This window comes from Nycticebus coucang, chromosome 4 (genome assembly GCF_027406575.1).
Source record: "Nycticebus coucang isolate mNycCou1 chromosome 4, mNycCou1.pri, whole genome shotgun sequence".
NCBI lineage: Eukaryota > Metazoa > Chordata > Mammalia > Primates > Lorisidae > Nycticebus > Nycticebus coucang.
This window is the reverse complement of record NC_069783.1, coordinates 11,067,692-11,211,870: the sequence shown is the minus strand read 5'-3', so window position 1 is coordinate 11,211,870 and position 144,179 is coordinate 11,067,692. Positions and strand designations below refer to the sequence as shown.

The window sequence follows — 144,179 nt, the reverse complement described above, 5'->3', positions numbered from 1 at the left end:
CACGATGTGTTCTAAGTCCAGCAATGTTGTTGCAAATGGCAGGATTTTATTCTATATTGTGGCTGTATGATATTCCATTGTGAATACGTACCATGTTTTCTTTACCCATTCATTCCTTAGTGGACACTTGTGTTTATTCCGTATCTTGGCTATTGTAAATAATGCTGTAGTAAACATGGGAGTAGAGATTGCTCTTTGACGTACCTCTTTTATATCTCTTTGATGTAATTTCTTTAATTTCTTTTGGATATATGGTAGCATATCCATAGCTGACCACCTCCCGGCATTGACCATCTCCTTAAGCTGACCTAATTTTCATAGAATGACCTGCACCACATCAGTCATCAGTACAGCAGGCCTAGTTCCTTATGTTGACCACCTCTGTTTGTTGATGAGCATATTACAGCCACTTGAGCAGTCAGCTGACAGAGCTTCTACTATATATCCAGTAATGGAATTGCCGGATCATACAGTAGTTCTATTTTTAATTTTTTAAGGAATCTTCATACCGTTTTCCATAGTGGCTGTATTAATATACAATCCCACCAACTGTGCATAAGTCTTTCCTTTTCTTTATGTCCTTACCAGTAACAGCCACTCTAAATAGAGTAAAGTGACATCTCGTTATGATTTTGATTTGTATTTTCCTGGTGATTAGTGATGTTGAGCATTTTTTTTCATATACCTGTATCTCTTCTTATAAGAAAAGTCTCTTAAGGTCTTTTGCCCATTTTTTTTTGTGTGTGTGTGTGTCATTCGTTTTTTGTTCTTGAGTTGTTTAAGTTATTTTTATATTCTGGATAGTAACCCTTTATCAGATGTACAGTTTACAAATATTTTTCTCCCATTCTGTAAATTGTGTCTACACTTTGTTAATCATTTCCTTTGCTGTGTAAAACCTTTTCGGTTTAATGTAATCCTGTTTTCTCTTTTTGCTTCCATTCTGTGTGCGTGTAAAGTCTTCTTTACAAATTCTGGGCCCAGCCCAATGTCATAAAGCATTTCCCATATGTTTTCTTCAGCAGTTTCATAGTTTTGAGTTTTACATTTAAGACGTCAATCCATTTTGAGTTCATCGTTTTATATGGTGAGAGGTGGCTAGACACCTTCTCCCTGTGGCTATCTGATTGTCCCAGCATCATTTATTGAAGAGACTGCCTACTCCTAATGTGTACCTAATGTGTACCTTCTTGGCACCTTTGTCAAATATATCAGAGGGCTATAGTCTCTCTGTTCTATTCCATTAGTTTATGTGTCTGTTTCTATGCCAGTACAATACTTTTTTGGTCACTATAGCCCTATAATATATTTTGAAATCAGATAGTATAAGGCCTCTAGGTTTATTCCTTTTGCTCAAGATTGCTTTGGCTCCATGTAGTCTCTTGTGATCTCATATGAGTTTTAGGATTGAAAGAGCTCTTTTTCTTTCTTTTACATTTGCACCATCTACCTATTTGGTGGTTTGAATTAATAGGCTAGATTGTCTGAAGATAGATTGTATGAAAAAATAAAATATCAATAATTCTAGGCTATCAGTGCAGCATTCTAATAGTTTGGTGACTAAGCCAAAAACATACGTAATTATTACTGGTGCAAATAGGCATTTTTTAGTCATCGATTTTGATCAATTAACCTGGCACCAGTGGGATGCTGTTGGGCCCAATCTTCTTTGTGGCTTTTCTTTGTTATAGAATCACTGATTCTGTAGCACTGAGCAGATTGCATGGTCCAGCTTTATATTTTTTAAAATAAATTTGTCCTCTGTTACTTGTGATTATGTAATATAAAAAGAACTTCCCAATGAGCAATTTATTCAGGGCATCTCTGTGCAATTTGAAGCTGAGGGAGTCCAGGTAACAGCCTGAATTCTGTGGCCAAATGTCTCGATGGTTGTTCTTCTGTATTTTACGGCTTCATGACATAAGGGAAAAATCCTGTGCTGGGAGCCTGGAAATTGCAAAAGTATAGCTGATAGTTATTAAACTGTGCTTTATGCCATACGGACTGAAGGCTCACTTTGTCATTGAAACAACCCTCTGATGTAAGTACTGCTATCCAAGTTTTTGGAAAAGAAACTAAGATCACATAGATTGCTGCACTAATTTACTAGTTTATGCTATGTAAATAGGTGTGTACACTCAGGGCTGTCTAAATCCTAAGTCCATTCTCTCAACTACTTTGCCACACTGCCATTTGGGGCATACAGCAGGTACTCAATAAACACAGAGGATAAAGGACATGGCCTTTGATAGGCATTCACAGTTGACTTTGGAGTGAATTTTTCTCCCTGGGTTTTATATTCCTGTCTTTAAAATGTAAGTGTCAGATTAGGAAACTTGTAAGTCTCCTTCCACCTGTACCTGTCTGTGTTCCTAAGATACATTTTGTTATCTGGTTAATTGCAATAGCATGAAAATAGCCCCAATTAATTCTCATCTGAGAGACATGATATAGGCCATAGAATGTGCTTCGTTGCTCTGGATAGGCTATTTTAGTGACTCAATTAGAAATAAACAACAACAACAACAACAACAACAACAAAAATCAGGGTAAGACAAAGCAAAGGTGAAATGAGAAGATGATAAAAAACAGTAACCCAGACACATGAAGACTTAGCACAGTTGTAACAGGTGAGTTACCCTTTGGCTATGAGTTTCTTAATGATCAGCTTCCCTGTCAGACAGAAGAAGGGCAGAATGGCAGCTTCCTAATTTCACATGGAGACAATTTGCCACCAAGGAATGATGAGCAAGGCAATGAGCCTTGTCTTAATGTGGCCTGCTGGGTGGATAGCAGACTTGGAGTCTGAGCCATGATCCTTCCAGGCGGAGTCCTGGCTGGGCTGGGGTAAAGTGGACAGGATCTAGGGCTTCCAGGACCTCGCAGCCTCTTACCTGTGGTTTTAGCATATGATGCACCTTCATCTGGGTCAGAGGCAGAGGTGGGGAGCAGGATTGAGGGTAGGAGGTGGAGTGGTGGCTGCCGAGGGCAGAAGCCAAGACTGCTAATCTGAAATCAAGCTGCTGATCCACAGGAGTTGACTAAGAATTGTAGCCAAAAGGGGATGACGCCAAAAGGGGGTTGTGAAACCTGGAAAGAAAGCAGAATAAAAAGCAGGAGATGTGCAGGCACACTGGAGAGAGCCTGGGGCAATTCCAGAGTCACAGTAGGGGCAACAGTGGTACTGTGCTGTGCCATCCCCCATGGACATGGGGCCGTGCTGGTTGCATTTAAGGAGCCGACGCAGGGTCGAGAGTAGACAGGACTGGCAATATGCCCTCTCTCTGTACTGGTTCAGTAGCCTCCCTGGGGCCCGAGGCAAGGAGGGCCAGTTCAGCAGCTGCTTGGAAGCCAGCTCTCCTGTGTGGGCCTCACCATTTCCAAATAGCTTCACCAGAAGCCTTGGCAATGGGTTTAGAACTCACAGTGGAGACTAAAAACTCTCTCTGAGCTCTGGGCCGAATGAATAGGAAGAGAACAACCTTTGTTTTCAGGATATGGTGTATTTGGGAAAGGGCGCTCTACTAGTGGAGATACTACTGCCTGGCTGTTTGCATGGCCATAGGAATATCTTTTAACTGTGCTGGCATTTCCTTACAAGCATTCAGCCTCCCTGCCTGACGAGAAGGCTGCTCAAGGTCATGGTGTCAATCCAATTGCAGGGGGTGAAGCCACCATTTCTACACCACAACTTATGAACTTGCCCTACTTTGTCCAAATGCAAAACCATCACACTCCCCTCACAGCTGTATTTCCACTGTGGGCCCTCTGAGAGCAGTAACTCATTCAAAGTTCTGTCCAAGTTGGCAGAAGTCCTCGGTGGGATGGCTCTTAGATCTGCCTGATCATTTTTTCCCTTTTACTTGTTACTCTTCACCATTTGAAATACTTTGTAAATTCTGTGGAGTTCCAGTAAACATCAATTACTATGACTTGCTCATTCATTCAACAAATTGAGCACCTAATATGTGCCAGATGCTAAGTGCCAGTGACACAGATGAGGAAGGCAGAGATGGTCACAGTCCTCAAGGCTGTGGCAGTGAGGGAGAGGGCTCAGGGAAATACATCATCACAGACACAGCAGAGCACAAGTGTGGAGGGAGCCCTGAAGCTTGATCCTGCCAGGGATCAGATGGGGTGGAGGTTTTAAGGAAGGGGATCAGAGAAGGAGGCTCCTGAACTACGTGTTGGAAAGAGAGTCCCAGCTGATTAGGCAGAAAGAACAGCAGGTGCAAAAACCCTGATGTAAGAAAAAGCTCTTTGAGGGCAAAGGAGTTTTAAGTAGTGTTTCTCAGCTTATTGTAGCACAGAAGAGAAAAGATGGATGGCTACTAGCTGAAGATAGCACAGGCTACAAGAGGTCACAAGAAAATTTGTACATTTTGAAATAGATGATAGATATTAAATTGTTTTCGATAAGGAGAGCTTTACTTCATTCGTTATCATCATTTATTATTATTTTTGTTATTGCTGCTATTATTGTTACCATTATTTCAGAAAAAACATTCTGGCCACACCAGAGGGTTCTCCTTCCTGTGTGTGAATAAACTGTGGAAATTAAAAAAAAGGGGGGTGGGCACGTGGAGTGCCGAGCACAGGGAGAGGTGCTGGGGACAGAGGCCAGGCAGCTTGACTCCTTTAGCTAGGGTTTGACAGAGGGAGCCGGTGTGCTCCAAGCTCTGCAGTGCCACGTGTATGGGTGAGTCACCTGGGACTCAATCCACGTATCCTCTGCCCACTAGAGCACCCACTGGATGGTGCCTGGTAGACATGGGACAGACAGCCCAGCCCGCTCCAAGGGCCGCTTGGACAAATGCAGATGTCCTCACCCCATTTGCATGGGAGGGTCATCTGGAGAGCTTTGAAAACTGATGACTGGGTCCCCTCTCTAGAGCAGTGACATAAGAAGATCTGTCCTTTCTCCCTGAAGTGCCCATAGGTGAAGAGGATGTAACTCAAAGTATCAGACAAGACAAGATGACATGTTAGGAGCACACAGAGGAAGCAGGATCTGCCAGGGGAGGTGGCACGCGGGGCCTGGGCAGAGACTGTGGCAGCCCACGGCTGGAGCACAGGCTGAGCCGGGTGCCCTCGCAGAATGGTGCTGGTCAGGAGGCCACGGCTCAGCTCACTCCCGCCTCTCCCTCCCGCCACTGAACTAGCACCTGAGGTGTTTGTCTGACATCTCTCTTTTCTCAGCATCTTCGAAGATAAACTACAGCAGACTGGGAGGCTCAAATAATGGAAGGTTATCATCTCCCGTTCTGGAGGCTGGAAGGCCAAGATCAAGGTGCCAGCCGGGTTGGTTCCTCCTGAGGTTGTGAGGGAGAATCTGTCCCCAGCCTCTCCTCAGTGTCTTGTCATTTGCTGGACATTGCTGGTGCGCCTTGGCTTATAGACACGTCACCCCAACCCACGTCTCTACCTCCTCCACATGGCTGGTCCCTACCTCCGAATTATAAGGAAATTTGGACATAAAGACAAGCCCACAGGGAGATGGTCCTATTGGATGAGGGCCCACTCTCATGATCTCATTTTAACCTGATAACCTCTGTAAAGATTCCATCTCCAAATAAGATCACATTCTGAGGAAGCGGTGGGTGAGGGTTGCAGCACATGAATTGTGAAGGGGTCCCCAAATAAAAATTCTCATTTCTGCCCATTTTTTGAATATTAGGTGCCAGATTCTACATAATATTATCTTGCCAATTCTCCCCCAAACACCGTGCCATAGATGGCATTGACCGTATTTTAGAAATGAAGACACAGAGCTGCAAAGAGGTGCAGTGGCTGGCTAGTCGGGTCACTAAGAGGAAGCCCACGGCAAAGCCTTTTCTCAGCCGGGTTTGACTGTGTGTATTTCGTGTTCCCCTGCAGGATGGAGCAAGTCAGACAGAGCTGCCAAAGTGCTTTCAGATTTTTGAGAGCTGTATTTTTCTACAAGGGAAGGAGTGAAAGGCTTATTTGGCTTTGCTGTTCTCAAGAAAAGGCTACTCTGCAGGACTCAGGGAAAGGTACGCACATATTTAATTAGTAATAGGATCCCGAAGTGCCCACTGCCTTCCATGACTCATGGGTTTTCAGAGCTGGAGGTACCCGTGCAGGAGCAGGAGGAGGAGGTAAGTGGAGGACAGGAGATTGTGTAATCCTTACAGGAAGAGAGCCAAAAGTAAGGGGAAAATGCAAACAGCGTCGGCACCCAGGCGGCGACACAGAAATAAGATGAATGTTCCGCTGTGTCCTGAAATGGTCATGGAGCACGGGGCCGGAGGAACTGTTGCCTTTTGCAGTTTTGCTGGAGGCCTAACCTAGACTTCATAAATTATCAGCCGCTCTGCTCCCCCGGCTCAGCTTTGCTGGAGAATCATGCGCTGAGAAGCTGTTTGGGCCCCACACTTAACAGACGTGCAGTGGTGCAGGCCGCAGATGCACAGAGAGATCACTGGGGAATTGTGTGCAGGGACAGGTGGGGGCCGCCAAGCAAGCCGGGGCCAGGGGGAGCAGTCGGGTGGGCTTCTCAGAGGAGGTGATGGTTCAGTCTTCAGAGATGAGCAGGAGGTCCCAGGGTAAGATGAGAGAGATGACAGGGCTACAGAGGCACTCATGGGTGCAATAACATGCGTGGTGACCAGCACACCTGGGTGTTTGAATTCGGGCTAACTGTGCCTCTTCTGATGAAGTGAAACATGCTGAGCTTTCCTTCCATGCTTACAGCAACCTAGCTGCCTGGCCTCCTCCACCAGAATCTCAAGGGGTCTGGACTATAACATGATCTCTTCAACATCACAGTTGCGTTTTGGTGCAATCGGTCTACAGTTGCCAAATATATACTGAGCTGCATATGAATCAGAAAATCAAAGCACCTTAAGAAAAGGATTAATTATTAAGAGCATATCCTTTAGAGCTTAGCACTTAGGAAACAGCTACGAATTGGTTCTGAATAGAGCAGTGAAGAGACTCTGGACACACTTATTAGGCTCTTGTAACATAACATCTTGCAAAGTATTAGCTGACCCAGGCAATAAAAAAAGAAGTGCACATAACCCCTGCTAACTATTAAAATTCTTCCATTACTTTCTTTTGAGAACACCCAAAGATTAGCCAAACATTAGGGAACACATCCTGCTGTGGCAGAGTTTCGTGTACTGTGCCCTCCTGCTGGTAAAATGGTGCTTAGTTTGTAAAAGTAGCAAGAGCCAGAAATTCAGAAAAAAGAGATGTTGTTCATATAAATAACCTCCCTCTACCGTATTATGCTAACAAAGATATCGCATAAAACAGTCGGATCATAGAAGTACACTTTTCCTTGTTATAAAAGCCTGTTTTCTTTGTAATGTTAATTCTAATGAGGTTTTTAGAAGAAAATTAAATATTGATGAACTTGTGGATAGTAATGTGTCTTAATTCATTGTAGAAACTTTTAAAGAAATTGCTGGTTATTCTTTTGAGATTACCTTTCTGCCTGTAAACACTTTGACTTATATTCAAATAAAATTTTCACTGTTAAATTATACATCTGAAATGGAATCCATCTCTAAGGGAGGTATTTTTAAAACTGAATCCTGCTTTGTATTGTTTTTAGAGTTTTAAAATGCTTGGCTTTCTATCTATTTTTAAAAGTATGCTTGTGTGCCATTCAAGAAAAACAGGAGCCACTTTAAGTATTTAAAACAGGAGGACTTTAATCTTAGGCATTCCACTGGTGATGGAAGATCAGAGAAACCAAACAGAGTGGAACAAAGCAGCCCAGAGGTTGGCGGGAGGAGGAAGCCAGGACCCTCCTCAACTGGACATCAGAGGGACACGGCTGTGTTTCCCAAGCCAAGGGCTGGGGTTTCTAGCCAAGGCTGGGAAGGCACTTGGGGACTGGAGAACAAAGGGAAAAAGAAAAGCAACCCAGCCTTCCCTGTCCCCCTTCCTATCTCTCCTGTCCAAGACAATCTATGGGCAGTGGAGCCCGAAGCCAGCTAAGAAAGCAGCCTGGGAAGTGCTGGGTGTCCTGTCGTCCCTGTGCAACGTGGCAGCAATGCACAGGAATGGCCAGGACAGATGGTGGGCAAACAGGCCCAGGATCTGCACAGCATCAGCTTTTTATTCATTTCACTCACTTCTCAAGGGAGAAGTGAGGCCATATAACCCTCTGTTTGATAAAGACAGGGGAAGGGAGAGAGAGAGACAAGTGTTCCAGGCGGAGAAATTAGTCTGAACTGGAGCCCTGGTCTTCCTCCCTCCCCCTTTCTGCCCTCCCACCTTCTCTTCCTCACCCCTTCTCTCCCTCCTCTCTTCCCTCTGTCCGACCCTCCCTCTTTCTTTCCTTCCCTCCCTCCCATCCTTCCTGTCTCTCCCTCTACACCTGCTGTCTGATAGGCCCGATCGGCTCCTTTGTTTGTTCTTCCTTCACATTCCACATATTTCTTCTAGAACTTTCTTAAATCACCGCTGTCCCCTGAGAAGTGTGTTTGTTGGGGACAACTCGGGTAAGCTGCAGTGGGGGGGAGAAGGCATCAGGCACAGAGCCCTGGCTTCCTGTTGCAAGTGCGGCCTCTCCCATCCTGCCTGAGAGCAGGTCCCCTCCGTGGCTCATAGGCGCTGCGCAGAGCGGGCACCCAAGGCTTAGGAGTCAGGGCTTGAAAGCTGCTTCTACCACTGACTAACTATGTGACACTGGAGATGGTCTTCAATCCCTGAATTCTGTTTTCTCATCTGAAAAATGGAATGGAGTTTCTTAATAGCAACTCTGTACAGCTTTCATAGGAGTAGCCACTGTAAACTATTAGGGGTAAATGAGTAATTCCGGCCTGGATTACTACGGTAGCCTCCTCCCAACGGCCTCCCCAGCCTGGGTCTCAGCTCCCACTGTCTCCTCTCAACATAGTGGCCAAAGTGATCCTTGGAATCCCAGGTTGGATCTGCACACCCCCCTGACTCACAGAGCTGCCACAATGCCTGTTCCACTCAGCAGCCTCCAAGCCCCAGATGCTTCCGTTCCTATTCTGACTCTATGTCCATCCTGCTCACAGCTCAGACTCCCCCTACCGTGGAGACTTCCCCTTGGCTGTCCATGACTCTGTTTCCCCGCTGTCTGAAGGGCTAGCTGCTCATGGCCTTCAAGCCTTGGCTCAAGAGTCCTCTTGTTACTGAGCCTCCCCACTCCACACCTTGCCCAGGACCTGGCATCTCTGCTCCTTCTTCCTTCACTGGGACATGTTTCCTTCTGTCCCCAGCATGTAGTGTCCTCTCTCACACTAGGTCCTTCTCACCAGGCTAGGGATGATTCCCTGGGATCCATTTCCACTGGTGACAGACCTCAGATGGTTCTGCTCTTGCCAGGCAGGCCGCAGGGCCCCTTTGGGGCTTCTGTGTCCCCACTGCTCTGTGCCAGGGTTGGCCTCTGTGAGCACAAACTTGCCTCTGAAATTTAAGTTCCGGTGTATCACTCATGCACACAATTGAGAAGCCACCCACTCTGCAAGTGGAGAGCCACATATTGCCCACTGCCCCCCGTCAGTCCCCCAATCAGGCTGTCAGCAACAGACCCATAATGTGAGAGGTAAAACCCACAAAGGAGGGAAGGCAGAGAGAGAAGCCTTCCTAAGAACTCCACAGAGAGACAGGGTTCCCCATGGCAGGGTGGACCTCTCGCTCCTCCCTGCAGGAGTCCCGTGCTGTGGTCCCTCAGGGGGCTGCTGCACTGATGGTGTGGGGGAAGATGGGTGCTGAGACGACGCCTCTGAAGAATGCGTGAGCTCCTCAGCTGTCCATCCATTCACCTGCCCAGTCAATGATTAGTTCACGCCTTCTCCAGCTGATCATCCATGGGACACAGGACACCTTTTTAAGGGATTTCTGGCCCCCTTGCTTCACGCTGCAGACCACCCCTGGTGTAACCACAGCTGTAACAAGTGTCATCTTCACCACGGGAATGTGTGCTCGATGAGGTCAGGAACAACCTCTGTCTTCTCCAACACCGTGACACCTTTCACGTAGCAGATGTCCCTAAAATATTTTAACTGAAGGAACACATACCAATGAGGTTCCTCTGGGACACCCTGAAGGCCTCTGGAGATACGTTTCCTTGTATGTGAAAGGATCTGTCTAGGTCAGCTGCTCTACTGTGTTGAGGACAGGTGGCATCTGAAAGCGCTTTAGACAGGACATATGAACATCACCCAGCCAGGGAACGAGGTGCCAGATTTTCTACACAGAGCACTTTAGGAGGTGAAAAATGCCTTCAAGAGCACAATCAAGCAGGCAGGCACATCAGCAGTTAATTAACTTAAAGCTAAAAGAAAAATGGAAAAAGAAAGGAGACCAAGGAGGACATCTGCTAAGGTCAGGACACAAGAGCTCCTATGCCTGAAAGTGTCTCTGGAATTGGGGAGGCCTTTCAGAGTGACTCGGGTTGCACTGGAGATAGATTTGGAACTTGCCAGTCCACTGAGTGGTGTCTCACTTCGGCCATGGGGACGAATTCCGACTTACTGTGAATAGAATGAAGAGCCCGCTGTTGCTAAATTATTGAGTGCACGTTACATCTGGCCTCAAGCAATGGCATTTTTAGGTTCCACGAAGGTGGTGGAGTCTAGTCTATTGTCATTACATAAAGGAAACTGAGAATTTGGGTTATAAAATATAAATTATCTGTTCATTAACCACCAAATAGCACATGCGGTTCTTCCATGTGGCAGAGCAAGAGACAAGAAATAGATTGCCGGGTCTCCTCTTAAACACTACATCCAGGTTTTCCAGAAAGATCCGCCAACCATGTTTTTTCAATTCTGTAGATTATATGAAAAGCAAAATTCCTCTCCTCTGCCTGATGAACCAGATCCAGCTTCCCAAGGCCTGTGGCAGTGTTTTTCAACCTTTTTTATCTCACAGAACACTTGAACCTGTACTTAAATTTCCATGGCACACATAAATTATAATTATGTTGAACAAAAAAAGAGTAAAAATAGAATTTTCCTACTGTGCTTTGAACTTCTTTCAAAAATAATTTAATGAATGATGTTTACAAATTTTCATGGTACTCTTAAGATCCTCGCACAGTGCACTGGTTGAAAATCACTGGCCTTGGAGAGAGATGGGCTCCAGAGGATGTTTCCTGGCAGGAGTGGGAAGATAGAATAGGCCCCTTATAAGCCTCCCATCCTGAGAGAGATGGTGAGATGGGAGTGAGCGACACTCTAAGTAGGGACCCTCCCCACGTGCCTCTTTTTGCAGAGATACAGATTTTTCTTTTCTTGAGACGGTATCTTCCATCCCAGACTTGTATTCTTTTTTATGTTTCTCCTTCCTTTGATCGTCCCCATTTTTTAGCCAAGTGGTCCATTCATTCATTTGGTCCCATAACTGACAAACATCGATCCCTGAGCTCATTTCACTGCCCCTGCTGATGACCCGTGAGCGGTCCGGTGCCCCTGCTCCGAAAGCCCACCCCTCCTCCACCCTTTGCACTTGCTCGGCCCTCTTTGAAATGGCCTCCTGTTCTCTCTGTCAGCCACTGAACTCCAGGTTCATACGCCACTTTATCAAGGAGACTGGGAAGAAAGACCGTCATCAAATGGCAGTGATTTTTTTCAAATGCTTGCCTTTTGCCACCTACGATCATGCTCTTTTCTTATTATAAGGAAAAGAACTTGGAACGTTTTGTCCTGGCTCTGACCTGAGATGACCATCTCTTCCACCCAGAAAAAAAGGCTTCTTCAATCTCTGACCTCAGCTTTGTGGCTTGAGAGACATTGATAACGACTGGTGGCAAATACACCCAGGAGCTCCTGAATTCCAGGGTAATGATTGGAGGGTCTGTTTCCTGGAATGGGATGAAAGCAATAAGGAGAAAGACCCAAGGAGGGACTTTAACTCCCATTCTGGTCACACTTTCCTAGATAATGGCTGTCTAGTCTCAACGGCCAAATGAATTCACACAGCTATGCCCATTTTATACCTGAGGTTACTGAAGTTTAAAAGATGAAGTGACTTGTCCAAGAGACACTCCTGTTAAGACACAGAACTTGAATCAAAGACTTTGTCCCAACTTCCGTATTTCATCGAATCCAGCAAGAATCCTGGATTCCCCACGTTGCAGCTTTGGGACACTGAGTAAAAATTATTTACCGTCTCTGCACCTCAGTGATTTCCTGTAATATGGAAGCAGCAACACTTACTCACAAGGTTAAAGGGAGGATGAAATCAGTTTGTTTTTACATGATGTGCTTAGAACAGTGCCCGACACACAATAGAAGCTATACAAGTGTCTATCACATTATTACCTCCAGACAACTTGGTGTAGTATTTTAATTTTATGTTTAATGGCATTTGCCCTTCCTATCACCTTATTCTGAAACTAATAATGTAGATAAGGTCACCAAAAATGTACTCTCTTTTGATAGGATAAATAGAATCAGTTAAAATTGGATTAATGAGGCTTGAACTTGGAGGAGTCATGAGTTTTTAGGCTACAGTGTTTTGCCCTTTTCCAAGATGAAACAAGCCCTGCTTGTGTAGCCACCATCTTTCATTGTGGGTTTTGTTACGAACTGGGGGGGGGGGGAGGGGGGTTGGTAACAAAACTGGGTTTTGTTATTTATTTTTGCTTTTTTTTTATTTTGATAACTTTACTTAAAAGAATGAGGTAGTGTGGAAATTTCAATTCTATGAAAATAAACGACAGTTGAGAAAATATTTGCCATGGAAGGAGCCCAAAGGAAGACCGATCTTATTTAAAGTGGGTTCAGTCATCAGCTGTGGATATAAGAGGAGACATTTGGGCTCCCTCAAGTCTCTCCACTGACCTACGTTTATTCCTGACCCGATATTACCAGCATCAGTAGGCACTAGGGTTATGCTGCAGATAGGCCCATGAGCAAGGCTGATAGCACTCCTGCCCTCAAGAGAAACCGAAGATGAAGCCACCAGATTGGTCCCTTGACCACATTTTAGAAAGTGAAACTTCATAGGCAGCTTGCCTTAATTGCACTTGGTCGCATTAAGACCCAAAGCTCCGGGCGGTGCCTGTGGCTCAGTGAGTAGGGCGCCAGCCCCATATACCAAGGGTGGCAGGTTGGAACCCGGCCCCAGCCAAACTGCAACAAAAAATAGCCGGGCATTGGGGCGGGCACCTGTAGTCCCAGCTACTTGGGAGGCTGAGGCAGGAAAATCGCCTAAGTCCAGGAGTTGGAGGTTGCTGTGACCTGTGACACCACAGCACTCTACTGAGGGCAAGACTCTGTCTCTAAAAAAAAAAAAAAAAAATTAAGGCCCAAAGCCCTTTTCTACAGGCCTCCTTCGGAGTGATCACTCTCAGAATGCCAGGGGCCCTCTGGCAAGGAGCAGGAGAAAGCCAGGGAGGAAACCCTGAAAGGGAAAGATGATGCCATCCAGATTCGGAGCTGGCATCCATAATAGCATTTTTGTTAATCTTTAAGGGCAAAGGTTAATACCTTACAGCAATACTCTAAGTCAGGCATCCTCAAATTGTGGCCCGCAGGCCACATGAAGCAGTGTGAATGTATTTGTTCCCATTTTGTTTTTTACTTCAAAATAAGATATGTGCAGTGTGCATAGGAATTGGTTTATAGTTTTTTTTTTTTTTAACCATAGTCCAGCCCTCCAACGGTCTGAGGGAGAGTGAATTGGCCCCCTGTTTAAAAAGTTTGAGGACACCTGCTCTAAGGTTATCGTTCCCATTTAATGGCTGAGAACAGCGAGGCTCACAGTCACAATCTGTGGCTAAGTAGCAAGGATGAGACTCACCTGCAGGCATTTCACCTCCAAACCCTTTTCCCCTATCTGGGTACCTGACTGCCTTTCTGTTTCAAACATCCTGATGAAGTGACTTTCAGTTGAAATGTTTTGGGAGAACAGTGAGGCTGGGGGAAGCTTGTGGAAGACTTTTGGAAGGTTTACTAGGGAAGGATTGTTTTTTACGTTTCAGCTTCCACGGAGGCAGCTCCAGCACTGGACAGAGAAACAAAGGCTAAGATGAACCAGTCGTCATCTCGACTGCTTCCCCGGAAAGGGACGGGGCAATATCATTACCTTGGGCTTATCGTTTTTGACTTTTACTTGCAGAAGAAGACAGGCTGCCTTGCTTTTAGGTTAATATTCTCTTGATATTTTCCTCCATTCTAGGAAGCTCATGGCTCAGTTCAGAAGCAAAGGCTGTGATGGTCCCTCCCGGGCTGACACAGTAGGAGTGTGGATTTCCCTGGTGTCACCTTCACCAAGACTAGAACTGACTGGGATTTCTGCAGCCGGGATCTGCCAGGGCACGGGCCATCTGCGCCCGGGCCGTGAGCACCTCCTTGTTATAGTCCAGGGTAATCATGTGAAAGGCCAGATCCCGATGGATGGCAGGAGGCCCAGCCCTCAGTCACAGCCACGTGAGCCAACATGCAAGACGCTGCTGATGTTCCCGCTTCTAGACTCGCAGTAAACCTGCCTCTCGCAGAATTGTGCTCCTCAGGACAAAGGGAAGTAAGGACTCTCATTTTTCCTTTAAAAAGTAGTCTGGTTTTCTTTTTCTTTTCCTTTCTAGTGTTCATGAGTGCATATACATGCTTGCTGAGATGGAAAATTTGGAAAAGCTGCCAAAGTATATTATACTACAACCCACGCACTGGGAAAACCTCAGGGAGACAGTGAGCAGGCGGCAGGGACCTTGTTTCATTCAGTGAGAACCTCATTACAGCATATGAAATATACCATTCCATATTCTTTTGCTAAAGGATCTGTACCCAAATACCTACCCAGAAAAGCCATCCTGGTGAGTTACATTCCAGACAATAGGGCCATTGCCCTTCTCTTTTTGCTGCTCACTCTACAGATGCAGCCCTCCCCATCCGCAAGATTTCTCTGCACACCCTCTGCGTGCCTGGCAAGGTAATAACTGCTATAAGCTAGTTAAGAAACGTGGCCTGCATTCAGGATAGAATTGTGCCATGCATCTTTATAAAGCCATTAAACCAGCTGTGAGTCCCTGGACAACAGGACTTGCATGGTGTTTGTATTCATACTCCTGACACCTAAGGGGGGATCTGGATAGTCCTCAGCCGTTCACTGACCATTCCTTTAGTAAGAATATAGTGAATGAACTCAGCACGCTAATATTACATTTAATATCATTTTCTACTAGTCCATTAAAATGTTAAAATGTGTGGTCCAAGTAGAGCACAGGTCAGTCTAACAGGACAGTTACAGTCCTCATATACAACAGGTCAGTTCATTTCTCTCTTCCCTGCACGTATTTGTTCACCAGGCATGTATTTTGTTAATTACATTGCATACTGTGCTTTGTACCAAGGACACAGTGATTAATTACTGCCTCCCACACACATCTTCCCCCCGCCCCCCTGCACCGTCTGCATCCTAAAACATCTATGGTCAGTTCAGAAGACAAATAAGCAAGTCATCGCAGTACCTGAAGGTAAGTGCTTTGGTCCACACACGTACACACAGGCACACACGCATGCCCGGTCACGCTGCGTAAGCTGGAGTGGAAGGCAAGCTTCCCACAGGAGTCTTTGAGAAGGACTCTCAGGCAACTGGACATGTGAGCTGATCCTGCAGGGCTATGCAGGATGTCGTCCCCTGCATTTGTTTGCTCCACTAGGCTGTATCTCCTGGGAGTGCAGGAGTCAAATGTGACTAAATCTTTGTCAGTTGCAACTGCACTTCCCAGAGGCAGCCCTACGAGTCTCTGCATCGGACTCGAATGAGATGGTGTTTGGAATCCCACTTTGATTGACTTACTGCTTCTTTGAGCCAGTTTCTCAAACTTCGAGACTCAGTTTACTCATCTCAAACAGGAGATAATTGATATCACTTCCTAGCAGTTGTGTATCATGAAATGAAAGGCTATCCTTTCTGTAAGGAATCTTGCATGAAGACTGTGAAATTACTGGTTCAAGCTGAATGACAATACCGCCTCTCCTTCTTTTTCTTTGGTATGTAGCACAGCCTGGAAGACTTGAGCCCAAGGAGAAGGGGACACATTGTGGTGGTAGCACTATGTATTTATAGTGGTGGCCTGTCCTCCTAAAGTCCACAGAAGAGGAAATGATAGAAAGGCCACATGTTGACTCACAGCTAGGGAAGTTTGGACTGAGGATCTGAACTCTGTCTGGATCTTGTAGAAGCAGAAGTGGGGGGACCCTAATGAAAGTATGGAATTCCTTTCTAGAGACTCAATGTTCAGAGCAGATGGTGCTTTCATTTTATTCCCTATGTGGAATACCAGCCCTTAATGAGACTTAATCAAATCCCACTCTCCTGGCCTTGCTCAAGTTTAATAACACCCTCCAAGATCAAACCCTCCCTAAGGGGACCCAATATTCCTTTGGCCTCACCAATATCTTGTTTGCATCACCTGCTTACCACAGCATGCCAAGAAGCAGGAGTGGAGGGGGTGCAGTCCAGGCAGGCTAAGGCGAAGCTCTTCAGAGGTCCTATGCATTGTCAAGATTGCCATGTTCTCATCTGGAATTAAAACAAAAACTCCTGAATTCAAGTAAAACTGCAAAATGAAAGTGAATGCCTTATAAAAACGATCAAAACTTTAAATGTAAAACCCAAGTGCCCATTGACCCATGAATGGATTAATAAATTGTGGTACATGTACACCATGGAATATTATGCAGCCTTAAAGAAAGATGGAGACTGTACCTCTTTCACGTTTACATGGATGGAGCTGGAACATATTCTTCTCAGCAAAGTATCTCAGGAATGGAAGAAAAAGTATCCAATGTACTCAGCCCTACTATGAAACCAATTTATAGCTTTCATATGAAAGCTATAACCCAATTATAGCCCAAGAATATGGGGAAAGGGGAAAGGAAGGGGAGGGGAGGGGGGAGGATGGGTGGAGGGAGGGTAATTGGTGGGACAAGGGTACATGTGAAATTTACTAAATGTAGAATGTAAATGTCTTGACACAATAACTGAGAAAATGCTGTGAAGGCTATGTTAACCAGTTTGATGAAAATATTTCAAATGGTATATAAAACCAGCACCTTGAATCCCATGATTGCATTAATGTACACAGCTGTGATTTAATAAAAAAAAAAAAAGGATTTCCGTTTGTTCCACAGCAGCGGTTATTAACCTGTGGGTTGCGACCCCTTTGGACTGTATTAAAGGTTTGTGGCACTAGGAAGGTTGAGAACCACTGTTCTGCAGGCTTTCCAGGGCTGGGCCTGCCTGTTCAGGCATTACCCAGCTAGGATGGTGCCCCACTGAGTCAGGTTTGGCTACATATGGAGACTTTTTAAGGGCAAGTGAGGTTAAGGCCAAAAGAGTACAGCCATATGTGGACATCAAATCCAAAACAGAGAAGGCCGCAGGGCCAGAGTTCAAACGACCCAGAGGCTAAGCTGCACGAAAGCCCCAGGAGAGCAGAGTAAGGAAGTCCCACACTTCCAGACACCCAAGACCTGAGAGAGCGGCTGCATCTTTCAGGAGAGGTGAGACGTGGTTGTAAGATATGTCTAAGATACCCCAATAATTTCCTATTCAAGTCAGGATGCTTTTGAGAGATAAATTAGTAACTATGTTAGGAAAGACAGAGAAAGTGAGGATGTATGTCTAAGGGAACAGAGAGCATCAAATTTGAAGCTTGTTTTATTGGCTCCAGGGAGTAGAATAATTGAAATCGTAGAAACACAACCCGTGTGAAGATTCAGCAAGATAGAATCAATTTTTCTCTCAAAGTTTTGTTCTTTGGGAAAACGAATTGTAAGTTCTATGAATGAGGGGACTGGGGAATTCAAAGGACAATAGTTTCTTTGCTAAATTTGGAAACAAATTCATAGATGTGCTGAAAATAATGAAGGTTCTTCACTTCTAAATCGAATAATATATAGTGGCTGACAGAGAGAGGTTAGAAATGTTAATTAAATCCAAATCTAGCTATTCAATCAGGTGGTTATTATGTAAGCTTAACTTTGTCACTTTTTTTAGTTATCTGATGCTGACTCACGTTCACCATTAGCTGTCTTTCAAATCACAAACTCTTCTTCCTGTCAAACTTTTTGATGCCTGGAGACATTTCTATGTTATCTGCCTTCTCTTGTCAGACTCTTTGCGGGTTTTCTCCATCTTCCAATTAAGCGCCAACACTGATTCTTAGATAATTCGTTCAAATGCACTTGAACTCAGTCATCTAGGAAGGAATTTTAATGACGAGAGAATTCAATTATCATCTTCTTCCTTTCCTTCAGAACATTAGGATTGGTGGAGATTTCTGTGAAACTCTCCAGTGATGCAGTGCTCCCAAGTTAATGCCTGACCACGTTTGCTGGGAGGCGGAAGAGAGAGCAAAAAGTTAAGAGAAATGAAGATCTTGAAGCTATTTCAGAGATTCTTTTGTGCAGCCTCCTCTTGTAGGGGGCTGTTCTAGAAGAAAAAGTTGCCACCTGGGATCATATAGGGCTCTGGATTTACAGTTTGGGTGATTTTCCTCCATGACCTTCTGTGTGGGGGTCACCGACTTGGACGTGGCCACTGCACATTCCAGACACATTCAGGTAAGGTAGAGTCTCAATATTGATATTTTGCTCTGAGATCTTCTCTGAATTTTCTCTCCCCCAACCTTAATTATGTCTAGAATCCCCTCTCTGGAGTGCTGGTCTATGATTTAGGCACAGATTTTAAATCAATGATCAGAAGAAAACAGGTCAACTGAAACCCAAATAGACAGCAGTGTTGTTGAGAACGTGATTCATCGCCAACTCTCCTGGAGCTGAGCACTTACAACTTTTCATAAAGATGTTTTACTCATGAGCAGCCAGTGGGCAAGACCATGGTTGGTGAAAGACAATGCTTTAATTTAAAGAGTTCAAATCCGATTTGGTCTAAAAGAAACAAACAGTGCCACTTATCCACTCCACCTGTCCCTGGCTGTTGGTGGAAGTTCTTAAGAAGGAATTCTTTAGAGAAATATCATTGGTAGTGGACATAACCGGCTATGAATTTAAAACTATATGGGGGTCATTTTTTTTAATAAGCCCCCAAAAGCTGGTTAAATAAAACCAAATATACATCTTCTTAAATGCACATCTATTTTCCCTCAATCTCTCTATTTTATAAAAACAGATCTTGATTTAAATTTTTTTAAGGTAGTTGAAATAATAAGACATACCTCTTGTTGACCATCTTTCACAAACCAGACTCTCTATGAGTTCTTCATGGGAGCATTAATCCATTCAATAATTCTTGAGGTAAATACTTGTTTCCTGCTTGATAGATGAAGAATCTGCTCAGAGACATCCTCTCCAGCTTAAAAATTTCAGCTCAAATTCTTGTTCTTTCAGAGAGCCTCAGAAGGCATGTTTGAATCATTGGTATATAACACATGCATTCAGTAATTTATTTTTTCATTATGTATGGGGATCATACATATTCCAGGCACTGTGCTAAATTCAGAGATGGGTCAGAATTGGTATCTGCCTTCAAAGAGTTCAGCGGCTTAAATTCCTGTTTCCTTCTCCCTCGAGCTGCTGTTCTCTTGTACTATTCTGGGCACAGCTATGTGCTCACTAAAGCTTGTGACTGGAGTGATATGCGCGGGTGCAGTTCACTAAGTCTCCACATGCACTGTGTGTGCTCCTGGCCTCATAAACATTGCACAAAGAGGCATTGCTTTGCGTTTTCTGTGTGACATTGAGCAAATCACCTAATCTCTCTAGACTTCAGTGCCTCCATCTGCAAAATAATACAATACCACCTATCACACTTAAGATTATAGGGAAAATTAAGTGGAAGAATGTAAGCAAAGTGCCCCACAAGAATCTGTGGTGCATCTTACAGGGGTATTTGCAAAACTTGGTAAATGTAGAATGTAAATGTTTTGGCACAGTAACTGAGATAACGCCGGAAAGGCTATGTTAACCATTGTGATAAAAATGTGTCAAATGGTCTATGAAGCGAGTGTATGATGCCCCATGATCATATCAATGTATACAGTTATGATTTAATAAAAAAAAAAAGTTAGATTAGCAAACAAAAAAAAAAAAGAATCTGCAAACCGAAGCACCACCAGGATGATCAAATTGCAAAGGCACCACAGAATCATGCTAGATGCTATGCAAGTCAAATTATACAAAATGAGCAAACAAAAACTCACGAACCCAAGAATACTTCTTAGGGACCTTACTTGGTAAATCACTAATGGAAAAAATCTAGTCTTTGTGGTTTGCTAATTAGAATACTGAGTCCCAGATGGAGTCCACGGTGGTTCCAGACAGGAAGCACAGCACCATAAGATTAGGAAAAAGTCAAGAACGTGCACTGCCACTGTTTGTATTTCAGTACTAGAATTTCTTTTCTTTTCTTTTTTTTGGAGTTTTTTTTTGGCCAGGGCTGGGTTTGAACCCACCATCTCCGGTCTATGGGGCCGCCCTCAGTACTAGAATTTCAAGCCACTGCAATAAGGTAAGAGAACAAAATAAAAGTGAAACAAATTGGAAACAAAGTAAAATGAAAAATATGGCTCGGCAGTCTGTGTTCCCTGCTCCTGCTTTCCTTGGGACGGTCTTGGTGTCGCTTCTTCGTCCTGTCGCCCCATGACTCGCAGGTGCTGCAAGATCTGTAAGGAGGATGCCGGGGGGACATGGAAGGCAGGAAACAGGCAACAAAGAGAGATTTGGTTTAGATTTCTCTTTGTTTGTACAAAGAGAACGTTTAGAGCACTTCCAACATGGAGAAAAGCACTACATAGTAAAGGAAGCAATAACCAGTCTTCCAAAAGCCCCAGAGAAAACCAAGACTTTGGATATGAGATTGGATTATGTGTTCAGTCAAATATTTCTGAAGACCAGAGACTTAAAAGTGAAGAGGATGTTTCTCAATGTGATGGATTTGATGTGTCCTTCATTAAAGCTCTATTATCCTTCCACCAACAAATACTATTATCAGATGCCAAAACATACAAATATGATCAGTATGGTAAGGTATTTACCCAGTTACCATTGCTTAATCAATATCAGGAAATAGATAATTGGAAGAAACATTACACATTCAAAAAAAGAGAAAGAAATATGACCTGATTGTCTATGTAGACTATCTCAAGGAATCTACAAAAAATAAACAAACAAAAACAACAACTGCACCCCCCCCCAACTTCTAGAATTTATTAGTAAGTGATTTCAGCAAGGTCTCAAGAAACAAGATCAAAACATAAAAATCAACTATATTTGTATATACTAACAATAAAACCATAGACACCACGTTGAAAAAGTCAATCCCCAAAAGGTTATATGAGGTATGATTGCATTTATGAAAGATTATTGAAATGACAGAATTTTAGAAATAGAAAACTTATGATTAGGCCAGGGGCTAAAGTGTAGGTGGGTTGGGCAGGATTTGGATGTGGTTATACAGGGGAAAGAGGAAGGATCCTTCTAATGATGGGAATGTTCCATATCTTGACTGTATTGGCGCTGACACTCTGGTTGAGATATTGCACTATAGTTTTACAAGATGTTACCACTGGGGAAAATTGGGTCAAGGTACATGAGATCTCTGTGCATTATTCCTTACAGCTACATATGAACTCACAATTATTGCAAATACAAAATTTAATTTAAAAAAGAACAACATATAAATGTGATATACAATTATACAATAAAAACTGAAAGGTGTAAGCAGTGGCACCCAGAGATGAGTCTGCAGGGGAGCAGAGAAGTTTCGATCAGTTTTATTGAAAGGGACAGTGACCCACCTGGGCAGTGCAAGGCTGGTGTCTGCACCTGGGAGCATTTAGAGACCCTTTATACGTGGGGTGGTAGGGAGTGGGCGAATTCCACAAGCTTGCCCAGAAAGTTAGGGTCTTTTGACACAAACGTCTCAGGGGGGTGGGCTAACCAGATCCTTTGTGTCTTGGTCTTAGGAGGGGAGGAGGAGGAGGAAGGAAAAGGGTTTGTGTGTGGCTGGTTTAGGTCCGGCAACACAAACATTAATTACATTTTTACTATTATCACTGTTACTAAAGTAAAATTAACTTTAATGAGAAGGATTGTGGAGAGAGAAAACCTTATGACTGAGAAAGAATTAAAAATACACCATAGTATGGGAGAACATTTTTGATATGTAGGTTGGAGGTGGAGGGAGGCAGGCTGAATAGGTCTGTCAGAGTTGCCTGTGCTCTCCTGGGGACGCTCTGACATCCCTGGTTTGTGGAGAAGAGAGGCTGGTGCAGGGCGGCCTGAGGGTACCTCTGCTTATTTAGCCACATAAACAATGCTAACAAAGCTTCCCCAGATACTTCTAAGAGAAGGATGGTGTGAATTAACAGAGGTGACACATAAATGTATTTCAGTAGTCAGCTAGGCAGTAGCAGATTATATCACAGATGTGGGCTTCTTGGAGACAGTGAGGAAACACACGGGCTGTTAAGCAGGGGGTGAGCCCAGGAAACCACATTCTACCCTGACTGTGATGTGGATAACAAAGAGGGGAGAGCGGGTCCAGGTCTGGAGCTGTGCTTGTGCACAATCCACGGAGGAGCTGGAAGGGGCCCACAGGACACAGTGGCAGGAGGGTCAGGAGAAGGAGGCCTGCTTTTCACTGGTGTTTGTAAACAAACAGAGAAGATAGGTCTGTTTCTTGCTTTTCCTGTCCAAAAAATTGCCTGAGGTTTGTGCAGTGTGGGAGAGAAGGATCCAAGATGAATTCGTTGCGAGGAGAATGGAAAGAGGGGTGGGGAATGACTGGAAACCAGAGTTAAGAGGCCCAGCGAGTCTCAGACAGGAAAGTTGTCTCCTCCTTCGAGATACAGCGGATGCCTGGAAAGACAATAGACAACCAGAGAAAACTACAGGCTTAGGAAAGTAGGCACCAGATGAGACTGATGGAGAAGACCAAGTTCCCCTTCATCTACTCTTTTGATGGCAGGATTCAGCTTCTTCAGAAGCTCCCAGAATATTCAAAATCTGAGATGCGCCATTCAGAGGAAGAAAACAAAATCACAAGAGAAATAGTTTCTGGGGGAATAGGATAATTCCTTTTCATTTTTTTATAAATTAGTTTGCAGCTTGTGACATTAAGAAAATCAATGCCATTTCTCATGTTTACATAGCATTTGCTTAGCTGAATAATTCTCTAGGGAGTGAATTACTTTGTGATGGGTTTGACAGGAGACATCATTCATTCAGAAAAGCATCTCTCTTTACCTGGCTTATCTCCTTTGATTCACAAACAGGGAATTCGTAACACTGGGGCCAGCAACAAAGTTTCGCACCTTCTTTTTTTTTTTTTTATTAAATCACAGCTGTGTACATTAATGCAATCATGGGGCACCATGCACTGGTTTCATAGACCGTTTGACACATTTTCATCACACTGGTTAACATAGCCTTCCTGGCATTTTCTTAATTATTGTGCTAAGAAATTTACTTTCCACATTTACTAAGTTTCACATATACCCTTGTAAGATGCACCGCAGGGAAGTTTTGCATCTTCTTTTAAGAGTTGAGGAAAATTTAGACCGAGATAGGAGAAAGTCACCTTCAAGGTTATAGACTAAGTCAATGAGGCTAGTACAGTAATCTAATTTTCTTTTATGATCCCTTGAATCACAAAAATGGTTTGTAAATGATTTTGATTTAATACAGCTACACCCAGATCTTGGCTGCTGACTCTCCTCAGGGGGTAAGTTCAGGAAGAACACCCTCCTGGGGTTCCTGGGGTCTGCACAGTGAAGAAATTAGAGCCAATGCAGTCAGAGTTGGTGGGGGCCAAGGTATATGTTTGAGCGGGGCAGCAGCAGCATTGTGAAAGGCAAAAAGCCAGTTGAAGAGGCAGCTTGGGGGAAAGTCCTGAGGCTGAGGCACATGGGCTGGGGAGACAGACAGAGGGAGGGCATGGAAAGACTGCCACTGGTTTCTGTGTATCCGGCTCCTCTTTTTAATATTCCAAAATCAATACTTGGTAGACCATGCAGAAATGAGTCTAAGTATTTTATGCCTGAAATTTGTCAAGTTCACTGATGGTAGAAGGGCAGGTACCCTAATTTAACCAATATGCACTTAATTCTCCCATCCTCCTGCCCTCTTATTTGTTACATTTGGGACGGATTGAGTCAAACTTGAACCCTCTGGGTAGGTGAGACAGGGCAGAAAGCTACCAGAAATTCACCAAATGCCCTTAGGTAGTTACTTTCCCCTCTGTTGGGGAAGAAAGGGAGGTGTTAAACTGGTCCCTTGGGTTTTATTAATCTCTGGCTTGCTTGGATTATCTCTAGAAGACATGGTTAGGCTAAGCATGGGCGGTGAATGCTGTGAACCCCGCTTACTCTCTCACACTAAACCCCAAAGACTGAAGCTGACCTCTCCAGCTGAGCCAGGTAAGAAGTGCTCAGTGCTGCAAAAAGACTCCCCCGTTGGTTCCCCCACTAGGATATTCTCCTGCCGGCAGCTCCCTCCCTAGCTGCCAGCAAGGATGTGTTTTATATTCTCATGCCCTTAAAACCTCCCATGCCAGCCCCCAGAGCTGGGGCGAGAAGCAGGTGTGCCCAGCATCACACAGAAGTGGCCACCGCCTGTCACCTGCTGCCACCTGATTAGCAAAGAAAGCCATCCTCTCGGCATCTTGCTGCAGTGAGTGACCTCTGAGGTCTCATGAAGAAGGGAACGATTACATAACCAGAGCAGTTAGGCTGAAGGGATCAGAAAGCTGAGGAACTGGGCCTGTAGCCCGGAGCAGAGAGGGGACAGTGCGCAGGAGCAGCAGAGAAACAGATGAACGCACGGAACCGGGACCCGGCATCCACACCACAGCACAAATATATTTTTAGGAAGCCTTCCAGCTTATCCTAACATGTTCCTCTGCAGTATCCCGGAGCCTTATTCCAAGAAGACAAACAGTGACTTTGAGCTTATGCCACACATCTTCCATTTATATTATGAAACTTTATAATTTTAAATTGTCCAGGCCCTTATGTAAGACACATTTCTCATCGTTTAACATAACTGAAGAAAGGCTTTAAAAAGAGATGGAGTCACATACGGCACCCACAACAAGGCATCTAGAAATGAATTCTGTACTGGCACTTTCAGCTGGATAATTCTGTCCAAGTTGCTTTCCCTTTCTGGACATCAACTCCCACATCAGTGAATTAATTTTAACTTTCATGTCTTATTAATTAAACCTCTATAGAGGTTTCATGTCTTATTTATTAAATAAGGTTTCGTGTCTTATTTATTAAACCTAGAGCAGCACCTGTATTCCAGGTGCCCAGAACCTCTGCCTTTAAGGACACATTGTGATCTTTACTTATTAAATGAGAGGCATTGACTGCAAACTTGTTGGAGTCTCTTCTATAACTTACAGAATCAAAAACCAGATCATGTTGTAATTTTTTTTTTTCAGGTCCATATGTCATCAGTAGACAACAACATACAGCAGAAACAACAGAGATTTTGTCTCCAGAAGGACATGGGTTCGGTCCTGGCCCTCAGCTCTGCTAACACAAGGCCCAGACGCTCTCACCTGGTTCCCAACTCTGAACTGGATGCCATCTGCTTGCCTCCCAGGGCACAAATCAATGACCATGTACAGCTGAAAGCACTTTGTAACTGGCAAAGTGACATCAAAGGTTGGTGGTATTTATACAGGAACGATCCGCCTGGACTAGAGAACACGTTGAAACCTAGAACACTGGCCAGGCACGGTGGCTCACACTTAAAATCCTAGCACTCTGGGAGGCCAAGGTGGGTGGATTGTTTGAGGTCATGAATTCAAAAGATCAGCCTGTGCAAAAGCAAGACCTCATCTCTACTAAAAATAGAAAAACTGAGGCAAGAGGCTTGCTTGAGCCCAAGAGTTGGAGGTTGCTGTGAACTAGGACACCATGGCACTGTACCCAGGACAACAGCTTGAGACTCTGTCTCAAAAAAAGAAACCTAGAAAACTAATCCCTCCTTAATTGTTAAAGTTCAAATGGCCCTGGATTTTGGATTCAGTTCGGTCTGTTGTTGAATGGCATTTAAAAATTTCTACTGGGCTTTATATAAGCCAATAACTTTTGGCAAGATAGCCATAGAAACTAGGCTCATGTAGTGGGCACTTCGGGCTCCAGATACATGTGACAATTATTGATTCCTCAAGGTAGTATTTGGGGACCTTGCTGGAAGAGTCCTTAAAGATAACATATACTAGCTTTTGCATTTTTTGCTAAAGAAGACTGAGTCCAGAGAAAGTTCCTGATTTTGTCTTGGTCGAATAGAAAGTTGGTGGCAGGGCCAAGACATGACCCATATCTGTTACAGGCAGCTGGTAACTCCTACATCTTCTGGTTCCAAATTCGGTGTTTGTTTGATCATTTCACTTTTCCTCGTAGCATAGCTTTTTCTTTAATTTGTTACTATGGAACAAGGGATAGACTATTCAAATGCTTTCTCTTTCAAATAAATATTTCTTTATGTTAGGGCTAACACGATGAAATGGCCCGTGAGGCAGTCAGCCTGCTGTTATTGGATGTATTCAAGGCTGAGATTATGCCACATGAGAGTGACCAAGATGTTCTCCATGACCCCTCCTAACATTTTCTTGTAATAATAATTCATTCTAAATCCAGCTGCTTTTATGGGTGGTTTAACCATAACCAATTTGATAGGAAAAACAACCAAATAAGCATCAGCACCCATGTGTTTTCATGTGAAGGAAGCTTAAATTTGCATGTTGGTTTTGTTATTTACTAGTCATCTGACCTTAAGCTAATTACTCAGCGTCTCTGAAGTCTCTTGCTCAACAATGCCCACCCAGCAAGGATAACATGTTAGTTTCCTGAGGTTGCTATAGCAAATTATCACAAATTTGGTGGCTTAAAACAGCATAAACTAATTCTCTCAAAATCCTGGAAGTCAGAAGTCTGAAATCTATTAGGGACATTGTCCCTCTAAGGGCTCTAGGGGAAAATCCATTTCTTACCTCTCCCAGCTTCTGGCAGTTGCCCCACATTCCTGGGCTTGTGGCCACATCACTCCAGTCTCTGCCTCTACCTTCACCTTGCCTTTTCCTCCATGAGTCTGTTATGAGAACATCTCCCAAAATTTGGGGCCCACCTTGTTAATTCAGGATGGCCTCCTCATTTCAAGACCCTTTTCCCATATAAGGTAACAATCTGTGGGATCAGGGGGTGGGCATATCTTTTGGGGAACCCACCATTCAACACAGTACAGACAGTGTGAGTATGAGCTGTGTGAGCCCAGTTAGGTCTTCAGCTCTGTGATAGGCTCAGCAAATTGTTGAGGTCTCTTGCCTAGATATAGAGGGAAAATTCTCATTGGCCATTTTTCTTTAAAAATGGAAAGTGATTTTCTACTGGGGTAATTTAGTTAATGTTGACCCTAAAAGCAGCTGCCATTGATTGAGCCTCTGCTGTGATTGTGAAATTTTATACACTTTGTCTGACTTAATTCTCATTAGGAAACTGGAAATTGAGGCTCGGAGAGCTCACTCCCTTGCAGGCAATCAGGCTGTGAGTGGCAGAGCCTGGAGTCAGTGCCAGGGCAGCCTGACCACCCTACGGGTGTACCACAGGGTCCCTCCCTCTGAGGGAGCAGACCTAATGTCCAGCTAAGTCAGGCCCCTCAAGTGGCATTCCTGCAGCAAGTGAGAGCACGTTGCCCACCTCTTCCTTCTGATTCCCAGACCAGCCCATCTTAGACAAGGGAAAAGCCTCCTAAAGGATTGTCAGCTTTCCCCTGAAACGTGTATGCATGTTCTAGCTTCTGAAAAGCAATTGCTGTGTGCAATGTGATTGGACTATTAATCACATTCTTAATAAAAAAGTTTTCTGAAAGAGTGCACACCATGAATTATGGAATACCTACCTGCCTTCACTTGCCTCATTCATTTAAAAACTTGGAGTGCTGTGATTAAACATCTCTTCCACAAACATTTGGGCCTTTCCAAAGAGTGCTCTGTTGAGATTTACTGGATCATTTGGAGGTAGGTCTAAAAAAACAGTAGACTATGGAATCATCGGCTCAGTGAATTGAACTGATGGGAAAACAAAGAAAAAAAAAGACTTTCAGATATATTGTATGTGGGCTCCAGGATTTAGAATGATTTTCACATTTGAAGATCTTTTTCTGTTTTGATATGCCTCATTCTAATTTTCTCCATGGGCCCATATTGGATATAGAGGAAGTCACTGTGGATATGGGAAAGGAGCCCTGCTCTGGACTGGAAGTCCATCTTTCTGCAGATCTCTTGGACTGAGTTAGGGATAGCTACTCCAAAAACAGTTTGTCTTGGCACAAGGCAATTTGGGATGCTTCTATCTGGATCTGAGCACTATAATCCCCAAAGAGCATTGGTGGTTAGAGAATATTAAGAAAAAAGAGACCTGTTTTTGTGTGGTAGATAACAATAAAGTTACAGAAGACGTTTAAGAGCATGGCAGTGGTCCTCCAATATCCAAGTTCAGGTATACCAAGGAATAGACTATCTGCTAAATCTCAAGGGATAAAATGAGACACAAAATAGGTGAGAAATGCACTCAGACTACAAAGGGTAAGCTTCAGCATCTAGCGTGGTGCCCCTGAAGCAGACCTAGCTATACTTGTTTTGTGAGAAGATGAGTGAAGAAATAAAAATAGAAAAAAAAAGATTTTGAGTCAAATAGATTTTTTTGTTATTAATTTTTTTTATTAAATCATAGCTGTCTACGTTAATGCAATTATGGGGTACAATGTGCTGGTTTTATATACGGTTTGAAATATTTTCATCAAACTGGTTAACATAGCCTTCACCGTATTTTCCTCGTTATTGTGTTAAGACATTTATATTCTACACTTAGTAAATTTAACATGTATCCTTGTAAAATGCACTGTAGGTGTGTTCCCACCAATAACCCTCCCTCCACCCAGCCTCCCTCCTCTCCTCTACTTCCCCTCCTTTTGGGCTATAGTTGGGTTATAGCTTTCATATGAAAGCTATAAATTGGTTTCATAGTAGGGCTGAGTACATTGGATAATTTTTCTTCCATTCTTGAGATATTTTGCTAAGAAGAATATGTTCCAGCTCCATCCATGTAAACATGAAAGAGGCAAAGTCTCTGTCTTTTTTTAAGGCTGCATAATATTCCATGATGTACATATACCACAATTTATTGATCCATTCATGTGTCAATGGGCACTTGGGCTTCTTCCATGACTTAACAATTATGAATTGGGCTGCGATAAACATTCTGGTGCCATTTCCTTGTTGTATGTACTAGGTTACTCAATATCTTTAAACTGTCTTCTTTAGAATGAGGATAAGGATATTCACTTCCCAGGAAGTACGTTTTGAGCCATGATACGGCTCAATGAGTACACACCAGCAGCAGCTACAGAGGAGGCTGATGATCAAGACAAGAGCAGAAGTGACCCCAGGAAGAGCTGTGCAGTCAGGGGCACTTCACAATGGGTGGACGGCTGGCTCTGGGTCTCCCAGTGGCATCATTGAATAACGGATGTATATGATATGACTGTATACCATTCAGAAAAAGTGACAATATGGTTTTTGTTTCAGCAAAAAAGGTGACAAATGTTAAACAAATAAATGTGTTTTATTTATATTTTCTATTTCTGCTTTACACCTGAACAGGACAAAAATTAATTTTTTAGAAAATTTTCTTAACTATCTTCTTGGACTGAGGTGTCCCTGTGATTCTATGAGGCCAAACATAGCACCATTTGAATAGGTTGTTTCCTGAGGGCAAAAGAGGACATAATGTTAATTCTCAATTACCATCACTCACAAAATCACGTAGGTTTTTTTCCCATCACCTATACAGTCAAGGTTGATGTGGAAGCCAGGTCAAGGTTAATGCAGAAGCCAGAACTCTTGATGACTCATCCTTCGGGATGCAACCCTAACTTTGTGTTTGAACTCTACACCCCAGCCGTTCTGGCAGCTTCCTGATTCCCCTTGTCAGCTCAGGGAAGCTTCTACTGAGTCCATCAGGCTGACTTAGTGCCTTCTTTTCTGCTGTTTGCTGAATCTTCTTTCCACTTCTACTACCACACAAGGAACAGTAGCCCCCTTTCCATTAAGAGCTAGTTTGTAACAGGCCCTACATCAAAGGTTTCATGACTCATGAAATCCTTTGAAAAATCTTGACAGCAGATAATATTATCTTTATTTCACGGAAAAAGAATCCAAAGCTTCATGAGTGTAGGAAGATTATTAATAATCACTCATCTAATGAATGTGAGCTGAGGTTTGTCTGGCAGGCAATGGCTGTTTTCCAAGGCAGATAATACATCTCTAATTTACTTTTGTGTCCTCATTGTTTTCCGTAGGGCCTCCACAACACTAGACACTCAGGAAATTTTTTTAGTATTGTCAACAAAAAATTATCTGGAGAAGATTGGGAAGGAGACGGCATTATCCAGAGAAGCATTTGAAAACCAGGGAGAAATAGCCTTTGGAGGAAAAAGAGAAGGATTGGGTTTTATAACAAAAATTCCCACCCCAGGTTCCCAAACAAGTCTGTGTATGCAAATTACAGATTTAAAGCTACTTAGTTCTGATTGGTTGATGGAACTGAGCCCTGATTGGCTGGTTCAGGAGAGCTCCGCAAATCCCAAAGATAAAAAGGGGTGGGTTTTCAGGGGAATGCAGAGTACGTGGTAGACCACCCACCGGCGCCCCACCCCCCAACCCCCAACTCCTACCCCTAACCCTTCCAGTCGGCAAATGGTTACTTTGCTCTATTTTGAATTTAGGCCCATTTAGTCACTTGGGATCCACGTTGAAGGACTGGCTTTTTCAGCTTCACATTTTTTTTTTTTTTGTAGAGACAGAGTCTCACTTTCTGGCCCTCGGTAGAGTGCCGTGGCCTCACACTGCTCACAGCAACCTCCAACTCCTGGGCTTAAGTGATTCTCTTGCCTCAGCCTCCCGAGGAGCTGGGACTACAGGTCAGCTTCACATTTTTTTCACATGCTATGAAAGGTGTTTCACAAATAAAGTGCTTCTGGGATGCTCAGATACATAGTTAGACATGCAGACACTCTCACTCTGCCTCTGTCTCTCAACCCATCAAGGAAACTCTTTAGCCTGACAAAATAATAGAGAAAGGCCTTGGTGTCCGGTCAGCAGGTCTCAGATGTCCCAGTGGGGTGATTTCTGACCGGCTCGCCCCTATCACAGGACCAAGACAGGCAGTAATGGGGCTGCCGCTCAGACCCTGCATCCTCCCAGGGCTGACTTTTCAGGGGAGTCAGTGACTTGGGGGTTCCCTGGAGAGCTGGTAAATGAAGCTTCCTGCGAGATAGAAATAGGTTTGCTTGTTTTTTAAGGATGCTCCAGTGGACAGTTACCCCAAGAGTGAGAAAAAGCATAGCACCGTGAAATAAAACAAAGGAAGGATGGGAAGCAGCGGCCAGTGTCCAAATCTCAGCCCAGGCCAGGTTGGACTGTAACTCACACTTACGTTGGTTTTCTCACTATGCCAGTTACTATTTTTCTTACTTAACAAATTCGGTAGGACAATGTATTCTGTCTTCGTCTCTCTGTGTGACCATTTTTTCTACTGTCATGGAACCAAGCAAATGAAAAACCAAATTCCTGTTGGCTAGAGTATTCGTTTCTGAGGGTTGCTGTAGCAAATTACCACAAGCTGAGTCGTTCGAAACAATAGAATTTAGGCTTTCAGAATTCTGGAGGCCAAATGTCTCAAATTCAGGAGTAGGCAAAGCTGTCGCAGCCATTTGCCACATGCTGATTTTGTGAGGACTTTTTTTGCCTGTCTGTGGGGTGGGAAATAACAAATTATGCGTGGACTTCCACCCCACCCCCACCCCCAATCAGCTTTCCTTAGTGTTTGTGTATTTATTGTGGCCCAAGACAGCTCTTCTTTCAATGTGAGGTGAAAAAAAAAAAAAAAAAAAGATCAGGCACCCCTGTAAGGCTGCTGGAGAATTTTCTTTCCTTCCCTGTCCCAGTACCTGCTGGCTCCAGGCATTTCTTGGCCTGCGGCTCTGTCACTCCATTCTCTGCCTTTGTGGTCACATTGCCTTCTCCTCTTTTCTCTGTTTTCTGGTCTTTTTTCTTCTTTTAAGGATGCATGTAACAGCACTTAGGGCCTATCCAAAATGTCCAGGAGAAGCTGCCCCTCTCAGGATCCTTGATTACATTTGCAAAGACCTTTTCCCAAATAAGGTAATGCTCATAGGTTAGAGGGTTTAGGCACAGAGGTATCTTTTTAGAAGCCACCATAATTCCTAAGACAGTTGATGTGGCTTCGTGAGGGTCAGTTGGGGAGCATATGCAAAGCCCACGTCCCTGGAGTTACGTTTCCAGTAGTTAGGGGTCCAGGAACCTAAAGTTAGTGCAAGTTCCCCGAATGCTTCTGATGGATCAGCCACATTTGGAAAACCCTGTCTCTTGCTTTTTTTAGGACATAACTAATCTAAGACATCTCTAGAATAATCTTCTGAAAAATCAGAGCACGTCCCTCCTGAGGTTGCAGCCTCCCAGCTCTGTGTCCCATTTAACCTCCCTCCTTGATGTTCCTTTGCACAGGCTGCTGCAGCCAGCGGGGCTCTGTGTGATGCTCTGAAGGTACAAAGCCTTCTTTCATCTCCAGTTTTTCACCCAGCCCTTCCTCTCCATTTGGAATCTCTCCCCACACCCTTTTAGCTTCATTAACTCTTCTGTAAATTCCAGTGACTTTCCCTCCCGTTCATTCCCACAGGCACTGTGTCCCCATTCCCAGCACAGCACTCGGGGCGCTGGACTGTGAGTACACTGTTACTTCTCTGCCTCTCTCCCATCACATTGTGAGTTCACTGAGAAGCAGGACTGGGTCTTACTCATCTCTCTCCCTCTAATACTTAGCAGAGCATGTCTGAAATATAATAGTGCTTCACTACATGGTCACCATGAAAGAAAGTGATTACAACGTATATAAAATCTCTCTATTTCTCAAGGTCTTCATCAAATTTTTCTTAGTATGCTAACTCTGATGGGAATTTTGTTTAGGGCCAGATGCGGTGGCTCATGTCTGTAATCGTAGCACTCTGGGAGGCTGAGGCAGTTGGATTGCCTGAGCTCAAAGGTTTAAGAATTTTGTTGAAAGAGAAAAATCCCACTTGGTTTCAAATTGAACTATTTTAAGAATGAAACAAAACAGAAAGTCATGGGTTAGGCAATTAAGTTTGCAAACTCATCCTAGAAAAAGTGTTGCGTACCCCACTGCTGACTATTACTATGGCCCCCTTCAAAGTATGCCCCTTGGCCATTTGGCGACTGCAGTGATATTTAGCAATGAGGTATGTAGCACTTTTTTTAGGATGAGTTTGTGAACTTAATTATCTGAACGTATATACTTTTTTTCATTAATGGTCTTTTATCTCTTTCATTTGGGTAGTACTTTTTAGTTTATAAAAAACACATTTTGAAACTTCCCTCATGTGCCACTCAAATGAATCAGGCAGGAAAGATATTAGTATCTTCATCTTATAGATAAGAACATAGACTTGGATCAATTGACATACCTACAGTCACCCAAATGTTCAGTGATCTGACTCAAAGCCAGTAGAATTTTTCCTGCCTAAGTTTGAAATTTAAGTTACTGTCACAAAGTCTACTGGGAAAGTATTGCTGGAACCCACCGGGTCTGCAGTGAGCACAGAATATACAGCAGCATCCTCTGGGGCCACTGAGGCAGAGAAGACCAGGGAGTCTGCCTGAGCTCACAAGCCAGTGAGCAGTTCCCAGTTCCCTACGTGTGAGACCTGGAGAGCTCCTTCTGGCACTAAGGACTTATTTGGGTGCCCAAAGCTCATAGATAAAATTTTGGAGGTGGAGAAGGTGACAATACCGTTCATAGCTGTGTTACCTTGGCTGCAGGGTATCTGAAATAACCACTTATATCCATGGCTCAGCCACAATGGCAAACGTCTGCAGCCTTGGCCACCTCTGTGCCTTTGCACTGTCAGCTCCTGCACCACTGGGCTCTGTGGGGCAGCAGGGACATGATGGCTTAAAGCAAGCTTAGCTGAAGGAGTCACGGGGCTGTTTTGGAGGAGACATAATGAGCCCAACATGAGTCATCCAGGTATCCCAAGGCCCAAAGTCTCCACCTGGGGGATATCCATTGGTTTAGGAAAGATTTGGCTGGGAAGCCCTCTCTTTATTTTGCAAATGCTTTTCCTCTAATAGTTCAGAGAAGATCAGAGGGACCTTCAACTTTGAGTGAGGGATTAGGGGAAAGGACAAAGGTAATTCTTCGTGCTTTGACAAAAGACGTGCTCTGAATTCCACGTGAATTTGCTCAGCGAGCTTAGACTGCTCGTTTTTCTTCCCTGATTTATAAACTTTTATGCATTAGTTGTAGTTTTCAAATAAATGAAGAAAGAAAGAAACAGACAATAGCTCACAGCCATCCCGTCCCATGTAAACAGTCCTGGGAGACAGATGTGATTGCAACACTGCTGATGACAAGGAGAAGCTCCCAGAGGTTAAACAGCTTTGCCCAGGTCATCTGGCAGGTACCTGAGGAGCTGGAACTTGTCTCCAAGTCACCAGGCTTCTCTGTGGCTCTGTGTCCTGAGCCCTGTTGCTGCCTCCCTGGGGCCTACTAGATCAGTCAGGCTGTAACCTTGTGGGGAACCCAGTCTTCCCTCTTGTGGAGAGGTCTGGGTGGGGTGTCCTGCCACTTGGCACAAAGAGTTCTTTCACAAGCTGCCTCCACTGAGGACCACCCAGGACAAAGTTGGTTTCAGCCACAGCTGGACAAATTTAGGTCAGATCTGAACAAGAATTCCCCAGTAGAGTGGTCAGACAATGGGATGAGTTCCTTAGCAAAGCTTGATTTCCATCTCCAGAGGACGAAGACCCGGAGCAATTTTCCTCTGTGTCTGAGTAGCGGGGGCATTAACTCTGAACTCCCTCGGCACCAGGCTGGCCTATGCAGCCTGGGACATGCAAAGCCTGCCCCCAGGAAAAAGAGGCTGTTTAGCGGGGTAGAAAGAGGCAGTCAGTCTGCAAATATTTATCAGACCTCTGTTGTATACCCAGCATTATCTAGGGGATGAGAGTCGAGCAGCAAATGTGACGGTCCTTAGCCACAGGGAGCTTTGCTTCTAGTGAGGGGAGATAAAGCCCAAATGAACAAGGCAATGCCAGGTTCTATGAGAATAGGAAGAGACAAGGTAACTCAATAGGCAGAAACGTGGGAGTGATTTAGGGGAGGGGTCCAGGAAGGCCTCTGCAGCGAGGTGCTTTTCAGCTGTGACCTGAAAGATGGGAAGGCAGCATCTGGGTGGGACACATAGGGAAAGAGCATCACAGCAGAAGGGACGACCTTCACAGAGGCTGACAGCAAACGTGCCCAGCATGTGATGCCTCTGCCCGGCTGACGGGGGGCCCCTCGGGGACTGAATGTCTGCATCTGTAACACGAGGACTGTATCAGTACCACTTCTCTGGCATGTCGTGAGGAATGAATGGGAAGGGGGAGATCTGTGTCTGCCATGTAACTTACACTCACATTTTCTCTGTCACAGAATTTGGGTGTACAGGTGTATAAGGAATTGGGTTGAACCCCTGTACAGTCTGGGGTCAGGATGGAATGAATACCAAATTCCCAATCAGTCAGACCTCGAGTCCGGAGCAACCCTGATGACTAGTGTGACTCTCACCAAGTCAGTTCTCCTTCTCCAGCCTCAGTTTCCCCATCTTCAAAGTGCAGATAATATCATACTTTCCTCTCAAAGTTCCCGACAGGATCCCATGTATTTATTCAGCAAATAGTCCCTGCAGCTTGCTATATGCCAGGCTTGTTTCAGGAGCTGTGGGGGACCCAGGAAACAAAGCAAAAAAAAGTCCAATAGGGAGTAAGAAATAAAGAGAGAAAACACCAGTGAGGAAACGTGTGTGAACATCGTTCATGGGCAACAGTCACCATGAGCATTACACCTGCTGCTTGGCTGGTGGGTGGTGAGTCCCCGGGCCAATGGAGGAGAACACAGCAGTGGGTCTGCACGGCTCCGTTCTGCTCTCTGGACTATAATTTGCTGCTGCTGCCTGTAGTCTTCCCCTTAGCCCTATGAAAGAGGCAGGATTCCTCCCAGTTTATAAATGAAAAGAAGACAGCTGGCTTTTTAGTCCTAAGGAGACAAAGGGTAGTGGCCTCATACTTGAAGTCCATGGTTGTTGTCCTGGCCTGGGGGGCAGAGGCCAACAGGTTGGGATTCCTTACGAGGGCACTGGGTCGCAAGGCTAAAGTTCACTAATTAGAATGGGGTGTATGGACAGACAGGGCAAAGCTGCAGGCAGAATCAAGGGATGTGGCCAGGGACCACTAGACAGAGAGTGTCACCTGCACCGTGCTCAGGCTGAGGCTGAGGTGACCACCACTGTGGAAGTGGCAGAAGGGGTGGCTGTGGTGCTGAGTAGTGTGGTGGCTTCAGAACTGCACCACCCGTGGTGACCTTTAGAAAGCAGTTGTTGCTACACTGCAAGGCACATGCAGTCCACCTTCCCTTCAGCTCAGGGCTCAGAAGCGCCCCCAGGGTGGTCGGGGATGGCAGTGGCACAGCACAGGTGGAAGTGTACAGGTTGGAACTGAACACATCCACCCTGGCCCCATCTTTGAACTCAAACACAGGGAACTAACTGCACCTGTCTCCTCCATCCCGAGGTTCCAGCCTCACCCTTTATCTGCCTAAGGAACAGCAAGGCTGCCCAGCCCAAGGGCCCTGAATTTATGTGGCTTTTGCATGTTTTTAATAAGATGCAATTTACTTTTTTAAAACATAGAAGCTGAAAAATCCTTGTTTACATTTTTTAAATTATAAATAAAAATGATTTTGAAAAACTACATCTTGCAACTGTGCATGCTGTGTAGGCCTTGGGCGAACTGTTGGGCAGATCCCACCACGTGTCTGTCACCATACACCCCACCCAGCTCCACATTTCCTGAACTCTGTTATCTGCAGTGTGGTTCTGGGAGCCTGTGTGTGTCTCACTCACATTCTGAGCCAAATGAGTTGTTTATTTACTTTTTTAGAAACAGAATGATTTCTAATCACACTGAATCCCAGTGTCTGGAAACCTTCTATGTTGTGGCCCAGTTCAATTTTTTTTGAATTTCGGAACCACAAAGTCCATCTGAAATTATTCACTGACAACTCTCAATGGCATTGGCTTTCTCTCCTTGTTTGCCCGGATGGCAAACCCCAAGGCACTACATAGTGATCATGTCAAATTTGACCTCCTTTGGGTAGTGTCTCCATCCATCTGGAAGTTGTGTGGTCTTTCTCTTTTTGATGTGTGTGCGCACACATTCCTCTTGGAATATAGGCAACACATGTCAACTCCTAGCAGAGTGGTTTTTGCAAATATTTGGGTTTTCATAAATCATCACTTACTGAGGGCCACTATGTGTTAATTCTATGTTAGATGCTGAGAAAAGAAAGGGAAAAAAGACACAGTGTCTTCCCTTAAGGAGCTCACAGAACAGGTGAGGAGGCACAAACAACTAAATTTAGAAAAAAAAAAAAAGAGCAATTGGCACATGAAATGTATGATCAATAGTTTGATCAAAGTCACAAGTGCTGGTTTCTTCAACTCTACAGACCTACTACTGTCATAGCCTAACCTGTTTATCTGAATCATAAACCCATCAGGAGAATGACCCAGCTGCTGGAAATGGCTTCTTCCCTGTGGGGGGCTGCCAATACTATCTGTTCCTCAATGTTCCCTACACTCAGTAAAGACTGTGATAATTTAAAAAATATTGATTAGCAAAAGGAACTTTACAAGATGAAAACAGAAATTTTAACCAGAAGCTCTGCTGTCTTCCACTTGTAAATAATAAGTATGCGTTTCTTTGTCTTTTTGCCGGTGGAGTCTGCCAGGAGGGGTGGTCAGTACACCCTCTAAAGAGGACGCCTCACTTGGCCAGCAAGGCAAGGCTACTGTTCATGCTGATTATAGCTTTTTTGGGGGGAGGGGTTCATTTTTTTAGCCTCCAAAAAATAGTGCACCTCTCAACTTTGGATAGCAATGCTACAGTTTCATTTGATCCCAGTATTGAACGCCTTTATAAAAGTCTGCATGCTGTCATAGTCAAGGGGATTATGTACAAGGGACAACTGTGGAATCAATTAAGGAGTAATCTCTAGAAAAATGGTGGTGCTTTAGGAGGCAGGATAATTGACTGTTCTATAATAAGAAGGAGCAGAGCTCAGGCAGTATTTGGACAGAGGACTTTCAATCATAACTTGATACGACTCTAGAATTGGTGTGAGCACATTGCCCTGTCGGTACAGCATCAACATTCAACTTACCAAGAGGCGGGGCTGTCACCCACCGGGTGCCATGTACTGCACTTTAGCTATACAGCCACCTGTGACAGTGACAGCAGCCCTGTGAGGTAGACCTTGGAATTATTCCTACATAGTTGAAAAGTAAATGGAGTCCAAGAGGAAAACAACTTGACCGTAATTACATGGGTGGCAAGGGACGGAGCTGATGTTATGATCTTTTGTGTGAATTCCTAGTCCAATTTTTTTTCCATGATGCAACACTGTAATATGTGTCCTTGAGTATTTTCTGCAAAGTATAAGTTGCCATTCAAATACATATAATGATGGTGGTAACTTAGGAGTTACTATGATTGCACAGATATTTGGTCATTGCAAAGATAATTTGATCTTTTTCTGAGAATGCAAAGCCTTGCCAACATGCCTAACCGTAACGGCCTCTTTACAGGAAGGTTCTCCGTGTGTGTATACCACCGTGTGCTCTGCCTGATCTTACTCCTGTGTGTGTATACACACCGTGTGCTCTGCCTGATCTTACTCCCGTGTGTGTATACACACCGTGTGCTCTGCCTGATCTTACTCCCGTGTGTGTATACACACCGTGTGCTCTGCCTGATCTTACTCCCGTGTGTGTACACACCGTGTGCTCTGCCTGATCTTACCTCCTCCCTCCATCCTTGCCTTTTGGTAAATTCCTCTTTTTCTTTCTAAAAATTTCCAGGTACAGGTGCTCTCAAAGAACCTGCACATACATGCATCATGTCTCTTATCACTTTCTGTTGTATGAATCTCCTCCAGAGCTTGCTGCTGTGAGCTGCAAATACAGCTTCAAGTCTGCTTTGAAGGCCAGGACTGGGGAAGATCCATGTTCACTTCCAGATTTACTAGGACAGGGCCTGCATACAGTAGGTGTTCAATACATGCTTGAAGAAGAAAGGGAGGGCAGGAAGAAGAGAGCAAATGTGATGTATATGCCACTTTTACCCATGTAGATTCAGATATTAGAAAAACCACAACAAGGTTCCTGAAGCAAAGGTGGCCATACTAGGAGATGGGACCAGAGGCCAACCGGGAATTTCAGCTGCAAAGACCTGGGAGCCTGCAGAACAAGCCTGTTCCCAGGCTAAAGGATCCATAGATACTTGGCTGTTGATCAAGGGCCCTGAGCTGCAGAAAGACGTCTGCGTCTGGCCAAGTACCGTTGTCATCTGCTTCACGGTCATAAGGCGCTCGACTTTGTGATTTACTTTTATTTTCCCTGAATATATTTTTTATTTTAACAAAAAATGAAATTTAAGTCCAAGAGTGGTATCAGAGCTTTAAAAAAAGAGTGATTTCCAATTGTTTGGGCTTTCCTCTGGGTGAATCTTAGGTGTGCCATGACTTGTGTGGGTGGCTATGGGGTTGGCTTCAGCAAGCTCTGCAGCTGTCCTTGTCTCCACCCTGAGCCTGCCCAGGTGACAGTAAGTCCCTGGAGGGAGCAGCCCATTTTGAAATGTAATCTCATTGTACCATCACTGGAAGGCCCCGTTAGAGATTAACTTTTCATCTCACAGGTGAGGAAAGCACTCCTGAGAAATAACTTGCCTGAGGTCCCTGCATGCTCCATGGTTCCAGTTCCAACATTTCACACTGAGGACACTCAGTCCCAACTGGAGAAAGGATGCATCTTCTAGCTCTTTGTCAAAATGATGCTGTCACCTTGGTCTTCTAAGTTGTTAGCAAGCATTGGCGGTTAGAATGTCAGAATGAGAGTTCTTCCCATGTAGATTTATTTACATGAATACCATGAGCTATTGGGCTATCATGTACATTTGTGAAATTTAATTCTAAAATTATTTGCATACTCAACATTAACTCACTCATAATTATAAAATACAAAGCCTCAGGAAAAGGCTTTATGAATGCAAAGTGCTGTGTGTTGTTTGCACCTATATTCTTAGAAAAAAAGGAGGAGTTTCCTAAAAGCAGTAATTTTCTGAAGACTTTGATCTGCTTACATTTTTTTTCTTTTAGGATACATACAACTCAATCAACTTACACTTAAATAAAAATAAACAACTTGTGTTAGATGTTGTTAGGGATTATGAAGTTAGAAGATTCTAGTTTGCAATGATTCTAAGAAAACTGATACCCAGAAATTCCTTGTTCCTGGAGCTCTAAGTCATCCCCTTTGTTATGAGAAGTTATGTGAGGCCCTAGCAGAGGCAATGAGCACTGATTTGGGGGGAAATATCAGGAATTGATGCTGATCAGAGGTGAGAGAAGAGATATGATTTTGTGATTGAGAAATACGTCATGATAATGTAGTTAGTACTGAAAACTTATCAGTCTTTTCCAGATTAATTTATGGATTTAACACAATTTACATCAAAATTCTAGAGATTTTAAAAGATAAAAGTTTCTAAATTTTATCTTGAGTAATAAACAAACAGGAGGACACGAGAAGTTGGGGAAGAAAAACAAGACATAAAATTTATTTTATCTTATGCAATAACGTACTACACTGATACAAAATTAGAAGTAAGGTAGCTGCACAAAATTGGCAAATAAAAGAAAATACATCACAGGAATTATAGCAAACTCATCCTGTTGCACATACAAATACTGTGTGTGATCAAAACATGCAGTAAATCGAAAAAAGGGTTGAGTTGTTCAATGAACAGTGCTTACACATTTCTCTAAGTTTTTTTAATTACATTTAATTCTTACATCATATAATAAATACATTCCTGTTGTATTTAAGAATTAAATTAGGTTGATTCCATATCTTGGCTATTTTCAATAATGTTGCAATGAACATGAAAGTGCAAATAATTCTTTAACAACTCATTTCGTTTTTGATATATATTTAGAAGGAGAATTTCTGGATCATAAGGTAGTTACTTTTTAATTTTTTGAGAAATCTCCATACTGTTTTTCATAATGGCTGTAATAATTTCCATGCCCACCAACAATGTCCAAGGATTCTCTTTTCTTCCCATCCTCATCAGGAATTCTTATCACTTGTGCTCTTGATAATACTCATTCTAACAGGTGTGAGGTGCTATGTTGCTTGTGTGTGTGTGTGTGTGACAGTCTCTCTCTGTCACCCCAGCTAGAGTGCAGTGGCGTCTTCGTAGCTCACTGCAACCTCAAATCCCTGGGCTCAAGCAGTCCTCCCTGCTCGCCCTCATGAATAGGGGGACTACATGTGCCCACCACCACACCTGGCTAATTTTTTACTATTTTTAGTAGAGACTGGGTCTCACTCTTGGTTAGGCTGATCTCAAGTTCCTGAGCTCAAGCAATCCTAATCTTCTTGCCTCAGCCTCCCAGAATGCTAGGATTACAGGAGTGAGCCGCCACACCCTGCCTCGTCCTGGGTTTAATTCGCATTTCCCTGATGTTTAGGACTGCGGAGTACTTTTTCACGTATCCATTGTCCATTTGTATCTCTTCTTTTGAAAAATGTCCAGGCTGAAGATGAGATTCTCTCTCATCTCAGATTTCCTTCTGTTGCTTTATGCAGGATCAGGAAATCTCAATGAAGTGAGAACAGTCCCTTTTCTCAGCCGGAACCCATCTTTCCTTTTGTGTAAATTTGTATTTAAGTTGAATAAGCAAGGAATTAAAAAATCATACAAGAGATCACTATTCCTTGACAGGTCATGCTTTGTTGTTGAGAGGGCTGGGTCTTGGCAAGGGGACTGAATTTCACCTCCGCTGTTCCAGGCAGCAAGCTCCCTTTGCCACTGCATTCAGTCCTCACAAAACTGACCTCTGCAGGGCTGGGCAGGTGAAAGGTTCTCGGGAGGGCTCACCTGCATCCTGTGGAGCCAGGAAGTGGCCCAGCACATGGGCCCAGCATAGCACAGCAGGAGGGCAGGAAGCTTTCTCTGACTCTCTTAGCTCACATAAAGTACTTCCTCACAGTCCATTGCCTTACAGGGACAGAAGTCACAATTTTTGAGTGCCACGAGGTGCCAGGCATTGGGTTAGGAACTTTCTATGTTGCAATGAATCCTTTCAGCAACCCAGAGGAGAGAAGTTATTCTCATTTGATGGCTCAGAGCACTGACCCCAGAGGCTGCTGAGAGCCTGCTGGCCTGCCCATGGTTGGGCCACTTGGATTTCCCGTAAGTTCCTGCAGGCTTTGGGGCATCTTGTTCTGATGAAGCACAGCCCCTCACTGAGGAGAGACGGCAACGACAGACCACCCGCGCTCCCATTCCAGCTCCCTCAGTCCTGTTTTATGCCTATTATTTTTGTCTTTTTGTGGTGGAAATTTCTGTAGACTCTTCCGCCTTATCTCCACTCTTCATCGTGGCTTCTATCCAAGTTCATCACCAGAGAAGTCTAGAACCATATCCTAGAAAGGGGCTGCTGTGACCTAGAGGGAGATGAGGCAGAGGTCTCTGCTACCTACATACATTTTTGCAAATGCATGGGACAAGCAGTTTTCCTAACCAGACATTTATTTTTTAATAAGTTAGACATTACAATCAATGTGGGTAGGAACGCCCCCTCCTTCTCTCCTTCTATCCCCCTCTTAACTCCCCCTACCTCTGACTACACGCTTCCGCATACACGCCTGGACTTCTAACTACACGCTTCCGCATACACGCCTGGACCTCTAACTACACGCTTCCGCATACACGCCTGGACCTCTAACTACACGCTTCCGCCTACACGCCTGGACCTCTAACTACACGCTTCCGCATACACGCCTGGACCTCTAACTACACGCTTCCGCATACACGCCTGGACCTCTAACTACACGCTTCCGCATACACGCCTGGACCTCTAACTACACGCTTCCGCCTACACGCCCGGACCTCTAACTACACGCTTCCGCATACACGCCTGGACCTCTAACTACACACTTCCGCATACACGCCTACACATAGAGAAGTAAAGCATGCCTGAGCAAAACCGCACGCTGACTCCGTAAGTGACTTCCATCCTCACGGCTCCCCGCCACCCCCGCTGTTGCTATGGGCAACCGCTGCCAACAGGTACCTGAGGTTGGGGCCATAACGTGGGGCTGGCTGCCGATCACTGCAGCTCCAGTAACTGACGTGTGGGAGAGAGGGGGACACTCACGGGATGGGTTCCGTAATTGATCCTTCCCAGAAGGGTCTCCTTTGTCAATCTCAGATCAAAGGAGGCCAGCATTCTCCAGAGAGAAAGGTAATAGCTGGTTTCTTGGTGAAGCAAAAACTTCCTTCCCACAGCTCTTCTGAGCGCTGCCCGCAACTGGGGTGAGAAGGGAGAAGGTGGAAGCGTCGCACCCCCGGCAGCGAGCAGCGAGCCCGGGCCTGGTGCTGGGCTGAGCTCCTTGCGCAAAGCAAACGTGTGGATGAGCTAGGACTTACAAACAAAAAAATTGTTTTTTTGATCTAACTCCAAGTTTAATCCCCACCCCCACTTATCTGCAGGGGGAAGCTGTAGGCAGGCAGAGCTGCGAGTGGTGGGCAGAGGCACCGGGTACAAGCCAGGGAAACTCCTAACACTGGTGGCTGCAAACATTCTTACCTTTTTTTTGTGCTGCAGAGGAGCGGGGTGAGTTGGATTTATATCCCTGCACCTAGCTCCCTGGCCCTGCAGCGGGGCTAATTCTCGTGATCTGTCTTCACGACTCTTCGCAATGCTGCGCCCTCTTTTCTGCCAGCCCGGCCTTGGGTCCATCCGGCCCACCTGCATCCCCGCACCCCAGGTGGCGGTCCTGGATGGCAGTGTAACCCTGTTTCACCTTCCGTCTGTGTGACTCGGAGTTAGGATGCAGCATTCTGCCCTCCAACAACCTAGTCATCATCGGTTTAAATGGAGAAACAAAACTAGGAAGACGAAAATCTCACAGAGGTAAATCCAGCTTCCAATAAAATGACGTCACACATGTGGATAAGGGTGACGTCACACACTATAAGAACTCAACACATGTGGTTTCTACTGCTCTGGGTGACCCCAGTGCTGTGCTAGGCATATAAAATATACAGGATATATTCATAATGTCCTGTTCAATCAGAAAATGAATCGATGTTCACAGAAACAAAGCCTTTGGCACTCCTAGGTCCCCTGATGTGGAGATGGAAGCCCTGGAGCTCCACTGAACAGCTGAAAATAGGTCAGGCTATGTTTCTGTTATTTACAAATAAATTCAATTATACTCTCTATTGATCATTCTGACTGGTCTTGCTGAGTGGAGAATTAAGTCAGTTACCTAAAAAACCTGATGCCCATCTCCGAATTAACCAGGGACTGAGGAATGACCAGGTCTGTCCAGTGATTGATGGAATGACCTAAGCAGGACAGGGAGGAGAGAAGCTTTCTGTCTTCGTTTGGGACTCATCGCCAAATCTCAATTTTGTCATCTGTAAAGTAAGGACGAATAAACAGATAAAAATTATATAATGTCAATAATAGTGTTAAAATAACTACAGTTTGGAGAGCCACTACCAGGTCCTGGGATTTTAATGTAATCACATTGTTTCTTATTTTTGCTTTTCCTTTCTTCCTTTCTTTCTTCTTTCTCTTTCCTGATAGTTAATTTTATGTGTCAGTTTAGCTGGGCACCATGCCTAGTTTATTGTTCAAACATTATTCCACATGATTTTGTAAGGTGTTTTGGGGTGATATTAACATTTAAATCATTTAAATACTATAGACTTTATAAAACAGATTGCCCCCCAGAATGTGGATGAACTCTATCCAATCAGCTGAAAACCTGGATAAAACAAAAATTGATGCCCCATCAGATTTTAGACTCCCCAACCTTCCATGATTGTGTAAGTCATTCCTTAAAATCAGTGTCTCTTGGCCAGGCATGGTGGCTCACGCCTGTAATCCTAGCACTCTGGGAGGATGAGACAGGGGTATTCTTTGAGCTCAGGAGTTCAAGACCAGTCTGAGTAAGAGTGAGACCTGTCTCTAAAATTAGCCAGGCATTGTGGCAGGTGCCTCTAGTTTCAGCTATTGGGGAGGCTGAGGGAACAGGATCACTTGAGCACAAAGAGTTTGAGGTTGCTGTGAGCTATGGCACCACGGCACTCTGCGAAGGGTGACAGAGTGAGACTGTCTCACAAAACCAAGCAAACAAAACAGTCGCTCTTTCTTCTTCCTTCCCTCATACTCTCTCTGTCCTCCCAAATATATACAAATACTCAAGTCTTGTTGAGATGTCCAATGTGACTTTGTATTCATTTTTTGTTATCAGTATAGATTATTACAATTTTAATACAGTTTTGTTCTTTCTTAAAGTGTGTATACTTTTTTGGCACCCTCTATGTACGTACAACACATATATACATGTACACACACACACGCATATATATACACACATATTCATTCACACACATGTTGTTGATTCTGTCTCTCTAGAGAACCTTGACTAATATACTTTCCTTATTTCTTTATTTCCCCACTTCCTCCTTTTGTCCCTCCCTCCTTTATCCCTCATTGATAAGGAAATGAGCTAAAGGAGAAGAAGCGATTGCTCAAGGTCAACTAGCTTGTAGGTGACCAAAGCTGGGACTGAATTTCATGTTCTTCTCATGCCAAAGCCTCCATTGTCTGCACAGTCCCATCTAATGAATAGTGAGGTGTTTCGCTGACTCTTCTGGCCAGTCTGGCTTTGGCTCCTCACTCTGGGTGTCTGAACCACACCAGTGAGAGCTGCATTGAGACTGCCCAAGACTCCCTCAGAGAGAGAGCCTGACCCCAGGCATTTATTGTCTCTCCTTTGTTGGATTTTGCAAGTCAAGTGGACATATTATTCATGTTAACATATCATTTCATGGAAAAAAAGAAAAACGGTATCCTATGTGTGGATCTAGTTCACATTAAGATGCAATTAAGCTGCCCTTCCAAGCTCTCCAGCCTCCCCACACTGCCCCTTGCTGGAGCTCACACTCCCACCCACTCTTCAGCACCTGCCCTGCCTCGGCTCCCGCCAGCTGTCTGCTTCCTGCAAACCCTTCTGCACAACGTGGACTGATGTGTTTAAACCGGTAATTTCACTCACCATCTCTTTCTCTCACCTTAAGCAAAAAACCACCAACTTTACCACCATGACATAGATGCAAATCCAAGCTCCCTAGCACTACCAAGCCCCCCAGTATCTATTTTCTACCTTAATATCCAGGTTCAGCCCTTGCCAACACTCTGCCTTGCCTTACACTCTTAGCCATAATAAATGACACACATTTTCCCCTGAGGTAGGTTGTATCATTGTTCAAAATCATCAGTGCTGCCCTTAATAGGGCTCCTCCTTGCCTTTGATGGGTGTTGGCCACTAGACCTGCTCTGGCCAATGAAGTGCCATCAGGAAGTGACAAGGGCCACGTTTGACCCAGCTGTTCTACCACACGCCTTCTCTGTCCTCTGGCAGGACACCTGTGTGCTCTAGACTGGATTCCAGAATAAAGATGGTGTGAGGATGATCCTAAATTAATCTGTGACTCTCAGTGAAATGAGCAAGCAATTAGAGTTCATAGTCGGCTGCCAGGATTTTAGGGTTGTTTAGTTATGGTCACATAGCTCCGTCTGTGTGGACTAAACCTTCTCTCCTTCTGAATTAGGTGGCCCTTGACCTCTCCCTGGGGGTTCACTGTGCCATACCATGCACTTTATTTTTATTCAAGCCCTTATCACATTCAATCACCTTTTCTTTTTACATATTTGCCTTGCCTATTAGCTAAAGAAGCCCTCACGTGCAAGAGATTGTGTGCTTGTTGGTCACTGTTATCTCCAACGCCAAGAGCAGCCTGGCATTTGAAATGTGTTCTCTGAATGCTTTGAATCAAGGTCTTAGCCCACAAATCTTGAATAAATACTGATTGAGTTAAGACAAATCAAAGAGGTTATTGTCAATGCTTAGGATCAGAGAGAGGTGTTGTGCATGTAATTGAGATGAGAATAACATGCATTATAGAAATGAACAGAGCTCGGACCTTTCAATAAATAGAAACTATGGGTATAAAGTACTAAAAAAATAATTCTGGAAATAATTAATAATTTAATTATCATTAAATTCTGGTAATCCTTTATTGCTCCTCCGTAGAATTCCTCTCCTCCCTTTTCCATTACCCTTTTGGTCCTGATGCAAGCCTTCATTCTTTCTGTAATGCCAAGATAGTACACAAAGGCCATTCAAAAGATGTCTTTAAAGTTCTGGACCATGTGGATTCCCATCTTTACAGTTGCCAAGAAGAAAAGTAACATTCACAACATTCTTGTGTTTGAAGGAAAAAAGGATTTGATTGTACAAAAGCATATAATAAAAACATACTAACTCTTATGAAGCCAGTGATTTACAAGAGTCATCAGACACTCTCCCTTCTGCCTCATTCATGCTGTGATGTCACTCGCTCTTTCCTGCTGTTAATTCTGTTCCTTTGTACAAATTGTCTTCTGCTGTCCTATTACTGTCCTAACAGCAGTGACTTATGCTGTCCAAGAGGGTAGAGACCAAGATATATGAAAATTGTAGATAAAACATCCACAGGAAAATGAATTTCTTAAAAATCAAATTCAAGTAAAAATATAAGAATGGATAGCTGGTTTGTTAATTTATTCATTTTTAAAAAATAAAAATTGACAGGTGCTGTGTTCTGATCAGCCACCAGCACCCGTGATGAGCTTTTCGATCTAAGAAATGATCATTGCAAAGACATCCAGGTTTCCTTTCTCTTTTGTCTTGCCACCTGTTTTCCCACAGCATAAGAAGATTGCTTTACTCTTGAATTTATTAAGCCCAAATATCTTATTTGACTGAGGTTGAAAAAGAAGGGAAATTTCACTATTGAATGGAGTTAAATTGAAATCATTTCCACTTAGATCAGGAACCAGGCAGGGTTGCCCATTGTCTCCATTGCTCTTTAATATTGTAGTGGAATTTTAGCCATTGCAATTAGGGAAGAAAAGGTGATCAAGGGTACCCACATAGGGTCAGAAGAGATCAAACGTTCACTCTTCACAGGTGATATGATTGTATATCCGGAAAACACTAGGGATTCTACTACAAAACTTTTAGAAGTGATCAAGGAATACAGCAATGTCTCAGGCTACAAAATCAACACCCATAAATCTGTAGCCTTTATATATACCAACAATAACCAAGCTGAAAAAACAGTCAAGGACTCTATTCCTTTCGCAGTAGTGCCAAAGAAGATGAAATATTTGGGAGTATACCTAACAAAGGACGTGAAAGATGTCTACAAAGAGAACTATGAAACTTTAAGAAAAGAAATAGCTGAAGATGTTAACAAATGGAAAAACATACCATGCTCATGGCTGGGAAGAATCAACATTGTTAAAATGTCTATACTACCCAAAGCGATATATAATTTTAATGCAATTTCTATTAAAGCTCCATTGTCATATTTTAAAGATCTTGAAAAAAATAATACTTCGTTTTATATGGAATCAGAAAAAACCTCGAATAGCCAAAACCCCTTAGAGAGATTAACAGATATTGGAAGAGACTTTTCCCTTATCCACATAAAGATAGAACAGATCTATCAGGGAAAACAATTGTTCTCATTCCCCTCCCTGTTATCTCATTATCCATTACAGAAAAGAAGACAGAGATTGTAACCACACCTGAACAGACTCTTTACACAAGATGATTGCCTCCAGGTATTGTTTAAATTCCAAAGAAAATTATTTACAAATTGATCTCATTCCCAAATCCAGTCACCTCCCTGGTAATCCTTTATTGCTCCTCCGTAGAATTCCTCTCCTCCCTTTTCCATTACCCTTTTGGTCCTGATGCAAGCCTTCATTCTTTCTGTAATGCCAAGATAGTACACAAACTTCTGGACCCCACTGGAATATTGGGCACTCACTCTGTGATTCTCCCCTTGTGAACACAGTTAAACAAATCAGTGGGCTTTTCCTCTTATTAATCTGCCTTACTGTAAGTTGGTTTTCAGGAAAACTTCAAGGGGCCAAGGGCTTTGGCACCCCCAAGGTTAAATCTGGAAAAAATGACTAGCTCAAAGACAGTAAATTTGTCAATGCCATTCAGGACTAGAACCAGAGTTGTTTGTGTCCTAAGCTTTAATCCCCTCTTTTTCCCTTCATTTAAAAATAATTTCTAGGCGGTGCCTCTGGCTCAAAGGACTGGGGCACCAGCTCCATATGCTGGAGGTGGGGGATTCAAACCCAGCCCCAGCCAAAAATTGCAAAAAAAAAAAAATAAATAATAATAAAATATAAAATATAATAATAATAATAATTTCTGAAGGATTATTCAGGACAGTTTCAAAGATACTCAAGGAGCTTTATCAAGTTTTTTAGTAATCATGTAAATGACCTCATCCTGATCTCCAAGTTTATTCATTTGGATTATAGTATATGGTCTGCACATTGTCACCAGAGTATAGCTCTGGAGCTGTGGAAATCAGGCAGACCCGGTCATGTCTTGGCTCTGGTTTGACCACTGCACGTTTTCAGACAAGAAACTTGAAACAGATTAGAGACTCAATTTCTATTTTTTTAAACAAGTGAAAGTTACTTAACCCCTGGTGAGGATTACTTGAGGGTATGCTGGAGAAACTGCCTCTGACACTGGTAAGAATCTCACGGCTGCAAGCTATGACCACGTCAGATGTCTTTTTAAATTTATTATTCATTTATTGGTTTATTTCTTTCTTTCGCACAGAGTCTCATTATGTCACCCTTGGTAGAGTGCAGTGGCATCCCAGTTCACAGCAACTTCCAACTCTTGGGCTCAAGCAATCTTCCTGCTTCAGTCTGCTGCGTCATGGCTGGGACAACAGGCACCGGCCACAATGCCTGGCTAGTTTTTCTATTTTTAGTAGAATAGAAATTCTTCAATTCTTGAGCTCAAGTGATCCTCCTGCCTCAGCCTCCCAAAATGCTAGGATCAGAAGTTTATTCATACACTGGGGGCTCCTATGAATTAATAGCTTTCTGTTCAGCTGGGCCAAGTGTAAGCCTAGAATTTCCTGAATACATAATTTTATTGTCAGGCATAGTATTAGTACATGGGCTTTAAAAGTACGTACTTTTTCCCTCTCCTCATTAGTTACAGCAAACTTTTTCTCCATGAAAACATTTCCTTTGTGACTTTCATGAAATCACTGCAATTTCCTAATAAGGAAATACACTCAGTGTCTACTCATGGCCTGTATTCCCACCACTGAGGGACTGCAGATTATGGAATCGTTGGGGCTGTCATGCTAATGGCCCATTTAAGTTTCTATCCTAAACTCTGATAGCAGAACAAAGCCTCTGAAAAAAAAACAGAACAGAACAGGAAGGAGTTTATTTTTAAATATATGTTTTTTAGATTTATAAAGCCTCCAATTCCGAGATGGTCAGCCTGCAGGCTGCAATCCTGGGGAGGAATAAAGCCTTCCTTTCCAAATTTATGAACCTTGTGATTCTTCAGCTGACAGATCATAGAACACTTGCCCTTATATAAATTCTCTGGGAAAATATTATTAGTAGCAGGAAAAACAAGAGCAGAGATGTAGGAGGAAAGAGAAAAAAATAAGGAATGGAAGAAATGTGATCTGTGGAGCTGGACAGATGATTCAAGGCCTGATGAGATGACAAACAAAAATTTGACTTCAAAGATAATTATTTAACCTCCCAGTCACACAAACACGCAGGAGTTAATATTCTGATAAATAAATACGCTTTCAGTGTCCACTAGACTTTCTGCCCTGTCCCCTCCTTTCCACTCCCCCTTATTTTTGCTGTATTTGGATATCTGCATTTAAGATTCCCAGGCTGATGTCAAGGCTGAAATTGAAGGAATCTGGTTCCTCCAGCATCCGGTAACGCCCTCTCTATTCCCATCCCCCTTTGCTTCTTTCAGGGATCTGTGAATGGTACATTAGCATTTATCACCTTCAAAGTGGGGTTCCTCTCTTTAAGACCTCCCCCTGTGAGGTTCTCCAGCCTTCTGTCTGCTCACCCTCTCCCAGCTTTCTGACACACTTCATCTCATTATTTCCTCTGATAGCTTTTTTTTACCCTATAACATGTACACTTCCCCTCCAATCTAGAGAAAACAAACTGGCCGTTCTCTTAATCTTTCCCTGTCTCTCCCACATTTTTTCTCCTTGTCACTTTTGTCCCTAGCAAATCAATTAATGCACTCACTCTGAACATTGTTCCACACTCACTCCTGAACTTCCTGTGCCTGGATTCTTCAGTGAACTGAGAATACATTGGTGTACGTCTGTCCCTGTTCCAGCTTGGACCCAGGGGGTGCCCGGTGTTGGGGGCTGGACAGAGAGGCAAGTCACAAACGTTAGGAGGCAACCCCGAAGGGGCCATCGCTTGAGGAAGCTGGAGGTACCGTCCACACCAGGTTAAGAAACTGGGGAATAGTGATTTGAGAATTTGATTAGGGTAGTCGATACTGAATAGTTGCCAGAATAGAAATGGTCTACCTTTTCTATTATCAGGCCAATGCATACTTGTTGAGAATAAAATTTTACAGAAAATCCAGTATCCGGTCCCCACCAGAATTGCCCTCCTGGGCACTGGGTGGAGGTCCTGTCTTATCACTCGCTGCAAAGGGCTAAACAGAAGACCTAGGGTTGCCAAGGCCTCCTCATGCCTGATCCAGGCGCCTTTCTCCATCTCTCCTCCTCTAAATGTCTGCTACTTTTAATCCTTTCTCTTCACTAAGACTCCCCCACATTTCCCTGTCCCCACTTCCCTACTTTGGACTGGAGCCTTTGGGGAAGTATAGAACTTTGGTTACTTTCTATTTCTCAAATTCTGCTTTTGTAAATTTTTCACTGGCTCCATTTCTCCCTCCTCCCATCCCAGTGGATTCCCAAGCTCTGTGCTCCCCTTTCCTCATACCCTGCCCCCTGCTGTGGAGAGCCCACCTGAGCTGTCACCTTCCAGGGGATGATCACATTGGCATCCTCAAAGCCAAACCAGCCCCAAGGGTGCCTGAGCCCCTCCACTGCCTTGACCCCCCAGGTCTTACAAGAAATGCCATGTCTGTTCCAAACGCAGGCCTCCATTCCCAGTGGTCTGTCGCTTAATATCTCTGTCCATAACTCCTGCGACTGCCCGTAATTGGTCAATCAATTAGTTTCATTTGTTTTTCTTTTTGAGGTTTTGTTTTGTTTTACATCTGTCATTTTGTCTCCATCGCATGGCCTCTGCCTTAGTTCTCAGCAGGACTCATGTGGTGGTCTCTGTCCATTGTCCCTGTGTCCTGGTGTCCTCTGTCCCATCCAGCTCTAACAGTCCCATCTTCTACAGATGCTGGAGCCTGAGTCTGGCTGCTCACAATGTAACTGACCAACTCAGATGCAGACCCATGTTCTCTGCCTCTAAATTTTATATTGTATACTGACATTTTCATAACTGGGGTGTTTCATGTAACATGTACAGACACCAGAAAAGGTGGGAAGTTTATGTAGTTGAAATAAGTGAAGAATAAATAATGAGTTCATTCACATGGTTGTTGAATAGATGATTAAGCCTAAGAAGAGACATTAAAAAACAGGTGAAAAAACCACGTTCCCATTTGATTCTAACAGCTCTGTGACATAGATATTATCCCCCAGCCCCCAACCATTTTATAGTTGAGTAGCTATAGACTCAGAGAAGTTCAGACACGGGGCTGAGGCAGGCATTCCATCTGATTTGTCTTCCAAATTTGTTTCTCCCTAGTCCATCATGTTCTTTAAAGCCTGGGAGCTATAGCCAAACTCTCAAATGCAGACGTGTGTGTGCACACATACATGCACGCGCGCGCGCGCACACACACACACACACACTGGCATGTCCATTGGTGGAGAATAAAAGGCGCATGGCATTAACAGATTCATTTAAGGATTAATGGGTTAAATCCCCATCTCTTTTCCTTATTCTGTATCGTGTTCTTCATGCTGTGACCTTAGGATAAATTTGTAAGAAAATGCATCTCTGACATTATACTGACTTTACCTTCTACCCGCCCAGGCAGTGCGCTTAGAAAAGTTACTTGCAAGTAGTAACTTTTGCAAGTCACTTTTCCTGCTCAATTTGCTGTGCTCTTCCCTTACTAGGGTGCAGAAGCCCATTAGCACCTGGGTTCAAGGTCTCAGGTAGTCTGCCTGGGTTAGTCTGTAATCACTGGCTTGGCTGACCTCCTCAGAGCAGCCTCAAGATCACTGCCACTGCCTCCACCTCTAAGCAGAGTAGTCAGGCCCTTCCCAGCCTCCCAAGGCAGGGAGTTCCTGCCAGTCAGCTCATTTACATCATAATAACATTCTGTCTTCTGTGTCTTTTTACCTTAAAAAAGCAATGAGTGCTTTTGACAGTCTCTTTCCTGATGAGATGTCTGATAAGCTGTCTCTCTTAGAAAAAAAGTTACTTTATCACAGTGTTTTACAAACAGGGAGAGAGGTGTCAAGATCCAAATGAAAGCGCTGTCTCTTCTCCAGCTCCGACAAGGCACAGGAGAGGGAAGGAGACCCACATCTCTGAAATGCAGCAGCAGCAGAGTGGGGAGCTGAGCCAAGAAGAGGTGGATGGATCACATGCAGAGGAGGACTTTGAAGAGGACCATGAGCGAGGGCAGTGAAGGCGCCCCCAACCCCACCTCCTCACAGAGCAGGGCCATGCAAAGAAAGAGCTCTCGCTGGTCTTGGACTGGGTTCAAATCTTGCTTCAACTTACAAACCCGGGCCATGTGGATAAACCTCAACCTCAGTTGAACCATCTAGTCTCATAAAAGGGAAAAGAAACCATCAGTTAGGAAGAGCAGCCACATGCCAGATGCTCTGGTCATTACATATCTACAGACATCACCTCCCCATGCCCTCACAAATCTGAGAATGGAAGCACATGTCCCCTGCTCTTCAGATTATGTGTTGAACTTTCATTTTTAGTTTTGATAACCACCGATGCCCCATTCTTTTTCCTCCAAGTAGCCTAGGAGTCACGTCCAACTCATTCATATCTTTAATGAATAGTGTAGAAAAAGCCAAAATTTACTGAACCCATTCGAAGTGTCATGCGTTATTTTGACACTTTATATCCTTACTTTATTTTTTTATATGAGGACTAGAGACGAATACCATTAGCCCCAATGTTAAGGCAAAAGATTCCAAAAGGCACCATCTAGTCTATTTAGTCATGGCTAGGTCAGGATCCACACTCAGTCTGGCTAACTCTAAAAGCTTTACAATTTGCACACCAATCTCTTCCCATTTTTTTTTTTTTATTCCAAGGCTTTACATCCATTGAAAATGTCTCATCATTCTTAACAAAATCGTGTTATAAGTCATATCACCCAATCATGCTTAACATCTTCCAGAAAATTTCAGTTTGTGATAGTGAATCAGTATTGAAATCTACCATAGTTTGTTTTTTTAAAAATACTTAATTATGCTAATTGCTATTTCTAAGCATACTTAGCATTTTGAATTATTTAGTGTAATTACGTCAAACAACATGTTTAATTTGTCACGTCAAGTACAATAATTAGTAATAATTCTTGAAAGGATGTCATTACAAATTTGAGGTATTTGGAGGGTGTAATTATGTCAGATGTGATAATAAGAAAGAGTGATACTAATGCTAACAGAGGAATATTGCCACAAATATTGTGAAAGTTGAATGTTTCGGCTACTTTTTATATCTTCGTTGCTCAACAAAAGTCAAATCTGGTATGGTTTAGTGGTTTTTAACTAAGAGTATAAAAGTGAAGTCTTGGATAACAGTTGAACTAATGTCCAATCCATCAAATGTCCTTCTTTTTATCTTTTTTTTTTTAACTCCAGAGTGAATATTAACACTTTTCTATATTAAGCATAATAGTTCCACTTAATAAACGACTCTGAGGAAATAGGATGATCTAGAAACAATTTTTTTTTCCAAATATAGAAATTTCAAGTTAAAGTAAGAGAGTAAGAGTTGAGTGAAATTGAATGTCCCAACCATTTCACGGCCATGCGCCTCCCCAAATCACTGGCGTATTTCATTTTTAGCAGTCTGCTGGCAGATGGAGACAGTGCATGCTGTTTGCTGGAGGGGGAAATAAGATGATGTTAAACTGGTTTGTAGTTACAGGTGACCAGTGTATAGATTGTCACACTTATCTGGATATTTTAGACTTAGTCAAGGGTAAAGCAGGGAAAGAAGAGGATTTTAGGTGGTGCAAGTCCAGTCCCAAGTGGAGGTGAGCTGCTCCCCAGCTGGGGGTTTCTGGCCAAACCATTTGGCCTCCCTGACCTTCAGTTTTCTTAGTGATGAAATAAGAAAAATAATATAAATTTCAAAAGCAAGTTGAGGACAAAATGACCTTTCCTTGATAAGTGTTGACTCTGCATTAAAGCAGAAGTCTGGGGGACTTATTAGAAAAGGGAGATCAAGCGTCTTGTTTTTCCTCCACTCCTCACCTTTTCAGTTTCTTGGAAAACTGAATGTGGTTTTAAAGAACCTTTGAGCTTAGACGCCCTTGATTTAGAATTCCTGCTCTCACTGCTTAAAGGTCAAAAGCAGACAAAAGGGAGCAAGATGGCAGCCAAGTAACAGCTTCCTTGCATCTGGGCACCGTGAGTCTGGGGAGATAGGACTCCAGGCATCTCTGGCTGGTGGGAACTGCCTATCATCACTCCTATGAGGATACAGGGAGTCAGCGAGAGACTTCTGGACCCCAAGAGGAGGACTAAAACAGTGGAAAACCGGCAAGTGGTCGCGTGTGTTCAACCCGTCTAAACCCGCCCACAACTGTAAGTTCAGTAGCAGCAAGACTGCAAACCAGAAAGGCCTTACCTGTGAACTCTTTTGATGTCCTTGGACTTGGCACTGAGTTGAACTGCCTTGGGGAAGGCCTGAGTGGGAGTGCGGAGAACTTTGGCCGTTGTCTAGGGCCCCAGTCTGAGCCGCTGAGCCAGACGGAGCTAATAGTGTTTGGCGGTGGGTCACACGGATCCATTGTCAGTGATCTGCCCCGGCAAGCTCCGCCCTCAGGGTAGCAGAGCTAGAAACGGGTGGGAGCTGGTAACCCAGCAACCAAGTAGCCTAAGGGTGGGGTCTGAGCCGCCTTGCAGCCCTAACCCTCAGGGGCAGAGTGAGACCGGTTTTGGCACACTGAGTAAGTGGATAGCCACTTCAGCAGTGATTCCAGCGAGAAAGCTGGGAAAGCTTCTGCTCAGCAAGTTTACAAGTTCAAAGTGCCTTTTAAGTGGGCTGAAGAGAGATTTAGGGTGTCTACCTGCTGGGGTTTGAGGAATCAGCAGCCTCCAGTCGTATCAGAACTGTGACTAACATCTCATACCCCAAAAGACCACGTGTTGCCCAGACAATATTCAACAACATATACAAACTGCTTTGTTTTTGGTTGTGTATTTTTTTTTCTTTTTTTTTTGTTTGGTTGGGTTTTTTTGTTTGTTTATTTTGACGTTGTTGATGTTCCATTGTTTCTTAATTTCAATCTTTTCCATACAGATCCCTTTTTCTTTCTCAATTTTTCTAGTTTAATTATAATTTCCCATTGCTGCCTTTTTTAATAACTACAACTTCATTTTTGCTAGTGTTTCTACCGCTAGCACTTGGTTTTTCACCCAATTTTATCGCCATAAAGTTTTCTGTTTGCTTGTTTTACTTTGATTTATAGCATTTTTGTCTTTCTTCTCTACTTGGTGGAGGTGGGGTACTGTGTCTGACCAGGTTAGCAAAGAGCTGCTGACCTCAAGGGAACCACCCAACTGGGCACCCAACCCCCAGAAGGTGGGGTTTTTTAAGGTTGTGTCAAAGTACCCTGCTGTACACCTATATTGCCCTGTCTCCCTCTTTCTGTGCCTCTCTTCTTTTTGTCAATATTCCTTATCCCTACCCCCTCTCCTTTCTCTATCTTTCTTTTTTTTCTTATCACTCGGTCCTCCTTTCTTTCATCCCTTTTTTGCTCTTCAACCTTCTCACCTTTCTGGTCCTGTAACCCTTAGTCCACAGGCACAAGAACTTAAAGAACAAGAGGAAGTGAAAGGAAAATTAGGGCAAGGAAACAGATAAAAGAAATCACTCATGAGGAAGAATCAGCAGAAAACTCCAGGCAACATGAAGAACCAGTCCAGAACAACCCCGCCAAGGGACCATGAGGTAGCTACTGCAGAGGATTCCACCTATACAGAAATGTTAGGAACGACAGAAAGGGAATTTAGAATACACATGTTGAAAACAATGAAAGAAATGATGGAAACAATGAAGGAAACTGCTAATAAAGTGGAAAATAACCAAAAGGAAATCCAAAAACAGAAACAAATCAGAGATGAACGATATGAAGAATATAAAAAGGATATAGCAGAGCTGAAGGAAATGAAACAGTCAATCAGGGAACTTAAAGATGCAATGGAAAGTATCAGCAACAGGTTAGACCATGCAGAAGAAAGAATTTCAGAGGTAGAAGACAAAGTTTTTGAGATAACTCAGATAGTAAAAGAGGCAGAAAAGAAGAGAGAGAAAGCAGAACGTTCACTGTCAGAATTATGGGACTTTATGAAACGTTCCAACATACGAGTTATAGGAATTCCAGAAGGGGAAGAAGAATGCCCCAGAGGAATGGAAGCCATACTAGAGAATATTATAAAAGAAAATTTCCCAAACATCACCAAAGAGTCTGACACACTGCTTTCAGAGGGATATCGGACCCCAGGTCGCCTCAACTCTAACCGAGCTTCTCCAAGACACATTGTGATGAACCTGTCCAAAGTCAAGACAAAAGAAAAGATTCTGCAAGCTGCCAGGAGTAAGCGCCAGTTGACCTACAGGGGCAAATCCATCAGAGTGACCTCAGACTTCTCTAATGAAACTTTCCAAGCAAGAAGACAATGGTCATCTACCTTTAATCTACTTAAACAGAACAATTTTCAGCCCAGAATTCTGTACCCTGCTAAGCTAAGCTTCAAAATTGATGGAGAAATCAAATCATTTACGGATATACAAACATTGAGGAAATTCACCACAACAAGACCAGCTCTACAGGGAATACTTCAACCTGTTCTGCACACTGACCACCACAATGGATCAGCAGCAAAGTAAGAACTCAGAAATCAAAGGACAGAACCTAACCTCCACACTGATGCAAAAGATAAAACTAAGCAATGGACTCTCACCAAATAAGACGAATAGAATACTACCACACTTATCAATTATCTCCATAAATGTTAATGGCTTGAATTCCCCACTGAAGAGACATAGATTGGCTGACTGGATTAAAAAACACAAGCCATCCATTTGCTGTCTGCAAGAAACACACCTGGCTTCAAAAGACAAATTAAAGCTCCGAGTCAAGGGTTGGAAGACAATTTTTCAGGCAAATGGAATTCAGAAGAAAAGAGGAGTTGCAATCTTATTTTCAGATACATGTGGATTTAAAGCAACTAAAGTCAAAAAAGACAAAGATGGTCACTTTATATTGGTCAAGGGAAAACTACAACAAGAAGACATTTCAATTCTAAATATCTATGCACCAAATTTAAATGCTCCCAGATTCTTGAAACAGACCTTACTCAGTCTGAGCAATATGATATCTGATAATACCATCATAACAGGGGACTTTAACACACCTCTTACAGAGCTGGACAGATCCTCTAAACAGAAATTAAACAAAGATATAAGAGATTTAAATGAGACCCTAGAACAATTATGCTTGATAGACGCATATAGAACACTCCACCCCAAAGATAAAGAATATACATTCTTCTCATCACCCCATGGAACATTCTCCAAAATTGATCATATCCTGGGACACAAAACAAATATCAACAGAATCAAAAGAATTGAAATTTTACCTTGTATCTTTTCAGACCATAAGGCACTAAAGGTGGAACTCAACTCTAACAAAAATGCTCGACCCCATCCAAAGGCATGGAAATTAAACAATCTTCTGTTGAATAACAGATGGGTGCAGGAAGAAATCAAACAGGAAATCACTAACTTCCTTAAGCATAACAACAATGAAGACACAAGCTACCAAAACCTGTGGGATACTGCAAAAGCAGTTTTGAGAGGAAAATTCATCGCTTTAGATGCCTACATTCGAAAAACAGACAGAGAGCACATCAACAATCTCACAAGAGACCTTATGGAATTGGAAAAAGAAGAACAATCTAAGCCTAAACTCAGTAGAAGAAAAGAAATCTCCAAAATCAAATCAGAGATCAATGAAATTGAAAACAAAAGAATCATTCAGAAAATTAATGAAACAAGGAGTTGGTTTTTTGAAAAAATAAATAAAATAGATAAACCATTGGCCAGACTAACTAGAAATAGAAAAGTAAAATCTCTAGTAACCTCAATCAGAAATGATAAAGGGGAAATAACAACTGATCCCACAGAGATACAAGAGATCATCTCTGAATACTACCAGAAACTGTATGCCCAGAAATTTGACAATGTGAAGGAAATGGATCAATATTTGGAATCACACCCTCTCCCTAGACTTGGCCAGGAAGAAATAGACCTCCTGAACAGACCAATTTCAAGCACTGAGATCAAAGAAACAATAAAAAAGCTTCCAACTAAAAAATGCCCTGGTCCAGATGGCTTCACTCCAGAATTCTATCAAACCTTCAAGGAAGAGCTTATTCCTGTACTGCAGAAATTATTCCAAAAAATTGAGGAAGAAGGAATCTTCCCCAACACATTCTATGAAGCAAACATCACCCTGATACCAAAACCAGGAAAAGACCCAAACAAAAAGGAGAATTTCAGACCAATCTCACTCATGAATATAGATGGAAAAATTCTCAACAAAATCCTAGCCAATAGATTACAGCTTATCATCAAAAAAGTCATTCATCATGATCAAGCAGGCTTCATCCCAGGGATGCAAGGCTGGTTCAACATACGCAAGTCCATAAACGTTATCCACCATATTAACAGAGGCAAAAATAAAGATCACATGATCCTCTCAATAGATGCAGAAAAAGCATTTGATAAAATCCAGCATCCTTTTCTAATTAGAACACTGAAGAGTATAGGCATAGGTGGCACATTTCTAAAACTGATTGAAGCTATCTATGACAAACCCACAGCCAATATTTTACTGAATGGAGTAAAACTGAAAGCTTTTCCTCTTAGAACTGGAACCAGACAAGGTTGTCCTCTGTCACCTTTACTATTCAACATAGTGCTGGAAGTTCTAGCCAATACAATTAGGCAAGACAAGGAAATAAAGGGAATCCAAATGGGAGCAGAGGAGGTCAAACTCTCCCTCTTTGCTGACGACATGATCTTATACTTAGAGAACCCCAAAGACTCAACCACAAGACTCCTAGAAGTCATCAAAAAATACAGTAATGTTTCAGGATATAAAATCAATGTCCACAAGTCAGTAGCCTTTGTATACACCAATAACAGTCAAGAGGAGAAGCTAATTAAGGACACAACTCCCTTCACCATAGTTTCAAAGAAAATGAAATACCTAGGAATATACCTAACGAAGGAGGTGAAGGACCTCTATAAAGAAAACTATGAACTCCTCAGAAAGGAAATAGCAGAGGATATTAACAAATGGAAGAACATACCATGCTCATGGATGGGAAGAATCAACATTGTTAAAATGTCTATACTTCCCAAAGCAATCTACCTATTCAATGCCATTCCTATCAAAGTACCTACATCGTACTTTCAAGATTTGGAAAAAATGATTCTGCGTTTTGTATGGAACCGGAAAAAACCCCGTATAGCTAAGGCAGTTCTTAGTAACAAAAATAAAGCTGGGGGCATCAGCATACCAGATTTTAGTCTGTACTACAAAGCCATAGTGCTCAAGACAGCATGGTACTGGCACAAAAACAGAGACATAGACACTTGGAATCGAATTGAACACCAAGAAATGAAACTAACATCTTACAACCACCTAATCTTCGATAAACCAAACAAGAACTTACCTTGGGGGAAAGACTCCCTATTCAATAAATGGTGTTGGGAGAATTGGATGTCTGCGTGTAAAAGACTGAAACTGGACCCACACCTTTCCCCACTCACAAAAATTGATTCAAGATGGATAAAGGACTTAAATTTAAGGCACGAAACAATAAAAATCCTCAAAGAAAGCATAGGAAAAACACTGGAAGATATTGGCCTGGGGGAAGACTTCATGAAGAAGACTGCCATGGCAATTGCAACAACAACAAAAATAAACAAATGGGACTTCATTAAACTGAAAAGCTTCTGTACAGCTAAGGTGACGATAACCAAAGCAAAGAGACAACCCACACAATGGGAAAGGATATTTGCATATTTTCAATCAGACAAAAGCTTGATAACCAGGATCTATAGAGAACTCAAATTAATCCACATGAAAAAAGCCAACAATCCCTTATATCAATGGGCAAGAGACATGAATAGAACTTTCTCTAAAGACGACAGACGAATGGCTAACAAACACATGAAAAAATGTTCATCATCTCTATATATTAGAGAAATGCAAATCAAAACATCCCTGAGATATCATCTAACCCCAGAGAGAATGGCCCACATCACAAAATCTCAAAACTGCAGATGCTGGCGTGGATGTGGAGAGAAGGGAACACTTTTACACTGCTGGTGGGACTGCAAACTAGTACAACCTTTCTGGAAGGAAGTATGGAGAAACCTCAAAGCACTCAACCTAGACCTCCCATTTGATCCTGCAATCCCATTACTGGGCATCTACCCAGAAGGAAAAAAATCCTTTTATCATAAGGACACTTGTACTAGACTGTTTATTGCAGCTCAACTTACAATCGCCAAAATGTGGAAACAGCCTAAATGCCCACCAACCCAGGAATGGATTAACAAGCTGTGGTATATGTATACCATGGAATACTATTCAGCCATTAAAAAAAATGGAGACTTTACATCCTTCGTATTAACCTGGATGGAAGTGGAAGACATTATTCTTAGTAAAGCATCACAAGAATGGAGAAGCATGAATCCTATGTACTCAATCTTGATATGAGGACAATTAATGACAATTAAGGTTATGGGGGGGGGAAGCAGAAAGAGAGAGGGAGGGAGTGGGGTGGGGCCTTAGTGTGTGTCACACTTTATGGGGGCAAGACATGATTGCAAGAGGGACTTTACCTAACAATTGCAATCAGTGTAACTGGCTTATTGTACCCTCAATGAATCCCCAACAATAAAAAAAAAAAGAAAAAAAAAAAAGCAGACAAAAGACTCCCTCTCCCTTCTTCTTTAAGTTTGTATATATTGGGGCAGGGAGAAGGAAAAGACAATTTGTGATACAGCAATTGTTATATTTCCAAAACTGAAGATGCGGAGCATGGGAGAATCCTTTCCCCTACGTCCTATGGGTCAATTTCACCTCCAAGAGCCTGTAAACTCCACTATTGTGTTGCAAAGTTGCCCAGCCCTGCAGGTGGCTGAGAAACAGCTGTGTGTCCTTCCAGATTCATCCTCAGCCTTACCTCTTCTGTAGAATCCTTCTTTGACTTTGTTCCTCCAGGTAGAATTGATTATTCCCTTCTTTGTGGCCTAATGTACCTGCATGTTATCAGTTCAATCATTTTGTTGTAAATCCCTGTCTCACTTGCTTGGTTTCTTCCACTGTAGTAACTAGAACTCTTTGAGGAACAGGCCCTGTGTGTTGAGTGTTAGGTGAATACCTACCTATTCCCCAGTATCCAGTGCTGGCCAGGCCTATGGCAAAAGTCAAGCAAATGTTTGTTTGATGAGTTAATAAATGAATATTCTTGGCCATGGTGTCAAAAATGAAAGCAAGAAATAGGAAATATTCAGAGTTTGAATTCAAACAAAAGCTGTTCACTCATCCATTGATTAACTCTGCAATCACCTTATGATCACTGACTGAGTACCAGGCATTCGGCTGGGCTCCGGAGATGTATTGGTGAACTAATTAACACAGACATGTTTTCCTTATACTCTGGTACAGTGTTTCTCAAAGTGCGATGGAGGAATTACCCACATCAGAATCAAGGGGATGGGGATGTTATAAATGAATATTTATATCATGAATATCATACCCTCTGATCTGCTAAATTAGACTCTCTGGATTTGGGCCCTGGAATTTCCATTTTTAACAAACACTTGATTCTTATATTTCTTCAAGTTTTAGAATTACTGGATTACATGTTGACTTGGTTACATGCAAAGCGTGTCTACTTGGAATAGTTATTCACCACCTCAGAACCACAATTTCCTCATCCGTAAAATGAGACCAACACTGCCCACCACAGAATATAGAGTGAGGACCATAAATCATCTCCTGAAGGCGCCTCCCAGGTGTTTAGTTAATGTTCAGTTATTTTCCAAAGGAAATGATGCTGCAGGTTACTGAGCTCAGGAAATGGCCTGAACATATGATTTTAAAGAATCAAATCTCAATTTCCTATAGTAAAACATACATCCACTGGAAATGAACGACCACTTCAAAAGCTGTCAGTTTTGTCATCTTAGATTTCACCTAATATATTTTCAATTCAATTTGACAACAGTTTATCAAGTACCCACACAAATGTGTATGAACAAAGATGCTGAGGTGACATTCTTGGCTTCCAGTCACTGGTGATCAGATTGGGGATATGGACAGATAGATAGATAGATAGATAGATAGATAGATAGATAGATTAGTCATGGACCAACCCAGGAAACAAAACATTCACAGTCTTGCAAGAAGTTGGTTTTAAGGAATGAAAAGTGGAGAAGCCAATCAGAGCGCAGAGACAAGACAAAAATCGACAAGAGCCGTCGCTGTTCCCAAGCCTTGGCTGGAAGGACAAAGAGGCAGGCAGTGTTATCAGCACCAAGGTGCCCAGGCCACCTGGCACAAGCTGCGGGCGTTATGAGCTTCCCTGGACTGGAGGGACACAGCACAGCGAGCTGCTGCCTGCGCGTCTTTTGAGTTAAGCAGAGAGGCCCAGGTGCCCTGGCTTTGTCCTTCTTCTCACCCTTCCATCTCTTGCCTTTGCCTTTTGTTTGTTGAACCCACGTTGCATCAGCTGATGGGAACCTAGGATGTGAAGCCCAGATAGGGTCAGCCCTCCTAGCAAAGGGCGGGGCTGGCAGGTGGGGAGGTTAGTGCAGCAGGCTGAGCCGAGTGCTCCGACAGAGGAGCGCAGGCTGGGAGAGAGCAGGGGCACGGGCCAGGTGGCTGCCAGGCAGAGCCTTGCAAAAGCACAGAAATGTGATGAGATCCCTGTGGTTTGGCGTCTCAGCCAAGGTCTCCAGTGGAGAGCTTGTGTTTTGCCATAGTTCCCTTCAGTGCTCAGACTCAGGTTCTCGACCCTGGTGACCAAACCTTCAGACAATGGAAGTAGAAGCCCAGACTCCACGCTGCTGTCTCACAGTGACAAACACCATTAGGAGCATGGTCACATCTCACCTTAGTCTAGTCTCTCCTTTCAGTGACAGGTATTTGGAAGCTAAATTACAGTTAAAAGATATTTCATGAGTCTGGGAGCAGGTTGTGGAAGAATGGAAGAATCTTGAAATTGAATGTAGTTCAACTACCTCTCAGTGGGACTTCACCTAAGACCTTACCACGTGCCAGAAACCATGGCGTTATACACCACAAAGAGGGGGAAAGGAAAGAAGGTTGGAGTAAACACTGCCATTACCTGATGACACAATGCTTCCTTGTCACTTTGAATTCTTATTCTAACCATATTGGAAGTGCGTTATAAAACCTTTCGGGCAGAGAAGTGAAAACAAAGGGAACAGCTGAGCTCAAGTTCATGAGTGCAGTTAGTGACCACTGCGACACCACCACCATCTTACTGACAGAATATTTAGGACATCTTTATCTGAGATGCATCTGAATTTCAGAGATGTTAAATATTTCAACAAAAATACGTGTAATAGATTTGATGGAATATGGTGACTTGAAGAGATAGGAATAGTCATGTCAGCCCCTTAAGGGAGCGGGCGATGTTTTATGAATATTGACTTGACCTTGCTCTTGGATTCTCTGTAGGTCCAGGTCCTAGAGGACAACTCCCCATTCTGACCATACAGAAGGGATCAATGTAAATAGTTGAGGTTTCTCTTTCCCTAGACAAAATCACACAAAATCACATCTGTGATTGTACATGCAGAACCACACTTAGGCTACATACAACTAGAGATGACTTACAGTGACCATTTTATTTCCAAATGTTCTTAATTACAATCAGGAAGTTCAGGGATTTTTACTGTCAACAGCATAAAGACAGATCTTGAGTATGTTTTCATGTTACAGGCTAAAAAGTTATATTTCTAACATTTTCTTATTTGGCCCTCGTAATGAAGTTGTAAGGAGACTGATCACCTAATATTGCATTTACTATGACGGTCTCTTTTAACAGACAAGGCAGCAAAGGATCTGTGGGGTTAAGAAATTTTCCCAGAGTTTACCCTGAAGGGGAAAAGCCCAGCTGGGACTCAGAACTCCAAGTTCTATTTACCTGCAACCACAGTGTGCTACCATGTTTTAGAAACAAAAAATGGGTGAGGTGTAGATTTTAGTTTGGGTGGTAATTTTTTTCCAGGAAAAGATAATTAGGTTATCTTTAAGGAAATTTTACAGCATTTAAAACTGAGAAGAAAGGAAAAATGAGTTTTCATTTCACATAGATATCATTTTAAACTAGAAATGGTTTCAGTGTCTCTGGTTGCACTGAGAAGCTACGAAGGGCTGAGAACTTTGCTATAGTCTCATGATATGCATAATATGTACTGGGGAACTTCATTTATAGCTCTGAGATGCTGAAGAAAACATAATCATTTTAATTGTCTATTATTGTGTAGTAAATCACTCAACATTTAGTGCTAAGATGACAATGATTTATTTGCTCTCATTTGCATTTTTCTCTTAGCAGATGGCTTGTGTGGCTTCTTACAGTGGTCAGCTGGGTCACTCTTAGGGTTACATTCAGCTGGTGTTGGGCTGGCCAGGAAGGGCAAGGGATCCTCACATGCCTGGGGTTGTGGAACTGGCTCTTCACTGAGGCCTTCTTTCTGCTACATGTGACCTGCTTTCTCCTGCAGTATAGCTGGACCTCTTCCCATGATGGCTCCAGGGCCCCACAGAGTGGAAGCCAATGGGCCTCTTTGGGGGTAGGCCCAGATTGGCATAGGGTCCCTTCTGCTGCATTCTGTGGATCAAAGCACACAGGTTGGGCCAGGTCAGATTCAATGGGGGGGGACTCCACTTCTTGAGGGACAAGTGGCAGGTAAGTACAGGGAGGGGAAAAGTTGTTGGCAACTGTCTTTATAGACCACCTGTATCAATATTCTAAATGCATGGCTTAGGAATAATGTCAAAGAGAGTAAATACTTTTCAGAGATACCAAAAGAGAAAAACCATGAGCAGTTAAGAATACCCACTCTCCTCCAGCCCATGACCTCGAGGCACCACCTGACAGGGCAAAGCAGGTCAGGCCTGGAGCTGACTAAGCGGCAGAACAGCAGAACTGTTTCATTGCAGCAAGACTTTGACCTTGAAAATTCTTCCAGACCTCCAATGAACCAACACTATCCTTTTGCAATTTTGCATTTTTTTTTATTAACTCCTCCAAGATTTCATGTTAAACTTGGCAATGATCAAGAATTGTTGCCTGTGATGTGTCTTCATAAAACCTGTAGTGAGAGTCCTGGCTTTGCAGTTTCCTAGCTTTCTGATGTTGCAGGGTAAGCCCCGGGGCTCGTCTGAACACCATTTTCTTGGTCTTTGATTTGGGCAATCGTGCCTTCCAGGGGGAGAAATCAGTATCACTTTTCTTTCTCATTCTTTTCCACTCTCCTTCACTCCTTTCTTCTTTCCTTTGTGGATAACTCTGCCTAGTTCTATGTGATGTTTTAAATGCCCTTGCATTTAGCTTTGATAGTTCGCAAATATAAACACAGTTCCTGGAACACCTTGGGACATATTATAAATGTTTTAAGTATAAATAAATGACCAAATGAATGAATTTTATGAAGCATTTTGGCTTATATTCAAGGAGATGTACTATTTGAGGGACATGAGCATATGAGCCCAGATCTGCTACTACCAGTGCCTGTGGGCTGCCATTCACAATGATGCAGGATATTCTGAGGCCTCTACCCAGTCCTGAGACATTGTGTCATTGCCGAAAGAGCACTCTTGTCATTCCTCTGAGTCCTGCATCCTCAAAAGGGGAAAGGACTGCTCAGGTGGAAATTAAAGACCCCTAGAAAAGAGAACAAGTGATTTGCAGTCAGTGGTGTTGAGGAAGGCAGTGAGATAGTGGTTAAGAACGTGCATTCCAGAGTCCATCAAACTGGAATCAGATCTCGGCTCTGCTTCTTTCTTCTTGTTTCAGTGCTGGGGTGCAGAGTGGCCAGTGGGGGCAGAGGAAGCAGGAAAGGGTGACCGCACCTCATGCACATGTGCTCCGTGAAGCCAGGAACAGCAGGCCTCACCCTGCTTTTCCTCCCCCCACCTGCTGGAATGACAAGCCTCTCTAAAACCCAGAGTTTTAACCTTGCAGCCATTATCCTAAGTGATGTAAAGCAGGAACAGAAAACTAAATGTCACATGTTACCACTTAAAAGTGCGAGCTACACTGTGGCTACTCAAGGGCCCACAGCTCAGTAAAATGGATAGCAGCGGGAAGGTCCCTATGGGGTACCACAGACACTATCTGGGTGACGGGTACATCAAAAGCCCAGACTTCTCCACTTAGAATGGCTATGTGCAACAGAATTCAACTTGTACCCCTGAGTCTATTAAAATAAAAAAATAACAATGAAGTTACATATTTGGCATAGAATATTGTCGTGATAGATGAACCAGTTACTTTGTGTGAGTTGGAGTTTCTAAAGAATGTGTTGGTCTCTGCCATGCACTTTTCTAAGAGATTTTTCAAGAGGTGTTTGACTTTATTTAATATTACACCCATATTAATTTTATACTGCTACATCCACATAAAATATGTTTTTCTTACATGTCACCAGAGGGACACGGAGTAGGCCACACACAGGGGCGGTATTATATTGGACTTCACACAGTGAGTGCTTTACTCCTGTGGGCACCGTGCCAGGCCCCTCCTTACCTCCAGGCCCGGGACAGCCCTCGGCAGCAGATGTCATTATTCCCCTTTAACAAAGAAGGCCCCCACCCTACTGGGCCCTGCCCAGCCAGTACCCGGAGGAACAGGAATTGCAGTCTGGCTGCAGCTGACTCCACAGCTTTGCTCATTTTCTCGTTCACACCCATTCCTCAAAGCCCAGAGTTACATAAAAAGGCGACTTCCCTTCTTAGGCTTCCTAAGAAGTATTCTCTGTGAAACGGAAATTTGGAACGTCTGATTCTAGCATATGCCATTCCATGTGATGGCACGGCAGGCTGGCTGCTGGGTCCCACAGGACGGAGGTGGGCACAGTCCAGAGATGATGCTCTTGACCGGCCAGCAGATCTTGGCGGGTCTCTGCTGAATCCTCCGCTATCCTGTCATCCTCCGCAGTAAACAGGGTGGTGGAAAACGTGGAAGAGTGAACAGAATCTATACCCCATGCCTGTCCCATTTTGAATATCAGTTAAAAGAGTGGCAAGGTCATGTGGATATCAAGTCCATTATTTCTTTTTACTGCAAAGCTTGTCAATGACATTAACTTTTTTTTTTTATCACCCCTCTTTATCTGCCAAACAGGATCTGGACCCAAACCTTCTCTGGCTTCAGGGGAAGGATTTGTTTGTGAATCCTATTAATGCTAGAGATGGTTCATCATCCATACGCTTATAAGGTACAGAGCCAGCTCGACACCTATAGCTCAGCGACTAGGATGCCGGCCACATACACCAAGGCTGGTGGGTTCAAACCCAGCCTGGGCCTGCTAAACGACAATGACAACTACACAATAAATAGCCAGGCATTGTGGTGGGCACCTATAGTCCCAGCTACTTGGGAGGCTGAGGCAAGAGAATTGCTTAAGCCCAAGAGTTTTGAGGTTGCTATGAGCTGTGATGCCATGGCACTCTACTGAGGACAACATAGTAAGACTCTGTCTCAAAAATAAATAAATAGTCTCAAAAATAAATAAATAGTCTCAAAAATAAATAAATAAATAAATATAGTACAGAGCGTTTGCGAGGCTAGTGGGTGCACAGGTTCACTGAAAGAGACTCCAGACTCCACTGCTGATATGTGGGGGTGTCACAGGTCAGAGTGGAGGCCAAGATTAGTAACAAGTCAGTAAGACTCTCCTTTTACTGGAGAAAACATTAGCAACCCCAAGCTACTGGTTTGCGCAAGGCCCCCTATGTGAATTTTTTAAGACATTGACTCTGAATCCACAGGCATTCCCACTATAATTCTACCTCAGGTCACTTTGCAGCCATGGAGGATCCTTACTGCTAATCATAGAAACTTCCATTTACCCCAGTCAGCTTTTTTTTTTTTATTTGCATGCACATTTGCTTTTGAGCTTGCTTTGTTGTGTAAAATTCTGTCCCTTTTTTTGCCACTCCCTTCTTTTCAGACTGATGCACTACGGTTTTTCAAAAGCCAGCTCAAATGCTATCTTCCTTCCTGACTGCTCACAGGTCAAAACTGGCTGTCTTCTCTCCAGAATCCCACCATCACCAACTGGTCTGTGCTTTAGCACAGCTGAACCACTGCACAACACATCTGTTTTCATTAATCCCTCTGCTTCAGTGAGTTCGTCAGGGCAGGGTTAAGGCCTTGTTCGTATTTTCACTTGGTCACCCAGTGCCCATCAGGGTTTCCTGAACATGGAGATGACCTGAGCAAATATTTGCTGAAGAAGCGAACTTCACATGTTTAATTGACATATTTCCTGCTTTGTTCAGGAAAGCACCTTGAAAGGAAAGACAGAATGCAAGAATGAGGGAGGGAGGAGAGGGAGAAGGGAAAAGAAAAATATTAAGAGAACGGAAAACTAAAGCTTGGAAGTAATAAAATACAGAGGAATAGGACGTGGGCATCTCCCGTCACCCGTGGGTAACTGTGCTCACTAGGTCTTGTATGGTCTCTGATCCTTTGGCTGAATGTCCAGAGGCCCCAGGAAGGAGGCAAATACCAGGATGTGGTTTTATTTCTGCCCTAGTGTGGGATTGGGAGGGTGGAGGCTTCAGGCTTCCCAGCATTTCAGGGCTAAGGTTACTGGCCCTCCCCACTCCCAGACCCTGTAACTCCTTGGCCCCTTCCGCAGGGCCCACTAGCCATGCTGAGGCAGACACAGGTCTTCTGCTGTCTTCCTTAGTTTAAAGTGGAATTTATGATGCCGTATTTGTTTCTGCAGCTACCTGACCTGGCCATCTGCCCTCAGGCCAGTTCCATGTGTGCATTTCTGGAAGCCAACAGCTCTTTCCAAGTTTTCTATTCACCTAGCATCTGTTGGCATTAGAGTTATTTCCAGTTTGATCGATTACAAATAAAGCTGCTATGAACACTTCATATCTGTTCTTTTTTTCTGGACTAAATTAGTAAGAATAGAATGGGTTCTATGGCCAATGCACATTTAACTTTTTAAGGGCACGAGAAAGACCTGCCTCCCCTCCCACCGTAAAATAGTTATGAGGGACACTGTTCAGCACAGAGGGACTTTTGGGTCCACTGAGTTCTGTTCAGCTGAGCTGTCATTGTTTTTCCTTCAGGCTGTCTGGCCGTTATGCTAACCAGAACAACAAGCATAGCTGTTTAACATTTATGCCCTGTGGCTTATTTTGGACAATTTAATCAATATTTCATCAGAAAATTGTTTTTTAGCCCTTTAGAAATGTGATTTTTTTACAAGACTGTTTGCATTTTTGAGTCGGATCATTCTTCAGAACCATGCTACTTATTTTTATTTACAATAAGCTAAACACATTTAAATAGAATTCGGTACATACATACACACACACCCTCATGAAACCATCACTACACTGGGGATAATGAATCTATTCTGCATCCCCCAGAAGTTTCCTCCTCTTCTTCTGTGATCCCTCGTCCCAGCTTCTAGCTGTGTCCAGACAAGGACGTGCTTTCTCTCTCTGCACATTGGTTCACATTTCCTAAGGGTGTACCTGAATGAAATTACACAGGATATGCTTTTCTTTAGTCTGTCTTCTTTCGCTTAGCATAATTGTTTTTAGATTCATCTGTATCGTAGCATTATAAAATATGTACCACCATTCGTTTTTCTATTCACCTAGTATCTGTTGGCATTAGGGTTATTTCCAGTTTGATCGATTACAAATAAAGCTGCTATGAACACTTCATATCTGTTCTTTTTTTCTGGACTAAATTAGTAAGAACAGAATGGGTTCTATGGCCAATGCACATTTAACTTTTTAAGGACTTGCCACAACTGATTTCTAAAGTGGCTTTACGGTTTTTTATTACGCCTGTATTATATGAGAAGTATCATGTCCTCACTCACTATGGATAAGGTTCTTTGTAGTTTTAGCAATTCCAGTAGATGGGAACTGATATCTCAGTGTGCTTTTAACTTTCATTTCCTTTAATATAAAGCTCAGTTTCACGTGTTTGAATCTTCTTTGGCGACCTGCCTGTGCTAATATTTAGCGCCCCCCCACCACCCTTTTTCTAGTTGGATTGTTTCGTTGTTATTGAGTTTTCACGGTTTGTTATGTGGTCTGGATACAAGTCCTTAGTCAGATAGAAGCTGTGTAAATATTGTTCTCCATCCTTGTGTTTCTGTTTTCATTTTTCTTAACAATGTCTTTCAAAGAGAAGCAGTTTTTAACTTTGAGGAAAACCAACTTATCAATTTGTAATACTGAAAAATAGATCTATGAGATCGTTCGCAGATCTATTTTCAGTGTCATACTTTGTCTAACCTGGGCTCACAAAGGTTTCCTTCTAGAAATTTTATAGTTTTAGGTTTTTGAATTTAAGTCTATAATTTATTTTGAGTTATTTTTGTGTATGACGGAAGCCGTAGATCTGAGTTTATTTCATCTTTGCATAGGGATATCAAATGGTTGCAACATCATTTGTTGAAAATACTATTCTCTCTCTACTGAACTGCTTTAGCATGTTTGCTAAAAATCCATTCCCCAAATATGCGGGGGTCAATTTCTGGACTCTGTTCTGTTTTATTGATCTGTCTGTCCATATGCGTGCTTTAATGCCACACTATGTTGATAACTAGGTCTTCGTAAGTCATAAAATCAGGGAGTGATAGTTTTTCAAACTTTTTTCTCTTCTCAAATTTGTTTTGGGTATTATTTGTCCTAAGTAATTCTATATGAATTTCAGAATTGATGTGTTGATTATTACTAAAATGCCATTTGGGGTTTTGATTTGTTTGCATTGAATCTATAGGTTAATTTGGAGATAAGTTGTACCTTAACAACATTGAGTCTTCTGACCTATGAAGAAGGTATCTATCCATCCATCCATCCATCCATCCATCCGTCCATCTCCATTTATTTAGGTCTTCTTTAATTTATCTGTGCAGTGTTGTATAGTTTTAGTGTAAAAGACTTATACATATTTTATTAGTATCACTATGAAACTATTTTCATTATTACTAGCAATATCTTGTCCTTTAAAATCTACTTTGATGTTAATATAGCTAGGAAACATTTATTTTTAGTAGCGTTAGAATGATATATCTTTTTCTATCTTGTTACATTTAACGTATTTAAGTTTTTATATTTAAAATACATATACATAAGCAGCACATAGTTTTATTTTTTAAATAAAATATGACAATTTCTACCTTTTAGTGGTTATTTCTAAATTATTTAAATTTAATGCAGTTATTTCTATACTTAAGTTTAAATCTCTCCTCTTGCTATTTTTTTTTTTAAATCTCCTTGCTGTTCTTCTCATTTTCTTCTTTTTCTGCCTTTGCTTTGGATCAATTGTATATTATTTGTGAATCAATTGCACCCACTCCGTTGGCTTATTATCTATAACCCATTGTTTTGTTATTTTAGCTGTTGCTTTAGGATTTACACTGTTCATGTTTAATTCTTCACAATCAACTTATAAGTGGTATTATAATCCTTCCTATACAGTATGAAAACTTTAACATAATATGTTTCCATTTCTCCTCTCTCAGCCTTTATATATTTTACTTATACATGTTATTAAACATAGTTTCATTTTTATTAGTGGTCAGTTATCTTGCAGAAAGATTTAATACTAAAACATATATTTCTATATGCAATAATTATTTCTAGGGCTCTGCTTTCTCTCTCTAGACTCATATTTCCATTTGATATTATTTTCCTCCTGCTTGAAAGATTTCTCTTTGCATTTATTAGAGTGAGTGTCTGCTAATGGCAAGGATTTTGCCTTTTGTATTTTTAAACATTTTTAAATTTCTTTTGCGTTTTGAACATATGTATTTTGCTGGGTATTGAATATAAGGTAGATAACTTTTTCTATCAGTGCTTTGAAGGTGTCCTGGCACTGTCTTTTCACTTGTATTGTTTCTGCTGAGAAATCTGCTGTCATTCCTTTCTTCATTTCTGTGCATAAAACGTGTCTAGATTTTCTGAACATTTTAAATATTTTTCTCCTGATTGTTGGTTTTGAGCAATTTTGTGATGAGATGCCTTACAATAGGCATCTTACAGTGTTTTCCTCCCATTTCTTAGATCTATGGGTTTGTAGGTTTTTCATATTTGAAGCTTTTTTAGCCATTTTTTCTTCAAATTTATTTTCTGTTCCCTTTGCATTTTTCTCTCCCTCAGGGACTTCAAATTATATATTGAGCTGCTTGAAGTTCTACGACTCACTACTATTTCTACTTCTTAACATACTTTTCTATCCATAGTTTGTTTTTTTTATTGCTGTGCCTTTAAATCCACTAATCTATTATTCTAAAATGTCTAATCTGAAATTAATATTATCCAGTGTGCTTTTCCTCTCACATGGAATACTATTTCTCTTTAGAGGCTTAATTTGGCTCTTTAAAAAAGATCCGTTCTGTCTCTACTTAGCGCCGTGAACATATGGAATGCATTTATAATGACTGCTTTAATGCCGTTGTTTGCTAATTCTAACACGCGTGTCAGTTCTGGGTCGGAATCTTCGATTGGAAGCCAGACATTGTAACAACTTTACCTTGTTGGATGCTGTATATATTTTTTACTCTTATAAATATTTTTCAGGTTTATTCTGGGATGTGGTTGTTATTTGATAAAAGTTTGACCCTTTAGAGTCTGGATTATATCATTTATGGATAGATCCAGAGCAGTTTCAGGCAAATTACTCTGCACCATTAACGCAAGATTTTTCTGAGTATTGTATCCAATGCCCAGGGAATAATGAGCCCCCTCACCCCCCAGCTTTGGAAATAGGACCTGTGTGAGTGCTTAGTACTATTCCTTTTAATGTTCAGCCTTGGATTGTTTTTTCCTGTGCATGACTTGATCAACTTTCTGCTTGATGAGGTCCAACTTCCTTTCTTTGAAGAGGCCCCATTGCATTTCTCCAGGATTCTCTCTATATGCAGTTTTCTCCTTTTCAGCACTCTGTCCTACAAACTCAAGCTTCCCTACCCTCCCTGAAACCTAGCTGTGTTTCTCTACCTAAGGAGTCCACCAACCTCTCCTGGGTTCCCTCCCCCATGCATCCTAGCCTTCAAACCATCTCAAGCTAGTAAGCTGGGAGAATTGAAGGGATCATTTTGTTTGTTTTCTGTCACTTGTCAATCACTATCTTCCACTGCCTGATGTTCAGAGCCTTGGGAATGACTCGTTTCATATATATTCTTCATCCAATTTTTATTTTTCTCAGGTGAGATGGTAAATCCAGTACTGTTATTCCATCCTGGCTAGATGTGAAAGATAAATTGTATGACTTTTCATTTACACAATTATATACATAATATTATAACAGCAGCCAAAGGAGAAATATAATTCAGTATTGTTTATTAGCTTTTCATACAACTTTTCAGAATTGCATGCATATGGGTGCATTTGGGATGACAGTTAACCAGAAAGTCTAGTTCTAGTCTCCTTTTTAATCTTATCTGCACCTAGCTAAAATACCATTATGGGTGATCTGAGGACGAGGTGTTATTGATCTATGACAAGTAAGAATTAATTTTGTATTTTATTCAGTTCTAACAATCATTAAACATATGAAACTACTAAGTTACGGTCTTTGATTCACTGGGGAAAGGAAACACTTTGGGGATACACAGCCAGAGAAGCCAGTGTGTAATACACAGACCTGGACCTCTCACAGCCTCCTTCAAAGCCATATTCAAAGAAAGTGTGTAACAAATGTTGTTGAAGGAAGAAATAAGTGGTGAATATATGACTGTAAGTGATGAGGCTGGTTACCTGGCGCGCATATCATATGGATGGAGGGGAAGCCTGATATTGTAGAAAAAGAGCTTTAGACTCAGAGAGAGTTGGAGGTCTAATGACAGCTTCCTTATTTAGCAAGTAGGGAAAAACAAGTTTAAAAAAATTGCCTTCATCTTGAAGAAATAGAGATACACTATTTATCTTATAATAGTATTATGAAGATAAAATCAGATGTGTGTAAGACACACCCAACAGAGAGCAGGGCATCCAATTAATGCTAATTATCTCTCCTGTAGACTATCTCACTGTGGAAAGTAACATTTTTGCACTGTTACTTCTCACAGATATATAAGAGATTGTCTTAAAGCAGGAGGAACAGACTTCAGGATTTCTTGACTGATGTGAAAGCTTTGAACTTGTGAATGGATTAGACTTTTTTAAAGGGCAAAAGAAATCATTCAAAGTCAAGGCAAGTAAATAAATGCAGTTACTTGTCAGTGAGATAAAAATAAATAAACACAAAAGGCTATGACTATAAAATTATGTGTGTAAACATGAATATATGAATTCCAGTCATTCATAAAAAAAGTTTTTATTATCAATTCTTAATTTGGAAGCCAAACGTATTCCGAGGATTACTACACCCTAAGAATAAGTTTCCCTTTTTATGGAAACTCTGGGGAGTAAATACATTCATGAGGATGTATACCGTTTGGTCTATCCAAAGGAAAAAAAAAGGGAAAAAAATCAAAATGTCTAATTTTGTTACTATCTGATGACACTTTTTACAGTCCCTTGTCTCACTATATAATGTGTTTTAACATAGGCTCATTTGTAACCTGAGGGAAGAGAAATTCAGATAAGTTTTAAGTGACTTGCCTGTGGTCACACACTGGTAATTCGCAGACGTGGGTTTTGAACCTAAATTATATTCTTCCCACCACGCTACAGATTCCTTATTGTACCCTACTTTAAAAAGTTCTAGTTTTCAGCACAAAGTTAATGTTGGCCAAACAACTGATAATAAGTGAAAATATTTTGGTAAGTAATATTATAAATTATTACGATTATTATCATTATTAATTTTCATTCCCAATGCTTTAAGCTGGAGATAAACTTGATCTGCATGCATTCTTGAAGAATGACTTCAGTTTTGTGTAGCTGGGTCTTGGCAGTTGAGAAAACACGCACAGTGACTTTGATGAGATTCCGAACCTTATCTCAGGGGTCTCGCATGGTCTGTGGGCCCAGACAGAAGGCAGGGAAGTGCTTTTCCCACACCTCTTCCTCCAGCGGGTTCAGGCACAGCGCTGGGCGCTCCAGCTGCAGCCAATTAGACCCCCCCCCCCCAAACAGGAAGGGGCCGGAGCCATGGTAGGGGCTGCCGAGATATTAGCTGAAAAGTCTGGTTTTCACCAAAGGTTCAGCCTCCTCACCCGGGACACACTTAGATGTCTTGTATAGAAAGCCTGTGCTCGAGAAAGAAGCAATTGTAACTGTGGGAACCTTGTTCCCCACTGTGGACGGTTTGCTGCACCGACCGAGTGCGCGCTGTGCACGGTGCCCATCCAGCGAGTCTGCAGGAGAAGGAGACTTCGGTTCCAAACCAGCTTCACACTGCCTTTCTTGACTGAAATTCAGAAAAGCCTGATTTTAAAAAGCTATACACCGGGCAGCGCCGGTGGCTCAGAGGAGTAGGGCACCGACCCCCTGTGCCAGAGGTGGTGGGTTCAAACCCAGCCCTTGGCCAAAAACCGCAAAAAAACAAAACAAAACAAAAAGCCATGTACCTTCAAGATCACATCAGCGCTGTTCCCATGTCTAAGTAAACTTGTTATGGCAAATGTCTAGGCCTAGCTTCAGATAAACTATAGAGGTCTAAGAAAAATGATAGCCAGATGGAGCAGCCAGACCAAGTCAGGAGACCTGCACTAGGTTAAGGAGGAAAACACTGAGTCATTGAACTTTTGTAGCATTTATGTGACCTGATCAGAAGAAACAAATCCTAGTCCAAATTGAATTACTGGTGTTTTTTTCTCTGCCTTGCCAAAGCCGGTATGTCTCACTGATACACCCTATTGGGTTCATTGTTTGGCTACTTCACTTAGCTCAGCTCAGGGAGAAGGCAGTGTGGACAGGCGTGCCAAATGGTCGTCAAGGCTAAATGTTAAAAGGAGTATTTTGTTTTTCTATTGTACTAGTTGACGGTGCCGTTACATTGCCACAGTACAGTCAGTGACCATTGAATTAGAGTGTTAAAGCTTAAGAATATCCAAATAAAACCAGCATAAAGAAAATGCATCTGTATTGGCTGGAGTCCAGTATTGGGTAGTTCCTTCCTTACTTAGTTAATGCTAGAGACAGCGAGACATTTTATACATGGGGAATAATTTTGGCATTTAATCTACAAAAAGTATGAGTTAGGTATTATTATACTTATTATAGAAAAAACTGCTCAAGCAGGAGGATCACCTGAGCCCAGGAGTTGAGGTTACAGTGAGCTGTGACTGAGCCACTGCACTCCAGCCTGGGTGTCAGAGAAGACCCTGTCTCAAAAAAGGAGGATCATGGGGGAGGAGGAGGAATAGGGAGGGGAGGAGGAGGAGGAATGAAGAAAGGAAAAAAAAGAAGAGGTGTCCGAAACAAGGGTGAGGAGCACAGGTGTAATCGTAAGTCTGGTGAGCAGCAAAGCTCGGACTTAAATTTGGGATTAGGGATTCCTGGCACAGAGCATGTTACTTTGTTACTTTTTACACATCCCTTGACAGCCCACCACATACCCCTTAATAAGTTCAAAGTAACCCAGAACGCAGGGCAGGTGCCGTTCCAGTCCTCGAAGAGCCTTAGGCCGCCGGCGTGTTCACGTTTGGACAGAGGATGGAAGGTGATGAACAAGAGTATAAGCTCCGGCCTCTTCCCTCCTCTTGGGGGAAGACACAGAATCCCAGCAAAGTTTTTATAAGGACTAAGTAAGAAAATGCACATCGGATGCCAGCACCGAGCCTTCATGTTCTGAAGTCGGAATTGTAGATCTGGCGTGACTTTCAGAGGGAACTCCGGGCTGAGAGGAGCTTTATCCTGCGGGAGCCTTTTCAGGAGCTTTCCTTGGGGTGTGTGGAGATCAGACTCCATCAGTGACATCTGCCTCTCAAAACCACGTGTAGAGAAACCAAATTGCAAATGCTTGTGTGTTTCCTGCTAAGGGACCACTTTCCTACCTCAGGGACGAGTGGGCAAGCGTCCTAGCCTGTGCCTCAGGAGGTGTTTGCCAAGCTGCTTCCCTGTTTTTGTCTGGGACTGTAGATCCCAAGCTGGGCAGGGCGGCTTCTCTGGCGGAGCCTGAGGGGACCACCAGAACCTTGGAGGGGCCCCTGGTGGGTGGTCTGGCCTCAGCCATGCGTGGTGCTATCCAGGGCATGATGTAAGACTGAGCCATTTGCTCAGCTTTGGGGTGGACCCGTAGCTGAGGCTCTGCTGGCATCTTTTTCCGGGTCCCGCCGTTTCTGTTACCGATATCTATTTCTTCCCCCTTTCAGAGCCTCCACACACAGTGAAAGGCTTTCACAGGGCGCCGTGCCCTGCACGCCCTTTCCTCTCTCCCCTCCTGTCCCCACGTACGCTCAGGCCTTCAGGAACAGGCCAGGCCCACGCTGATTAAAAGCAGCGTGTTTCTTACCAGCAGACCGCCTTGTCCCACATCACAGCTAATTCTGAGGAGATGAGCCCTGGAGAGACCGGTCACCCAGAATGGGGCGCCATGTGTCCCAGAGTCGTCATCTGACAGAGGCAGGGACATCGTTCTTGTTTCCCGGGCTTGCAGTGACCTGGTGGCTGTTTATTTCTCACCTTATCGTGGATTAGTGGTCATAAATATGAATATGTCTCAATCTCCAACACAGGACTACATGCTGAGCCCCTGGCCCCTCTGCATAATCAGCTGCTATAAACTTTACTGTTGGACAGGCCACTTCAACTCAATGGATCTAAACACGAATCCATCATCACCTCCACCCCACAGCCTCAACCCTGGGTTCTCTGCAGCTCAGTGCGCAGACTCGTCACCTGCCCACCTCCAACCCCAGGGACTTCCCTTTCCCTCACCCTTATCCAGTTAATCACCAAGTCCCCCGGAGTCACTCTAGGGTATCCCCTACACCCTCCTCCCTTGCACATTCTCACTATCCCCGCGTCTGTTCCTTCCCTCATTCTTTCCTGGACTATGACAACGTGGTCCACTCGCCAGGGAAGCGTTCAAGTCATAACAATGTCTGGGCCCCATTTCAGACCAATTACAATTACTGAGGGAGGGAAAGAAGGGTGGAGTCCGCACACCGCTAGTGTTTTAAAGATATCCTCATGTCATTCAGATGCATATCCAGGGCTGGAAGCTGTTGTCCAACAACACCAACCTGACCTGTCACGCACTCCCTTGCTTGAATAGAATTGCCTATTCTTGCCTGAACTTGAAGCAGGCTTCTAACTAGGCCCCTCTGCCATTTTCTCTGCCCCTGTAAATGCATCATACCCGTGACTCTCTCTGGCCTGGGAAAAGGCACTGCGCTTTACCTCTGCCAGCCTCACACAACCCTCCCTGATGTCAAATATCAGGAGTGCTACGGATCAACTCTACTGGTCACGAGCATACATAAAACAAATCATGCTTTTATTTCAAATTTTATGTGGACATGCCCCAGCACGATAGTAGCTGGTCACCCCTACACTGACCACTTCCTTAAGTTGACCAAATTTTCATAACCAGACATGTACCACAAGTGGTCAGTGCAAGTTCCTTACATTGACGACTTCTGTATACTGAGAAGTTTGTTACAGTCCCTTGGCTGGTCAATTTACAGAGGTTCTACTGTATTTTAGAAAGCCTTAGTTTGGAGGCAAAAAACCCTATCTCTGGCTCAGATATAAACTTAGTAGTTTGTGAACCTCAAAAGAGTCGCCATCTCTCTCGCTCTTGGCTTCAGTCTGAAGTGAAGGAACCAGACAGGATACTCTCTTACATAACAAGGCACAGAACCTCATGATGAACCCCACTAAAGGGACGTATTTCCCTCAGAGCTACTTGTGTTCCCACAAGTTATTTCTCACCGTGAAGCATTTCCTTTAATGGAGCTGCTCCCAGCTCAGATTTTGTGATAACTAGACATTTTTGCCTGTGTTTTCTATGTTTTATTTAAATCAGTAGAGGCTTGAAGAGTGAATGGATTGACGGTTTCATGGGAGGGAGGCAGGAAAAATGAGAACATGATCATTAAATGTCCAGGAGATGCCAAGGAGGTGGGGGAAGAGAATATGGGAGAGTCTTAGGTCCCTCGTGGCCACATCCTAACTCCTTCTCTAAAGGCAGCCACCAGCATTGTCCCCAGTCCTAACAATAAATAAGTTGGTTATCTGAGGGTTTTCTACTCATTGAATATATGTTTGCATATCAGCTAATACCTTTAGGGTTTCAACTGGAAAGCTCTAATTACCCCCTTTGCCTTCCAGATTGAGCAACCAGGTGTTTTCAAATGGAATCATGGGGCATCAATAAGCATTTTACAAAATAGCATTCCAATGACCTAAGTGTCACTGAATTAAAAACAGATGGTTCACATTGCCTCTTAAATATATGTGTTTGAAAACTAAAGGAAGGAATACTGGACACAAGCTCACTCAACATTGCTTTTCCCAGTCTTTCGGTGGTTAGGAGGCCAGTGCTACACATTTGGCTGAACTGAAAGGCCTCATAAACATGCTCTTCATCAGTCAGTCCTCTTACCTTAGAGATGAACAAGCTCCATCACTGATCTCCCAAAAGATCAGTGTTCTTAACATTGGCTGTGTACACTGGAGTCACCTGTGGAGTTTTGACAAGCATACTGAGGCTTTGATCCCTCCTTTGGAAATTCAGATAATTGGTCTTCAATGGTTCAGTCTTGGTGTTTTATTTCAAGTTTCCCAGGTAATTCTATTGGGCAGCCAAGACTGAGCTTGAGCATGGCTATCATAGGGGCCTCCGGGCTCCCTGAAATGATTTTCTTTGAATTAGTTAGAATGAATCAGAGGAAAGATAAAGTTGATCTGTTGTGCGTCCTTGAGGGCTGGATTATATAGGAAGAAATGGTGAAGTGTTAAAATGTGCACAGATAGAAAGGGATGTCTGACAAGGTAGTCACTTTTCATCCCTTGGCCTGCGGCTAGGAAGGTCATCAACAGGAATGTCAACTTCTTGTCAAAACTCCCCAGTGTTATGGGCTGAATTTTCTCTCCCTCTCCTCCCCAACTCTTATTCAATTACTAACTCTCAGGCCCGTAGAATGTGACTTTATTGGGAGATAATTTCTTAATGAGTTAAGATAACATTCATTAGAATAGATCCTAATTCAATACCACTGGCATCTCTATAAAAAGGGAAAATTTGGATACAGAGAGTTGTACATAGGGAGTAGGCTATGTGAGGATTAGGGCAGGGATTGGGGTGGCAGGTTTACAAGCTGAGAAAGACCAAAGATGACCAGTAAAACCCCAGAAGCTGGGAGAATGGTGTGAATCCGACCCTTTCTCTCAGCCTTCAGAGGCAACCCATCCTTCTGACACTTGATCTGGGATTGATGACTTCTGTCTGGCACTGTGAGACAATCAAGTTTCTGTGGTTGAAGCTACCCAACCTGTGCTACTTTGTTAGGGCAGCACTAACAAAATAATACAATATACATAGTAGTATTTAAGATTCCCTTCATTCTGAGACTCTCAGAAGAGACAAGATAATAAACAAAGAAGCGAATCAGCATCCTCCAAGCACCTGCGGAGTGTCCAGCCCTCTGCTGTGCTTTGTAAGGTCTATCTCAGCTGCAGAATTATAACATGTTTTAACAATTGATGTGATCATCTCTACTTAGAGGTGAGGAAACTTAAGGTCACTTAACTAGAAAAAACATCATAGAGAAGAAAAAAAAAGAGAAAAGGAAAAGGAAGCTCTGGCTCTGTTGGAGCGAGACTTCTGGAAATTTTATGTACCTGAAAGTAAATTATTTTTAAAAATGGATGCCTGGCCTTCCAAAGCTAAGGCTCCCACTTCCTCTAGGTCTGGACTACACACAGCTGTTAAATATAAGCCTTGGTAAGTGAGATAATCAGAGCATTTGCTGGAGAGAAAATAATCTCTGCTTGGGGTCCTAAGAGGGCTTGTCTGCAGCCTTAGTCCATGTGGGTGACCATGATAGAATGCTACACATGGGTGGCCTGCATGACAGCCATGTGTCATCTCACAGTTCTAGAAGGTGGAAGCCAAGATCAAGGTGCTGGCAGGGTGAGTTTCTCCTGAGGCCTTTTTGTGGCCTATAGACAGTTGAGGTGGCTGTGTCCTCACATGGTCTTTCCTCTGTGCACACAAGTCCCTGGTGTCTCTGCGTGTATCCAAATTTCCACTCCTTATAAGAACACCTGTCCTAGTGGATTAGAGCCCACACTGATGACCTCGTTTTTGCCTGAATTACTGCTTTAAAGGCCCAATCTCCAAATACACTTACATTCTGAGATACTGAAGTTTAGGGCACCAATATAAATTTTTGAGCTACACAATTCAGTCAATGCCTAAGGGGTCAGAAGGACTCCAGGAAGGGACGTGTGTGTGCTGGTCCCCAGGGGTGAGTGAGCACAGGCGGCGTGGGTGGCATCACAGGGAGGTCATGGCTCAAAGGATCCCAGCCTCTGTTGGCCATAGAGAGATAGGTGTTTCGTTTGTTTGCTTTGTTTTCAGCTGTCTGATGGAGGTTTACCTGAAAAGTAAAGTAGTTGTGTAGCTTTTGCTGCTTCTGCCTGTGTGGCCCTGGGTCTGCCCAGACTAGAAAGCTCTTCCCTGATTTCAGGATGCAGTAGGCATTTTAAACCAGCTGTTAGGGGCAGAGTTGGTGCCTTTCTGTCAGTAAAGTGGGAATAATGACAGTAATAGTATTTCCATCCTCAGATGACTGAGGATATTGGCGGCACGTCCAGGGCTTCACAAGTAGGCACTCCATAGGAGTTAGCGTCCTGCCATTGCACACAGAGCCAAGCAGCCAGTCAGAGAGCAGAGATGAAACAGCAGCCAGCAAACAGTGGTGTCTGAGGCCTCCCTGAGGGCTTGAGCAGGCGGAGCCAGGAGCTCTAACAGGGCTCAGGGTAGTTAGAAAGACAGACAGACAGACACAAAACCCCGGAGCTATGTGATGGTGACAGAATAGCAGGGTACGGGAGATCTGCCTATGCCAGCCAGCAGAGACTATTGCCTTTGGATTTGGAACAGATTTTGTTTGCATTTTTTTCAGAAGAAAGATGAGGCAGGAGACTGAGGCCTTTGGCCACAGCCTAACAGGGGCCTAGTTTAAAACTTGGGCACTGGCTGGAATTAACACTGTGCCTCTGTTCTTTCACCATGCAGCTGGAAGACCCTCAGCCAGCACTGTCCTTCACAAATTGGACGGACCATGTCACCCAGGAGACTCTGCAAGGCCAAGGGGAGGCCCCGCCCTGTTAGGTGTGGGGACCAGATGTGAGGCCCTCGTGTTCCCAGGACCTTGGTTCCCAGTGCCGAAGACTGGTTAGTGGCACTGAGTCGAGGGAGTGGATGAGCAGAGCAGGTAGGTGCAGGCAGGCAGAGTGCCAAAGGGTATTAACGTGCAGTACATTCCAGAGAAGGAACGGTCGGCCCCCACAAGTGGAGGAGACCCTGAGTATAACAAGATTTCTCCTTTCTGGCTGACTCCCTAATTTTATGTTAAGTGTGTGTGTGGAAGGGGTGAAGTATTCATGGTTTTTCTTGGAAAAGGGTGAAGAATTCCTGGAATTGAGAGCCCTCCCCTTTTCTATCCTTGTACGGCAATTTCCTTGGGTTACCATGGTGTATGTAAACTGTCACAGCATCAGTAGGTGTGAGTTTTACTATGTTAATGGGGAGAGGTCATTTTGGGACACGGTGAGCTCAACTGTGTGCATGTCCCAGAGACCCGCTATGAAGGCCTGATTGGTGATTTGCGTCTGTGTCTGTATTTGATTGGTCAGGGCTTAAAGACCTTCTGTTGTAGACAAATGTCTGATCCTTGGGGACCCCTTGACATGTCATCTGTTCTTTCTTGGGAGCCCCTTCTCATTAATTTGTCCCTCCTAGTGGACAAAATATCTCTTAGCATCATGTGCCTCTCAGTGGACACGCTGGACAGAGCATCTGTTCCCCTTCCCCCTTGTCCCCAACACCACCACTCATGAGCAGTCACCACAAGTGGATGCTTGAGCTGCTCTTGTTTTCTATACAAGACTTATTCCCATTTCCTTTGGCCCTTTTCGTGGGCTAGTGCAGTGGTAAGAGGGAGGCGGGAATACCATTTGGCACCTCATTAAAAGAAGAGTTGAAAATCACCAATCAGATGTAACAGGTGTGCTGAGTCTTCACAGAATTCTTCTTTAATTTAAAGTCATGGGGAGAAGAAATGTCACCCACTTCCCTTTGTCACAGCTGGGGAAGCAGGGCCCAGACAGGGTGACCCATCTACTTAATGGCACACAGAGAACTTGACACTGTGTTGGGTTGAGATCATCCAGGGCTCTTGACTCTAGTTCAGCATCTTCCTAATCACTCCCTTTGCATGGGCCACTGCACACCTGCACTCACATTTGACTCCTGCTTGGAATACCTTTCCCTTGGGACTTTGATATGCCCTCCAAGTCTCCCTCCAACCCTTATCTCCTCCAGAAACTGTCCCCCAGCCATGCACCTGTTCAAGGTCAAGCCGTGCACCCCTCCTCTGTGCCCTCAGAGCAGTCACCTCGCTGCCCTGTAGCTGGGGCCCTGTGTCCTCCCCACCTTGCAGGCAGCAGGTCCTTGTGGGCTGGAGCCAGCATGCAGTGCAGGGCGATGCAGGGGGTGGACATTTGGTCAGGTGTGTTAACTACTTGATGCGGCTCTGAGAGTCCAGGACACACGGGCTTGCCAGCTTTGGAGCTGTCGGCCTGTCATGGTCAGCTAGGACTTGTGAAGTCATCTTGCTTCTAAAGAAAAACAAATCATTCTTCAACTACACAGATAAAATAACTCAAAGATTTCTGCATGGGCTTCACCTACACTCACAAGGTTGTTTTCCAGAGAGTGTTTGTACCCTAGGTGTGGTTGCCTTCTACTTAGAGACAACACTGGCTCCAACACAGGTTCCTTCAGAAGAGTCAAAAGGCCTCAGAGATCTCCTGTGATTTTTTGCTGCTGTTGTTAAGGCATTAATGTCCCCCTTTTAAACAAAAATGTTCTCTGGGTTAGGAAATCAATGGAGTTACTGCTTTGGGTTGAATTAGTATGTGCCATTAGCAGGGTACAAGAAGCCAGGGAAAGGGACCCCAGATGGTAAGGAAGTGGGGTAGGAAAGGTCATAGAAATTGAGAAAGGCAAAAGACCCGGGAGACACCATCCTTCGGACTTGTGCCTAAGCAAACACACCCATGGGGGATGTGAGGATTCCCCATCAGTGATCTTCAGACCTGCCCACATGCTGCCTGGGTTCATCTGTACAGACCCTAAAAAGTGTGAATGCCTGGGAAGCATCCCAGACCACAACATAGACACTTTGGTGTGAATTTCTGGCATCAGTAATTGCTAAAACTTTTCCAGATCATTCTAACACTAACATGCAAGCCAAGGAGAGAATTACTGATGTGAAACCTCAACATAGCAACGATGGGAGAACCCACCCGTCTCTTGGGAGGGGCTGAGGATCATTCACATTTATCTCCAAAACTTTAAATTTGGCCTTTGGGTCTCTTAACCCACTGTGAGAACCTTGTTGAAGGGACATGGGTTGGCAGAGCCTCTGGGATATCCTGCCCCTCTGCCAGCAGCCTTCCTACAGGGCAGCACTGTGGCCTCCAGGAGCACCTGTGTTCTTCTGCTCACACTCATCTGCCTGGTAGCAGGTGGACCCATTCATGTGTCTGCCAGACCCTCCCATCTACCTCCATCTTTCAGTATAAGGACTAAAAACATAGGGGGGAGGGCTGTTTACAGCCTCACTCAGGTCTAATCCTGTTTGGTTTAGCAAAACTGGAGCCATCAGAGATGGATGCTTTTCATTGTTCTCTGTAGAGAGCACAGGAGTAAGTTGCGAGAACCAACACTTTGGACCCAAATGCACCTGGCTCCAGGTTCTAGCGCCAGCATTTCTTGACCATGTACTGTGACCTTGTCAACACCACCTAAAAACCAAAGCCTTTTTCTGTACAACAGGGACGACAACACGAGCACCTGTCTCAAAAGAGGAATGAAATGAAAGCTGATTTGCCATTAGCAAGCCCCACACAGAAGTCAGAGCCTTTGCTTGTCCTAAATGCCCCCACACAGTGCAGACACACCATGGATGAGAAAATGGGCTGCTTAGAGAACAGACAAATAAGAAAGAAAATCTAAGTGTTCCATGACCTAAAAATAGAGCATGAACTTCTTAGTTTTTCTCCTTAAATGATGAATGGCTTTAAAAAGTCATATTTGATGGGATTTTAATTCATCATTTATTAGGTGCTTTCTCATAAAATGGGAAATGGGGTGTTTACACCAAACGAAAGCACCAATTACCCCGGTGCCCAAACCCCATCACCACTGAAGAACAGCCACGAGAGAGCCCATCAATCTAGAGTTAGACCGGGTCCCGCCAGGAAGTTCCCATCCACAGAGCATGTGCCCTGCTGTTTCCTCCCAGAGGCCTGGGGCTGCAGACGGGGCTGGGTGGGGTGGGTGGGAGTAGAGGGCTGTGGTGTTTATGGCTCAGTCATACCAACAGCCTTGTACTGGATACCTCCCCAGCACCAGGGGCAGGTTACCCCTCACTCCTTCCGTGTGCATCCTCACAGGCTCCACTCCTCCTCTTGCCCAGGGGGAGACTGAGCCCCGGAGCGATTAATGATGCCCAACCACTCACCAAGTCATGTAGGCCATCACCAGGCCTGACTCAGATGTCCCCAACACCATCTTGCCTTCCTTCACAGCCTGGGATACTCTTCCAAGAACGAGGAGGTGGTGAGTCCAGTCGTGGTCTTCCTTTTAGACCCAGTCCTGGACCTTATGGCCGGGTAGGAGCCAAGCTCCACACCCTGAGGAAATACGACAGAGATCGGAAGGGAGTGAAGAAGACCTGAAAAAGCCAGAGCCGCAGACAATAAATCAAAGACTATCAGGGAAATATTAATAATCCAGCACACTTTCTGATTTTCTAGGACGGATAGATAGTGGCAAGGATGATGAAACTGCTCTCTTCAGGGACAGAAAACCTTTCCAGTTTGTATACAGAGGGGAAAGATGGATTGCTGCCTTCACCCTCATTTGAAGATGTTGGAGTTAAGATCTGCCCCAGACATTTAAGATGATATTTTATATGAAGTTTAAATGATGCGGGAAAATCCACATACCATCCCTCATATCATCGTTCTTCTAGTCCTGACCCAGTGCCTTATTTTTGGTTCCTTGTACATACTATGCTGACACTCTTTCCTGCTCCTGTGCACAGGCGGTGTCCTGACCTCAGCCTTGCTTTATCCTAATAGCTGCTCTTCTAGCCTTTGATTTTATTGCATGTATTCTTCCTCAGCAAAGCCTTCTAATACTCCCACCAGATTTGATTAGGATCATTTTTAGAATTGCTTTGTCTGCATTTACTTCCCTTGCTAGATTTTCTCCTCTGCAATGCTTGCTTTTATTCTCCCAGGACTAAGCTCTTGCCTGATACAGGAGCTCAGCTAGATGGAGTGAAAAAATGTTAACTTTTAAGAGTGGAGTGCAAATAGGAGGTGAACGTAATCACCTCTCAACAATGTGTTTTAGAGACCCACACACAGAAAATACAGAAAATATTTACCTTTAAGGTCTGAGATTATAGGTATATTTTTCTTTATTTTTTTGTCCGTATCATCTACATTTTCCACACACAATGAACATACGCAATTTTATCGTCAGATCATATAATCAGATAATGACATGAAAATAATTGCCCTAAGGCTTGGTGAAGATTACAAAAATAATACATACATGATAGCTTTCTTCTCATATGCTAAATTTTAAAATATAAAATGTGCATTTCTATTTGCTGAAAAGCAATAATATTTATTGCCATTGCCATTGCAGTGCTTCACAGCTTTTGATGTAATTTTATATCCGCCCCCACACATGACTTTCAACAGCCCTTGATGTCCCTAGCAGAGTGGTTTGTTATTCATTTTGCAGAGGAAGATGCAGATGCCCCAGCTGTGCACAGTGGAGAGAGAGCTTGGCTGGAGCTCATGCATCGCCCGCTGAGCTCCCACTTGGGAAGGGCATTTGACATCCCTTCACCTCCTTCTCATTATAAGCAAAATTGAAAGAGAAATACCAATGTCCCAGAATTAAAGCGCCTTAATGCACAAGTGACTAGGCCTCTGCTTACACCTTCAAGATGATCAGAAACTAAACTGACCTGCATGGAATGTGTCACCAATGAGGTTTGAAGCTCAGCCTTATTTGTGCCATTTTCAATTAACACTATACTATGAATTTCAAATAAATGACCCCCTGTACCACCACAACACCCCTCATGTGCTAGAGTAGGGTTGAGTTGTCTCTGGAGCAGAAATTATTTACGCCTTGTCTTTGGAGGATGTCAGGGGTTCTGCCTGCCATGGACTGGGCGGCAGGTGGGTCAGTGGGTCTTCTTTCTATGTCCCTCCGGAGTGTCATTGCTTGGGCCACTTCATGTCACTCTCTCTGTGTCCATGCCAGAGCCTGAGACCTCCTATGCTTGTGAAATTAACAGCTGAAGAAAAATTAAGGTCTTGGGAGCTGCTCTGACTGTGTAGCCATTATAATGTAATCAAGTAAAAAAGGATAACTTTTCTTCCCTAGATGCTTCTGGAAAGGAAGTTATCTCTCTAGACTATCTATCATGTACTGTCTGTCTTCACTGATGGTTGTTCCTCAACCAGACTATATATTTACTTGACCTTTTACTAAATACCTTCTATGCAGAAGGCTCTCACTATGCTAGGCTGTAAAAATAAAAAGCAATTGTCTTTGTCTGTCTTTACAAATCTTTGCATTCCCAGACTCAAGCTGTGTTCTTGGTAGACCCTCATTAAACTGAGGACGAGTGCGTGGATGAATGTTTGAGAGCCTTCTCTCCAGATGGTTGATCCACTAACTTTAGAAATCCCTGTTTTGTTAGCTGTAAAAACAGGTTTTAAAGAATCTATGGAAGGTGCCCAGATCTAAAGATCTTTAACAATTGTTCCTTGAAATGTTGCACAAGGTCCTGCCCTCAGAAAGATCCCATGCTTCCTTCAATTCTCTTTTGCCACCATCTTGATATTCTAGATAGTTTTTGAACAAAGACTCCCACATTTGCACCGAATCTCACAAATTGCACAGTTGGTCCTGTGTATCTGCCTGCTCTGAACAAAGGCTCACACAATACTGAGAATTCTTTCAATATTAATCACTTACACAAAACATGCATGTTGACGAGCTAAGTGGGACTGAATCAGAAAACTTGCTAAATTTGACGCTGCCTGACCTTAAACAAAATGCGGATTAAAGACGGGATCTTTTAAATATGCTTGACATTAACCTGGCCAGAAAACATAGGACAAAATCGTAGAAGTTTCCTATGTAGACATGGTTCTATTCCTCCTCCATCTCTCTGGCTTTAGATTCTGAACATGACACCTGAATTAGTTTCATCTACTGAGTTAAGTGCTCTCCTTGTACCTCAGAAGGACATGTCTGCCTCAAAATAAACAAGTACCATCAACACTGTCGCTTTGTAACTACTAAATCCAGGAGCATTAGCTGATGCATAGATTCTGCCCACAAAGCCCAAGAATTATGGGTGGGGAACTGGGAACTGGAGACCGGTTCAGCGCACAGCAAGTTGCTGGGAGCCTAAGCTCCAGCTTGCACTGGCATGTACAGAATGGAAATCTGTCCTTGGATCTCTCTGTCATGTCCCTTTTTGTTTAGAGACCCTTACAGCAACAACCGGGAGGTTATTGGTATCCGAGCTCCTATTGGCTGACGAGTGAAGCTACAACATGGAATTTCAGATCAAGGAAGGTTAGCACGTGTCAAGTGAGGGGCACCATTCAACCTCTTGAATTGTGTTTTCAGCCCCATCCATAATGATGCTTAGCCTCATTAATCTACTCTCATTCATATATACATATTTTTTTCTTTACCCATAGCCCTGCCATTGGGAGACTTGCAAATAAAATTTCTGATGCTCAGAGATGGTATGACTTAAATAAAGGAGAAGAGAATTCCTATTTGTCTAGTTATTTTACTCATATTTTGGCATTTATGTCTCCCAGATAGCCCAGGAACAAACTGTCATCATTATTCTTTTATAGATAAGCTAGCTGAGCTTTCACGATGCTGCACAACACAGCGAGTAACTCTGGAAGGGGTATTTGGGTCTGGCTTACTCGCTCTCCTTACCTTGCTCTCCCCACAACATCAGCCCAGTGGCCATGGAGGAAACGGCAGTTCTAGAGGGACCTTGAGCAAAGTAGTAGGTGTTTTTTTTTTAAAGAAAGTCTCTTCTTTCTGAGATTCTGAGACGCAGGACCTGGGTCAAGTCTGCCTGACCCACTTTATCATCCAGAGGATGTCACTCTGCTTCCGTGGGCCTCAAGTTCCCACTTGGCCCATGTGGATAGTAACACACATCCCGCCCACTTCACTAGGCCATCCGGAAATACAGGAAACGCATTTCAGGTAGAAGTAAATGACCATGTGATCCTGCAGGTTATTGCTGGTGATGTCATTTGTTTTTGTAAAGAACTGAATAGGTTTATTCTGGAGGTGATAATTGGGAAGGGCTGTCCCTGTGCCTCCAGGCAGCAGAGCCAGCCGGGCAGAGTGCTTCAACTTGAAAAGTTCATGAGCAGGCAAAACAGTTGCTTAGCTTCTATGATAGCAAAGGGAGCAACAGTGTTTGTTAATGTGGACGAGGTGAGAGAGGCCCTGGTCTTTAATTAGGAGTCTCTACGAAGCTTGTTTTCTTCCCCAACCTCTCTTCAATATGGAGAGATCTGTGGCTTCCATGGACAGGAGCTGCCTTCCTCTTTCTCTCCCTTTCCTCAGCTGGCCAGTTTTCAAACCTGGGATCTTTGGTGCAGGAAGATCGGGTTTACATCCTAATCCCTAGGAAACTTCACCTCACCTCACCCAGCTCATTTCAACCAGAAGACGAAAGGAAACTAGGAGTTAGCTGAGGCCAAAAAAGGCAATCAAACCAAGCAAACCAGAACCGGCTGATGTCACTCGGGGCTTTCTGCACCCATGCCACCATTAACACCTGGAAGGCCTTTGATTCTCACATTAGCAAAACATGCCATAAATCGCCAGCTTCCCTTCTTCCCACAGAAACCCTGGCCCCTCTGCAAGGGAGGAGGTGGAGGAATGTCACAAAGGCACCATTCAGCCCTGGAAGACTTTCTTGATTAGACCTCTGAGAAGGGACTTGCACAGAGCCCTGTCCCAGGAATGCACAGGCAGTTACAGCGTCCAACCCAGGCAGCCACAGGATGGACCACTAGTGGGAAGGTGTGAGCCCGGACAGTGGGGCTTAGTGCTCAAATTGCCTTATTTTATTGAGAAGGACATTGAATCCTCAGGTGCGGAGTTTAATTTGTAACTTGATTTTTCTGTCTACAAGTGTCAGGCACTATGCAAACCGCTGATGATTCAATGGTCCCTGATGTCAGGGGGTTCGGAAGAGGAGGCTATCCATTCTGTACATAAGGCAGGAAATGTTTACCATCTATGAGCAAATAATGACAGAGCTGTGACTATAATGAGAGCCCGTGTTCCTTACTGGAAGCCCTAAATAGGGCCACACACACACACACACCCAGACACACACACACAGAGGCTATTTATACAAGTAGCTTAGTTGGCCAAATCACAAAACATTTACATTTCAAATTAGCTATACATTTAAAATTACATCATGTATAAAAATATGTTAATTTTTCTCCTCTCCTTTTATGATGCAAGTTTATTCAAACCCTTCACTTCTTCTCCATGCCATGATGTCCTCATTAGAATTGCTAACGGGGAAAAAAAAAACAAAACAAACTTTGCGAAATAATTTAAAGAGGTTTATTCTGAGCTACGTATGTATAGTCTCAAGAGGTCCTGAGAAAACGTGCTAACGGTGTCCAGGTTGTCGTTTTGTTTTATACGTTCATGGAGACAAGGAATTGCAAGTAAGATCCTAAGTCAATATGCAGAAGTTATACATTGGTTTGGCTCAAAAAGATAGGATATCTCAAAGTGGGGAGGGCTTGCAAGGATTGATGTAGGTTCAGAGATTCTTGGATTTATAATTGGTTAAAGAAATACAGCTTTGTCTAAAGGCTTGGAATGTTTTAAGTGAAGAAAAAGAAGTTTATACAAAAGGTGCAAAGTCTCCATCTTTTTTATGGCTAAATAGTACTTCATGGTATACATATGCCGTACCATAAAGTATCTCAAGAATGGACAAGCAAGCATTTCATGTATTCAATATTATGTTAAAACTAGTGGGTTAACAACTATAGGCCCACACAAGAGAAAAGCACAGTTAAATTCAAGAAGGGGGGATGGAGGGTGGAGGGATATGGTAAGCTCCCACCTGAAGGGTTCCTTACAAATGCAAACAATGGGGCAGCGCCTGTGGCCCAGTGGGTAGGGCACCAGCCCCATATACGGAGAGTGGTGGCTTCAAACCCAGCCCCGGCCAAACTGCTACAAAAAATGGCTGGGCGTTGTGGAGGGCACCTGTAGTCCCAGCTACTCAGGAGGCTGAGGCAAGAGAATCACCTAAGCCCAGGAGTTGGAGGCTGCTGTGAGCTGTGTGTTGTCACGGCACTCTACTGAGGGCAATAAAGTGAGACTCTGTCTCTACAAAAAATAAATAAATAAATAAAATGACTTTCCAAATGCAAACAATGTAACCCAACTATGGGTACCCTCGTTTTAATCCAAAAAGGAAAGGGGAAAGGAAAGGAAAGAAAAAAATTTAAAGTAAGTTTGTCAACTGGCACCATATACCAGCTCAAGTGACGTGTTAAGCAAACTGATGGCCTGCAGGTGCTTTGGAGTCCTGCTAATGGTTTAGTATCTCACTGTCTGTTTTTCAGTCTCATATCTCTGTTTTAAATTAATTCTGGTCAATTATCACATCTGAATTCTAAAAGGGAGGGGTTATAGTGAGGAGTGTCTGGCCTTCCTTGCCTTCCTGGCAGGGAACTCAGTTTTTCTTTTTTTTTTTTTATTGTTGGGGATTCATTGAGGGTACAATAAGCCAGGTTACACTGATTGCAATTGTTAGATAAAGTCCCTCTTGCAATCATGTCTTGCCCCCATAAAGTGTGACACACACCAATGCCCCCCCGTCCCTCTTTCTGCTTCCCCCCCCAATAACCTTAATTGTCATTAATTGTCCTCATATCAAAATTGAGTACATAGGATTCATGCTTCTCCATTCTTGTGATGCTTTACTAAGAATAATGTCTTCCACTTCCATCCAGGTTAATACGAAGGATGTAAAGTCTCCATTGTTTTTAATGGCTAAATAGTATTCCACATATACCACAGCTTGTTAATCCATTCCTGGGTTGGTGGGCATTTAGGCTGTTTCCACATTTTGGCGATTGTAAATTGAGCTGCAATAAACAGTCTAGTACAAGTGTCCTTATGATAAAAGGATTTTTTTCAGGATTGCAGGATCAAATTGGAGGTCTAGCTTGAGTGCTTTGAGGTTTCTCCATACTTCCTTCCAGAAAGGTTGTACTAGTTTGCAGTCCCATCAAGGGAACTCAGTTTTTCAGTTTTAACATATTTCTGGGATCCTTTGGACACAGGAGGGCCATTCAGCTTAGAAATCTACTTGTAGTTGCAGGTGTGTCCAACCTGGGGCCCACAGGCCACATGCAGATTCTTTGAGGCCTGTTTTGCTTATCTGTGGTATCAGATATTGTGAAAACTATGCATGGACCTTTTTTTTTTTTTTTTTTAGCTCATCAGTTTTTGTTAGTGTTTGTGTATTTAATATGTGGCCCAAGATAACTCTTATTCTTCCAATGTGTAGCAGAAAAGAAAAAAAAAGGTTGTAGACCTATAGTTTACAGTCAAAACTGCTCTTTGGATCATCCAATATTCCTCACCTTTACTTCTATGTAGAGGCGGCTCTTCTCACAACCTTACCGGACACTGTCCTTGACAGTTTTTTCCTAAGCTGCAGGTTTCTCCTCACTATTTGTGATCTTCACAACATAAAGCTCTTACTCGACTGCTTTCTTAAAGAGATTTTAAAAGGCTTGTTCACAGCAACATGCAAGGAATGGACTTGAGAGGTCATGTCCAACTCCACCTTTCCTGAGAAATCATTATATGTAAACTAAACGTCTTTGCTCCCTTTGTTAGTAATTCCATTAGGTGACATCTATGGAGATAGCAGCTTGCTTCATGCTTGTATCTCATTCCAAAAACTATTTTTATTTGAAAAGAAAAATATTTGGGAAAGTCCTCTATAATGGATTTTATACAGAATTAGATATAATCTAACTCTATTTTCAAAAGGATATGTTGTTTTGGAGGAAATTATTTTTCCTTTGATTGTGACATTTGTGGAAAATAAGCATGAACTACAAGATGAGACAGCAGCTCCCCCTGACCAGTGGGGACAGCATTCCAAGACCTGCTACTCCCATGGACGCCTGACACTGCGGATGGTACTGAACACTGTGTTCATACATATATACCTGTAAGGTATCAGAAACAATAATAATGAAACAGAACCATAAAAAACAATGTGCCAGCATCACTGCTTTTGCACTTTGAGGGCATTATCAAGTAAAATAAGATTTAGTTGAACACAGGCACTGTGATACCATGACAGACAGTCTGATAATCCAGACAGCTACTAAGTAACTGACAGGCAGGTGGTGTCTCCAGCATAGATACAGGGAATAAAGAGATGATTCACATCCTGGGGAGGGGGGATAAGGCAGCTCAAGATTTCATCATGCTACTCAGATGGCACACGCTTCAAAATTTATGAATTGTTTTTTCCTGAAATTTTCCATTTATTATTTTTCAGAATGAAGTTGACCACATGTAACAGAAAGCCTGGAAAGCAAAACCACAGATGGGCTGTGGGGGGTGGACTACTGTACAGAGGAGAGTGTGGCCACTTTTGTGTAGAAGAGAGATCATGAGTTAAATCAGGAGTTCTCAACCTTCCTAATGCCGCAGCCCTTTAATGCAGTTCCTGTGGGTCACGACCCACAAGTTGAGAACCACTGAGTTAAGTGATCATTCTTGAGGTGACTTGGAAAAACCAGAGGTCATGGTGCCAAGAATGTGAAGTTGGAAAAGACCCCATACAAAGTCACTATGGAGAAATGTTAAGAACCATGAGTGGTCTGAGATTTTACCCTCTTGGCAAGCTAACAAGTTAGCTGCCATAGTTTCATGAATGCTGGCAGAAGGCATGAGATTTCTGGGACGGAAACCAAGGGCTTCATTATTTACAACATAGAGAGTGGTGTGAACTTCACAGATGCACTGGTTCTCCTGGATGAGAGAGAAGTGCCACTCAACAGAAATTCCTTCAATAACATCACTTCATGAGACTTTGTTTCATTATAACATTGATGGGGGAAAGAATCCATTCCTTTTATATACTCCAAAGATGTACACATTAGAGACGTGCATGTTAAGTTCCTTGGTGCGTCTCTGTGGTCCCAGTGTGGGGGTGTGTGAGTGTGCCCCACAACGGGCCCGCATCCGTCTGGCATGGGCTGCCACCTGGCACCCTGAGCCGCAGGGAGGCTCTGGCCATCCAAGATCTTGGACTGGAATAAGCAAGCAAATAATCATCTTGCTTGTTTTTGTTCATCTTTTAAAAGGTACGCATAGGTCACATTTATTTCAATGTTTAATAATTAGATGTGTTTTAGTTTCTATTTACAAATTTGGTGATGTTTTTGTGACTAAGAAATATTGCTCCAGGGACTTAACTCTTTGTTGATATCAATCAGCCTACTGGTAAAATTGGTTTCATTACATCTCGTTAACGTTGCAGTGTCCAAGAACCAATCTAGGCACAACTTTTAAAACGACATGACTATTTCACACACTCCAAAAAATAAAATTAATGTGAATGGAAGGGAAAAACTCAGAATGGAATGCAAGCAGAAATAAATGAACTTAACTATAGTTGAAGTGAATAACATAACCACACTAAAGGGAAAAAAGGAAGAAAGAAACGCATCAAGCTCATTGGTCCTCTGGATCAGAGGTTGGCCAATCTTCTCTGCAAAAGGTCAGATAAAATAGTCAGGCTCTGAAAACCAGGTGACTTCTGTCCCAACCACTCTGCCTTTGAGTTCAGAAATCAGCTACAGCTGTATCCACCTGGATGGAGTTGAAACACATTCTTCTCAGTAAAGTATCACAAGGATAGAAAAACAAGTATCCAATGTACTTAATACTAATATGAAGCCAGTAGATGATCTAATTCACACCCACATGGGAGAAAAATGCAATTCAACTCAAGTCGGAGAGAGGGAGAAGAAGAAAGGGAGGAGGGGGTATGGGGGCCTCCCACTGAGTGGCCACAATGTAGGGGTGTAGGGCACACCTTCGTATGTGCAGGACGTAACTACAAGAGGGACTCTACCTAACAAATTCAAATGTTGAGACTTGGTTGTGTATACCCTCACGTTAATGTGAAATAAAAATAAATAAATAATTTAAAAAATAAAAATAAAGAAATCAGCTATAGATAATGTGTGAGTGTTGGGGGAGTGGTGCCTGTATTCCAATCCAACATTGGGCATGATGTAAGTCCTAATGTCACAAGTTTTTCTTCTTTTATTTTTTTTGGTCTTATCATTTAAAAATGTAAAAATTTGTGTGTGTACAAGCAGGACTGTGTTAGATTTGGCCTGTGGACCATTATTTGCAGACCCTTGCACTGCCTCACTGATTCCACAAGTCTCACCTCAGCTTTCTAGTGCCTCCAATGTACACTTTAATTGGTGATGTCATGGTTGACTTTAATTGCATTTTTACTCTAACTCTGCCAGCTCCGTTAAAACTGTGTCTGCCACTGGGCCAACATGGATTCCCTCTTACTTCACAGCAGCAGCATCTTCCTGTACACCCGGAATACAAAGCATGTGCATTCGATACAAATGGCATGTTTTTTTGCCATGTGTATCGAATTATTTTCAAAAACATGCTTTTCTCTGCGTCTTTATTGCGACGTGTCACCTTGCTGTGAGCCAGGATGCTGTCATACGGCCATGTTTGTGTTTGCTCTGATTCTTCTCTGGGTTTTCCTTCTATGAGGTGAGACTGTAGGTGTCTGCTGTTAGCCAGGGAGTGTGTATGCACTTCGGTGGTGTTATTATTCACCCAAGGGCTGCCTCCATATGCCCCTTAGGTCTTAAATTACGTAACCAGCATGGTCCCTAGCCAAATGCCAGGTGTCCTATAGATCTTTATCTTATGCTGCTTTGCTAGCAGATGGGATTTTTATTTATTTTTATTTTTTTCTTTTCCTTCTCCCTTTAGTTTGGCTCTCTCACCATCAGGAATTTTTTGTCTTCTGATCTCATGTGAAACACCCATGTACTTTTTCTTCTTGTAAGGGTAAGCTATGCTAATCCACTGCTCACAGCATGCTGCTTCTAATTCTCTGCCTTCCCTGGGTAGGTTTACTGCTGACAGCGTTCTGCCCTGCACTGTCATTTCCACGGCTGGAGTCACTGAGATCGGGAAGCAGGTGGGCCGTCCCGGCACCAGGCCTGGTCTCAGCTGGGCAGAGGAGGGTCAGGGTGCCTGCTCAGGTGGGCCCACAGGCCTTTTTCTCAGCCACACAGAGGCGTGCCTTTGTGGGAGAGTGACCTTGTCTGGCAGCGTTCTCTGGGTCTTTCTTTAGTGAAGATGCTCTGTTTCAGAAGTTTAGGCGTAAGTCAATCACTGGTCCTTTCCCCAAGCTCCTTCCTGCCATAGTTAAGAACAATTCCTTCAGAGACTGGTCTGTCATTCATCAGAATTCTTACTTCTAATAATATTACACCTTTACCATAAAAAAAGTTTTGATAAATATGGATTCAGAGACACAAAGTGACTGACTTTCCTAAGATTTTGCAAAAAGAATTGGAAACAGGATTTAAGTCTTCCTTTACCTAGCTGTGAAAGCATTCTCCCTCCCCTAAGTACTCTACTTCCAGAGAGGTTAGACTACTAAGAAGTCATTAACATTTTTTGGTGTGGCAAACACACCATAAAAACATAAAATGCCGGGCGGCGCCTGTGGCTCAAGGGGTAGGGCGCCGGTCCCATATGCCGGAGGTGGCGGGTTCAAACCCAGCCCCGGCCAAAAACAAAAAAAACAAAAACAAAAACAAAAAAACATAAAATGCCTACTGTGTTGTAAAAAAAAAAAATATATATATATATATATATATATGCTAAAGAATTCATCAAAGGAAAGGGCAGTGCCTGTGGCTCAAAGGAGTAGGGCACCGGCCCCATATACTAGAGGTGGCGGGTTCAAACCCTGCCCTGGCCAAAACCTGCAAAACAAATAAATAAATAAAAGAATTTATCAAAAGAATAGAAGATCAATTGCACTGAACATATTCCATGGGAGGTTTTATCTGATCTTTCTATGATTCTCTGGTAGACACTGGCATGAAAACACAGTTCAGTAAAGATGCCTCTGTTGTCACAATTGTGAGTTTCTCTAGCTTCTTGATTTATAAGGCTGAGGCAGTTTGGGGAATGCAGGCACCCATGACGCATATGGAAATCCATAAATTAATGAGTGATTAAAATCTTACTAAGGCAAACACATAGGCACAAATCTGAATGATACACGATTATTGCCAACCATAGCCAGCAGATGTAAAGAAATAATTGGCTTTTAATGATCATTAGTCAGTTTTATTATAAATAATGGATTTGCATGATGTTTGTAAACTTATGCTCCAGTGGGAAGCCACAGTGATGGCACAATATAAACAGGCGAAGCTATTATGAAGAGCACATCCAAAATTTATTAATTGTTCGAAGTTATATTTATTTATATGTTGTTTTTAACTTTGCCTCACCCCAAAACATAATAATTTAAGGGGATTTGAAGAAATATAGCTATAATGGGAAGTTATAATTGAAGAAAGCATAGAAAAAGGAAAAATGATGTTCTGAAAATATAAAGGTCGGGGCGGAGTTAGTACAAAAGATGGATGTTGGAACTTTCCACGCTGATGATAAAAATGTAATGCAAACCCACCTCGGCATTCATTAGCATTCAAAGCCAAAGAATTAAAACTGATTTCTGTTAAGATTCCAGGTTAACTTCATAGGGAAAAGGTAGAAACAACAACAAAAACGTTTTTCTCAAGGGAAATACGACATTTCTCGGCAAAATGACCACAGGGAAATTTGCCCCGTAGCTGATAGAAATGATCCAACCACAAAAGGAAACTAATATTCCATATCGTCTAAAGCGAATGCAACAGATTTCCTTCTGACAATCCCATCACTTAGGAGGATAAACTCCAGCCGCATCCCACTTTAACAAAATTTAGCCACTTGAACAGACTCTACCTCTTTGACGCCCCTTTCCCTGCCCTATTCATACACGCTTCTTAGTCCATCATCCCTGCAACCACTCTAGATCTCAATTTTACTTGCATACAAAATTTAGTGTTCACTTGTTTATGAGTCCGTAAGAGTTATTTACAACTGAGAGACTCACTTGAATGAATTTTCTTGTACATCTTTGCTTTCCTTCAAGTTGTCTTGTTCATTCCTTTTCTTTTCTCTTGATTATTACTGGTTCATCCCCAAATTCTTGCTCAGAAATAAAATTGCCCAATGATGCACGTTTAGTAATATTGATGTTTCATCTACTTGAAGGCTAGTCTGCCAGAGGCTGGTATCCCCACTGCCAGGTTGCTGAGCCGGTGATGACCGTCACCTGGGATTTCCCCTCACCATCAGGTGGCGATCCCCCTGGCTCTCTTGTGATGAATTTCTAAGTCAAGAATGAATTTTATGCTTTTTGGTGTCTTCCATTTTTATTTATTTATTTATTTTTGGTAAATTGTCTTCCTGAGTAGCTGTTTAGAAAATGTTATATGGCAGGTCAGTTTTTGAGTTGATGAATATCTTAAAAATGACTATTTTATAATCACTCGAGATTGGTAGTAGGTTAGGAGTACTGGTTGGAAAGAATTCCCTCTTATACCTTTCAAGGAATTGCCACTTCTGCCCCGTTCTCCTCCTCCTGGAAACACAGCATCGTGTCGTGATGCTTCTGGGAGGTTGGCACATTCTGCTTCTGGGAGGTTGGCATTCCACTCTCCATCCCTCTCTGACTGGTGCTATTGCTGTGTTTCATTATTCCTGTGCTATTTCAGGCCAGCAGCTTTTAGGTGGTGCCATAGGTGTTAGGGTCCCTTCTGTGGCTATTGGCTTGGAAGTGGGCCCACTGGTTTTATGTTGTTTTGTGGGACCCTGTGCTGGTGGATTCAGTACTCCATAAGGCTCTGGAGAGTGATGCTGTCTGAGAGCCTAAAGCATCGGTCCTCAACCTCTGGGTCGTGACCCACAGGAACTGTATTCAAGGACCATGGCATTAGGAAGGTTGAGAACCACTGGCCTAAAGGAAGGAAATTATTAACCTACTGACATATATATCTTTTTCTTTCAATGATTGGCAGACCCTTGGGCTATGGAAGAGGCCCACTTGGTCAACTGTCACCAAGTGACCATGGATCTTCTGTCTGTTTAAACCTACATTTTAGTGTTGCTGAGTATGTCTCATTCTATGACATGGTGTGTTCAGACAGAATCTAGCTCATTACGAGCAGTTCTGTATACAGGTAACAAGGACTGTTCTGGGTGGCTGTTCTGCTCTTACCGAGTCAGTAGCATGCCAACAGGTGTTCTTCAAAAAGTGTCTCTTTCTCCACTGCACATGCACTGCATGTGCTCACTGGCACTCCTGGTCCACAATCCCAGAGGCTGACTCCATCATGCTGTCACTTGAGCTTGGCACTGGAGCTCTTGACATGTTGCTCCACCACTGATATCTTTAAAGTCTGAAGGTCCGCTGGGTTATGCGACCCAAAGACAAGTGCTGCTTATCCTATGGATGAACCATCCACAGTGCACCTGCCTATTGGGGGCCTCACCCAAGGCTGGCAGCATCTCTGTCCCCTGCTACCTGGGCCAGAGCAGTATTGTCAGGCAGGTGTCATGCTGTCTGCAGGACTCGAACAAGCCTATCACATGTTGTGCTTTCTATTTTGTGATGGGAAACACAGATGGAATAATTTGTCTTTTAATTTCTATGGTGCAGTAAGTTGAACGATGGTTCCCAAAGATTTGTCCATATCCCAATTTTCATGAATTCGAAGGGTTAGTTCATTTGGAAGAAGGGTCTTTGCAGAGGTAATTCAACTACAGATCTTGAGATGCGGGCATTATTCTGGATTATCTGTGTGGGCCCTAAATTCAATGACAAGTGTTGTTGCAAGGGACAAATGAAAAATTCAGCTGACAGGAAGAAGAAAGCAATGTAACCGTGAGGCAGAGATCAAAGTGGTGCAGTCACAAGTCATGGGATGCGTGGAGCCAGCCGAAGCAGGAGAGGAAAGGAACAGAGTCTCTGCAAGAGACTTTTGGGAAAAAATGACACTGTCAACCCCTTGGCTTTGGACTTCTGGCCTCTCAAACCATGAGAGTAAATTCCTGTTGTTTTATGCCATTTTAAAAAATAAATTGTTATGGCACTTACAGGCAACTAATGCATGTGGGATCCAGGTATTCCCTGAACACTGGACTCCTAAATATTTCACTAATGTGGTATCCCATTGTCTTTGTAGGGTTATTTCCCACCCTCAGCTGTGCGTGTGTCTTACTAAGGCCTCCAGCAAGGTTTCCCCTTTTCTCTCCTCCAATCTGATTGACGTGATGACATAAAGGATGGATGTGACGTTCTGTGGGATATCAGATAGTGCAGGACCTCGTCACACTGAGACTGACAAGCTCGGGGAGGGAGGTAGTTCACATTGCCATAGGGCACAATTATGAACCTATAGTTTTGTCCATTCAGTGTAAGTATAAACTATTTTTTTATATTCTTTTCTGATTAGGATAGAAAAGAATGACAACAAAACATGGCCACTGAAACCATGGTAATCTACTGTATCGAAGATACCCAATCTGGAAAGGAGACTGCAATTGCAGCTGGGGCTATACTGTCTAGTTTGTGGTAGTGCACGGTCTTCCTCCAAGGTTAATCTGGTATCTGCCGGGGCCAGACGGATGAACTGAGCGAGGATTTAGTAGGGACTACTGGCCAGGCATCATTTAGATACTTACGAATGAAACTCATTTTTGACATACCCGGGAATGGGATCTTGTTTTTAATTTTTAACATCTGGGTTTAATGGCGGGGAGCAGTTTCAGAAGGGGCCAAAGAAAGTAGCTGCCTCTGAGGAACTACACAGCTGGTTGACACTGGCCAGAACCCCATCTGTGTAGTTGGTTCCACTGCAATGCTGGTGCTATGATGACTTTTTGGGTCTCTGGTATCAATGTCCATTTGAATTTTTCTATTTCTCCAGTATAAAGGTATCTAAATTACATGTCTACATGGAATTTGACTCCTAAGTGCGTTACCTGGCCTTATGCTGTCAGGGAGCCTAGCCCTGTCCTGTCCTCTTCTTCCAGTAATTCTACCTAGAAAGTGAAGCCACTCACTGATGAGCTTCTTGGAAATGCTGTTCCCCTCTCACCAGTGCTTCCCTTGCTTAATCTGGGCTTTGCCATGGAATGCAATCGTGTGGTGGGTTTTGAATACATTGTGCACTCCCTCCAGGATGCCCACTTCCTAAGCCTTTTAATCCCATTTCCCCCATCAGACCCAGTGGTCCTAGCATGCAGACCTCTCTCACTCCGGCCATACTTCTTCCGTGCTCTTGGTAACTATTTTGCATGATCCTAGAACCAGTTTACACTACTCCTAGGGTTTCTGCTAATTGCCAAACCCTGTATCTTGGGGGACTGCTCCCAAATCACTGAAGCACCAGTACATTAACCCCCCCCTTCTCCTCTCTCAGGCACCAGGCCTCCTGGTCAGTCCCATCCCTGGTCCCTGGCTCCTACTGGCCTTACAGCTCCTGTGAGATGTCACCCTATTCCTGCCTCCCCAGGCCCAGCACATTCTTGGATGGATGAAGTTGCAACTTAACTGAGTTTTTGGCCTGATGGCCAGGAGGCAAGGTGGGGACAGATCCTGAGTGGGGAACCTGTTGTCTTTTAGGGGAGTGACCCCCTAGGTGGGTTAAAATGGAGGAAAAGGCCACACCAAAGGCTCAGAGATCGAGGGAGAATCTGGAAATTTAGAATTTTCCAGGACATCAACCCCAGATTTCCATTCTAGGTGTCAAGATCTTGTTTTTTCCACTCAGGACCTTTACCTAGGCAAAGCGGGCCTTGGTTAGGAGTTTATTCTTCTTTCTAGCTCAGTTACTGTGATGACTAAGTTGTGAGGCTGCTTCTCATCTCCGCCTGCCCTGCTACTGCAGGATGTGGCACCACAGAGGCTTTGGATTCCACACTTGGCCTCCTACTCACTTTTAACCTTCATTTTATGTTTGTCTGGAGCTTCCATGGAGTCTAACAACAGTCAAGTAACCTCATTGCCCTTATCGTCCCTATTTCCCTCATATTTTCAAATGCCTTTTCAAATACTTTTCACTACTTGGTGGATTCCTTTCTGCTAGCACCCCAACTCCCACTCAGCAGCAGTTATAACAAACGGTTGCCACCTTGAGCTCCAGCAAACACGAATACTGCATCTGCAACTTCACTGCTGCTGGCTGGTGACTAATCCAGCTCCAATATCCCGTCTTAGCCCTGCTTTCATCAAGGACACTATTTGGATTCCCAGGATACAGACTCTGGGATGATGCTTAATGTTCAGAGCGTTTATTAGATTATCCCTGCAATTGATCTCCAAGCAAGGGGGACATTTACAAAATTGATCCGGCAATCCCATTACTGGGCGTCTACCCAGAAGGAAAAAAATCCTTTTATCATAAGGACACTTGTACTAGACTGTTTATTGCAGCTCAATTTACAATCGCCAAAATGTGGAAATAGCCTAAATGCCCACCAACCCAGGAATGGATTAACAAGCTGTGGTATATGTACACCATGGAATACTATTCAGCTATTAAAAAAAATGGAGACTTTACATCCTTCGTATTAACCTGGATGGAAGTGGAAAACATTATTCTTAGTAAAGCATCACAAGAATGGAGAAGCATGAATCCTATGTACTCAATTTTGATATGAGGACAATTAATGACAATTAAGGTTATGGGGGGGAAGGAAAAGCAGAGAGAGGGAAGGAGGGGTGGGGGCTGGGCCTTGGTGTGTGCCACACCTTCTCGGGGCAAGACATGATTGCAAGAGGGACTTTACCTAACAAATGTAATCAGTGTAACCTGGCTTATTGTACCCTCAATGAATCCCCAACAATTAAAAAAAAAAAAAAAAAGGATTGGACAAAGGGAAAAGGTGAACTGTGAACATGCAGGCGTAGCCTCAGCCAGAACCATGGAGAACTCAGAAACTGAAATGATCAGAGTTTCCCTGCACTGGGCTCTTATGCCCCTGCCTCCATCAGTCACTGGACGTGGGTCACTCTTGGAAGGGCATGACTTTGGGCAAGGTGGCTCTTTGCAGCTGAAACAACCCCTAAAAGAGATAGTAGCTGTAGTTTGTCTCCTCTCCAGGAGCTTGTGGGAAAAGGGGGACAAGTCCCTCTTCCATGGGAGATGTAGGTGCCACATCTTTCTGGCTTCCATGCCTTGACTCTGCCTAAAGGTGATGTGAGCAGGAAATTCCTATTCCTTTTATAATCTGTAGGACTAGACTCATCCGTACTATTGGGACAGAATTATAATCTCATTCTGAGTTGTTGCTCCCCAAAGATACTAGTAAATTCTGGAACTATCATCACTGCACCCTAAGAGGTAACTATCTCTAGGTATAAGTGGAATATATGGAAATGAAACAATTTATTCTTTCTAGACCATTTTGAAACCCTTCTTCTATGTTCCAAAGAATAAATAATTTAGTTTCTTTTATTTTCTGCTTAGGATGTGGATACTATGCCAGGTGGCGTATATTCCACAGTACATGCCCCAAGTCCAGCAGGGAAACAGACAAAAACAAATTTGACATTAATAGTGTTCAATGTGTGCTATAATTAAATAATGTCCCACCTAGAGGGAGCTCAGAAAAGGGATCTTCTAGGAAAATTTTCACAAAGTCAAGGACCTCTGAACCAAGGTGTCTGAAGAGTAGCACTCATTCAATGAATGTTTGTTGAATAAATTATGAGTAGAATATTAATAGGCAGCCAAAATTAGGATGGATGAGAAAATTCCAAGCACACCTCAGAGGTCGTTAAATGTTTCCCTGTGTAGAAAGCAGTAGGTAGTCAGTATGAATATTTATCAGGTAGGCCTAGAAATATAGAGTGATGTCATATTGCCTTGAATACCCTTGTAAGGAGCACTGACAATCTTTTATGGGCAGAAGGAGAGGGTGTGGACCTCTGGAGGGTTTGAGGGCAGATTATAAAATGGTTCCTCTGTGGAAGTGAGGAGAATGGACTGTTTAAGGAGAGAACTATGGAGAGATGACAAAATCAAGAGCTACAACATTAGCCCAGAAGAGCGCTGATGAGTCTGAGTATGATACAGATGTGGAGGGGAGAGAACGTATTGCCCACACTTCTGAAAGGTACGCTGTGGGCAGCAGAGTCGCATGCGCGGAAGCCCCCCAGGATACAGTAGTTTATCTACCTTCCCGGTTTATCTCTCATAACAACCCACTGAGGTCAACACTATGCTTCCCCAGCATATAGATAAGGAAATTGAGCTCTGGGACTTTGGATGAGGAGCAGAGGTAAGATTCCACCTTACTCCTGACTATTCTGTAAGCCCCGGCTCTATCACCACAGCATCGTGTTGACGATCAAGAATCCATCACTTCAACTAGTGAAATGTGTTTCTTTCCTAATAACGAGAGCGGTGGCTACATTTTTTCTCTCCACCCTGTGTGATATTGCAAGATATCAAGGAAGGAAAGACTTTGGCGGAACTGTAAAGACACTTGTTGTGACCAACTGCTAGCCCTGAGCCGTCACACAGTCACCGATAGTGTGGGGGCTCCCAGGGCTCCACGGGATATAACCACGAGCGAATGTGTCAGGCCATGGGAAGTGTACAGCAATGCATCTCAGCACTGTGTCAAATACTCCAAGGCGCTGACTTGCTGGTCTCAGCTCCCAGGTCGGTTCCTGCTAGTAAGCAAGGTCACTAGTTCTGTTGCCCTCTTTGCCCTCCCTGGGAACATCTTTTTCTAGATACTGCTCAGGTCACCTGAAACTAGATCCAGCCTTACAGTGGCCCCTCCTGGTCAGCAGGAGGGTGTGGTGCTGCTGCTGGTGTGCTGGTGGCCTCAGGTGTCTGGCATGGGCTGCACGTCCCTGGCAGGGACAGCCCTCTCCCTAATGGGCTAATTGCCTGCACAGAGTTTTGCAACAGTTCTCCAAGAAGACCATGGATCTGTTGCACAATGTAAATCATTCAGTGGCTTAAGCCTACAAGGACATTATTATTTATAATTATTACTTTAGAGACTTACTGGAGACTGGCTCACAAAGCATCCTTTGCTGTAAGTTACTCAGTGTCCCGTGCCCCGGGTTTCTAAAGTCACCTAAGGTTTGTCTGTGTCAGCTTCTGAGAATAAGGTGAAATCCATGTTTCACAGGCAGGTGGAAATGCATTTGAATCATGACATCACCTTCTAGCTGGGCACACTCCGTTCTAGTTCTCTGCTGCCTTCTCAGATTTGGGGAAATAGAATCTAGCTGTAAAAGAATATTCTGCAGGAGCTGGACTATACCATTTCTTGGCCCAAATCACTTTACATAATTAGAGGGAATGAAGACCCTCTGATATGGAGGTAGGAAATTCTCAGGCAAGGAGAGCCAGAACAAGAGCAGTCCCTGTGAGCCTAAGCTGGGACAGGCATGTTCCCTCCTAACATGGCCTGTCCTGATTACCACTCGGGTAGCAAGAACAAGGCAGGGGTTAGCTGATCCACTTTCTCTAAACAAGAGATGATGGTCTAAACTTTTCATGGTCATGATGAAAATTGAGAGAAGTAACATATTTAACGTGCCAATCACCTCTCACTTGGCATATGAGAGGTATTCATCCATTGAGATGTCCCTTTTTTCAAGATGGAGGTTAAATTCTAGAATTTTCCTGGTGTTTTTACAGATACTATCTTTTGACATTTTAAAATCTTGGCAAAGAAATTAGGATCTGTATTTATATGTGATGGGGAGAAGGGAGAATGGAGGCTCAGGAAATTGGTACAAGCCGTGTAATTGACTAGCGTTCCAGACTCTTCCCAACCCCAAGCCCCAATCTCAAATTCGATAGGAATCCAGGCAGAGATTTCCCCCTTTCAAGAATGTCAGACGCTGAAAGTGTCAAGACATGGATTCTTTTGAATTGCTATTTTTCAGAACCCTGGGCTCTGCAGACATGAGAAGTGTCCCATTCCATTCTGCCACCATATTTCAAGCTTATCCCCTAGCCTATAACTTTTAATATCATCTCCTTGAGACCTCTCTGCTCTCTTCTGCTAGGAAGTTAAACCTAAAATGATTTATTTCATAAACACCAACCTACTATTAAATGGTCGAAAAGCTTCTTTCCATTCACTCCACTCCTCTGTTAGCATGTTGAGAAGACAGTCACCCGTAGAATGCTCTCAGTGAAAGGTAATCTGGGAAAATTGGCATTTCATCAATAAGCATGTATTTTTCAGTGATTTCCAACCAGTGTGTACGGTACTGGTGTGCTGTGAGAGGACCTCAGGTGTGCCGTGAAAATTTTTAAAGACCATTAATTCAATTATTTTAAAGTTCAATGTAGTAAGTATATTCATTTTTTAAACTCTTGTTTTAAAATCAACACAATTTATATATGTCGGGGAAGTTTAGCTATAGGTTCAAGTGTGCTGTGACATAAAAAAGGTTGAAAACCCTTGTTATGGGTACTCTGAGGCTCAGAGGGAGGTGTAGTGAGCGGCTCCCCTCACAAAGCTGTGAGCTCCCTCTTTTTTGGAGAGAGGTCTTGGCAGCTGAGATGTGCCCCGAGGTAGGAACCAAGGAGCCAGAGGTCATAGCAAGCTTGTAGCCAACCCTGCTTTGGAAGAAAAAATGATAGTTTTGTTAGAGTGCTTAGAATATTATGCTTCCCTTTTCGAAATGTTACTTAAAGTTTTATTGAGCTTTTAATTAATATGTATAAAAATGAAGTAAGAAAACTGGCTCATTGGAACGCACTATGTGTAAGTTTAGGGAAGACATCATCATGCCTAATTTGGGTCAATGCCTTTGTGCACGCCGACTCAGCTCTCCACACCACTTTTCTTCTGAGTCACTTGCCTTGGCCACTAGTTCACTGCCAGAACTAGTTATGTGATTTTCTCGGTCGAGCGTACAAAGAAAATAAGGGACCCTTGGTTTATAAAGTAGCAATAAGTGTACCTAGACCTCATCTACTGTGCACAATGTAACGGTACATTTAAAAACTATTAAGTGTAGAGTATAAATATCTTGACAGAACAAATAAGTAAGTGAGGTGAGGGTATGTTAATAAGTTTGATGTAAGCTTTCCACATTGTATGTCAAATTATCACATTGTACCCCATAAATGCATTCATGTACATTGTTATGATTTGATAAAAAATTAAAATAAAAAAGTATACATATAAAGCTTTTTCTTGCTTCTAGAGTCTCTGTACTTATGGTATTTTTTATTTGCCGTTTTATGGCCTCCTAAGTAAAAATCAATTTAACTTGTGCAAGGTGAGTTTTAAATGCAAATATAAGAACATCTAACTCTTCTATAGATTCACTGAACGGTCACAATTCACATCCTGTGGCTCTTACCTGCATGTGTATTTTGTTTGTATCAAAACAGTGGGACCACTGCACAAAACTGACTCAATTTTTCTTTTTTAATTTCACTTCTTAAAACACGAACATTCTACGACACCCTACCTAGGACTTACCCATGAGGAGGAAGAGCTAAAAGGAAAAGCAACTATGGGTTGCCCCATCTTTCTCATTTCTTCCATTTCATCATTTTTAGTACATTTGATTGACTAAAACAAGGAAGTAAGTAACACAACTGTGAAAAGATAAAAAGGATTTCATTGCTTTCCCCCTGCATTTATAGCAAGAACATCATTGCTTTCCCCCTGCATTTATAGCAAGTTCCAGTTTGAAAGGGAAGCGTGGCCTCTGGGGGCTATTAGCACCCCGCTTACTCATGCTTGAATGTAACACATTTCCCTTCTGAGCTTCCCTGAGCTCCTGCACGTTGCAGGTCCAGCAGAATTCAGTGCTGAAAGGGTCTCACACACTGCATGAGAAGGGAATGGATGCAAAGGACAATGTACACACTGTGGGCAGCTCCGCTCACAGGTGGTTCCACGGGCTCATCTGACTTGCAAAGCGTAAGTTCAAAAATAAAACTTTTAAGAAATTCAAGATGATACAACACAAACTCACCCAGCTAAACATGGGGTCCTTTCACTCATGGCCCTTGTGGAGCTGTGAAGCTGGCCTTGTCTCACCCTTATGGATGTCTTATCCAGCTTTTTTGTTGTTGTTGTTGTTGTTGTCTTTTTTTTTATTTTTTATTAAATCATAGCTGTGTACATTGATATGATCATGGTTATCCAGCTTTTTTTGGTGGCCATTCAAAGGTTTAAACAGTTTTATGGGGCTGTCGCTTAGCCAAGGTATTCATCACCAGACTTATCAGTCTGTTGCTAAGTGGACCCAAGACCTTATAAACCTATAGATGATATTCCAGCAGCATTTTACACATCTTTTCATATACTGACTTTTTCAATTTTCCTTGTAGGCCATTAATGCGACTCTTTTCTCTCTCCTTTCTGCCATACTAACTCGTCCTAGATGGACATAATATCCATATATTTGTAAGAGGTTCTTGGTCTTCTTCTCTTTGCGTTTCTCACCCTCTGGGGAAGATGCTAATGGGCAGTGGAAGGCAAAGAGATGGACCAAAGGAAAGAAGATAAGCAGAGCCTGAGTCTTGGGTCACTGGAAAAAGTCACCTAATAACTGGAGTGTTGAGGGACCTGTGCCCAGATCGTCCCTGCACCCACAACAGCATATGCCACATCAAAGTTAGGCCTCCTGGTTAATGCATGTTTTATTCTAAACTCCTTTGAAGAAATAAAAACACGTTTTAAATTTCATGTATGTTTGTTTTATTTTGGGGAAAATGTCAACATTTAAATATATCCTTGTCACCTTTCAGCAAAGTCCCACAAACTCTTGTCAACATACCCATTACATAAAGAAAGGATATTTTCCTTTCAGTCATCCCTGCATCACATTTGGATTTTGACCTATCACTTTCTTGCGTTGTGTTTTATAACTTCCGTTGTCTTCTACATAATCCAAATAGATTTGCAGTGTGGCATCAGGCAATCCCCAGGAGTAAAATGGTCATTAGCAGTTATTACTTTGATGATATCACAGTCATGTGCCTTATTAACTTTCTCACACATCGTGATTTTGCTCTGAAAATGCTGCTCAGAAAGAGAGAGGTATTGGGGAGTTTGGGCTGCCACATCTTGAGTCATCTTCCAGCTTAACCCTTCCAGCCCTGATCATCTCCAGCCGGCCTGCAGCTGCGGGAACGCCTCTAGCTTCTGAGAATACTGGGTGTGTGCTGATCATATTTCATTATTTGCAGGGTTTCCAATGATGGCAGCTGCAGTCATCTGCAAAATTGTGAATTATGAAGCAATGAGAGGGTACTGAGAAGAACACAGGGTTTTGAGTCAGAAGCTACATAGCAAGCTGGGAGTTTAGACCAAATTACTTAGGGTCTTAGGGTGTTAATTCCCATCTTTACACTACGAATATGCAAAACATCCAAGGGCATGGACATAATGATGACTTATAAAATTAGTCAAAATGTAACAAATGTAAAAAGTGCAGAAATCATAGGCACAGTTACTTGTTAAACTTTACCAGGGGAGCAAACCCATGTAACAACTATAGAAATCAGGACATAAAACATTACGAAGAGCCAGAGCTTCCCTCTTTCCTGCTCCCGTTACTATTTGCTCTTTACTCAAGTAACTTCTCTATTTACATCACTTAGTATACTTAGGTTTGGCCTGTTTCTGAACCGACATAAATGAGGTCCTACTCCATAACAAAGGAGTGTCCAACCTTTTTATTTTCTCTTCCCCTCACTGGCAGAGTAAGGGTTGTATTGGGATGCATGGTAAATATACAAACACTAAGCCGGTTAGCAATAGGAGGTCTGTATATTTTCAGTGATCTGACACCACAGATAAGCAAGAGCAGCCCTCACCAAGTCAGCATGCAGCCCAGGGGGCAGGCTGGACACCCTGTATTCTGTCCTTCCTCTTTCAGGCAACATGACCTCTGTGGATGTCATCATGGATAGCTCACGGAGCAGTGGTGAAGACTTTGTCATCGCTACTTGGCGTTATTACACTGTGTGATTTTACAATTCATCTGTTACCCTACAGGAGGATGGGAGATTTTTCTCTTTTGAAACTATTATGAAAAATGTTTCTAAGAATGTTCTTTTGGTATATACATGTGTGTGTGTTGGGTGGGGGTGTGTATTCTTAAAAGTGAAATCGCTCCGGCGGTGCCTGTGGCTCAGTGAGCAGGGTGCTGGCCCCATATACTGAGGGTGGCAGGTTCAAACCCAGCCCCGGCCAAACTGCAACAAAAAAATAGCCGGGCGTTGTGGCGAGTGCCTGTAGTCCCAGCTACTCGGGAGGCTGAGGCAGGAGAATCGCCTAAGCCCAGGAGTTGGAGGTTTCCGTGAGCTGTGTGAGGCCACAGCACTCTACTGAGGGCCATAAAGTGAAACTCTGTCTCTACAAAAAAAAAAAAGTGAAATCGCTCCTTCAGAAGGTGTGTTTAGTTTCAGTGGATGATCCCACAGAGCTTTCTAAATTAATGGTGCAAATTCACATTCCTGTCCCCCAAGTCATTGACAACGTGTTCCACAAGCACCACCACCCCCCACGGGCTTATTTGCTTTATTTCTTTCATTGTCTTACTTGTGGCTTTAACTAGCACTGTTTGAAAATATATGAGATTGAGCATATTTTTCATGCTTCTTGGCCATTTGGATATTCTTTTCTTTAAATGTCTAGTCAAGACTTTTGCTCATTTTTTCCCCAATTGTGTTTTCTGTATTGTTTAGGAAAAAGGACTAAACATAATTTTTTTCTATTCTTCTTACTAAGTACAACTAAAATCAATGTAAGTAGAAGAACTAACAAAACTCAGATCAGAATTTAATGAACTACAAAGCAGAACAAAACAGATAAGAGACCAAAATCAACATTAAGACTTTTTGTGGAGATTAATAAGGTTCCTAACAGTATTATTATTATCGTTATTATGTATTTATTTATTTATTTTGTTTTTTGAGACAGAGCCTCAAGCTGTCACCCTGGGTAGAGTGCCTTGGCATCACAGCTCACAGCAACCTCCAACTCCTGGGCTCAAGCGATTCTCCTGCCTCCACCTCCCAAGTAGCTGGGACTACAGGTGCCCACCACAAGGCCCGGCTAGTTTTTGGTGGCAGCCGTCATTGTTGTTTGGTGGCCCCAGACTGGATTCAAAACCGCCAGCTCAGGTGTGTGTGGCTGGCGCCTTAGCTGCTTAAGCCACAGGCGCTGAGCCAACAGTATTATTAAAGATTAAAAAAAAGGAGAACACACACCTTTGTAATACCAAAGTGAAGGAAATATTACAGTCTTTAACAGGATTGTAAGAGAATACAGATCCCACTGATCTTAAAATCAAGAAAAGGATTATAGGTGAAAAGTAAGATCATTCTTATATTAATAAACTTACTTAAGTTCATACATAGGTTCCTTTTTATTTTACCTGAGGAACAGTTTTCTTTGCAATGAGATTATTATATATTTTATTTATTCAACATAGTTTCTGTGATATGGACAATTAGGCTATTTCTAGTATTTATTATAAACTGTAATATGATATTTATCCATCTGTCTTCGTGTGCAAGTTCAAGAGTTTAGGGTACTCGTCTACAAGCGAAATGTCCCGGTCAAGGGTATGCCCAACAGAGCCATTAATGGCTGTCTAAGATGTTCATGCTAGTTACATCCACATGGAGAGCGTGTAAGAGATCACTTTCTACATTCCTTGTTGTTATTACACCATCACTTGGTGTTACTACACTTATTATATTGTTTGTAATCTGATGGCTGTGGTATTTACATTTTATTTTTCATGTTGCTATCGATAATGTTGAGCAACTTTTATATTATTAGCATTTCAGATTTCTTTTCCTCAAAGTTCTTTTTTCCATTGAGTTATTAGCTTCTTAACAATGCTTTTTGGTAATATCTAGAATATCCAATGACCATCAGTCATACATTGCTGCTTGATTGGCAAGTACCTCCTGCCTTTCTGTACCATTTTGTAAAAGGTTACATTGTCTTTGGTCATACAAAACTTTCCATTTTAAGATAGTTGATTTTATCAATATTTTCCATTATGAGTTGTACTCATTATGTTTTTATTTATTTATTTTTGTTAATTTTAAATCATAGTTGTGTACATTAATGCAATCATGGGGCACCATACATTGGTTTTATAAACAGTTTGACACATTTTCATCACATTACAACAAAGATATTTGCACCAGAATGTTTATTGCAGCTCAATTTATAATTGCTAAGTCATGGAAAAACCCCAAGTGCCCATCGATCCATGAATGGATTAATAAACTGTAGTATATATACACCATGGAATATTATGCAGCCCTAAAGAAAGATGGAGACTTTACCTCTTTCATGTTTACATGGATGGAGCTGGAACATATTCTTCTTAGTAAAGTATCTCAAGAATGGAAGAAAAAGTATCCAACGTACTCATCCCTACTATGAAACTAATATTTGGCTTTCATATGAAAGCTATAACCCAGTTACAACCTAAGAATTTAGGGAATGGGGAGAGGGAGTGGAGGGAGGGGGGAGGATGGGCGGAGGGAGGGCGATAGGTGGGATTACACCTGCGGTGTATAACTGTTATTATGTTTTATTTAAAAAATTTTTCATTGCCAAGCCCAAGATCATAATGTTAATTTACAACCTGTTTCCTGAATGCTTTAAAAGTTGGTGAATTTTAGGCTTTCCTTCTCTGAAGAATATTTATTTTGTATGGTTTTGGGTAAAGATATTTTTTCCAAAGAGAGCCGATTTTTGAAAAATCAAGTATTAGATAGTTTTTTACTCTTCTGCTGTAAATGCTACTTCTTATATGACAAATTTCCCTATATATGTCAATCTAACTCTGGATTTTATGCATTGTAACATTAATCACACTGTTTTTTAAAATATTTATAATATTTGGCTAAGGCAAGTCTTTTCACTTTACTTTCATTCAAATATAAATGAATACTCTTGGCTATTCATTCTACTCTATAAATTTTGGGATCTGTTTATAAGCTTATATAAAAACAGACTATTCAAAATTTTTGAAATAATAGCATTATTGAGGTATAATTTATACGTCATAAAATTCATCCCCCTTTGGTGTGTAACATTCGGTGTTCTTTTAGCCTATTCACAGAGTTTTGCAAGTATTACTACAATTTAATTTTAAAATATTTCCATCTCCCCAAGAAACCCATTAGCAGTTGCTCTCCCTTCCACACCTCCTACCCCCTGGAAACTACTGATTAATTTTCTGCCTCTGTGGCCCTCCTGTTCTTGACATTTCATGTGATGGGATTACACAGTGCCTGGCTTTTTGTGCCCAGCTTCTTTCACTTAGCGTGATGCTTTCAGATCTGCCCATCTTATAGCATGAATCAGTACTTTTGCGTCTTCTAGTGACCAGATAATATTCTATTATATAATACACCACATTTTATCAATGGATTTTATCATTTATCATTTCATCCCACTTTTATGGCTTATTATAAATAATGCTGCTGTGAACATTTGTGTACCACGTTTCTACAGGACTGTATATTTTCAATTTCTTTCAGTATTTACCTAAAAATGGAATTGCTGGGTCAGACGGTAGCTCTGTGTTTAACTTTTTGAATATGTCAAACTGAATAACCTTTTGAATTATCTCCATCCGTTGTCCATTCTCTTGATGATGGAACACATTTTCCTAATTCTTTGCATACTGAGTGGTGGATAGATGTATACAAATATGCTTTTATCTTCATTTTTCTATGAAAGCCAGTAAATATCTATAAGCATCCTGAAATACAGCAGAATTTAGAAAGTAGTTAGTATTAAATTATTATGGTGACTCTTCATCTGACTTTTTTATTTCTTAGCAAGAAAATGAATTATTTTCATAGTATAATTAATATTTCTATAATTAGTAATTTAAAAAAATTGGGAAATAGTTCTGATATTTCTGGACTAAATTTCACTTTGCTGTACACACGTGTACATCTACATATGTTTAAAGATATATACTCATGTATATTTAACATATATTTTGTATGATATATGTGCTAATAATATACATAATTGGCATGTATATGCATGTTTATATGTGTAGATATAAATGAACACAAGTATATATCTATGAATGTGTGTAACTTACAATGTACATGTGATAATATATATGAATATTATACAATGTATATATATGTTGTATAAAATATAGTGAAGAATTATGTTCTTGACATTTTATTTGAACTTTTACATGATGTTTATAAGTAGCATTAATCGGTGGTTTTCTCTTTGTGTTCATCTACAGGTTTGGGGTTTAACTGCAGCTGGTTTGGCAAAAAGAATCTGAAAAATTTTCTTCCTTGTAGTTTGAACTATTTAAACACATTGGGATTACATATTCTTAAAAAATATAAAAATAATTTGCCTATGCAATACTGTTTAGCATGTACGTGTATGGGGCTAGGAGGATTGTTCCACAGTTCTTAAATAAAAGAACGTGACATTAGTTTATTTGGGTTGAAAGGTCTTTTTTGGAGATTTCCGTCCTCAATATTTTCTTGGATACCCATTCATTTTTTTGTGGGGGGGGCGAAGGTCACAAATTTATTTATACTGAGTTTAGTGATGCAGCCACTGGCAGCAAATAGCAATATGAAATATATGTTTCTCTTTGACTGAGCAATTTCATTTAGCTTAAAATAATCCCTGTTCGTGTCTACTAGAAAAGGTAAACAAAGAGTGTATTTGGTGGGAAAAGAATGCATTTTGCAATATAATACAGCATGATACTATTTGGTAGATGTTAAAAGATCTCATGGCTTCAAATACGTTTCCAAAATATGAATGGATTTATTGTTCATAGACGTAGCTGTTATTTTACAATTTGGTAAGACAGATAAACCCTGACGTCTTCATGGCAACGGCCTCAGAGAAAAGGAAGGGAGAAAGAGATGTGATTAGATCTGTTGTGTTTTCTTTCCTTAAAAATACCTTGAAATAAATATAACACAATGTGAAAATCTGTGGATTTAAGTATAAAAGATATTTAGCAGTTTCTTACCTTATCTTTAATACTAGTCTGTATTTGTTGGGGGGCAGGGGGTTCCAACAAAAATAAGCAAAATAAATAAAAAGGAAAGAAAGTTGTAAAAACCACCCCCATCCTGCCGCTCCACATCTTCCCCGGCGGGAAGCAGTCCCTGCTCCCAGGTCTTTCCTCCCCACCCGGACTGTTCACGGAGAGATGGACATTTTAACTCTTTCAGAAAGACTGACGTTTACAGGAAACATTTGGTTTTGGTTTGGTTTGAATTTGCCTTTCCTTTTTCATAATTTGAAAAGATACGGTCTCGTTAGTTTTTCTTGGGTTTGTTTACCTTCCTACACAAAGAAACTTCCAAAAAACCTGCCACTTCCTGACTTTCCACTCTGCGCACAGGGAAATAGGAAATTTACACTCCCTCTTCCTCTCCTGCTTCCTGATATTAGTTATAAAACATGTTTCCAGGGTCCACCACAGTTGTGTAGTTATTTGTAATCGTTAAGAAAAGATCACATTTTTTCCTAAGTTTTAAACTATAACCTCTATTATGGCAACCATAATTGCCTCGATTACTTCACCCTAAGTTTTACATGGAAATGGGTTGAGTTCTCAGGGCCAGTCCTTTCCACTGGGCCGCTCCATTGTATTCGTTTGATTTTTCTCCCCCGTCTGGACATTGCTTGTTCTATCAGTGAGCCTTTTCAGAAGGGTTGCACTTCCCTGTAGCCTAGCAATTTTTGGAAAGCCTGTTGCTTTCCTTTATACTGGAATGACTATCAGGGTGTCCGTGACATTCCCGGATCCCGCAGACTTCCACCCCCTGAGCCTCTGTTGCTAATTCCCCATTTTCTTTTTTTTTTTGTAGAGACAGAGTCTCACTGTACCGCCCTCCGGTAGAGTGCCATGTTGTCACATAGCTCACAGCAACCTCTAACTCTTGGGCTTATGTGATTCTCCTGCCTCAGCCTCCCGAGCAGCTGGGACTACAGGCGCCCGCCACAACGCCCGGCTATTTTTTTGTTGCAGTTTGGCCGGGGCTGGGTTTGAACCCACCACCCTCGGCATATGGGGCCCGCGCCCTACTCACTGAGCCACAGGCGCCGCCCGCTATTCCCCATTTTCCTCTGGTATTAGCTAATGCTGTGTGAAGGAGGAGGGAAGCTCAATTTCTTTTTCTTCTTACAGGTTTCTTTTTTCCCCCCAGTATTCAGAAACTTTGCCAAGATGCGAACAAGAGCTACCACGTTAAAAAGAGTATCTTCTGCACCAGTCCCTACCTAAGTACATTACATGGTGTCCCCTCATTTATTTCTCACTCATGATAAACCAGGAAGCTGGTACTTTTTTTTTTTTTTTTGGCCAGGGCTGGGTTTGAACCCACTACCTCTGGCATATGGGGCTGGTGCCCTACTCCTTTGAGCCACAGGAGCCACCCGAAGCTGGTACTTTTTAACATTCATATTTTACAGATTAAAAATCAACCCGAGAGCCCAAAGTCACACAGCCACTCAAGCATAGAGCTAGGATTCGTGTTGGGTGGTCTCTTAAGCTCCCTCCTCTTATGTGGATAGAAATACTTCTAGAGCAGCGCCTGTGGCTCAAAGAAGTAGGATGCCGGCCCCATATGCTGGAGGTGGTTGGGTTCAAACCCAGCCCTGGCCAAAAACTACAAAAAAAAAGAAAAAAAGAAAGAAAAGAAAAAGAAAACCTTCTCCTGGCTGAAGATCCAGTAACTTTTTTGTTTCGGAACCATTCGTCTGTATATCTGAGTGTTCTCGATCTGTTCCCTTTCATCTTCCCATTTCAGGGTGCAGATTTGCTATGCTACCCACCATCTTCACGTCGTTTGCTTACCAAGCATAGCCTTTGCGGTGACCTCAATTCTCTCCTTCATAATGCCATTTGGATTCTCAGCTAGAATCTGTTCTCACCCTCAACCTTTAAAGTACCTTCATTCATTACATAGTGGTATTTTAAAATATTGGTATTCTTTCTCTATGTTGAAAATGAACTTGGTGATCTTATATTTTAAATTTTAATTTTTAATTATGATGACATAATCCAATAAAATATGATTTTAATTTTGAATTATGTCATCATAGTGAAAACTCGTCTTCGTTTTAGTTTTTTAATACGTTTCTGGGTTTTTTAAATAAGTTCTTCTGAGAAAATGTTTTCGTGGAATATCTGTTCTCCGACTTGATGTCTACCTTCGGGCAGAAGACATTCTTTTCTTTCATCTGGTACTTTTCTTACTTGTCTATCCTTTTCATTGTTCTCTTCCTTCATAATCAGCAGTGGCCTGGCTTTTTGAATTTCAGTGTACTCTCCTTTAGCATGAGCGGCCCTATGTAGCCATACACAGGATAGACAGATGCTTCTTGCTTACCTGTCTATCTTGGGAGCTTGTTTATTCCTTCCCTAGAGGTTCAGTCTGTGGACTGATTACTACTGACGTTTGTGTATATTTCTGTTTTCTATTTTTATCTTTTAAGGAGCCTCAGATTCAGTCGTGACTGTTTGGATTTGCTGATGTTTTTCCCCTTGATTTTATTTAGTTTTATTATTAGAACAGGGTTTATCGTGAGTAGTCCAGGGTGTTTCCTTCTTATGCGGGCAGAGAAATAATGTTTTATATTGGATTGTTCTGACAAGGCCGTTGTAGGATGGATACAACAGTCCCATGCTGCTGTTCCTATAAGCTCTTCTAATCTGTTTTCCACTTCCTCCCTAGCGGAGGTGGGGAAAATTAGCAAGATGTATTGTTTGAACAAGGTGCTATAGGAAAATAAGACCAATTAGAGCTCCTTTTTCTAATTCCTTCCATGTGCTGCCCTATGTCAATCCACCGAAATCAATCAAGGTTTTCTCTTATTTTTTGTTGTTTATTACTGGAAATAACTAACGGATCTACCTGCGTTTTCACTCCTGTCTTCTCTAAGTTTAGGGAAACGTTGATGAGCACTACCAATTTTTTTCCTTCTTTGAAAAATTTTCCATCTTTGATGTTGGGAAGAGGCATCTCTTATAAAGGACATATCTCATACAATTATTGAAAATGGTCTTCTAAACTGGAAAATATAAAGAGACTTTTGCATATTTTCCCTATAAGTATCTTCTAACACCACCCTAAATATTGTCTTGAGAAATAGGAAAGTATTTGCACACTGTTTTCTAAATTTCCCTGTCTGTTTCCAGATTAACGTCTTCAAAGTGATTTTTTTGCCCCATCTATTTAGTAAGCCCTTGAGTAATTAATATTTTAAATATTTTTGCTCATTTCTGTTTGTTTTATTAATTTGGGGATAGGGAGGTTTATACATCTACTTCGTATCATTCTACTTTCCCAAATTATCCATCCATATTTATCCTGTCCCCAAAGTCATCTTACTTTTCTGTGATTTCTCTATTTGCATAGAAGATATTCAGATATCTCCCTTTAACATGTTTATTCTCATGATCTGTAGTTTATCTGCATGTTTGACCATTTGACACATTTTCATCACACTGGTTAACATAGCCTTCCTCACATTTTCTTAGTTATTGTGTTAAGACATTTATATTCTACATTTACTAAGTTTCACATGTACCCTTGTAAGATGCACCGCAGGTGTAATCCCACCAATCACCCTTCCTCTCCCCCTTCCCCATATTCTTAGGTTATAACTGGGTTATACCTTTCATTTGAAAGCCATAAATTAGTTTCATAGTAGGGCTGAGTACATTGGGTACTTTTTCTTCCATTCTTGAGATACTTTACTAGGAAGAATATGTTCCAGCTCCATCCATATAAACATGAAAGAGGTAAAGTCTCCATCTTTCTTTAAGGCTGCATAATATTCCATGGTGTACATATACCACAATTTATTAATCCATTTGTGGATCGATGGGTACTTGGGCTTTTTCCATGACTTAGCAAGTATGAATTGGGTTGCAATAAACATTCTGGTACAAATATCTTTGTTATGATATGATTTTTGGTCTTATGGGTATATACCTAGTAGAGGAATTATAGGATTGAATGGCAGATCTATTTTTAGATCTCTAAGTGTTCTCCAAACATCTTTCCAAAAGCAATGTATTAATTTGCATTCCCAACAGCAGTGTAGAAGTGTTTCCTTTTCTCCACATCCACGCCAAGATCTCTGGTCTTGGGATTTTGTGATATGGGCTAATTTTACCAGAGTTAGATGATATCTCAAAGTAGTTTTGATTTTCATTTCTCAGATGATTAAAGATGATGAGCATTTTTTCATATGTCTGTAGGTTGTGTGCCTGTCTTCTTCAGAGAAGTTTCTCTTCAAGTCCCTTGCCCAGACTGCAATGGGATCACTTGTTCTTTTCTTTCTTATATGTTTGAGTTCCCTATGGATTCTGGTTATTAAATCTTTGTTGAAGACATAACCTGCAAATATCTTCTCCCATTCTGAGGGCTGTTTGCTTGCTTTACTTACTGTGTTCTTGGCTGTTCAGAAGCTTTTTAGTTTGATCAGGTCCCAGTAGTGTATTTTTGAAGCTGTTTCAATTGCCCGGGGGGTCCTCCTCATAAAATACTCACCCAGCCTGATTTCTTCAAGGGTTTTCCCTGAACTCTCTTCCAGTATTTTTATAGTTTTGCCACGGACCGCCCTGTCGGTGGGCTTCAGTCCGAGGGAAAGTAGGGAGAAGGAACGAGGAAAGTTGAGAGGTCGGCGCAGGAATGACAGTCTGGCACACTACGGGTTAAAGTATGCAGCTGCAAAATTTACTGAGAGTATATGTTGGTATTTATACATTTTCTTTCCAAGGTTCAAACAATGCAATCTTTATTTTGCTTATGTTTATAAATTATCTTTGTGTCTGCATATGCGGTTTATCATGCATTACATGTTTTCAAGGTTTTGCTCTCCGGAGGGAGGTGGTTTATCAGTAACACCTGCTTACTCCCTCTTTTCTTAGGAATGTCAAGGTTTGTAACTTCTCTCAGTTCTGTAACTCTTTTCAGTTTCTTATGATCTTATTTTTAAAACAGCTTGATATATTCCTTTATGTATAATGCTTGACTACTTCTATATATATTTTCTATATATTTTTACTCCTATTAGTAACTATACTTTGATTCATAATTGATTGTTTGTTAAACATTAAAATTCCCTATTGATTTGTATTACATATGAAAATTAGTGAAGCAAGATGTTTTTCTAAGTAAAGTTTTACTGCAGGTGGTGATAGTGCATGTCGTGTTGGAACATCTTGTTTAAACGTCTTGTTTGCTGTGCCTGCATTGTCTTAGCTCACTGACATTCATGGTGGGAACATGCTGTTGTGCAGGCTTACTTGGAGCCACTGAGTCTGGCACAGTCATACTTTTTGTGCTATATCTGGATCAACTATCATTGTGTTCATTCTTATTGCTTACTTATCAGGACAAACAGACATTCAGTCTAACATGTACATACATTGTAACAGAAAGCCATACCCTTAGGTTAATGCGATAGAAAAACAGCATGCTGGGCAACATTTCTGTTGCTGCGCACACTGGGGGTGCTGGGGGCTTCGCTCCGGGGAGCACTGACCTCCTTTCCGTCGTTTTACAACGCGGACAGCGCCACCTCGCTGCGGCATGGTGCCGAGGGTGCGGCATAGTTTCATGTCTTAAGTTTAAATCTTTAATCCAGTGAGAGTCTATCTTAGTTAATGGTGAAAGGTGTGGGTCCACTTGCAGTCTTCTACAGGTTGCTAGCCAGTTCACCCAGCACAATTTGTTAAATAGGGAATCTTTTCCCCACTGAATATTTTTAATTGGATTGTCAAAGATCAAATAACGGTAAGTAGCTAGATTCATCTCTTGGTTCTCTATTCTGTTCCAGACATCACTTCTCTGTTTTTGTGCCAGTACCATGCTGTTTTAATCACTATTGATTTATAGTATAGTCTGAGGTCTGATACCATGATTCCTCTTGCTTTTTTTTTATTTCTGAGTAATGTCTTGGCTATTCGAGGTTTTTTCTGATTCCAAATAAAACAAAGTATTATTTTTTTCAAGATCTTTAAAGTATGACAGTGGAGGTTTAATAGGGATTGCATTAAAATTGTATATTGCTTTAGGTAGTATGGACATTTTAACAATGTTGATTCTTCCCAGCCATGAGCATGGTATGTTTTTCCATTTGTTAACATTTTCAGCTATTTATTTTCTTAGAGTTTCATAGTTGTCTTTATAGAGATCTTTCACGTCCTTTGTCAGATAAAATCCCAAATATTTCATCTTCTTTGCCACTACTATGTATGGAATAGAATCCTTAACTATTTTTTCAGCTTGACTATTGTTGGTATATATAAAGGCTACCAATTTATGAATGTTGATTTTGTAACCTGAGACGCTGCTGTATTCCTTGATCACTTCTAAGACTTTTGTAGTAGAATCCCTGCTGTTTTCCAGATATACAATCATATCATCTGCAAAGAGCGAATCTCTTCTGACCCTATATGGATACCCTTGATCACCTTTTCTTCACTAATTGCGGTGGCTAAAACTTCCATTATAATGTTAAAGAGCAGTAGAGACAATGGGCAGCCTTGTCTGGTTCCTTATCTGAGTGGAAATGATTTCAATTTAAATCCATTCAATACGATATGGCTGTGAGTTTGCTGTAGATGGCCTCTATCAGTTTAAAACATGTCCCTTCTATACCAATTATCTTAAGTGTTCTGATCATGAAGGGATGCTGGATATTATCAAAAGCTTTGTCTGCATCAATTGAGAGAATCATATGGTCTTTGGTTTTAATTCGTTCATGTGCTGAATTATAGATTTACGTATATTGAAACAGCCTTGAGACCGTGGGATAAAACTGACTTGGTCATGATGTATAATTTGTTTGATGTGTTGCTGGATTCTGTTTGTTAGGATCTTGTTGAATATTTTTGCATCTATATTCATTAGTGATATTGGTCTATAATTTCCTTTTCTTGTTGGGTCTATTCCTGGTTTGGGGATCAAGGTGATGTTTGCTTCATAGAACGTGTTCGGTAGTCTTCCTTCTTTTTCTACATTTTGGAACAGGTTGAGTAATATAGGTTCTCTGTAAAGGTTTGGTAGAATTCTGACGTGAAGCCATCTGGTCCCGGCTTTTCTTTTTAGGGAGATTTTATCTGGTTGATGCTATTTCAGAACTTGATATTGGCATTTTCAACATTTCCACTTGATTCTGGCTAAGTCTTGAAAGGTAACGTGCTTCCAAGTATTGGTCAATTTCCTTAAGATTTTCATATTTCTGAGAATAAAATTTCTTGCAATATTCATTAAGGATTTTTTGAATTTCTGAGGAGTCTGTGGTTATTTTGTCTTTGTTGTTTCTGATTGATGAGATTAGAGATTTTACTCTTTTTTTCCTGGTAGGTTAGCCCAAGGAACCTATTGACCTTTTAAAAAAAACAACTTTTGAATTTCTTGATCTGTTGTATAATTCTTTTGTTTTCAATTTCATTGAATTCAGCTCTAATTTTGGTTATTTCTTTTCTTCTACTGGGTTTGGGGTTGGAATGTTCTTCCTTTTCCAGTTGCTTGAGATGTCCCATTAAGTGTTAACTTCCTCTCTTTCCGTTCTCTTGAGGAAGGCTTGCAGTGCTATAAATTTCCTTCTTAGGACTGCCTTTCAGTATCCCAGACATTGTGATAATTCGTGTCTTCATTGTCGTTTTGTTCCAGAAATTTGGCAATTTTCTTCTTAATCTCATCTCTGACCCAGCTATCATTCAGCATAAGGTTATTTAACTTCCACGTTTTTGTATGAGTATGCAGATTCCTGTTGTTACTGAGTTTAACTTTTATTCCATGGTGGTCTGAGAAGATGCAAGGAATAATTTCTATTCCTTTAAATTTACTGAGGTTAGACTTGTGACCTAAGATGTGATTGATTTTTGGAGTATGTTCCATGGGCTGATGAGAAGTTTATGTGTTCCATTTTGTTGTGATGAAATGTTCTGTAGATGTCTACTAAATCCAAATGTTGGATGGTTAGGTTTAAATTTAAAATTTCTTTCCTCAACTTCTTATTGGAGGATCTATCCAACACTGCCAAAGGAGAGTTGAAATCTCTCACTATTATGGAGCTGGAAGAAATCAAGTTGCTCATGTCTGTTAGAGTTTCTCTTAAAAATTGAGGTGCATTCTGGTTGGGTAAATAAATATTAACAATTGAAATGTCATCATATTGAGTATTACCCTTAACAAATATGAAGTGATCATTCTTATCCTTCCTTACTTTTATTGGTTTAAAGCATATTGTGTCTGCAAATAGAATTGCAATGCCTGATTTTTTCTTGCTACCATTTGCCTGAAATTTGGACGACCATCCTTTTACCCTGAATCTATATTTATCTTTTAAGGTAAGATGTGACTCTTGTATGCAGCAAATATCTAGCCTGAGTTTTTGTATCCAGTCAGCTCACCTGTGCCTCTTTAGAGGACAGTTTAAGCCATTCACATTAATGCAGAATATTGATAAGTCTGGTAAAATTTTGGGTATTGAGATTTTCGAAAGTGCAGTGGGCATTTTTAATCCTTTTGCCACTGTGGAAGTTGGGGTTTGATCAAAAATTTCTGAGTGAGTTTACTTTTGTGGTAGAGGATTGGGCTGGTCATTATGGAGGATAGGTCTGAGAATATCCTGAAGAGCTGGTTTGGTTATGGCAAATTTCTTTAAGATATGAATGTCTTTAAAGTATTTAATTTCTCCATCATAAATGAAACTCAGTTTAGCTGGATACAGGATCCGTGGTGGAAAGTTATTTTGCTTTAGGAGATTAAAAGTCGATCACCACCCTCTTCTGGCTTGAAAAGTTTCAGCAGAGAGATCTGCAGTCATTCTAATATTCTTCCCTTTGTAGGTAATGGATTTCTTATGTCTGGCTGCTTTTAGAATTTTCTCCTTCATATTAACTTTAGTGAAGTTAATTATGATATGCCTGGTGGATGTCTTATTTGGATTGAGTCATGCTGGGGTTCTGAAACTGTCTGCTATCTGAATTTCAGAATCTCTTGGCATGTCTGGAAAATTCTCTTTCATAATTTCATGGAGAAGGGCCTCTGTGCCTTGTGAGGCCACTTCATCACTTTCAGGGATTCCAGTGAGGCAGATATTAGCCTTTTTTGAATTATCTCAGAGCTCTCTGAGAGACTGGTCTGTTTTTGCTCTCCATTTCTCTTCCTCTTTGAGAGTTTGGGAGCATTCAAAGGCTTTGTCTTCAATGTCAGAAATTCTTTCTTCTGCTTGCTCCACTCTGTTACTGAGGGATTCTACTGTATTTTTCAGATCTTTGAGGGTTGCAAATTCTTGCTTCAGTGCATCAAAATGTTAGGTGGTTTGTCTTTAAATTTGTTAAATTCTTGAGACAATTTTTGAATTTCTCCTCGATCTAATTCCGACTTTTGAATTGTTGCTCAAATTTCTAATTCCAAATTTTCCTCCATTCTATTAATCTTGTTTGCAATCCAAATTCTGAATTCGATTTCTGACATCTCGGCTAGCTGTTTATGAATGGGATCTTCAGTTACATCTGCTATATCTTTCCCGGGGAGGGGGGGAGGTTGATCTTTTCTGGTTATTTATGTTACCAGAGTTTTTCCACTGATTCTGTCCTATGATTGTTTTACACCATTTCATTTTTCCCCTGAAGCTTTTTTGAGGACCCATACAGTGCTATGGTCTGAGAAACTGGGCACCTGTTTCATGTGGTGGGGCTAAGTGGTTCTGTCTTCTTTTTAGCTGTCTCTGTTCGACCCTAGTGAAACAGTTACTCTGGGTTGAAGTCTCAGCTGTGGAGAAATACTAGTAATTAAGTCACCCCGCCCCACACAGGCAACAATTGGAAAAGGAAAGTCAAAACTTCCTACCACCACACACCCAAGGCACCACCTGAATAGTCCTCAGGTGATTGGCTCAGTTCAAAAGGTCCAAATCAATTGTCTCAGTCAGCACCTGTCTCAGGTGGGAGAGTTTAAAAGGTCTCTGGCAACTGGATCGCTGGGGTCTGGTGACTATTCAGATATGGCTTATTCCAGTGCTCCATGGAGTCAGGAGGACCCACCCAGCAAATATATCAGTCTGGGAAGGTTGATGCCCCCTTCCCCACCTTGAACCTCTGTCACACCAAGTCACTGATAGCCCCGCAGGGCTGTGACCCAGTTGCCTCTAGTGAACAGATACTCCAGGGGTTTGCACCTGCCTGAATCACAAGGAAATCTATTTTTGCTCAGCCAGGCCACTGCGCTCTGCCTCTATCTAGCAGGGGGAGGTGAGACCTGACAACCTCAGGCACTTGATGGAGGCTGGGGGGTGTTCACTCAATTCCAGCCCTGCCCCTGATTGATGTTACTGACAGAACAGAACAACATTGCTGGGATTTGTTTCTGTCACTGCTAAATTCCCCTCCAGAAGATAAGTTTATTTGAGTTCCCAGAGCCTGTGCCTCAGGCCCTGTCTTTGCTCCTGCAGGTTTGTATTCTGTTAGCTGTCAGTTCTAGCCTCCTGTCTTCCTTTGTCTATAGGCTGACAATCCCCTGAGAGCCAGGTGCATCTTAGGCTCAATTAAGCGTCCTCTGGGTCAGCCCCGCCATGGGAACTTCCTGGCTCTGCATGTGCATTTCTAGTCCCTGCGCTCCACTCAGGCCGGTATTGCCTCAGGCAAACCCTTTACTCACTGGACCTGCATTTCCATCCCAGATCTGTTCCATGGTGGTTTCCACCTGAGTAGATGCCTGGACTCCTCTTGTTGCCCAGGGAGACAGGGGGTGTGGCTTTGGAATATCCAGGAGTGAGCCCTATTGTTGCCAAAAGACGGCTGCTGCTCTGCGCCTCGGGGCACTGCCACTCTGGTGTGGTTCACTGTCAGCCGACCATACTCTCCTCACTCCCATGCCACAGAGTCAGCACTGACCAGCTGCAGTCTAGGCCCTGTCCACACCCCTCAAGAACTCACCCAAGAATCTGGACTCCTGGGCGACAGGCCTCCAGACCTCAGAGTGAGAGTAGAGAGGAGTGCTGGGAGCACAGAGTTGCAGTTACAGAACATATATATATATATATATATATATATATATATATATATATATATATATATATATATATATATAGTTTTATACAGTTTTATGCCTGGCAGGAGAATGCCATGGCACCCTAGTATAGGGGAGGTAAGTCCAGTTTTTAGAGGGTCTCTCCCATGGAGTGTAGTGGGAGGACATTTGAACTCTGCTCGTTTGTTTGTGGGGCTCTCTGAGCCATTCTCATGGGGGAGGGGACTCCCGTCCGCTTGGTGATGAAATTTGTACCTTTTGTTAGTATCCTTGTGGTTGCAGCTTGCCTCAGTGGGGTTGATGTGCGTTCTTCAACCTTCTCTCTTGGTGTAGCTCTAATCCACCAGGTTACTTGCTAAATTTCTGTCCTTTAACTCTCCTTCTGGATGGGAGCCTCTGTGGAAAGCTGGCTTCAGTCAGCCATCTTGTCTTTATCGACCCTCTAATGGTAACATTTCGCAGCCTCATGTTCCCTTTTTATTTTTTACGATCTACTTTAGTGTCCTAATTATATATTGCTGCATACACAACCTTAACTTAGCGATTTAAAAATTACAAAAACCATATTCTTATCTTTCTCACAACTCTGCAGTATGATGGGCTCAGGGAGGCGTTCCTCCTTTGAGGTCTCCCATTTGGTTATAGTCCGACAGTGGGTAAGCTGGATTCACCAGAAGACTTTCCCAATTCATACGTCTAGTTGGGCTGGGCAGATGCAGACATTCTGGGCAACAACAGCTGGAGCCTCTCAGGTATCTCTGTCCATCACCAAGGCGACTTGCTCCAGGACAGTGGCTTTAAGGACAAGGCAGTGACAAAGCCCTGCCCAATTTCAAGGGAGGGTAAATCAACTCTATCTCTTGACTGAGGGATGGGGAAGTATGGGAGGTAACGTTGTAGTCTACCAATTCCTGCTGTAATTTTCAGAAAGAAAACAAAAACAGCAACAATTTGGCAGATTCTGCCCTCCAGCCACAATAACTCACTCTCTTTCCATTTGAAAAATACATGGACACTTACTCAGAGACCCTGCTGAGCTTTATTCTACAATAGCTTCAGGCTCAGGTTTCAGATCCAGAATTTTATCATCTAAATTCCTTGTAGGTATGATGGGCTTCTTGGGTGCTCTTCCTCAATTAGCTCCTTTGCAATGATTCCTCTTAATCTAAAGACGTGTGATCTTCAGATCACAAGAGAAAAATTATCTGCCTTTTCCCTTCTTTTCATTTGACAGAAAGGAACAATAAACATAGTATAAACACTGCGGGCATTCTCATTCAAAAGTGGAATTCCAGAGCACGCATGGAAGTTGCTGGTATGTAGCATGTCTGGAATCTTGTCTGGCACATGTTGCCAGGGTTTTTGGACAGATTGAGGTGTAATTGGTATTCAGTGAATTGCGCATACCAAACTCACAATCTGATGAATTTGCACATATACAAGCACCCAATCTATCATTACTACAATCGAGGTAATGGACATAAATTAACCCTTCCAGAGTCTCCTGATCTCTCTTTGCAAGCTTGTGAATATATGTGGGTATGTGTTTAAAAAAACACTTAATATGAGATCTACCCCCCTTACCAAATTTCTAAATGAATACCTTGGTATTAACCATAAACACTGTGTTGTATATTGGATCTCTGGAATGTCTTCATCTGGCATAACTGAAATTTTAAACCCATTTGAAACTAACTCCAACTCCTCATTTTTCCCAACCCTTTAACCCCTGGCAACCACTTATGTTCTTTTCTTCTATGAATTTTACTATTATAGGTACCTTATAAGAGTGGAATCTTGCAATATTTGTCCTTCTGTGACTGTCTTATTTCACTCAGCATAATGTCTCCATATTTACCCCTATTGTCACAAATGATAGGATTCCAGACACCCTTCTTTTATAAGGCTGAGTGATTTCCATTGTGTAGCTCTACCACATTTTCCTTATCTATTCATCTGTCAGAGGACACTTGAGTTGTTTCCACATCTTGGGTATTATAAATTATGCTATAATAAATGTGGGAGTTAGATGGCTCTTCAAGATCCTGATTTTCATTCTCTTGAAGGTGTACCTACAGGTGACATTGCTAAATCATAAGGTAATTTTATTTTTAATTGTTGAGGAAACTTCATACTGTTTTCCATCATTTCTGTGCTATTTTGCATTCCCAGCAACAATGCATAAGGGTCCTCACTTCTCCACATCTGTGTCAACGCTTGTTAACTTTCTTTTTTATTTTGATAACTATGATATCAGGTGTCAGGTGAAATGTCAACATGGTTTTGATGTGAATTTTCCTGATAAGTCCTGATTTCAGAATATATTACAAAGCTCCAGACATTAAAACAGTATGATACTAGCATAAACACAGACATCAAGCTGGATGGAACAGAATAAAGAGCCAAAAATAAACCCATGCATTCAAAGCCATACACTGATCTTCTACAAAGATACCAAAAGTACAAATGGGGAAAAGATAGTCTCTTCAATAAATAGTGTTGGAAAAACTGGATATCCATATGCAAAAACAATAAAATTGAACCCCTCCTTTTAAACCATACACACAAATCAATTAAAAATATATTTAAAACTTGAAGGCAAGACCTGAAACTGTAAAACTCCTAGGGAAAAAACAGCATAAAAGTATCTTAACATCAGTTTTGCAGTGATTTCTTGGACGTAACATCAAAGACATAGATAACAAAAGCAAAAATAGACAAATAAAGCAACATCAAATCACAAAGTTTCTGGGCGGCTTTCCCGTTGCGCTTGTTAAGTTTCATAGCAACCCTGTGAAGTTGCTTTCTGAGTTACAGGTGAGGAAACCGAGGCTCTCAGGATGTGATTTACTTTATACAGCTATAAAGCAGGAAACTAGGACATAGAATCACACGAGTCTGTGTCCAAAACCTGTAACCTTTCACAGGTCCCAGGTAAATGACAGGACTGTGGGATACCCCCTATACTCCCATGAAGGGCATATTTCTTTCTGTATCTGGAAGCAAGAGAACAGAAAACTCACAAAGACTCAGGCATGCTGGCCTGAGGGGAGGGGCATTCACTCAGTCCTTCTTTTCTGTAAACACAGGTTGAACTAACTCTTTTCTAAACAGCCTACTGTAAATGGTGGCAGGAGAGTTTCTGGTGTTCATTAGTTAATTTGTAGTTAGCAAAATACAGACATTAGTTAGGAGAGAGGAATGAAAATAATTCATCAGTTGATTTGTGCCCCCAAACCAGGCTCAGCAGGTCAAGGTCCTTATTCAAAATTTCACGATGTCCATTTAAGGTAGTAGCAACATGCTCCATCTCACAGGTGAGAAACCTCTGTCCAGCTTTGTTCTCACCCATCATCTTAGGGCAAATCATTACTCCATGTTACGCTTACTGTCTGTAAAGCTAGGGCTTCACATGCTCACCACCGGTTAACCTTCTCCATGACTCCATTGTACTTTGTTATCCACATTCAACAAATGCAAAATCTAAGGATCAGAGCAGTTAAGGAACACCTGACCCTCCACGGTTGCACAGCTAACCTCAGTGGGCACAGAATTAAGATACAAATTTGTTTCCCTCTGAAATCTGTGTCACTTTTGTTGCACCGAGATTTTGCTGGGAAAAGCCTGCCTGCATCCCCCTTTCATATCTAGCGGATGATGGGCACTGCATGGCTCATGCTGTTTTTCTTCTCCTGAAGGATTTTATTCATAAATCCATTTCTCTTTGCTCCTTGGGGGCTGCTTCAGCTGCCATATGACTCAAGCTTTTTAGCTTATTTACATCTCAAATCCTTCATTAAGGAGTCCAGGCTGGGGAGAGTTCTAGACACAGTTTAAAAGGGTTCTTTTTTTTACCCTCCTCCTTCTTATTTTTGCTTTTTTTTTAACTGCACTTCTTTCTGACAAGAACTCTGTTTGTCCTGACTCGAATCTGATGTTATGAGTCATTGGGGAGATATAATATGCTGATTGCCGAACCAGGTTATTATTATTTTTTCTTTTTCTATGACTCATTCTCTTCAAAATCTCCAATTTAAGATAACAGTCAGTTAGATGTAAGCACAGAAAACGTTTCTAATGGCCTATCATTTTCTGCTTGGGCCCACTCTGTCTAGTTTAACTCTTGGGGTAAACCGTGGAAACCAGTATGCCTGGTAGAAAGAGCTGGAGCAGAAACTTCCCCTGCACGATGGCTAGAGAGAAGACAAGGGGCTGGACTCACAAGAAGAATTTATCTCAGGATCCAGGACCCAGTTGGGAGAAGGAAAAGCTTTTGATGAGATATTATTAATCCTCCTTACATATGCGCATCAAAAGGGCAAAGGGTCACAAACTTTTTCTTTTTGCTTTACAAAAAAAATTTAGGAACATAAGAGATTGTCATCCCCTTAAAATGCCACTGAAAAAAAATGGAGCAAACTCATATGCAAGATAAAATATATGGCTCACAGGATTACAGCATAAACTTAGAAAATGTACTCAGGAGTAGAAAGAGGTGGGGGATTTTATATGATCCACTTTATTACATAAATAAAGAGTCAGGATGTTAGACCAGGATGGGATTGTCAAGGTCTCATTCAATGCCCAACTATTTTTCATAGACCCCTGTACAGATGCAGCCTCTGAAAAGGCCCAGTGATGTTCCTTATGTTCAAATATTTAACCACCTGAAATTCACTGACTGATGACTGAACACTCACCCTGTGTCCTGCTGTCTCCTAGGAACCAGAGACCCAAATGCGATAAGGATGTCTGGGAACTGCCCTGGCCTTAGGAGGACAAATGCCTGATGCTTACTCAGCCCCATCTGCTGTGTCCCCAGCTCCGAGCCTCTCCCCAAGCCTATGCGGCCTGTGTAGCACCTGGAGCGTGAGACGGAGGCACCTTCTCAATTTCTATAGATGTGGCCTTTTGTGCCCTGGGGTGTGCCTTTGTTTCAGCCTCTATGTGGTATCATAGCTGGTCAGTGTCATTACCTGGGAGCTGTCATAGTACAGGGGCTGCATGGCCCAAAGCCCCCTTTCAATTTCAGTAGTCACCCCTTGTTATGGACTGAATTCTGTCCCCCTAAAATCCATATTTTGGAAATCCTAACCCCTGATGTGATTGTATTTAAGACAAGGGTCTTTAAGGAGGTAATTAAGTTTAAATATGGGTGAGACACTAATCCAGTAAGACTTGTGTTCTTAAGAGGAAGAGAACCTAGGAGAGGAAAGGCCATGTGAGGACGCAGTGAGAAGGTGACTGTCTGCAAGCCAAGAAGAGACCATCCCTGCTGTACCCTGTTCCAGAACTTTCAGCCCTCATATAAATGATGAAATAAATTTCTGTTGCTTAAATCACCCGGTCTGTGGCATTCTGTTATGGCATCCTGGGAGGACTAAGACACTTCCTGTGGGGCCCTTTTCTTGTCCCAGAGAAACCCCCAGGGAGTAAATGTCTTGCTGTGGGCCATCAGACCAGATGCCATCTTACTCCTCCTGATACCAAGTCAACGTCAATGTTGTTTTGATTTAGTCTCAAAGATAGTTCAGCTTTTGGCATTCTTCTTATACTTTTTCTTCATTTTTTTCTTTTTCAGTTTCTCTTTCATCCAAGCCACCCAAGGTCTTTACTTAGCATCCTTCTTCCTGACTCCAGAAATCAGTATTTCTTTCATCTCTTTCCAAAGATACTTGTTTTCAATTCTCATGAGCAAATTTGACATAACTTTGCACTTTTTCTTCAAACATATCATGAGCCTCAACATCCCCCAGCAAATGAAAGCTTTCACAGAGTTCAAATTTCAAAGATAGGAACTCCTGTAGAGAAAAGTTTGCGTGATGAGCTGAGGAGGGACACACGGAGAGTGACTTCTGCTGAGTGGCACCCAGGCAGATTTTATGGTGGGAATGCTACTGAAGCCATCCTTTCAGTCAAGGTAAGAGTTTCTGGCTGAAGAAGACAGAGAGAAGGTCCCAGAAAGGGGAACAGCAGGGATGCTTGGGGCAGGTGTGAGAAGGGCATGTTTGAGGAGGAGCAAGTGGACTCCTATGGCTGCAGCCCATGGTTGCAGGTGACACTGGGGTTGGTGGTGCCATGTGGGATGTGATGGCGGCAGATGAGGTGTACCCTGAGCTCACTCAGCCTGAGTCTCTTCTAAGAAAGTTCTTAATACATGGCAAATGAATGGTCTTATGTTTTTGGCCAGCAGCATACCCAGGGTTGAAGAGGAAGTGCTGGGTAAAACACAGTTCCTTCTTGTCTCCTTTCTGTGTGTTTGTGTGTTTTTGTTAAATGGTACCATTTTTTTAAAAAAAATTAAGACTCACCCACCTCTCATTGATGGACTCTACTGATATTTTCACTATCTAATCAAGACCTGGGTATGTAGAGGCAGGCTATGCAGCTTTTTAACATCTCTCACCTGGTAAATAAAAGAACATGGACTTAACCTCAGATCTCGGTGACTCCAAAGCTGTGCTCTGTCAACTATACCTCCTTCCTTAAATGCAGAAAGGCATTTTTATAGGAAAATAAAAGCTATTCAAAAAAGGTAATATTTTTCAGACCTTAGGAAGATATCCAAAAATCGCCTGAACCATCCGTGATGGACATGGTTCTATTCTGGAGTCATGGACACGCTCTTCCCCAAGTGAGTTAAGTCCATTAGCTTAATGGGAAAATTGTGTGTATACATTTTGAAAACCAATGTAGATAAGATGTATAGGCCAACATGTGACACACAATAATTGCTCATAAGTGTTTTCTATGATTAATATGAATAAATGATATTTTTCTCAATTGCACATATATGTTTTTCTAAATATATGTAGATATATGGGCATTTTTAAAAAAGTAGTGCTCATAAATGCATCCATTCTTTTATTCATCCAATATTCCCCGAGCACCTTTGGGCCTTTTGGATCAAAGTTTACATCTTTATGGACCTCACAGTTCAAAAGGGGTCATGCATCATTTAGCCCTCATTAGTAAAATGATACAGCAAGGGCTACAGTCTTTGATTACTTCTTCATATGACAATAATTTATTATTTTTTTATAAAGAGAAGAGAAAAATAACTCAGATCTTTTCCTTTTGCATAGTTGATTTATTTCTTTAAATTATTAAAGGTAATTCCAGTTCAGAAAAACCTTTATCCCATAATTCCTTATACCATGGAAATCTATGCTATCATTGTCAAATTTGGAAAAAACCACCATTACTTTTATCTAAAAACTATAATACTTCATGTCATTTCACATTTTCTTGTGCAGTAACCACTCTTAAAAACTTTGATGAGACAATATTCTTTAACCACCTTCTCACACTGTCTTTGCTGCAATGGCGTCTAGTGAGTGTGCTGTTTTGATGATGTCAGTATTTACAGTCCAATCAGTAGGACATTTAAATAGTCACTTTCATAATTCTATTTTACCTGATCCCTTTATAAAAAGAATATATATATGTGAGATGTTTTAATTGTATATGCTGTATTATCAATATATTCAGAAAGGATAGAATTTATATTTCCAATTATCTGCTTGCCAATGTACATGTTTGGTGATTGACAATATTTCTCAGAGGTTAGCTTCTGGCCCCGCATGTTCCCAAACCTGTTCCTTCTCTACTCCCCACGCACATCTATAGTCCCTGGGGCATCCATGTGAATCGATTTCTGGCCCTGTTTCTTTGTGTCATGGCACCCGATGAGTTGACACAGTGAGTGGAAGAGTATATCTAGAAGCCATTCCTACACTAGAATAGTTAGCAATAACTTAATTGCTCTGAAAGTGACTGTGAGACTTATCCATTCATTTTGATAAACCTAAGATAACCCTGACTAAAGTGTTTCTCAGATTCTCTAAACACCAACTACTGCAATACCACTCCACACCAGGAAAAGTTAGAGAAGATGGAAAAGATAGTGATAGTAGCCTTAACTGCCTGAGTTAAGGTTTCTCACTTTTACAAGTTTTACTAAGTCCCATGGTTACCTAAATGCATCTTTGGGGCCCCGCTGAGCATGTTGGAAAAGGTCCATACAACAGAGAGCTCCAAGCTTCAGTTTCTTTAAAAAAACACAGAAAACACACTGCTGCTTCCATATTTGGAGACTTTGCAGACTGTAAAACTAGTTTACATCACTCTGGGAAACCCTGAAAGGGACAACAAAGAAGACATGCTAATTCCCAAACCATGACCCAGGACACAGATTTTTTTATGAATATGGGCAGCTCTCTTGTGACCATGATGCTCTCAGGATCTGGATGTAGAAGTCACCTCTGTTTCCATGATCTTTTTTGGCACTCAAACTGTTGACTTACATTGAAACGGTCTGTATGGAGAATAATAGTTTCACACCTTAGGAAGTCTACCATCATGTACTCAAACCCTCTCCGAAAGACAGTTCCTAGTCATTATAATCTGATCAAAAGGAAAAGAAAAAAGAAATTATGTCCCTGGGGTGGCCCAATCTAATTGTAAAGTAAGTTTTCAGCATGGCAGAATGAGTTGGGCTCTAGTTATTAGGCAGGACTGAATGGGTAGACGGCCTTGCTGAGGCACAGAGGTCCAGCACAAAGTATATTTGACACATATACTTCAGAGCTCTGAAGTATAGTTCCCTGGGTTCCCTGGGGAGCCAGGCTTTCCTACATCTAATTTTCTTAGACATCCATCCTCCACTCTCCTAGGACCAGGGTGGTTTTCCATAAAATAAAATATGACCAATTTGCTTCTCCCCCTAAAAAACAAAGTCTAAGAGCCTTCAGCTGATGCCCAGAGCTCTTTATTATCTGGCACTGGTCACCATCTCATATTCTAGACATCATCCCCTCCATGCTTGTGTTAGACAGAGATCTCTGGAGAAATAGGACCAAGAGGATGAATGTAGATTTATCTGTATGTCTTAATAATACATCCTTTCTGTCATATATATCTATATCTACCTATATAAAGAAATATAAATTAACCATCACAGTACCCTTCCTAGCAGGGTACATAATGCTGATGTCTGTTTTTGCCCATAGCATGTGGCTCTGACTTCTGTCAGTCTGCCTCTAGGCAGACCACTGTAGGTATTTCAAAGAGGAGGAATTGAATACAGGGAAGGTGTTACAAGGGCAGGAAGAGCAGAAGGAAAAATAAAGAGGCAGAAGAATGAAAAGGAAGAAAAAATTGATTCAGCTATGGGAATATGCTAACGGGGCTGGAAGCTCCAGTCTCCTCCTGCTCCGGGCTGTTAGACACACTATCACAACCAATCCTGGATCCTGAATCTATGAAAGAGCCACAGCTCGGCCCAGGGCTGGAGCTTCTAAGAAGGTGCTACTTCAGCTTAAGTGACAGAGTCTGTCCTGCCTTATGCTCCCTGCCAGCTGCATCCAACAACGTCCACACTGTCAGAAGCACCAACGTCCAGCTTCTCTCCCTGTCTCCTCGTCTCCTTTCAGTACCTCCTACTGGCCAAACCTAATGGGAGCCCTGCTGACAGGGAGCTTGGGAAAGTATTACAGTTTGCAAATTCTCAGCTTTAGCTACAGGCAAGTGTGTCTTATTCCAGAGGCCCCTGAAGCTACTGATCCTGAGGATTTTACTGTGGTCTTCTCTTTTCTTTTTGCAGCATCTTTGTCACAGCAGTGATGAGAGTTTAAATAAGTTAATCTGTTGCCAAGCAACTCACTTTTATATCAGCACATTTCTCATTGCTAGTGGTGGCATTTTTTTTTCTTCAGTGACAAGGTACTGGCAGGTTTTAAGGAATTATACATACACCTACAATACTGGGAAGGTTTTTTTTTTTTTTCTTTTCTAAAAATGTGCTGATTTTTATTACCTTACATAGAGGAAGCCTCTCTGAAGCCAAAGAATAAAGTAACATGTCTCTTCTCAAAGCCTCAGGCTTTTCACTTTCCTGTTTCAAAATGAAGTAAATATGGTGCCCGAGCTGATGGACCCTCCATCTTCACCTTTTCTTTCTCTCTCTTTCTTTCCTTCTTTCTTTCCTTCCTTCCTTCCTTCCTTCCTTCCTTCCTTCCTTCCTTCCTTCCTTCCTTCCTTCCTTCCTTCCTTCCTTCCTTCCTTCCTTTCTTTCTTTCTTTCTTTTGTGTTTTTGTTGAGTATTAATCATATTCCAGATTAAGCTTTGTTCCTTGAGAAAAGAATGTTCAAAAACCGGCTGATGAATCAGAGATTTTTGGACACTGCCATTCAGATATAATTTGGTCTTTCAATTAGACAAGTTTCAGTTTATTCTTCACTTGGAGAAATTTACACACACATACACACTCCTAAGTGTGCATTTTTTCCACATCTCTGTTGCATCTGGATAAATTGAAGGGATGGACAATTATTGGTTGTTCTGCTGTCAAGAGGGGCTGCTCTCAGCACCTTTTATCCACGAGTGTAGTCCTGGGTTAGGATTGCATGCTTTCTCCTTAGGTCTTTCCTTTTTGGTGACAGAGTTTCACTCCATTACCCAGGCTAGAGTGCCATGGCATCAGCCCAACTCACAGGAACTTTAAATTCCTGGGGTTCAAGAGATCCTCAGCCTCCTGAGTAACTGGGACTATAGGCACCTGCCAGGAAGCCCAGCTACTTTTTCTAATATTAGTAGAGGCAGGATCTCACTTTTGCTCAGGCTGGTTTTGAATGCCTGAGCTCAAGGGATCCTGCCAGGTTGGCCTCCCAAAGTGCTGGGACTGTAGCCGTGAGTAGTACAGGAGTTAAGCAATTTGTCAAAGTTACACCACTCATTATTAGGACAGGAACCAAACCCGAGTGTGTTGGTGGTGTCCATGTGGAGTCTTGCCACTGTCTCTGTGATGGTGCTCACGTCACAGGGCATGCACAGTACCCGTTTCATGCTTTGGTTACAGTGAAGTCAATGAACCCTAATATCCTTTTAAATTCTGAATTTATAAATGATCATCCCATGTTAGTTTTGTTTAGAGTCATTTTTTCTCACTGTGATTCTTACCAAAATACTTTCTCATGAGCAGCAACAGTCTCCAGAGATAGAGGGAAGGGGCTGTGAACAATCACTCAAGAATTCTCATCCTCCTTGCTGCCTGATGGCAGCCGTCTGGAACTGGAGCACGTAGTGAGCATGTTTTAAAGACATGGAATTGAGCTAGGGCAGCGCGTATGGTTGTTCTACCAATTGGATAGCTTGACCTGACATTCTGGAAAAGAAAATACAGTCCTATTCCATTGTCTTCAATATTCACAAACTAGACTAAAAGTAATCTCCTTTTAGCCCTAGTTTATCCCCTTTCTGTGATTATTTTTTATTTATTTCCACAACCATATGTGTTGAGAGCAATAGTTAAAATAAGGGCAAACATTTCCTTCTATTTTTCACTTGTTGGGCTGACACAGACTTTGAAGGGGGAAAGCAAGGCCACCTTTGGGGTAAGTGAGTTGGGGTCCTTCAACTGTAAATACTAACGTCGCTCCCACAGCTGCCTGTTACCCCCACCGCCTCACTGGAACCATGCACTACTGTGTCTTAAAGTAGCTTCAGTATATTAAAGTGCCACCACCCAGAAAAATACAAAAACTTAACTATCAACTAGTCAAACTCTGAAGTTGATGAGTTGCTGAATATCTTTATAAAAGTTAAAAAAAAAATCAATGTCAAGTGAATTAGGCTACAATTTGAAGCCAAGGCTAAATTTCAAAATCCCTCCTTCTAGACCTGATGTCTCTTTTTCTTTAATCTCTAATTCTTACTGCTTCAAATAAGAACAAAGCAAAATATATTCTAGGAAAACAGTAAGCATTGGACAGTGCATGTTGGAGAGAAGAGGAAAGCTGCTCTGGAGAAGATTAGGTCCACTCAGGTACGTGAAACCTCCCTTCTCCCCGCTGCTGGGCTTTGGGAAAGTTACGCTGGAGGGTTTACTTCCACACGCGCTCTCCTTATATTTCATAATTCTAGTGGATGTATCATGGAACATTTGATAGTTTGATGTTAAAATGTGATAGCATCTTTCACATTAATTATTCGTTTAATTCTCACAGCAGCCTCTCTGCCTTCCAAGTCCTACAATCCGTGAAGGTGGGGACGAAGTCTCAGCATTTCCTCGACTTCTGTCCCCTCCCGACCCCACAGCACCCAGGACAAGCAGGCATCTCCTGGGCACTCTGGAAGGAGCTGAGATTCTTGGGCTTTTCTGTCCTTTCCAGGGTCACTCTGCCTGCAGAGAGGATTGACTTTTAGGGGGAGGCTGTGATGTTTTTGGCAGAGATGAAAGGATGGAGTTATGAACAGTGACTGTTCAGTTCTAGGAGTCAGTGTGGAAGTCTCTGATGCCAGCAAATCAAGCCATTGTAATTTGTAATTCATCCTGGGTCCTCTCTCTCTCTCATCAATTCTTACCTTTGCCAAAGAGATCATCTGACATCTCCAGATCACAGGAGTGCCACCTGTGAGCCAATCATAGTACTAACGACACATATTCACTCATTGAATGTTAACAAAAATCGCACAACTAAAAAATGGGGAAATGATGCTTCAAAGAATTAAACAGAAAAGAAAGCTGATTAATGTCAGAGCTAAGTCAAATCCAGCCTGGACTCCGAGTTCACGTCATTCATATCACAATCTACGACCTCTGATAAGCACTGCCTAGGTCCCACTCCTACAACTTCAACTGTGCTTCTCCTTGACCCATTCAAATTCTTGTTCCACACCTGTTGTGAGATAATCTCCCCTGTGGTTCAGTTCTGGGGATTGCATTTTAGTACCAGGTCCTTTTTATCACATACTGGACCGTCTCCTCCAGCTCTCCCATTCTGTGGGTGACCCGAGGTAGCCTCTTTCCTTCCTAACGAAGGACCTATTTATCCCACAGCGATTCTTTCTCACGTGGGAAGAAGTGGATTTGAACAGAAAAGAAGGACGTTCAAGGAGAATAGTGATCATGTGAGTTTATGAGCCTAGGGCCAGGTCCGTACATTTCCTTCCCATCCATTTATTTATCTCCTTTTAAAACAACGCTTGGGCCTATTCAATTCAAAAAACGTTTTGTAAAAGAAAACTTAAAAATAAGAGCAGCAGATAACTTTTATGATTGTTTCTTTTTTTCACTTCCTTTAAATTAAAATGGAATCTGAGCATAATTTCCAGATCCCCTGAGCACCCTAGTCTCCAGGGGAAAATGCGATTCTTGATGTCAGCAGACACACGGACACTTAACCGTTCCCCTATCTTGGCTATTGTGGATAATGCTGCAATAAACATGGAAAGGAACAGGGTTTGTGATGCTATGTTTATGAAAATGGTTAAGAAAGGCTATGAATAGCTGTCCTCTCTTAGTTTAAAAGGTAAGTGCCTTGACTTGGTTGGAGTGAAATCAGATGCTGCGTTTCCTCTCTTGGGTGAAGGATACACTCTGAAGTCCCTGGTCACCTTCTACGATAGAAAAAACAATCTGTAGATTATAAGGTCCTAGAGAAGGAGAAACAGTCCAGATCTCTCTGCCTGGGGAGACTTTTATCAGCCATGTGGAACTACTTTAGGTTACCCAATCACTGCAGCACTGAAATATGTTAAGATTCTGAGCCATGTGTTGCCACATACTACACACAGATCCAGCAAACCGTCGGCGCGGGGCTGTCATGGAATCCCGGGCTAAGGAGAGACAGAGATCCCCAATCTGAAAACCAGAAAGAGCCGCACTTCATCAGGGCTGCAGGAAGACCGGGGGTGGAAGGGGGCTCTGCTCTTCTTTCTTCCTGAGTCAGCTCCCCATATGCTTGGGTAATTGTTCAGCTCGCGTCCGTTTCCCCATACTACAAGTAACGAGAATCACCTGGGCTGCTGGGAGAGCTTGAGAAGAGCTGGAGACCAGACAGATGCAGAACTAAGGGGGAGCACAGGCCACATAGGGGGCCATGTGCAGAATAGTCTTCCCAGCTTCTGGTCCAAGGGAGCTGTCATTCATGCTAGAGAGAGCCACTCTGGCTTCTTGCGATATTTTTATTTACAGGGACCTGCTAAGCCTAACATAGATGCTTTTAAAAGTCATCCCTTTGCACAGAGAGTTCCCTTTTCCTGAAACACTGTTCCCACCCACATCTACCAGCTCATTTCTGCCCATCCTGAATTCCGCTCAAATGTTATCTCAGGGAAACTCATTCATTGTACCTCTGACAGCTTATGTACACCTCTGTCAGGTGGGCTCCTACCTGCTGGTGCCCGCTGGACGGCCAGCTCGGTGAGGGCTACCACTGTCTCAGCAATTTCTGCATCCCTACTAGTTAGCACAGTGCCTGGGGAAGAGTATCTCGACAGAAGTTAATACATAACTTAATACATTTATTTAATAGATTTAATAAATTACTGTAATTGAAAAATCAGTATTTGCAGTGTCCGTGCATATGTTAATTGCTAGTCTATACTTTGCAAAACTCTCTCTTTCTATGTAATCATCTGATGGACATCTATGTCTATATCTGTCGCAGGTTCTCAAACTTGACCTGACCACCTTTGCATTCTTTAAATTCTCACCGTTCCTCCCATAACCTGATCTCACCTCTCTATTAGGAGTCATTGTGAATTTCTTCCTCTCTGGTTGGAAGTGCACTGTGCCATTAAAACTTCACAAATGGCTTTCCTAGTCATGGCCTCTTACATTCTGAGATGCCTTGTGCGTGATTTCCAGGGCGATATAAAAAATATCTGTGGCCATTTACTCCCCTGCTTAAGCAATAAGTAGACAACATGCTAGATAGATAGATTTCCATGCCCTGTAATCTGAAGAGAACAAAGTTCCCTGGTGGTAACTCAGCAGCCGTCATGAGGGAAGCCCAGACAGCAAGTCGGCAGAGGTGTGGTTTCCTGACCTCAGACTCGGTGGCCCTCTGTGGGCCGCGTGGCTGGGTGTGGCTACCTGCAAAGCCCAGAGACGAAGAGTCTCTTCCGCCTGGGAGCAAGGGGCAGTGACTGGTCAGGAACACATACTTGGAAAGCAGCGCCCAGGCCCACGGGGCCACCTCCACCACCTTCTAGTGCAGCACGCCCTCCACCAGCACATTGTTCCTCTTTCTTCCAGAACACCTGGTCTTAATCTCACCCCAAATGCCCATCCCTTCTCCTTCATCTCAAATTTAGCAAAGGCCTGTTAACACTGCCCACTTACTTTGCATACCTGATAAAACTTAAAAGTACAAAAAAGACTCTGCAAAGAAATCAAAGTATTTCCCTTAAGGAGTTTAGGGTGTGGGAATTTTTTTTTTTAATTTATAACTAAATGATTGATCCATAGTAGCTCCAGCTCACCCCATCATTCCCCAAGGAATAAAAATACCTCTAACTGCTCCTAGGATATCTAGAGTATTTTACAGTTTACCGAGAGCTTTCGTATGCGTCAGCTCCATGTGCTCCTCTAAGGAAAGAAGGTCTCGGGTGATTATTTCCATTTTATAGATGTTCCAAAGAAAAATGGAGCCTTCCAGAGGGAAAATGTTTTGTCCAGTAATATACTGCTCGTACACAAGAAAGACAAGAGGCCAGATGCCCGATTTGTCACAATTCTTCAACGGCTCTTACCCTCTACCACTAGGTATTCATACTGCATTTTCAGGGGTTTTGTAGTTAGTTTTTTTGTTTGTTTTTTAATGTATCTAATGTCATCAATCTCAATTTTTCAAATCTCAGAACAATTCAAGAATTGTTTATCAGAAAGTGTTAGGGTTTATAAAAACCTGGATAAAATCATGCTCTTATCACATATTTGCAACATTTATTCAACATCACTGAACTTCAGTTCTCTTATTTGTAAAATGTGACAATCTGTGTCCTAAGGACTGGGTTGCACGGGACACAGTCAGGATACTTGGAAACTCCATGTGAATCACAAACGCCAGCTGTTGTCACTGTCATGGCAGGTCCCACCCAGGCATCCTCAGGTGATCATTGCTTGCCTTGTCCCCAACCTCTTGGCTCTTGCT

General features: G+C 42.4%; 1 long non-coding RNA gene across 1 annotated transcript; it reads left to right on the top strand.

Moving 5' to 3' along the window:
- The first annotated feature begins 66,807 nt into the window (after positions 1-66,807).
- On the top strand, positions 66,808-133,545 carry LOC128583883 (uncharacterized). Its single transcript, XR_008379575.1, has 3 exons — positions 66,808-66,871; positions 83,857-84,055; positions 133,434-133,545. It is a non-coding gene; the product is annotated as an uncharacterized LOC128583883 (long non-coding RNA).
- Positions 133,546-144,179: the final 10,634 nt, after the last annotated feature.